This window comes from Myotis nattereri, assembly GCF_964212035.1.
Source record: "Myotis nattereri genome assembly, chromosome: 3".
In the NCBI taxonomy this organism is placed as follows: Eukaryota; Metazoa; Chordata; class Mammalia; order Chiroptera; family Vespertilionidae; genus Myotis; species Myotis nattereri.
The window spans coordinates 6435038-6578219 of NC_138077.1; the positions used below are offsets into that span (position 1 = coordinate 6435038).

Here is a 143182-nt window from a genome sequence, read left to right on the forward strand (position 1 = left end):
CACAGCCTGGCCCACAGTGATGACAGTTAAGATGCTTCGTGTTTACTGAATGAATGAACGAATGGACCAGGGACAACTGGTCCCTGGGAGTTCACAGCCAATGGGGGTTGAGGGCCTGCGGTAAGGAGCATCTCCCAAGAGTGCAGTGGCAGCCTCCAAAAGGATAAAGGAAAAATACACGAGTTACTTGTTTAAGGCAAGCCTCTTGCTGTTTTCAAATTTTGAATATAAATCTTTCCAGGAGCGCATGTACCACCAACCATGATTTTACATCAGTTTGGGGATGAGCCCATCCGGTGTCCACATAAGCCCTTTCCCATTAGCTCTTCTGTCCCTTGGAGGAAAGGGAGACTGTCCAATATTTAATACCAAGTCAAAACCAGGAATCGATGTTAAATGCTAACATGAAATTAGCATACATCACGCAAAAACTATCATCTTAGAAATAGCTGCTTGCGCTTCACTCCAGCCAGAAATACAACCCAGCACCTGACCAGCATCCGGTCACTAGAGCAAGCCCTAAATTAGTATGTGTGCCCATAAGATGCCCTTGATAAAATCTTCAGCGAGACGTTTAAAAGTCAAGCACACAGGAGCATTAAAATGGCCATCCACACCCAAGCACAGGACGGGCTTTAGGAAGTCAGTGTCGTCTCTAGCACTAAGTTGGTCTGTGTGGCTGAATCAATAGATACCCATGCCCTGCTCTCTCCCGCCCGTATTTTCAGTCATGCCAGGAAAGACCAGCTTCCAGCATACCAGAAGGCCCCCCCGCACCCCAGTGTTTCCAAGTGGCAGTTTGAATCGCATGCATAATATTCTGTAATTGCCAAACATCTGGCCTGACACCCGTCTCTTGGGGATGGGAAGAAACACAACCACCTCAGCCCTGTCCCAGTCCCCAGCGTCAGCAAGCTGGTATTTATCACTTCCCGCTGAAACGCCCGCGGTGAGCACAGATGTGGTTATATAATTACAGTCAAATGGCAACCACAGTGTGAGTCTTGAATTACTTGTCCTCGGCTGGGTAGAGCTATTGATAATCACACCGAGACTAGGGAAGGGAGCAAGTGTGGACGAAGCCAGACTCATTTCTAGCTCAGGGACTGAGACCGAAATGAAGCATCGTGAGGGGGCAGGTGCCAATTATGGGCAGAACAGCCCCCACCACCCGCAGCCCAGAGGTGAGAGCTCAGAGCAATGACCCCATAAAGGGGCAAGACTTGTCCTTGGCTGTTTGGCTCAGTGGATAGAGGGTTGGCCTGCAGACTGAAGGGTCCTGGATTTGATTCTGGTCAAGGGCACATGCCTGGATTGCCAGCTCGATCCCCACTAGGGGGCGTGCAGGAGGCAGTGGATCAATTATTCTCTCTCATCGTTGATGTTTCTATCTCTCTTCCCCTCTCCCTTCCTCTCTGAAATCAATGGAAATATATTTTAAAGGAAGAAAGGAAGGAAGGAAGGAAGGAAGGAAGGAAGGAAGGAAGGAAGGAAGGAAGGGAGGAAAAAGGAAGGAAGGAAGGAAGGAAAGAAGGAAGGAAGGAAGGAAGGAAGGAAGGGAGGGAGGGAGGGAGGGAGGGAGGAAGGAAGGAAAGAAGGAAGGAAGGAAAGAAGGAAGGAAGGAAGGAAAGAAGGAAGGAAGGAAGGAAGGAAGGAAGGAAGGAAAGAAGGAAGGAAGGAAAGAAGGAAGGAAGGAAAGAAGGAAGGAAGGAAGGGAGGGAGGGAGGGAGGGAGGGAGGAAAGAAGAAGGAAGGAAGGAAAGAAGGAAAGAAGGAAGGAAGGAAAGAAGGAAGGAAGGAAAGAAGGAAGGAAGGAAGGGAGGGAGGGAGGGAGGGAGGGAGGGAGGGAGGAAAGAAGGAAGGAAGGAAGGAAGGAAGGGAGGGAGGGAGGGAGGGAGGGAGGGAGGGAGGAAAGAAGGAAGGAAGGAAGGAAGGAAGGGAGGGAGGGAGGGAGGGAGGGAGGGAGGAAGGAAGGAAGGAAAGAAGGAAGGAAGGAAGGGAGGAAAGAAGGAAGGGAGGGAGGAAGGAAGGGAGAGAGGGAGGGAGGGAGGGAGGAAGGAAAGAAGGAAGGAAGGGAGGAAGGAAGGGAGGGAGGGAGGGAGGGAGGGAGGAAAGAAGGAAGGAAGGAAGGAAAGAAGGAAGGGAGGGAGGGAGGGAGGGAGGAAGGAAAGAAGGAAGGAAGGAAGGAAGGAAGGAAGGGAGGGAGGGAGGAAGGAAGGAAGGAAGGAAGGAAGGAAGGAAGGAAGGGAGGAAAGAAGGAAGGGAGGGAGGAAGGAAGGGAGAGAGGGAGGGAGGGAGGGAGGAAGAAAAGAAGGAAGGAAGGGAGGAAGGAAGGAAGGAAGGAAGGAAGGAAGGAAGGAAGGAAGGGAGGAAGGGAGGGAGGGAGGGAGGAAGGAAGGAAGGAAGACAGTGGCAAGCCTTCCGCATGGCTGGTAGCAATAAACCACCAGCCATTCTTGGCAGAAAGAGGGGAGGCTGAAAAGAGTCCTAAGGCCCGTTTCCCCCTGTTCACTGGCTGAGCTGAGTATTTAGCACCTTAGAGAGGAGTGGACACCAAAGGAGGGGCTGTGGAGGGAGTCCAGGCTTAGTGATGTGAATAAAATGGTTCTTTTCATATTGACAGAGCTGGGTTTTACTTCCAAGAAGGGAAAATTGAGAAGTAACACTGGCAAGTAGTTTATTCCTGAAGAGAATTAATGTACGGACTCGGGGATTAGGCAAGGACTCACCTAATTGTTCAGTAGCCAATCCGGTACAGCGGTGGCAAGGCCCCCAAGATGCTCCTGTGGGCTGGGTCACGCTGCAGGGTGATTCAGGCCATGAGCTTTAGGGTCAGAAAGACCTAGGTTTGAATCCCATCTCAGTGTAAACTTAACCAAGTCGCTTGAAATAAATATAGTCTATCAGACAATTGTCTCCATTCCTACTATATTGTCCATGACTCTAGGACTTCTGCATTAAAGGTTCCAGGCCTTCGGAGTCCAAGGAGCTGAGCTAAGATTTGAGAGACAGATGTTAGCAGATGCAGGGCCATCTGACTCTCATATCCAGAGAATGAGCTCATCAGGATCCCCTCCCCTTCGTCATGTGTCATGAGAATGAGACAGCCCGGGCCCCATCCCCCAGTTTACATTCTGGGCCCTTTTCCTGCCTCTCTTCAGCTCTTACTCTTTTGAAGAGTTCTCCTTTTGTTCCATATCTAACTTGTTAAAAATTGTAAAGTTGGTTAAGCATCACCGCATGCACTGAAAGGTTGCTGGTTCGACCCTTTCCCTTCCTCTCTCTCTAAATCAATAAAAACATATTTTAAATATGTTTAAAGAATTGATAGCTAATTATCACCAACACATTAATATCGAGCACCCTCACTGTCCTTAAGACATTTCTACTTAGTCTGTTGAACAAACATTTTTAAGGCACTCTATTAGTTGCCTGGGGACTGCTGTAACAAATTACCACAAACGGAGATTTAAACCAACACATGTTCATTCTCCAACAGTTCTGGAAGTCAGAAGTCTAAAGCCAAGGGGTTGGCAGGGCCGCATTCCTTCTGGAACCTGCAGGGGGGATCTGTTTCCTTGCTTTGTCCAGGACCTGGTGGCTGCCACATTCCTTGGCTCACGACCTCTTATCCGTCTTCGAGGTTCACCACTCTACCCTCTGGTTCCATCCCCACATCACCTCTTCCTGCTGTGTGGCTCCTGCCGCCATCTCACACCCAAATAATCCCCCCAACTCAACATCCCTAATTTCATCTCATCAGCCACGTCCCTTGTGCCGTATCAGGCAGCCTAGTCGCAGGTTCCAAGCACTGAGATGTGGGCATCCTTGGGTGGGCCATGATTCACCTGCTGCAGGCATCAGCCAGGAGGCTTGTCTCTGTAAGGGCTGCGGGTGCACAGATTTAAAACCCCCATCTCTGCCTCCTGAACTCTCGAAGGGGGTAAGTGGGACCAGGCTAGCCCTCCCACCATGAGTCACTATCAAACTGGACACAGTGAGTGAGACACCTGCTTGCCGATGCTGGACATCAGACATGCAGGGCTGAGGTGTCTGAGAGAGGAGGAATGAGGGGAGCCCTGCAGTTCCCCCAGTTTTCTGCCTGACAGCCCTTTCCGACTGTGGCAGAGGGGAGGCGAGGCCAAGCAGAGCAAGTGATCTTGCTAAACAGAGAAGACAGCGGTTGGAGTTTTGATGCTGAGACAATGAGAGTGTGTGACACAGAACTTGACAGACTCCGGAAATCTGCATGGGGTCCCCTGGTGTCTGGCTGAGTACTAAGCTGTGTGAATGTAAGAAAACCCCACAAGGCCAGGCAAAGAGTGGCTGTCAGGCTCTGGGACTTGCAGGGGGCCGGAGACCTAGGCGTTCCAACCTGCCCGAATGGGTTCGAGAATCTTGCGCCGAAGCCTCTCTGGCCTTTCCGCCGCGCTCCGTCCCAGCGGCATCAGCCGCGTTGTGATAACCAGCCCCTCACAGAAACGACGGTGACAGAAGACCACCTCGCTGTTGGTCCTCCTGGACAACAGCTTAGAATTGTAAGGGGGACCTCCAGGACCGGGCCTTCTGCCCCTCCCACGGCAGTGTGGTCACAAGGAGAAGCCAGACGCCAAAGCCCATGATGCTGGGCTCACATCCCCTCCCTGCCCCGCACCCATCAGAAGATGGGCAGAAATACATCTTTCGGAGCTGCACTTTCCACAACCGTTTCTGTGACTATGATAAAAGCAGGTGACGCAGAAGGTGGTTGTGAGGCCTGGGATGGAATACGCACAGAAAGTGGGGACAGACCGAGCTTCGGGGCACACAGGGGGCCTGTCCTGCACCCCAGCCTCCCAGCAGGCTCAGCCCCCTCCTGCCTCACTGTCTCTTCCATCAGCGCCAGCACCTTCGGAGCCACCGGAGTCTCTCCCCACCCTCCAGTCGGGGTTCCTCGCTGCTGCACTGACACCAGACCCAACAATCTCCTGGGCCCCGCAGACGACTCTTCTGTCCTCAGATCACTTCTCAGGGTTCCATGGCACCACCTATCTCTTCTGCCCTCCTTTCCTGCATGTATAGCTCAGCCTCCCCTCTGAGCTCCAGGCTCACATGCCCAACCGTGCACAGGGCGTCTCTTTCGGATGTTGTGCTGGACATCTTTCACATGTCACCGTGCGTCCTCTCAGCCGCCTTCTCCTGGTCATGGCTGCCAGCCAGCTGCCCACGGGAGGAGCTGAGGCGCCAGCCGGGCCCTGCACACCCTCACCTCCTGCCCAGGGCTTCTCTGCGGCTGGAAGGTGGGGAATCCGAGGGAGCCCGCTGGCTGGGCCCAGTGGGAGCAATAGGGGACATCAGGGGATTGGGGGACATGCCCTGGGGTGACCCCTGAGAGTGGGGGGTGGGGGGTAATCACCCCTCCCCACTCCCCAGTGGGACTGAGCCCAGAGGCCCTCAGTGGGAACTTGAGACCACGCCCATAGAGTGGCTTTCCTCAACCCCCGCCCCCCCGCCCCCCCCCCCGCTCTCCTCCCCTCCCCCCTCCCCCGGGCCTCACATCTCCCCAGGCCCTTGGACCACTTCTCCAAATCAATTATGTGTGTCTATGTCAGCCATGGTCAAACTACGGCCCGCGGGCCGGATCCGGTCCACTTGAAATGAATAAAACTCAAAAACAAAAAGACCGTACCCTTTTATGTAATGATGTTTACTTTGAATTTATATTAGTTCACACAAACACTCCATCCATGCTTTTGTTCCGCCCTCCGGTCCAGTTTAAGAACCCATTCTGGCCCTCGAGTCAAAACGTTTGCCCACCCCTGGTCTATGTGCTTGTCGCACTCTCTCTTTAGTAAAAACTCACTTCTCCAGTTATGGGCAGTGAAGAGTGTAGGGAAGGATATGGGTGTTGGGGTGAGAAATTCCTCAACAAATACCAGTGTCTTCCCAGCCCCTCCATCTCCAAACTTCCAATGGGGGGGGGGGGGGCGGGGGGAGGAGGAAGGGAAGAAATTCAAAATTGTCTCTGCTTCTGAAACTTCACCACTGAAAAGGGGCAACAAAGCTTTTTCTTCTTTGCATTTTGAAGTCGGTTCAGGAAGAAGTCTGGGATCATTTCTGTCCATCTGGCGCCGGCCTCCACGCAGCCAGGCTCCCGCGGGCCGAGGAGGTGATGGGAACGCACAGGAGACCTCAGCCGGCCCACACGCTGAGCACTTTCCAAGCAGCCCTCTTGCCAACTGGGCTTTGGCTTCGCCCGTGCCAGCGACTCTTGCTCACGGCCTGGAAGAGGCGTTTTGGCAGGAAAGGGAATGGCGGGTGAGTCTGCTGTGATGTTGCCATCCTGGCCGGTGGGGGGGCGGGGACCAGGCAGAAAACAAGCACGGGAGTCAGGTAGAGTTCACCTTGCAGGGCGCTCCTCCCCCAGACGCCCACCTCTTGTGGCCCATTGGGCCTGCCTCTCCGCCCCACGCTGCCCACCGCCAGCTGCCGGCTTTATAGTCTCATTTCACAAACATGTGTTGGGCCTGGCACTGTTCTAAGTGCCTCGTGTATGTGAACGGTGTACCACCTGTAGGTTGATATTATTATTAGATCCATTCTACAGATGACAAGACTGAGGCTCAAGTTCAGAAACTTGCCCAAGGCCACACAGCGGGCAGCCAGGCTTCCTGCTGCGGCCTCTGCTCCAGATCCGTCCGTGTGCTCCACCGCATGGAGCTCTTTCCACCTTGAGGTGGACTAGCCCGCATCTGGCCCCTCAGGGCCCACGGTGGTCAAGGACTGGTCAGATCGCCCTCTGCTAATGGGAAGGAGTCAGGAGACAATCTCCAGAAGGGTCTGTACCCAGAGCCTTCCAGAACCGACTCTCTTCCATTTGTCCTTGAAACTCGGAAGCAGGGCTCCCAGGGGGAGATTTTTCTGGCTCCTTTACACCAACACACCTGTGGCTCCCCCACTCGTCCTTCCAGAGAATCCAAGGCAGCCATCTCTCCTTGCTGGTTCTCAGGGCTGCTGGGCTGGTGATGGGGGTGAGGAGGGTTTCTCAGAGCATCTCAGGCCCGAGGTCGGCAGCTGGTCGCGGACAGAGCGTCAGGAAGGCACAGTCTCCCGTGTCCTTGGGTTTCTTGCTGTTGGTCACCAGTAACATTTGCTTCTGAGCCTGAGAAGTAACATTTGCTTCTGAGCCCGAGAAGCAAATATCCTCTGTCTCTCTCTGTCTCTCTCTGTCTCTCTCTGTCTCTCTCTCTCTCTCTCTCTCTCTCTCTCTCTCTCTCTGCTCAGTGGCTGGAGCACAAGGGCACCATGGGCTCCTGCAGGGTGAGGGCAGGGCTCCCCCAGAGGCAGGCCTGCCTCCCTGGCACCCTCACCTGTCCTGACCCGCCCTGGAGCCGCAGCCCCGCCTCCCTGCCATCACCTTCATGGGATGCACTGCAAGGACAGCCACTCGCGGCCCTAGTGTGAGCACTCTCGGGATCTCGAAGGTGTGATTGGCCGGAGGGCTTTGCCTGGTTTTTGACAAGTCAGCTCCCATGGCCTGACTTAGAAGCAAGCCAGGCCTGTGTGAATAGCACAGTCTGGCAGGTTAGATAAAGCTCTCAGAGATGGAGGCAAGTGCTCCCTGGCAGTCAGGGAAGCTGAGAGGTGTGGTGACTGCCTGGGGCCACCAGGGCAGTGGTGCACCCCGCCATCGTCCATCAGATCACAGTCCTAACTGTGCTCCCTCCACATCTGACAAATGTGACTTCAGAGCACAAGGCCAAAGGTCTTTCTGGGGTCAGCTAAACGGGCCACGGGCCATGCTGGTCCAAAGGGCTTTCCGCCGGCAGTGGATGCGAAAGTCAGGCCTGGAGCCTCCAGCCTCCGGGTCTCCTGGCCTCACCCCCCCGCACTGCTCATGAGCTCCAGGTGGACGGCTGGAGAAGAAGCCAAGCAGACGTTTCATTAAACATCCAGATTCCCTCCTTCCCTTCAGCCACCGGCACGATCTGGCATCTGACCCACCCGGTTTGCAGGAGCAAAGCTTTTCTGAATTGTCCCTTTGTTCACAATGAAACAGTGGACGTGTCGACATTTTTCAATGACTCACAGAATAAACGGTGAATTTTTCAGGTGTTCTTGGTCTTGGGCTAATGTGGGGGGGAGAGGGCTGAGGTTTCGTGGAGGAGCCCACGTGCCAGGCCCCGGGCCCGTGTTTACCATTTGCCCCGATTCACAGAGGAGGTCCAAAGAGGGTGAGAAACTGAACCCAAAGTCCCTCCGGCAGGAAGTGGTGGCACCAGGATGTTTGCCTTGCAAGGCTGTGCCCTTTGGGAAAACTAAATCGGGCAACCATGGTGTGAGTCAGCACACCCCTTCTCCAGGGGGCCGATGAGGGGGGATTCTTCCCGCACAGATGAGACTGTGGGATCGATCATTTGCGGAAAATAAACAGGGAGGACAATCGAGGGGCTTTCAACCTCGTGAGCGCAGTTTGGAGATGGAAGACGCGAAGGCAGCTGGGACCCAGCGGATGGGTGTTGTGGAGCAGGAGGACTCCTGCTGGGCGGGGCACCGGGGTGCGGCCAGCCCCCTCCCACCCCACCCCTGTGGAGGTGACCTGAAAGTTTCAGCCTCAGTGAGAGGAGTACAGACAAGACGGTATGTCCAGTCGCCAAACTGGTTGGTCTGGTTTTCCCTAAAATTTCCAGGTGAGCTCAGTGGCCTGGGAATGAAGCAGGCTTCCTCGCTCAGCAGGGACCAGGCCAAGGAGATGAGCCCCCGTCAGAGCTGGTCCTCGCGGGGCCCTCGCTGAAGTCTCCTCCGCCTCTTCCCCGTTTCCCCTCGTTCCTTCCTGAGCACAGAGTCTCGGATCTACAGCGTCACTCCTGCCTTCACCTCACTTCCTATCTGAGCTACTCCTTCCAGGCTCCTGAGCCCAGGGCCCTGGCCCCAGGCCCCCACGTGGTTTCCAGGCTCACGGGGGCTCCGTGTCTGCTGAGCCTACCATGGCCAAGTCCACCCCGGGGCCCTGTGGTAGTGGGAGAGGGGCTCTGAGGCACTGGGGTGGACAAGACATCACGTGCGGTCACTGTCCAGTAAAAAGGGCCATATGATTGAGATCAGTTCGATACCAGTGCTTCAAATAGGATATGGGTGACTATGATTTTCTTAAATCACCAACTCACGTGGCTGCTCTCATTCATGCTTCCTGAAAGGTGTCCAGAAAGGCCCCTTTTGCCCAGGCCCGGAGCCCAGTCCAGCCAGACCACTTCTGCCACGTTAGGGGCAGCAGCTCCACCCCCAGCTCCACCCCAGGGACAGTGGAGCCACCTGAGACTGCGCCTATGTATTAGCTTCCGTGGCACAAAATGGCGAAAAGAGTGTGAAATGCTAGTGAGAGGCGTGTGCTGTAGCGAATGGGGTCATAGGCCTTCGGAGGCGGGCAGTGGACAGAGCCTTCCAGAATGGTCGCGTGTGGAGACCAGAGAGGGACCATGTGCAGGGTGCTTGCTTTTTGTCTTGTATCTACATCAGAAACCATAATTGTAGGAAAGCATTGAGATCCATACTAGACAAAGTCAGAAAATCTAAAATGGAATTCCAGCTCTGCTATCTGTGAGTGTTTGAGACTCCAAACACATCACTTGGTATTCAGAAGCCACAGTTTCTCAACAAGTAAACTAGAGATAATAATTCTTGCTGCCCCTCTCTTGCAGCATTGCTGAGATGATCCAATTATATTGTGAATTAAATACGTTTTTTAAAAAATAGAAAGCACTTTAAAAATGCAAGGTATTTATTCTTGCCCTGCAGTGAGGGAAGATGAGAGTAATTAGTGTTTTTATATTCACATTCTCCTCCTAGACTTTGTGACAGTGAAGACGTGGTGTAGATTATATAAACCCCTAAAAGCTTTATTGTATATTGATCAACAACAACAAAAAATCTTTTTTAAAACGTGTAAAAATGTTTATTAAAACCTAATAAATGCATCTTTAGAAAAGTAATCCAGGGGCTTCCCATTTTCACGTGGCTGTTGGGAGGAGCAAGAACCTCATGGAACTGTGACCTCCCTGGAACTCTGAAAAGCCATTCGCGTCAGCTATTGCTGTGGTCATTGGTGGTGCAAGCCCAGAGGCAGCAACGAGCCTGTCTTGAGTGCCACAGACAGAGGGAGGTAACACACCGGAAGCTGCGGAGAGAGGTGTGGGTGGGACAGGGGGCTGGATGATAAGCATGAGGGGGAAGAAGGTGGAAAAGAAAGAAGGGGGACAGAGTGCCTAGAGGTTCCTTCGGTGGGAGAGGGAGCCTCCTGGCCCCTAATGGATACCCTCATCCTTTCTCAAATGACTAGACTCTGGTCACACCTGAGCAGGGGACCTCCCTTGGGCAGAGGACAGAAACATCGGGAGCCCTGGGTCCAGAGAAGGTCGGGAACAGAACTGGTCCTGAGACACCTGCCCTGCCTCAGGTGCACTGTCCAGGCGGTAGGTCAACGTCCTGAAACCAGGGCCTTGTCCACCTTCCTTCCGGATCTTTGAGACCACAGCTGCCCAAACTCGTCATCCTTCTCATGGTGGTTTTTGACATGGATGATCCAACTCGGCTGGCTGGAGTGTCACCTTGACATCCTAGAGCGCCCACCAGGAGAGCATGGTGAAGCGGGTGACACCTGAGGGGGCTGCTGGGACAGTGGACACGTACCCCAGGAGCTGATGGCTTTTGGACGTATTCCTGGGGATGAGGGCAGCACGGGCTCCCAAGGGGACTGTCTACGGAAAGCTCCCTCCTTCTCACCAGTGGTCGTGCTGAGCAGGGAGGCTAAAGCTTCTCACAGCAAAAGACCAATGGATCATGAATCTAATTAGAACGATGAAACTGGTACTTCCCCGTGGCTGGGAGCGATGAGGCCTCCGGGAGCTGGATGTGGACAGACCAGCTGAGGGTCCTCATTCCCATGGACCTGCTAGGAATGGTGCCCAGAGGCTGTCAGGCCCCAGTGGGCTCCACCCTGAGCAGGGTCTGGAAGCCGGGCTCCTGCAGGCTCAGGTGGCGCAGGTGGCTCTGTGCACACCTGTCAGGGAGGAACTGGGTGAGTCACTGTTTGGGAAGGAAAGAAAACAAGCAGCTTAGTCAGACAAGTGGAATATGGTTTCTACTCAACTTTCTTCTCCGGGTTTCACACGCCTGGGCCACTTGCTTCTGGGAATTTACCCACGTGCCTGGAAATACCCCCTCTCTGCGGTTCCTTGAAAACAAAGACTGGAAACATAAGAAAATCCTTTCATTAACACTCCCCTCTCCCCCAAATATTCTAGCCTAACCAGGAAAAGAGGTTGCTTCAAGGGGAGGAAGAAGCCATAGCATAGTTTTCAATCACCCTCTGCATGATGATTCTGCCAGTGGAAGGAGGGGCCCTGGGGCAGGTGAGCATTTGCCACAAATGAGATTTCCCAAGATGCACCTGCTCAAAAACCGGCCCAGTGTTACGTGAGTGATTGCTAGCCCTGTCCACATCTCCGAAAGTGGACTGCAGACAAGAGAGTCTGAATACCCAGGGGGCACTATATAAAGGATATGATTATCTAACCACCAAGCTGTACCCCTGAAACCAATCATATATAGTAAAGAGGTAATACGCAAATTGACCGTCATGTCCTCGCACAAGATGGCCACCTCCATGTGGTCACAAGATGGCCACCACAAGATGGCCAGCAGGGGAGAGCAATTAGGGGTGACCATGCCAGCAGGGGAGGGAAGTTGGGGGTGACCAGGCCTGCAGGGGAGGGCAGTTGGGGGCAATCGGGCCAGCAGGGTAGCAGTTAGGCATCGATCAGGCTGGTAGGGGAGTGGTTAGGGGGTGATCAGGCTGGCAGGCAGAAGCGGTTAGGGGCAATCAGGTAGGCAGGCAGGCGAGCTGTTGGGAGCCAGCAGTCCCAAATTGTGAAAGGCATGTCCGATTGCCGGTTTAGGCCTGATCCCGGCAGTCAGACATCCCCCAAAGGGTCCCAGATTGGAGAGAGTACAGGCTGGGCTGAGGGACACCCGTCCCCCAGTGCACGAATTTCATGCACCAGGCCTCTAGTCCAAAATAAAATTGAAAGAAAACAAAAGGTCTTGCTGATTCCTTGAGCCCTGGAGACCTGCTACAGAGAAGGTGCCATTGCTGGGTGACCACAGTCAGACTGGTGGCTCTTCGGAACCTGCATCAATTAAGTGATTGGGACAGGAGAGAATATTGGCAGGTAAAGTGTGGTCCAAAGTTCATAAACTCCTCTGATGAGTAGATTCATCTTGGGTGAACAAACACGATTCATTTTCTCTGCACACAAGGCATCTTGTGCGCATTCAGGGTAGGGCTACTATTGTAGAAAGGGGTGTTGGGAGAGACATATCAGTGAGGGTAGAGACTGAACCCCCTCTGCAGGGTAAATGGCACAACTTGTAGGTTACTATCCCCGCCCCCTGAGAATAGCAACCCTTCCACCTCCCATGTTCCAAACCATGAGTCCAAGTGCCCAGAGAGGGTCCTAGCCCATTTCTGCTGACGTTTTGGGGAGAATTGCTTTATATTCATTCCAGAGACGCAGGCCTCAGGTCCAGTACTGGGCAGGGCCAGGTGGGACCTGCACCAACTCACTGAGAGCAGATACCAAGTGGCTGATGACTTACAATCATCCTCAGATCATCTGTTCCTCTGTGTGTATGTGTATGTGTCTGTGGGGTGTGTTTTGTGTCTATAGTGGGATGTGTGTGTGGTGTGTGTGTGCTGTGGTGTGTGTGATGCACGTGTGTGGTGTGTGTGGTGTATATGGTGTTGGTGGTGTGTGTATGGCACAGTATTTGTGTGTTATGCACGTCATGTGTGTGCTGCTGTATGTGTGGTGTGTGTGTTATACACCTGTGTGTGGTGTATGTCTGTGGCATGTGTCCGTGGTGTGCATATGTGTGTTATTTATGCATGTGTGGTATGGTGTGTGTTATGCACGTGTGTGTAGTGTGGGTGGTGTGTGTCTGTGGTGTGTGTGTGCATGTGCATGTGACATGGAGGAGGCAGGGGAGGCTGCGGACTGGGCTGGTTGGGCACTGGGACTGGGTAGTGCTTCTCGAACAGCAGGCAGGACAGAGCCTGTCTGAGCTGCTGTCAGAAAGGCCCCAGCTCCTTCCAGCAACCAGACCCAGAGGCCCAGGCTGTGAGGCCAGGGCAGGACCTGGGGAGGAGCAGCAGTAACTGGTCTGCTCACATTAACTCAAAGAATACGACTTTTGTCAAAGGCATTTTAGCACAAAAGTGCCTAAGTAGGGAATCAGCATAGACTATGGGAAATAAATGGACTTAGAAGAATCCTGCCTCAGAAAAGTGTCCAGCAGCGCTGTGTCCTGGCTTTATAGGAGCGTGTCAAGGGGGACTTCCATACCTCCTACGTCTTACTGGCAAAATGATGAAAACTTGTATCATTGATCTTTGCCAAGAATTGCAATTCTTCGTGCCCACTCACCTGAGAACGGCTTAAAACCCTATACCACTATTGCTCATGAAAGTTTGACTTACTAGCATTTTCTTCTGCAGAAAAAAACAAGATTTCTGTGTCCTCAGCTTGTCCCTCCAGCCTCCCCTCCACAGACTTCTTCTCCTCACGGCCCGGTGTGTCCACACCTGTGGGGCCCAAACCCAACGGGGAAGCAGTGCAGCCTCCCCCGCCCCAGACAACGTCGCTGGGCTCTAGAGTGGCCAGAGGGCCGAGTAGACCTCAGAGCATGCGCAGTGGCAGGAACCACAGCAGCCAAGAGAACATTTAAGGGCTTTCCGGCCTGTAGGACATGCTGGGCTCTAGGGAAGAAGAGGGGCCCTGGGAGCAATCTTGGGGCCCCTGCGATTCCTTCCTTCCTTCACAAATATGCACAGAGCACCTAGCATGAAGCTCTGTTGAGGCATCTGGGATGTCAGTAGAGAAAACAGGTGCAGCTGCTGCCCACCTGGGGTTGTGTGGCTGTGGGAGGGAGCCGTGCAGGGAGACAGAAGAGTGACCAGCATGCGTGAGTCATTTGTCTGATTCATTTGTATGATTTGTTATGAAGCGATAAGCACTGTGGAGGGAAAGAAAGAGAATGAAGAAGGGAAGGAAGGAGGAAAGGAGGGAGAGAGGGAGGCAGGGAAGGAGGGAGGGAGAGAGTTTGGTTAGAAGATGAAACCGTAGGGGGGTGGGGGGGTCAGGGAGCGCCTGGGCAGGGTGGGGAGCAAGGGGGCTGGTGTGATTGCCAATAGACAGGAGTAACCTCTGAGCAAAGCTCCCAGGAAGTGAGGAGACCCGCTAGGAGGCCAGGGCAGGTGGGAGATGGCAGGTCGGACCAGGTGGTGGCAGAGGAATAAGAAATGGGTGGTCAGTTTCTGGTAAATTGGAAGGTAGAGCCGTCTGATTCCTGATGCTTGGATGTGGGGTGTGAGGGCAATGAGCGTCCAGGTTCTCTTGAATTTGTGGAAGGATGAGTGGAGGAGACTGGCAGGGAGAGGGTGAGGGGAGCAGGGACTGAAGCAGAAATTCCAGTGGGTCCTGTTGAACTCGGGATGTCTATTAGACACCCCACTGGACTGTCCGGGAGGCAGAGGCTAGAGTGGTAGGGCTGGGAGTTGAGGGGCTGAGCTGCAACTCTAAACTGACACGATATTTCAAGCCACGGTTCTGGGTGAGGCCCCACAGGGCACAGGAGGGGCCAGGACTGCACCTGGCACCTCCAACTTAAGGGGTTGAGGAGGGGAGAACCAGAACGACAGAGGACAGAGGAAATCCAGGAGAGGGGGTGGGGAAATTGGGGTGGGGTTGGGGGGTGGAGGGAATGAAGGGGAATGGGCAGCCCTGGAGCAAATGCTGACGAGGACGCAGGTCAGATGGACATGCGAACTCACCAACTCCGTCCTGGGGCTCAGAGCCACCGACTCTTCATACCCTTGGTTGTCCTTCCTGGGCTGTGAGGCTCATCCCCAGGGTTCACACTTGGTTTCCATCAAGGGACCCCATCAAGTTCAATGCCCAACGTGGTGACAACAGGGAGTCAAGGATATGAGCTTATTTATTTAGCCTCGAGCTTCCAGTACAAAGCGGCCAGCCCAAGGTTATCACAGAGAGTTAGAAAAATAAAAGCACTGCGGCCATCACGTTCCCACACAGCGCAAAAGGCAAGGTCACCACCAGTCGCCACCTGCACAGACATCGCCAGCCTTCCAGCCGCTAAGGCGAGGGTGCTTCCACTCCTCGGGGGCGCGGCATTGCTGTTCTGAACCCTCACAGACTATGGATCCACTGGAGCACTTTCTTTCAAAACCAAATAAAAGAAAACAATCTAAGGGTATTGATCAAGGAAAAGCCTAAATAAACCCGTTGCCCTCCAAATCACCCTGACGTTGCCCCCCAAATCACCCTGGGTCCAGCCCCTCCTCCCCCTACTGCGGGCAAGCTCCTCAACTTCGCTGGGTGTCTGGTGCCCTCGTGTAAACGGGGATGACCATGCCCACTGCCCGCCGTGCTCAAGGATTAAGTGAGATACAGTGTGTGAGAGCCTGGCATATGGCGGCTGATAAACAGTAACCCTGATAAGAGTTATCATTATAACTGTCAGGCTTTAAACATACTTCCCCAGAAGATAAATTTCTACCAGAGATCCTCTAACCCCCCACAAAGCCCCAAGTCCACTCCTGACATTGCTGGGTCTGCCCTGCCCCCAACCCAAACCCCCACTGTCCCCAGGGACCCCTAAGGGAGGACCACCCAGAGGAAAGCAGCTGGTACCGGGCCTGTGGGAGGGGCCCCTCAGCTGGCAGGAAGGCCCTTTGCGGGTGCGTGGCTGGCTGAGGGGCCACGGCGTGAGGTGCTGGCGTGAGTCACACCCCACGCCTGCAGTCGGAACTAACCGTTGCCATCCGCTGTGCACACAGTCCGGCACCCGTGACCTTCCTTGTCAGGTTCTTTCCTGTTGGCTCTGGACTTGGCCCCCACCCACCTGAAGGGGAGACGCCCAAACCCAACAGAAAGAGCAAGCAAACTCCAGCCTCCAAACCCAACCCAACCCAACCGTGGTCAGCCAGGCTGCACCTGCACAGCTCGCCCCAGCACAGGGCACCCCGCCGGCCTCCCCCCACACCCCTCCGTCCTCAGGGAAGTCTCTCACTCCACAGGACCCCGGGGGACACGGGTTTGTCACCAGGCAGGGAAGGTCAATATTTCAAACCCAACATGGAACATCGAAAGGGTTTCTGGTAAGTTTCTATAATGGCCTAACTGAAGTCCTCGGCTTTTAAAATTAAAAAAAAATATATAGGTTGAGCCTATATTTTCCTATCACCATCGATAATAATAATTATTAATTAATTAAAGTAATAGCTAGTAACTATTAAGCACTTAAAATGTGCCAGCTCTCTGTGAGGTGATTGGCCTATGTTATGTGTTAATTTCACAATATCCAACGAAAGGCACTTTATCTCCCATTTTACAGATGAGGAGGCTGAGGCCCTGTGAAGAGGCAGAACAGTAGGTGAATCCGGGGTCAGGATTCAGACTTTGTGATGGGATGGGGTGTCTCCCCTCCCTCTCCAAATTCCCCTCCCCCCAACCCCCCCTCCCCCCAACCCCCCCTCCCCCCGCCCCAACTCCATCATGCTGACGCTGACCCTTTCCCCTCATTCCCACCCTCCCGCCTGAACTTGGTGAAATAACCTGGAAATTTGGTTCTCCATGGGTCTGTGGTCTTGTGTTTTGACATCACGCCTCCTGTTTCAAGAATCCTTTCTTAGCTCGGCTGGGGTGGCTCAGCAGCTGAGCATTGACCCAGGAACCATGGGATCACAGGTTCCATTACCTCCTGGTCAGGGCACATGCCTGAGTTGCAGGCATGATCCCCAGTGGGGGTTATGTAGGAGACAGCCAATCAATGATCCTTCCTCATCGATGTTTCTATCTTTCTATCCCTCTCTCCAAAAATCAATCAAATGTTTTTAAAAATACTTTTTTAAAAAAACAATCTTTTCTTAAAATTGTATGAAGTCTCCCAGTCATATTACCAACAGCTGTTCAGGTTCAATTCTGAGTTTTATTCGTATCATTGGTCTCTGTCTTATGAAGGGCACCTTCCTCTCCTTGAATTCCTCCTGATTCCCTTTTCCAATCGGCTGGAGTATTTCATGCATCAGGTCTTCATGAGAAATGGCACGTTTCTGTACGCCACGCTTTCCTCTCTCTGTCCCACAGGAAAGGCGAGGTTTTAACGTGGCCCCACTGTTCTGCTGACTCTGTGTCTTCTTCTAGGGACACCCCCAGACGGACACACATTTAATTTTTTTTCCTCTTTATCCTTGGAATCCCTAAGTGCCTTTTAAAATCATTCCACCCAGCATTGGGGAAGCCTTTTTTAAAAATATGTTTTTATTTATTTCAGAGAGGCAGGGAGATGGAGAGAGAGAGAAACATCAATGGCAAGAGAGAGCCATTGATTGCCTGCCTTCTGCACACCCCACACTGGGGATCGAGCCCACAACCTGGGCATGTGCCCTGACTGAGAATCGAACCAGTGACCTCCTGGTTCATGGGTTGACGCTCAACCACTGAGCCATGCCAGCTGGGTGGGGAGCATTTTTGACTTTAGCTCAAGGAAAACATCCTGTGTCTTTGATCATTGCTTCACCGCCACCGTGTCCGTTCTCCCTTCCTGGAACCTGTGACATGAAAACAAAAAGGACCTCTTGATTTTCCTTCTTCATAAATAGTCCCTGTGGTCCCCACCTGTTTGCCTTTTCGCTCCGGGGTGGCCACACTTCCTTGAACTGCTTTGGGCTTAATTCATTGCGCCAGAGCTCAGCTCTATCCCACCATCTACGGCCTCTACTGTTTTTCTTTTATTCTCCAAAATAATGTTTTATCTTCAAGACATCTTTTTTGAATCCCAATTGCTCATATTTTAACAGCAAAAGCTCTCATTTCCTTCCTTTAATAGCTCCTGAAATTTTCCTCAGGGAACGCATACTGGAACGATATGTTAGGTCCTCCATGTCTTGTGGCCCCGTGTCTGGGGACCTCTCATTGTCTGCACGGATGTGTAGGTCAAAGCTAAAACTGATGGATTTGGTAGCTAGTGTGGCTCTCTCTGCAAGCAGCCTAGGGGAGTCTTTGGGAGAGAGTAGAGAATGGAATTGGGGGTGGGGGTCAGCGGACATGCTTGCTCTGGGGATGGGGCAGAGGATGGGGGGCAGGAGGGCTGGCTAAGAAGCAGCTCCCAGGGGCTGGCTGTACGTTTGAGCCAGGTGGGCGGCGATGGGCCCTTTAGTCTGCAGGCAAAGGCTGAGGGGTGACTGTGGAGAATTCCTGGGTTTTTGATGAGTTTCCCATATCTGTTCCAGGCTTGTCCACCCACACTCCCAGCCTCTCTGCTGGCGGGATTTGGGGATGTCCCTGAAGGCCAAGGGAAAGGCCAGAGAAGCTCATACACAGCAGAGGCCAGGCATGCATGGGCCCTCCATTGCTGCCTGGGACCCTCCCCCGCCTTCTTTATTATGGCACCCGAAGGGCACTGCAGCGCTGCCCTCACCCCCGGGGTCCCTGCTGAGGGCCTTGCCAGACGGAGAATGTCCCTCGCTTCATAGCAGGCAGCCCCTGGGTACAATCGGAGGTCAAGGGCCACGCTGGCTGCTTTATACACAGCAAGGACCCTGCCTGATTATCTGTCTCTTGAGGTCCCTTGCTTTCCCCTACCCTGACCCCCAACGGGAGACCCACCAGGGCGACTCAGCTGCACCCTGAGCTCGGGCGGGCTCTGTGCCCTGAGCTTGATGGGAGGTGGTTTCGGTGGCCCAGGCTGCTTCTCTCTCCAGGGAGATGAAGCTGACCTGATGGAACTGGGCCCCACAGGAGTTCTGAATCCCCACTGAGCCCAGGGATGCCCTGGGAGGGGTTGTGACGATGCAGCTTCCACCTGTCCCCAGTGCAGCCTGGCTTGCATTTTCTCCGGCTTTTGTTTCCTTATTGTTCTCCTTCATTCCTTCCCTCCTTCACTCTTTTGCTTCCTCCTCCTCCAACAAACAGGTAAATCCACACAAAGGACGGTTCTGTCCCCAAATGGCGCCCCTCAAAGCAGGTACTTCTGCAGGCACACCTCGAATCTAGCCTCCGCCAGACTCGCAGCAGGGAAGGGACGCGCTGGAGACTTTCAGACGGTGACCAGAACGCATCCCGCACTTGGCAGAAGACGCCTGTGCAGCCAGCGACCCACTTCTGGTCTCGCCACTGCCCGCACTGCCATTAATATTAATTAATCATGACAATGGGAACGAGAACTGTGAACTCCAGAAGAATACGAGATACGGGAACAGGCGTCCACTTGCTCCCTGGGCTCCTCGCCGGTGTCTCCCAGCCTCCTCGCCCGTGTCTTCCCCAGGAACGCAACGAGGAAGACAGAAGAGTGAGGTCACGGCGGGAAAAGAGGACGGTGGAACTGTTACCAGTGAGATGATGGGACCTCAGGTCTTGTCTTCTTGAAGGAAAGGTTTCAATCAGTAGACAACGTGCAGCAAAGCAAGCAAGAATTCCTTGGCCAAAGCAAAACCACACTCAGGACAGCGAAACAGGGAAGGGCGTAGAAGCAGCCGCAGGAGAGCCTGGGCTGGGCTGCTTTGGCTCACTGGGAGGTCAGAGAAAAGGGGGCCTCAGACAGGCTCAGGGGGTTAGCCTGGGACGCACTGCTGCTGTCCATTGCTCCCCTGGTTGCAAGCCTCATGGGGCCCCTTAGAGGGAAGAAAGGGGGAGGGAATGGCACAGGCGTGCTCCCCTAAGGAAGAGTGCTCACTGGGGCCTGTCATGAGTGTATTGCTCGCTCTCTTGCAGGCGGGAATCTCAGGGCAGGTCTCAGGGGAGGGTTTCAATAGAATGCTCTTTCAGGGTCCTGGTCTCACTGATTGGCCAGTGTCAGGGCAGGGGGTCCTTAGTCAATGCAGCCGGTTCTGAGGCAGCCATGGTGTCACTTGTCTGGTTTTACTGCTTTTCTGGGCCTGGAGCTGACATACAAGTGAGGCCTAGATGCTGTCTTTAGGGAGGAAAGGTCAGGGGAGGAAAGGCCACCCTGGGGGCCAGGTCCTTGTTTCCCCCCTTGTAAGCACCCAGGGCTTTCTGCCCGCAGCCCATCATCGTACTTGCTCTGCTCACGTCTGTCTAACTGCCTATAGCCGAACCAGGCCCTGGAATGGGGTAAAGAGGGAGGACGACATGCAGATCAGCACCCCCAAATGCCAGATATACATCCCCAGTGGCCAGGTCTGTTACCTGAGCAATATGGATACGGAGATGCTGTCCTGGCCCATTGAGCATGGGGAATTCACATAAGCACGAACATTCCAAAGGCATGGAGGCAACATTGCGTATGTATGACATTTTGGGCAAAGGAGACATGTTGGGAGGGAGCAGGGTCTTAGGTTTCAGAAGTGAAACGGGGGATTTACAGGTAGTTGAGGAAGAGCAGAGCACACGTGGCAGGAAAATTCCTGTCGGGCAACCCAGATACAATGGGACACAGGTGTGGGGTGGGCCGCAGGCTCTGCTTGTAGTCTTCCTGTCAAGTCCAGTGCTGAGGTGATTATGCTAAGGTTCCCATCCTGAAGCAGGTATTTCTACCTGAACCTCTTGGGCAGGAAAGGGGGAGGGTCAAGATTCTTTCTGAGTCTTGTTTCTTTCATAAATACAAATATAAATATAAATATAAATATAAATATAAATATAAATATATATAATCTTGTTTCATCTTTCACTTCTCTTATTTTTAAAACTGATTTGTTATTGATTTTTTAGAGAGAGAGAAACATCAATGAGAGAGAAAAACATCAGTGTTTCGAATCCACAACCTGGGTATGTGCAATGGGGAATGGAGCCCACTGCCTTTTGGTGTATGGGACGACACTCCAACCACTGAGCCACACCAGCCAGGGCTGAGTCTTTTGTTTCTTAATAACTGGCTTAACTATCCATATCCCCCAAAGCACAGGTTTTCTGGAGGGCGTGGGGGCTATGGCAAACCTTTGGTCCCATCATCTGCAAACTTAAGGCTCAGTCTCATTTTGCATTTTTCTCTTCACTGTTAACACGGTGTCTGAGACACAGGAATAGTAACACACAAGGCATAAATGTAGAAACCAAAGAAAGATAGTACAAAACAGTGGCTTTTCCAAGGGGGGTTTTAGTTTAAACTATTTTGTTTAAAATACCTTCTTATTGATTTCAGAGAGATGAAGAGAGAGAAAGAGATAGAAACATCAATGAGAAAGAAACATCCATTGGCTATATGCCCCTATGCCTCTACTGGGGATAGAGCCCACAACCCCAGCATGTGTCCTGACCTGGCATTGAATTGATGACCTCCTGGTACATGAGACTATGCTCAACCAACTTGTTCAAACTATCTCTATATATATAAAAGCCAAGCAACTGGAATGACTGAAATGACCAGAACAACCAGTTGCTATGATGCGCACTGCAGCCAGCCAACTGGTCCGATCTGGGGCAGGGCCGGCTGGCCAACCTCCGGCAGTCCCTCCCCCAGGCCAGAAGGCCCCAATTGCCCCATTAGGCTGGGCCCTGGGCGGGGACGGGGAACTGGGGGTGGGTGTCGACGGGCATGGCCCCTTTCCCAGGGGGGCCAAGGGCCAGCTCCCTCCTCGGGGCCTGTGACCAACATCCTGCAGCCCCTCCCCCAGCCAGCAAGCCCTGGTGGCGGTGCAGTGGTGAGGGAAGGAGGAGGGGAGGCAGAGAACCTCACGGTGGCGGGGCACTGAGGGTGGCATCCGAGTCCGGGATCCGTTCCTTCCTCTCCCAGCCTGGCGACCATCACCTCCTCTCCCGACCCCCCCGGGGCCTTCGGACCCCAATTGGCCTGGTCCCAATTGGTCTGGCCCCAATCGGCCCTGATTGCCAGCCAGGCCTAAGGACCCCACCTGTGCACGAATTTCATGCACCAGGCCTCTAGTTTTTATGATAATACTAAAATGTTACTTCCATCTTCCATGCTCATTCTCTCCTGCATGTTGGGTAGAATTTTCCAGAAGTTTCTTAACAGACTGAATGCAGGACATAGGAGAATCTAGCTGCCTTCTATTAACACCAGATAGAGGTTTTCAAAAACTGTAAAAAAACATCATTCTTCTCACTGGGTTTTAAAGTATAGTTTTAATTAAAATGTTACTTATGTTGCTGTGTGATGGGTTTATTATTAAATGAGTTGTTACATACTGTTTAAATCTCTTCGTTTTTTAAAAAAATATATTTTATTGATTTTTCACAGAGAGGAAGGGAGAGGGATAGAGAGCTAGAAACATCGATGAGAGAAGAACACCTATCAGCTGCCTCCTGCATACCTCCTACCGGGGATGTGCCCGCAACCAAGGTACATGCCCTGGCCGGACTCAAACCTGGGACCCTTCAGTCCTCAGGCGAAATCGGTTAGGGCTAAATCTCTTCGTTTTATTTCCTAATTTGGTAACTTTTGATAGATGCCATCCCCATAAACAACAGCTATTTGGGGTCCTCAGTTCTTGAGGGCATAAAGGGGCCCTGAGAACCCGTTTGAGGAGGGCTGGTGCAACAGGGAGCCAAAGCTCATGGTCACAGTAGCCAGAGCCAGTGAACACCAACAAACCCTGAGGACAGTCTCTCCAGCCAAGCACCACCGATTTCCGGAAGAAACCCCTGGTTAGTTCCATGGGCTGGAGGGGGGACCCTTTCTCACCTTTAGGGATGTGTTTAGTGACCACACTGGCTTTTTGCAAGGAGGGAGGCCCATCTCACTCCAGGCTCTGGTTTCCCTGAGTGGACCAAGGAAGTGGTGGCTGCCAGTGGAGGCGGGCACAAAGGCTGGAGCAGGGGAAGAAAAAGGGGGAGGAAGAAAGGGAGGGAGGAGGAGAGAGGAGGGGAAACCTGTAGGTGCAGTGAGGGAGAATAGGCCAGCTGAAGATGTGTGTGTGTGTGTGTGTGTGTGTGTGTGTGTGTGTGGTGCGGGGGGGGGGGGGGGAGGGGGGGAATGCTATCAGGAGTGAGGGGTTCACTTCTCCTCCCTCTCCCTGCATGGCTTCCCAATACTATAGGAGGTGGCTTCCTTCTTGGAGAAGCGCTTCCAGAATGATAGGAAGGAAAACCCATGTTACCCCACAAGAGGATGGCCACATGTGACCGCCATTAAAACACCTGGAAAGAAAATCATTGTTCCCCAAATCCCGCCAGCACCGACGTTCTCAGTCCGGATCCAGAACCGGAAGAGTCCACCACGGGGCCAGGCATGGGGGCTGTCACTCCTGCCGCACCATTTTCTGAGGAGACAGCTCTGCCATCCATTAAGGCTGCAGACGCCAGATCTCTCAATGCACCAGCTTATCTGCAAACCTTGAACTGGCCCTCTTCAGATTAAAAGCTCACGCATACACTAGATGGAGCCAGGAGTTTCATGAAGGACAGACCTTAATTAGACTTGATTTTTAAAAATTTCCCTTGTGGTTTTTAATTATTAGAGAGAGCAAATGTCTCTGATGTTGAACTTACCCATCACGTGGCCTCTGTGTCAATGTCCTTAAGGCATCCCACGTGCTTTTCATAAGGTTACCTTCCCCTGAGAGCTGTCTGCATGGCCTTTCAAACCCCCAAGACTGGACACTGAGGAGTATATCACTCTTAAATTACAGCTCCTCCACAACCTTGATTTTGAAATGCGAATATATGAATGTATTAGCTCGGAATAAGCATGCAGATTTATGGAGAATAGCCATTTCACTTTTATCAGGGGACCCAACTGGGCCTCTCTTCGTGTGCCTGGGGATTTGTTAAAGTTGGGATGTAGTTTGGGGGAAATGTGATGTAGCGTTAAAGTCATCTAAAAATCAATACAGCTGAAGCTCTCTGACATAACGGTCCCTCGAAGAGCTACAGCTGATTCTAACATTGAGAAGCCAGGAATATAAGTCAAATCTAGAGTAGAAGTCGCTGGAAATTGCAGTGAGGAGGGAAGCTGGGCACCAGCAGTCCCAGTGTTGAGAGGATGGACTTGTTTGTTTCCTTTAAACACCTGACATAATTCAGCTGTTGGAGGTAGAAAGATTTTTCTACTCCTTGTTTCGGCAGAAATCGATGGACTTAGCTTGTGGAATTGTCCTCCCTGCGTTTAGTAGCTAAAATAAAATAATCCTCATTGCTTGAATTGCTAAACACATCTCTGCGGTCCGAGGGTCTACAAGACAAGCAAGTGTTAATTAGATAATCCGGCGCCTAGAGCGGCTGGGGGTGGGGTGCAGAGGGACTCCGCAGGCCTGGTTTTGGGTGGTGGGATGGTGTCAGCAACTTGCCAGGTGGACTCAGGGCGTCCTGCAGGCGGTGAGCAGGCGGCACCCAGCAGCATCAAATCTGCATCGCTGCGGAGCATGGGGCGGAGAAGTCCAGGGTCAAAGCCAGTTTCGGAGACCCCCTCCCCCAGCAGGAGACGGTGGGCGTCTGGCTGCAGCGAGAGCAGCCAAGCCTCCCCAACCCCCCCCCCCCATCCCGGGGCCCCAGGATTTCCTTGGAGAAGTCTCCCAAGCTCTCGAGTCCTCGCCTGCCTCCCCCCAGACCTTGATCCGACCACTTCAAAATCGCGGGGGCCGCAGTGGGGCGGAGGGAGGGAATGAGCAGGAATGGGGGCCTGGGGTTGGGGTGGGCGCACGGGAGAAGCCCCGGGAAGCGGCCAGCCTTCGGTGGGCTGGAGGGCGGCCCTAATGCACTTGGCGAGGGGGGGCGGGGGCGCAGACTCGCTGACTCCGCAATGCTCAAGCCTCCTTTACGACTCCCTGCTCTCCTCTCGGATCCGAGTCACCCCTGCAGCCCCGCCTCTGCGGGTCCCGAGGACACCGGCGGGGCGCCCTCCGCGCGCGGCCGGGGGTTCAACTCAGGCCCTCGCTTCCCCTTTAAGGGTTTCCGAAACTTTCCCCCCTGGTATCAGATGAGCCTCGTCACATCCGTTGGCCGCGGCCGCCGGGGCGCGTTCCGAGGAAGTTCAGGACACGAGTTTCCCCGGGGAGGAGGCGCGGCCCGAGGCCGGCGCGTGTGGGCAGGGCCGGCCCGGGGAGCCCAGCGGACCCCGCGCCGCGCTGCGACCTTGGCCGCGCCGGAGGGGCCCGGCCCTTGCGGGGCAGCCACCGCCCGCCAGAGGGGGCAGCGGCGACCAACTTGCTCAACTTGGCGGCGCGGGCGGTGGCGGCTCGGCGCCTCCCTCTCCTCCCCAGCCTCCTCCCCCGGCCCTCCTCCCATCCGCCGCCGCCGCCGGCCCGGGGCGCGCCCAGCCCTTCCCCGCAGCCCCGCGCCGCGCCGAGTCGGGTCGCACGCAGAGTCGCCGGCGGGACAGGACGGGCCGGGTCGGGCGCGTCCCCCGGGCCCCGCCGCCGGCATGGGCGCGCTGGCCCGGGCGCTGCTGTGGCCGCTGCTGGCCCAGTGGCTGCTGCGCGCCGCCCCGGCGCTGGCCGCGGCGCCTTTCACGCTGCCCCTCCGCGTGGCCGCAGCCACTGGCCGCGGGGTTGCGCCTACCCCCGGGCCCGGGCCCCCCGCCGTGCCCCGCGCCGACGGCCTGGCTTTTGCCCTGGAGCCGGCCGGGGGCGCGGCCAACTTCTTGGCCATGGTGGACAACCTGCAGGGGGACTCTGGCCGCGGCTACTACCTGGAGGTGCTGATCGGGACCCCCCCGCAGAAGGTAGGTCGGTGGGCGCTCGCCCGTCCACCCGGACCGGCGCCCCGCCAACCCTGCAGTCCTCCGGCTGTAGCCGCGGGGCCTAGGGGGCTCGTGACCCCAAGGCAGGCTGGGGTGGGGGTGGGGGGCGCAGAGGGCTCCTCTGGGCCAGAGCGGGTCGCGCGCCCTCGGGAGCGGTGGCAGCCCCGCCGGGGCGCAGCCCAGGGGTGTGTGCACGTGTTTCAGAACTTGTTCATCCCCCGCTCGGCTTGGCTGGGCAGCGAGGGGAGACCTGTAACTTCCATCGCAGGGACATTCCTTCTGGCGGCGACGCCCCCTTCCTGCCCGGAGCCCGTGCCGCGGGCCTTGGGCGCGAGGCTGTGATTCGGGGGGAAGCGCTTTGTGTGACTATTGACACCCCACCCTTCCCGCGGGGCGCATTGCGAAGGAGGCAGGTGGCCGGCTCCGGCGGCGCCGTGAGCTTGGAGAGGGGTTCGTGCGTGCGCTCGGCGGGAGGCTGCGGGTCCGCGGGGCGAGCTGGCTGCGGGGCGAGCCGCGTTCCCTCCGCCGCATTCCTCTCCCGGAGGCGGCTCCTTCAGCCACCCGGCCCCTCTGCTCGGAACCAAGTGTCCGCACACGCGGGTGAAAAGTGTTAACGCAGTCAGGCTGCTAGGGAAGCAGAGCGGCTGAGCCAGGCTTTCGGGGACCCAGTCGTCCCCCGGTAACAAAGTATTATCAAACAGCTTTCTTTCTCCTTCTCAGAAGGATTTTCATTTATCAGCACTTTCTGTAGCAAGAAATAAATGTCCCCAGCCAGGCTCGGTCATCTCAAGAAAAACAACATCCCAGGAATCGATTTGACCCTCCTCTTCCTTCCTCATCAAAGTGTGATTTGAAGTCAGATCTTTCTTATCAGTAGAATACATTGTCTGGAGATACTTTATATTTACTTCTAACATTGTCATTTGGGTTCTAATTCAGCTGTGATTCCTCCATAAATAGAACAGACTCATGACTTCGGTGTAATTCTAATTAAATTATTCAAGACTTTCTTAAGAGAAACGGCGTGCCATGCTAATGCTTTTTTAAAAAAGAAACTACTGAATAACTTCCATACTTGTGTAATTCGTCTTTTAAAAAACCTTCAAAAAAAATGGATTCTGCTCAAAACTTTGATTCCAGTTCCCTTCATTTGCGCGTTGTCTCTGCCATCTCCCAGGGTGGCTGGAGGCTGGAGGGAGGGCAGTTCAGGGAGTGGGAGGGAGTCAGCTGAGAAGGCTTAAGGGACCACAAGATGCTGGTGAGATCCACGTGAAAACATGTGCTGGGTGGTGAGAGCATTGTACGTTTCCGTCTCACAAGATCTCACACGATATTGAGGATGGACCTCTTTGTGGCCTAAGGATAACCTTGGGGAACAGGCCCTAAATGCCTCTCCATTTGGAAAAGGCGTGGCTTGGTGAAGAATTCATGTTTATTTTCGAGTAGGTGGGAATTCTCTCTATTGAGGTCACGCAGATTTCGGGGGCTGTGATAAATGGGTCCTGATGCCCATCTCCCTCCAGAGAAGAGGGGAAGGGAAAAAGCCTAAGGAAGAACTAAAAAATATTTCTCACCTGGCTGGGCTGGCGTGGCTCAGTGGTTGAGCATCGAATTGGTCACAGTGCGTTTCCCGGTCAGGGCACATGCCCAGGTTGTGGATTCGATCCCCAATGTGGGTTATGCAAGAGGCAGCCGATCAGTGTTTCTCTCTCATCATTGATGTTTCTATCTCTCTCTCCCTCTCCCTTCCTCTATGAAATAAAAAAAAATATATATTAAAAAATAAAATAAAAATATTTCTCTTGGGCTCCTCAAAACAAAAAATATTCCATAAAAAATAGCTTGTCTTTATTAATCAATAATCATTGCTTTAAAACGAGGAAGCTTCAGTTACAGGAATGTATTGAGTACCTGATGCTCATCATATCTTTACCTAGTCCAAGGAAGAAGTTTACTCAAGGTTATTTCTCAGAGAAATGTTAGCATGTTTCCAGGGAAGGCTGTTTTTAACAATCTACCTATAACTTTTACATTTGACAGGAAATGAAATATTCTGTGCCTCTTTCCTGGCCCGATTTAGTAATAAGCTGCTTTATAGCAGATCTATGTGTGTGATCTTTGCAAATGCCTCCTGTGAACTCTTCGGTGGTGGTGACAAGTGCATTAGGATTGGTTTTTCCCAGTCTCGCCTGCGGTGTCTGACCCCCAGCAGGTGTTCGCAGCAGGTTCCCCGCACAGCCAGCCTGCACCGTGGGGTGACTTCTGAACCCAGAGTGAGCCTTCCTGCTCCCTTCGTGGCCAAGACTCATGATTTATATTCTCTGTGGATTCTCTGAAGCCTCAAACTTGCTTAGGTTGAGAGAAAAATGGAATTGTAAATTCAAGTGGTAAACAGCCAACAGTTTTGGGAGAATTAAGTAATAGTCATAGACGCTGTGAAGGGCTCCCCTCCGGCCAGCACAGTGCCATGGGGTGTGTGTGTGTGTGTGTGTGTGTGTGTGTGTGCGCGCGCGCGCGTGCTGATCCAGGGGAGCCTCACAACCACCTCATGGTTCTCATCCCGAACTTGGAGAGGCCGAATGACTTGCCCAGGGCAGCAGGACAAGGAAGCAGAAGTTGAACCAGGAGCTGGAGTCCAGAACCCAAGTTCTGAACCACCAGGCAGAACCTGCTCCCTTGTCTTCCTGCCTCATGGCTTCTTTGCATTTTGACTTCAAAGATCCCTGGACCCTACACCCCAAGGTGTTAGGGATTTAATGTGCAACCAAACCTGGTCTCTCCCGCTCCCCCATCTCTTCCTCTTCCTTCTGGGCATAATGAATAGTTGGATGCAGGTTTGCATGGGAGAGAAAGTGAGAGAGAAGATTCAACAGGAACCAGAGCTCCCCCGCCCCCTTAGGCAAACCAGCTGTTGGACATGGGCTGGTTCCCTGAATGCTTTAATCAAGAACTGGGGCTCCTTGTTCTGCCTGACACTCTTCAAGGCGTGACAGGGATCTGCCCAGAAGCCCGGGGAGAGCAGGACCCCGTTGGCATGGAGATGAGAGCTGGGTGTTTGTGACCATTATGTGACTTCTGACGGTAGAGAACCCCGAGTCTGCTTGAACCAGGCAGTGTGGTCTTATTAATAATAATAATGGTGTCCTAAAGTGATTATAATTGCAGCAATTTCCATGATAAAAAAAGGACTTTCATGCTAACACAGTAAATCTAACGGAAGATGCTAAAGGTCTGCATCTCTATACCTGGTAATGGCTTTGAAGAGGCTTCAGGGGTTTCTGTTGAAAGATTTCTGTCATCTCCGCTAATATGGGTAAAACAGGCAGCAAAATGATTTTCATAGTTAAACATCTGAATGTAAAAGAAGAGGCCCACATTATTCTGGGCACTCACATTGTAATCATGGTGCATTGGCTTGATTATTACTTAGTATGCAATTTTTGGGAAGGATTTGAACTGAAAACACGAACCATGCCTATGCAACTTAGGAGTAAGCCATCCAGTGTCCCCAGATTGCATTAAGCTCCCTGCCAGCCAGGCTGAAAAACAGGAAGGCGGTGGCCAGCAAGAAGAGACGTGATAGAACAAACCGAGAAGGTAAACAATTAAGGGAAAAGGAAAATTAGTGGGGTTAAAAGAACAAGAAAGTCAGAGCTAGCGTCTCCGCGGCTTCCGTGCGTGAAGGTGGCAGCTTCTGAGCTGGAGACAGAATTCCACATGGGCGGCCCTGCTAGGAAGGACAGCAAAGGCCCACCCAGGACATCGGCGCAATCACCTGGGAGGCGCGGTCTGAGAAGCCGTTCACCACGCTGGCATTGACCGCCAACCTTTAATTCAGGCGTATAGCGTGCTGGGCACCACGCTAGGTGGTCTGCACAGGTCGCCTCATCTCATCCTCGCAACAGCCTTTGAAGTGTGTATAGTTATTTGACTTCATTGTCAGCCAAGTGCTTTGTCCAAGGCCACCCTGGCGAGTGGCCGAGCTGGGAGAGCAATCGGGTCTGCCCGGTCCACAGTCCGAGCCCCGCACCACTGCTCTTGCTGTGCACGTGGACTTTTTAAATAACCACCTGGCCCAGCTGGCATGGCTCAGTGGTTGACCATCGACCTATGAACCAGGAGGTCACGGTTTGAGTCCCGGACAGGGCACATGCCTGGATTGTGGGCTGGATCCCCAGTGTGGGGCGTGCAGGAGGCAGCCAGTCAATGATTCTCTCTCATCGTTGATGTTTCTGTCTCTCTCCCTCTCCCTTCCTCTCTGAAGTCAATACAAATATTTTTAAAAATAAACAACCAACCACCCTCATTCGCTGTGAGTGGTGTGGGTGTAGTGGGAAGCGTCCTGGACTTATTGTGGGGCCTGGACGCAGGTGGCATTGCACACAAGGTCACGGGCAGGTGATCAAGCCCCTCTCCGCCATGTTCTCCTTTTCTCATTAGTTAATGATCTTTGCGTTTTTCTTTTCCTGAGGCTGCTGCAATAAATGACCACAAACTAGGTGGCTTAATAGAAATGTGTTTTCTCACAGTTCTGGAGGCCAGAAGTTCAAAATCAGAGTGTGGGCAGGGCCCTGCTCCCTCCAGGGGCTCCAGGGGAGGGTCCTTCCTGCCTCTCCCAGCCCCTGTGGCTGCTGCAGGGCTTGGCTTTCCTTGGCTCTTCACCGCATTACTCCAATCTCCACCTCCATCCTCACGTGACAGTCTCCCTGCCGTGTGTGTGTGTGTGTGTGTGTGTGTGTGTGTGTGTGTGTGTGTGTCACTGTGCTGGGGCCCACCCCGATCTGTTCTGCCCTCGTCTTAGCTTGATGACATCTGTAAAGACAGGTACCGGGGTTTAGAACTCCAACCTGTCTTTTTGAGGAGACACAGTTCAACGCACAAGTTTGTTCTGAGTTTATTGTTCCATGGATTTTTTTCTTTGTTTCTAACCCATCTTTTAATTGCCAATAACTCTGACTTGGAATTCACATATCGTTTTTATTGAAGGTAGTTGCATTGCCATCATAGGGAGCCTGTGACAGTCGGGGACATATGGAGCCTGTGACAAGATCCTGCCCTGGGGGACAGTCGGGTGGCAGAATGAGGGCGGATTTTAGATTTTTGTTGTTTTTTTAAAAAATATATTTTTATTAATTTCAGAGAGGAAGGAAGAGGGAGAGAGAAACATCAATGAGGAGAGAGAATCATTGACCGGCTGCCTCCTGCACACCCCACACTGAGGACTGAGCCCGAAACCAGGAATCAAACTGTGACCTCTTGGTTCATAGGTCGACGCTCAACCACTGAGCCACGCTGGAAAGGCAGGCTGTAGATTCTTTCCTGTATTTCTGTGTCCGTTTCCTCACTAGGGAGTAATTGCTTACCATGTTAAAGAATCTCCTCTCTTAACGCACTGCTTCTGGAGTTGCTGGCGTTACGGTGTCACGGGAAAAGCCCACTCTCCCAGGCCCTGGCATTTACACACCGATGACAAACAGGTTCTCATGTTCCCAGCAGCACAGATGAAGAAAGGCTTGACAGCTCGGATTCCGTGTTCAGAAGACCGGGTGGCGTCTGTCACCCGGTTCCAATCAGATGCATTTGATGTGAAATACACACCTTTCTCCTCAAGTTCATCCTCCCGCCATCGCCGGCGCTGTCTTGACTTCTGTCCGGTTTCCTTCGCTGCAGGAAGCTGAGCTTCACCTCCTTCCTCTCGGCTTCCTGTTTCCCCCGGAACGATCGCCCGTCCTTCTAACTAACAGCCAGAAGGGAAGCAGGGCCAGCTGTCGTGGTGATGCCCAGTTGCTCAGGACCTCAGGAGGGGACCTCGGGGGGGCGTTTCCTCCCCCGTGGCGCCTGGCAGCGTGCCCTGGGATTGACTTTCCATCTCAGAACTGGGTGGAGCAGGCCCAGCCCTTGGGCCCTGGATTCAGCGTCCCCCTGGGCTGAGGGTGGGGCTGGTGGCTGCTGACTGCCCCAGCCCCATGCAGAGGGCAGCAGGAGTAGGCACCCAGTCCTGAGTGATAGTGAGCAAGGCACCGTCCCTTCCACCTAAGGGCTCCTTTTACTGCTAACAGTGGGCCTCTGCTCCAAAGCCATCTGCCGCAGCTTCCTCCCCACACACTCTTCTGCTTGTCCAGCTGGACTTGACGTTGGCACCGGGGCTCATTGTATGCTAGTGACAGCAGATGCCACCTGGGAGCCCCAACACACCCGTGAGGCTGGTCCTCTGTGGCTCCTGTGCCTTCGAGCATCCATATTTATGGGGGGCGAGGGGAGGGGCGTGAGGGTGTGAGGCCTGCATTGCGGGCTGCTTTCCCCGGCTGTGGAGAATTTGTGTGTGATGCACAGTCGGCCTGCCTGTCACTCGGCTCCCCTTCGCCCTCTCCTGGCCCAGATGGGCTATTTGAGGCTTTGCCTATTGCTACTCAATAAAAAAGGGTCGCGTTTTGCTCTTGGAATTCTCCAAGCGGGGGAAATACTCTCAGTGCTGAAATGGCCACATTAAGGGCACAACACTGGCTGGTTCGGTTTTGAGTTAGTGCTTGCTCCGCAGCTCAGGTCCCGGGTGGATGTTTGCAGGTGTTTATTGTACAGCACGTCATATGCCTGTGGCTGGAGGTACTCGGCCTCGGGCGGCCACTGTAGGAGGAGGAGGGGGGCTGTTTGGAGAGTGAGGCCCGGTGCCCAGGGCCAGCTCCATCATTCCAGGGAGCCGTGCAGGGTGGCGGGAAGCCCGCTTCCATTTCATACTGAACAGAGTGGGAGATTTATGCCTGGCCTCCTAAGGACAGCCTACTGCTCCCACCGCACATCTCCAGCCCCTCCCAAACTAGCCGATAAATGGCCTTATTAGCAGCAGACAGGGAAGCAATTCCACTTGCCACCTGTGCAAACCCCTGCCAGATGCCAGCCTATGGGCAGCCCCCGCAGAAGGTGGTGCCCTGGGGAGAAGAGGTGGAAGGCCGTGAATGGACACCTTTCCCTGAGAGCAGAGAGGGCGGGGTGATCTGGCCGGGCCCTTTGGCAAGGTGGGGACCGGTTGCTGGAACAGAAGCTGCTTGCTGAGAAGGTGGGCGAGGGTGCCAGCAGCCTCGGAGGGGCACCCAGGGCCCTTCCCACCACACCAGCTGCTCCTGGGGCGAGTCGTAGGTTTTTCCCGATCAGACAAGCTACTGCGTGGTTGGTGCGGTCATCTTGATTGGGTGTTCCTGGTACCGATCCCAGGTCTGCTGCTTGCCAGGTGCTGGGTGTGGAGCCTCCGTTTCCTCTCCTGTAAACCAGGCGAGTGGACCAGGGGAGCTGAGAAGCTGCAGGCTCGAACCCGCCACCGCCACAGTGCATGTTATTTGTGGGCGCTTTCCGTGGCGCTGATTCGCATCCGCTGTAATGCAGCTAAGCTAAGCCCCGGGTTCTGTTCAGGTGCAGAACCTGTTCAGTGCCGGGGAGAGGGGAGGTGGATGGTGCTGGTTAGAAACTCAGATTCCTGCGACCCCATCCAGACTTCCTGGGGAGACCTGCTGCCCCGGGGCCTGAGAGTCTGCGTTTGATGGTGTGCTCCCCTAGAGGGGAAGGTGTCTGTCGGAAGCATGCTGGGAGGGGCAGCCGACACTTGTTGAGCCCCGCCCCCATCTTTACAGTCTGGTCTTGTCCCGGCATCATGTGCTTCTTGCCAGATACAGCCAGGCGCATCGGCAGTGTTAAAAATCATCTCTAACTGGAGTGATTGGGTATTAAAGAGAAGGAAGAATTTTTTAATATATATTTTTATTGATTTTAGAGAGGAAGGGAGAGAGAGAAACATCAATGATGAGAATCATTGATGGGCTGCCTCCTGCACGCCCCCTACTGGGGATGGAGCCCGAAACCCAGGCATGAGCCCTTGACTGGAATCAAACCTGGGACCTTTCAGTCTGCAGGCCAATGCTCTATCCACTGAGCCAAACCAGCCAGGGTGAGAAGGAAGAGTTTTGAACCAGACTCAAGGAATCAGCGTGCTTTCATTCCTTCAGCGTATTTATGAAGCACCGACTGGCTGCCAGGTCCCAGTCTAAGCCCTGGGAGGCAACAGTCAAGTAGACAAAGGTACTCCTTGCTCCTGTGGGACCCGTGTGCTTGTGGGGAAGGCAGACTGTGAGAAGGCAAACAGAATTCAGACAAAGGCTATGAAGACAATACAAGCGGGTAATGCTGTGGACTTAACAAACCAACAAGACTGCTTTAGAGAGGGTCCCTGGAGGAGACCTTTCTGAGGAGGCATAGTTTGGGCTGTGAGAGCAGAAGAGAGGCTAACATTCGAGGAATAAAAAAACAAATGCCTTCTACCACCGAGTGCTTTTGAGAGCGTCATTGCAACCAAGGAAACGCAAACAGTTTTAAGGCTCTCCTTAGAACAGCGGTTCTCAACCTGTGGGTCGCGACCCCTTTGGCAGTCGAACGACCCTTTCGTAGGGGTCGCCTAAGACCATCCTGCATATCAGATCTTTACATTACGATTCATAACAGTAGCAGCATGACAGTGATGAAGTAGCAACGAAAATAATTTTATGGTTGGGTCACCACATGAGGAACTGTATTGAAAGGGCCAGAAGGTTGAGAACCACTGCCTTAGAACCTTCCCTAAGCGACCGAGGGTCCAGCTCCCGCAGCCTCTGTGCCAGTCTGGTTGGGCCTCTCGTGACCACGTGCACTTTGAACCCTTTTCTAGAAGGGGAAGATGTGATCTGTAGGCATCGAGCAAGACAACATGGCTGGGGTGGGAGGAGATTGTTGGAGTTTAAAAACAACCACAGAACCTCCTCGGATGGCTGAGCGCTCTGAACCTAGGACTTCTGAATGGCTAGTGCCCGCTGCCTACTAATCAGGAGTCACCTGATCCCACAAGTTCAATGGAGCCATAACTGAGTTTACCGAAGCGTGGCTCCCGTATGTTTTGTGTGCATAAGGATTGATTACCGAACAGCTTGTGGGTGTTTTATATAACATCAATTCTTAAGTGCGTACAAATTTCAAAAAATATATAAACTATTTTTCATCGTCCTTCGATCAGTAAAGGCAAGTACATTTAGGATGTTAAGCATGAGGGACACGGACAATCAGCTTCTCGTTGCCCACCTTCCTGCTCACTGTGCCCAAACAGGAGAGGCTGCGTGCCAGGCGCTGGGCTGTTCACAGAAGGTGGGGTCCCTGTGTGCCCACGGACGGGCCTCGCCTCTCCTCCACGTCCAGCTGACACCTCCCTGGGGGGTGCTCCTCTCTGCCTCTCTGAACACATACCTCAGCGTGCTGGGTTTTGGAGCCATGAGGCTGGCCAGAGAAAATCCCAGTATTTGTGTTCAGGCCTCAGGGAAGACAGGGACCTGCGACACCTTACCTCGGCCTCCCGCTCCCGCCCAGCTTCACCAGAGCTCCTCTAGGTGCCCGGTGCTTAGCAGGGCCTGTGCTGCAGGGGGCGCTCCTTCCCACTTCCTGTGATTCCGGGAGGCTGCACCACTTCAGACCCCACCTGTGAGTGACCGGAGATATAGAGCCCAGCCCTCCTGGCTTCACTGGCCAGACAGCGTTTCCACCATCTCTCAGAGTCCTGACGCCATTTTCACATTATCTTCTACATCAGTGCTGTTGATAAGCCCAGTGAAATTGGGATTTTTGATTCTTTGTATGCTAACTGTATATGAGATACTGAGATATAGGAGATACTGTATATGAGCTGTTATTAAGCCTGGTATTCCAAAATTTCATGAGAATATCTTAGGATGGCCTTCTATGTTTTAATTTTTTATTTTAAGAGTATTATTATTACTAGAAGCCCGATGCACGAAATTCGTGCAAGAGTAGGCCTTCCTTCCCCCAGCTGCCGGCATCAGCTTCCCTTTGGCACCTGGGACCCGGGCTTCCCTCTCAACCCTAGCTTCGTCCGGAAGGTCATCCGGAAGGATGTCTGGAAGGACGTCCGGTCTAATTAGCATATTATGCTTTTATTATTATAGATTTTATTGTGGCACTTGCTGAGTCTTTTCAGTTTAGAAGCTCATGACATTGAGTTCTGAGAAATTTTCTAGTAAAATGTCTGTTCTCTCTGTTCAGTCCTCCAATTGTCCATGTGTTGGGCCTTCTACTTTGGTTTCTCCTATTCTGCCTTTCTTTGTCTTCTGCCATCTTAACTTTTCTTTTTAACAGCACTTTGTTCCCCTCAGGATGTTTTTTGTTGTTGCTCCCTATTATTTCAGAGTTGTGTATCTTCTATTGCTCTGAGGAAATTATGATTTTTTTTTTTTTGGCAGTTTTCTCTCTGCTTCCTACCTTTTCTTTTTTGTCTCTGAGTTCCTTTCCTTGGGGCATTTGTCGTGGTCTCTGTCTCGCACTAGAGGCTTTCCTCAAATACCTGGCAAGTATTGACTGTCTGTACTTAAAAGAGAAGCATTTAAAGGGCTGATTGGAAGTTCGGGGCTGTACCCTGTAGGCAGAGTATACAGTTTATTTTCATTATTTATATTCAAGTCTAACTTTTGAAACATGGCAATGATGACGGTGCTGGTACCTGACCTGTGGCAGGTATTTTCAGTTGGGTGATGAAACCCAAGCACCTTCCCAACACTCAGCCTTCTCTCTGGACCGAAGCTTTCACTGTGGCCTCCTTGGTGACAAGGACACAGCTCTGGACATGGACCTCAATGGAGGGCCCCGGGGGGATTTCAAGGAAAGCTTATGTTTTCCTGATAAAAGTGGCAGATAAGGCTGAAATGATCATTTTTCCTGTGTTAACGTAAAAACCATTGAAACCTGTAGAGAATTTTTGTGAGTTTATTTGAGCCAAACTGTCGACATATGCCGGGAAGCAGAACCTCAACGAATTGAGATAATGCTCCGGAGAATGGCGGGGTTACATTTGTATGTATACATTTGCAATCAAAGAAGGGACGTAGGTGGGTTACATGAAATTCATTGGTGATAGATTAAGGAGGAGGGATAAAGCAAAGCAGGGAAACCCCTGGGATTGGATAAAAAGTAAAATGATGGACACATACTTAGGTGGGTGCAGGATCAATTAACATGATGATGAAGGAATCTGTGGTATCTATCCTGGCGCCCAGCACATTTGGTTGTGCCCCAGGGGCTCCAGAAAAAGGGAAGTTACAAGTTACCCAGACATTTCAAGGGTGTGTTATCATCGATGCAAAAAGACAGATAGGCTCAGTGAAGGTAAAGGTTGACCTCGTCAGTGAAGATACCGGCCTTGGACGTAACTGCCCGCCATAACTGCTTTTAGTTACAGTTTAATTTCAGACCATCCTTTGTGGTGACTTTAGGTCTCTGAGTTTGTAAGACTGCCATGCAGGCCTCCCTGAGCTGTCAGGTCAGCATCTGGCCCCTTTCGTCCACACCTGCCTCCTGCCTTTGATAAAAATGCAAGGCTTTCCAATGGGGACAGCCAACTTCTGACCTTGAATGAGAGGTCAGGGGAAACCAGGGTGGTCTGCCCTGATTTTACTTGAGATGTTGACCCAGTCCCAACAATCCCTAGAGACTTCTTGATTTGGGAAAAAAACAAACCTCTAGTTGTTTGATCCACCCTAAATCTATAGTTTCCTGTTTACTTCCTTCTGAAAACATTCCAAATGATGAATCATCATAACCTGAGAAAGGGGGGGGGGGGAAGCTTAATAATTTAAAAAATTAGTTTAAGGCAATTTGCCATCTTTTTCCTCTCCTGGAAATCTCCGGAGAAGAGGACACGTCTAAAAGTCTTCTGTTACTGTCTTTGCTGCTGTTATGGACAAGGCCCTTATTTCCCGTGGGCAAGGTGTGGACCCTGTCACAGGGATCTAAACTTTGGTCACCACAAAAGGAGCCCCAGATGAGAGGACCACCGGAGGGGATTTTGTATGGGCTAGACTGGGCGTCGGCAAACTAAGCCCGTGGGTCAGATCTGCCTGTTTTTGTAAATGGAGTTCATTGGAACGTGGGCATACCGACCTCTCTCCGCGTGGTCTGTGCTGCTTCCCCACCACAATGTCAGAACTGAGTAGCTGAGACGGACACCACATTGCGGTAGCCTCCCCCCTCCACTGCCTGACTCTCTACAGAAAACAATTGCTGTCCTCAGGGTTAGACTGTCAGGTGCTCCAGAGAGACAAAGGAGGGAGCGCAAGTGGCCACTGGCCAGCAGCAGTCTTGCCCACATCAGGAAGCTGCAGGTGGGGGCATCCCTGGTGGGTATGGGGAGGGGGAGATGGTGGCTCTGAGGAGCCCACTGCATACCCTACTAAAGGAAGGTTGAGCACATAGACATCAGCCATACCCAGAACCATCTGTGAAGTTAAGGACGATCCTCCCCCCGCTCCTCTTTCTGTCCTGAAGGAATCAGGCGTCGTCATGAGCAAGGTGGGTACATAGAAATGAGTCCCCACCACGCCTACCCTTCCCTTCAGGAGTCTCTGAGTCTAAGACAAGCCCATGATACTGGATGCCAGATAGCAGCGTTGATGTTGCCTAGGGCTGGACTTGTCATACCTAAAAATAAATGTAGTACCACAAAGCTATTGAAAAAAATACAAGCTTTGCCTGCGATTTCATCCAAGGATGAAGAAGAACAATTTACAGAGCTTGTTTGAAGTTAGTTGTAGGACAAGGGAAAGTCCTATTAAAATGCTATCTCATCACACAAACCCTGCTGAGGGAAGTTTGGAAACGTCTAGCCACCTTCCATACACACTTATCCTTCGACTCAGAAATCTACTTCTAGGAGTTTCCACAAAAGTTAGGTTGGGAAAAACTTTGAAAAGCAATTCACAAATCGATTCACTATGATGGTATTTCCACTGTAATAGCAAGTGATTGTAACAGGGTTCATCAAAAAAGGACTGATTAGCCCTAGCTGGTTGGCTCAGTGGATAGACCATTGGCCTGTAGATTGAAGGGTCCCAGGTTTGATTCCAGTCGAAGGCATATGACTGGGTTGTGGGCTTGATCCCCAGTAGGAGGCATGCAGGAGGCAGCCGATCAATGATTCTCTCTCATCATTGATGTTTCTATTTCTCGCTCCCTCTCCTTTTCTCTCTGAAATCAATAAAAAGATGTATATATATTATAAGCTTGGTGCACAGATTCGTGCACAGGTGGGGTCCCTCAGTCTGGCCGGCAATCGGGGCCGATTGGGGCCTGCTGGCTGGAGGAGAGAGACTGCAGGAGGTTGGCCAGCTGGGGGGAGGGACCACAGGAGGTTGGCTGGCCAGACCATGGGAGGTTGGCTGTGGGAGTGCACTAACTACCAGGGGGCAGCTCCTGCATTGAGCGTCTGCCCCCTGGTGGCCAGTGCAAGTCATAGCAACTAGTCGACTGGTTGTTCAGTTAATTGGTTGTAATGGTCACTTAGACTTTTATATATATATATAAAAGAATACTTTGGAAAAAAAAAGGAAAGGGACTGACTGGTGGGATGTAGGACATAGACCATGGAGCGTGACCGAGCTGGAATGAGTGAGGACCATCTTAGAGAGTCTCAGGGGAGGAGAGCAGGTGGAGAAGAGAGTGGGTTAATGTGTCTGCTCACCTAGGAGAGCGGACAGGCTTGCCAGGCGTCTCGCTTGGGAGACTGTCCAGGACGAAGGTCTCCAGAGTGGGGGTGACTATGCGGTTCAGCGAGCATGGCCTCTGTCCCTCGCACGTTCCTTTGCCCCCAGCCTGTTGGACCATCTGCAGACTTCAGCACTTTCTTGGTGTGGTGTGCTTTTTAAGGACAAGGTGCGTGTGTTTATTGCCTAGAAAGCCTCAGCCCAGAAGGGCTGACTTTACGGGACCACAATGGGCTGGCAGAGGTATGCGACTGAGTAGACACTGAAAAAAGTATAAACACAATGAAAATGGGTCCCTTTGGGGTGATCTTTTAACACCAAGTTAGAAACTGCTTTTCAAAGGAAAACCCAGCGGTGGAGAGAGTCTTATAAAGATACTAGAGGCCCGGTGCATGAATTCATGCACAGGCGGGGTCCCTCGGGGTGGCCTGTGGGGATCAGGCCCCAGCTCGTGCCCCAGGCTTGCAGCCCCAGCTTGTGCTCCCAGCCTTGTAGCCCTGCAGCCCTGCCTGGCACCCCACCTTGGCCTCACACCACCCGCTCACCTGCTCCGCCATCCCGCCACGGTCTTGCTCTCCTCAGGGCCCATTGGGGCTGGCAGCGCCTCCACTGCCGCCCGCTGCCAGCACCACGTCGCTGATGCCTGCCATGTTCCACGCCGCCCCCTGGAGTTCAGCATACGTCATAGCGAGCAGTCCAACTCCCCGTCGAGGAGACAGTTTGCATATTAGGCTTTTATTAAATAGGATGTTTAAATGTTTCCATCATTATTGGATTGTCTACTACCAGAGATGATAGAAGTTTGCTGTCTGCAAAAACACTTTGAACATTCAGTTCAGACACTAAATTTATGACCTGTGTAAAAATCTTCCAAACAATTTTAGTTCTTTAAGAAAAAACAAACAGAGAGAAGTAGTATCTGTGGTTAGTTCACTAGGGCTAGGGTCGATGAGGGTTTACCGTTCACTGTCCCCATTTTACAGATGAGGAAACTGAGGCACAGATGGTTACATTGTGAGGCGACACAACTCCTGAGGGCAGAGCAGGATTTGAAAACGGGTGGGTGTTCCTCCACTGTGTGCTCTGAACCACCGCACTAAGCCACCTGCTAGCACATACGTTACAGATGTGCACACACATAGGGTTGAGTACTGAGAAGTATTTTTCTTGATGGTATAGTTTACCCTAAAAATTTCAGAATCACTAGTCTGTGAGAATCTAGGAGCCTTTATAAGGACGGGTGGGCGTGGTTTGGTTCAAGAGAAACAGCTCATTGCTGAGCAGAGCCAGTGTCCTGGTACCCAGCCCGTTCTTGGGTAAACACAGGTACTCAGCAAATAGCTGAACATGCTGAGCTGCAGAAGGTCAGGGAAGCAGAGATCCAAGTCACGGTCCAGTCAGCCTTCACCGCCATCTCCGAAGTGTCCGCAGGCCCGTGGGGTGGGATTGAAGCCGTGTGACCTGCAGGGGCTCAGGGCCTCATCCCTGGGTGTGGTGGCCCACCCTCTCTGTGGGCTGAATTATGTCTCCCCCTCCCCCCTCCAATCATGAGTTGAGCTCCTAACCGCCGGCACCTTAATGTGACTGCATCTGGAGAGAGGGCCTTTAGAGTGTAATTACCTTAAAACGAGGCTGTCAGGGTGGGCCCTCATCCTATGTGACTGGTGCCCCTTAAGAACAGATGGCAGAGGGGAAGAGAGAGAGAGAGAGAGAGAGAGAGAGAGAGAGAGAGAGACCAGGTGTGCGCATGCACAGAGGGATGGCCACGTGGAGAGGCAGCAGAGGGCCCCAGGAGAAAAGGACCCACGGGCATCTCTACTTCAGCCCTCAGACTGTGCGAAAGGAATTTCTGTTCTTGACGCTGCCCAGGTCTGTGGTATTTTGTCATGTTGCCCTGAGCAAGATAATACACCCTGCTGGCGTCCCAGCCCCTGACCGGGCAGGTCCTACAGCACATGCCCTTCCAACTCTGCCTCCGCCCCCACTTGGTTCCAGGGAGAGGGGGCCTAGGTCCCCCACCCCTCCGGTCCATGATCCCTTCCGGACCGTTTTATGTTGGCAGGAAGGAGGGGGCGGGGCCCCCTGGGACAGAGCTGAGCCTATGCTATGACATCCCCCGGGCTTATTTTCTGGATCATAAAAACTATTTGTCTTATTAAGTCTTTTGTTCTTCAATAAATGCGTGTTAATATAACAGAAGCGACTGAGCACCCGCTGCGCACCTGCTCTTACCACACTGAAGGCAGACGGAGGAGAAGCGCGTGTACTGGAGTTAAGCTGGTTTTCCACAAGTCAAGGCACATCCACCTGGGGCGAAATCGTGACATTCTGGTGACCCAGAAAATGATGGCTTCTTTTACGGCTGCTTCTCTGGGGGCCCAGACCATCTAGCTGCCTGCCCTTCTGAGCTCTTGAAACAGAGAGGATTGAGATGTTTAGTGTGAAACCTGGCCCTTAAGCGCATGAGGCTTTTGGCTGTGACTCCTTGCCATCTGGGCACTTCACTGATCTCCATCCCGCTGGCCCCTCCAGGAGAGGATACTCAGACTGAGCAGCGTGCGCACGTCTCCACTTTGTCCGGAACCAGACGTGTGGCCGTGTGCACGATGGGGGCGTGGTAACGCCCTGTAGTGTGGCTGGGAGACTCTTCCTATGAATCAGACTTCAGGAAATTGAGGGCTGAGTTTTTTTCCAAAGTCTGCACTCACACTCACTTCTGAGGGAAATTTGTGTTGGCCCTGGGGGAGACATTTGAGTTAATGTGGGAAGTTTCCAAGAGCCATCAATACTTCCCAAACTAGCAAGCCCAGCATCGTTTAGAATCATTGTCAGCGGCCTCGCCAGCGTGGCTCAGTGGTTGAGCATCAACCTATGACACAGGATGTCATGGTTCGATTCCTGGTCAGGGCACACACCCGGGTTGCGGGGTTGTTCTCCAGTAGGGGGTGTGCAGGAGGCAGCTGATCAATGATTCTCTCTCATCATTGATGTTTCTATCTCTCTCTCCCTCTCCCTTCCTCTCTGAAATCTATCTATCTATCTATCTATCTATCTATCTATCTATCTATCTATCTATATATTTATTTATTTAAGAATTACTGTCAGTGGCTAAACTTGATTGTTTTAAGACTTCAGTTAGGTCTACCAGTTAGGCAGTGGTTCTCAACCTTCTGGCCCTTTCAATACAGTTCCTCATGTTGTGACGCATCCATAAAATTTTCGTTGCTACTTCATAACTGTAATGTTGCTACTGTTATGAATCGTAATGTAAATATCTGATATGCAGGATGGTCTTAGGCGACCCCTGTGAAAGGGTCGTTCGACCGCCAAAGGGGTCGCGACCCACAGGTTGAGAACCGCTGAGTTAGAGGCTCTGATTGGTTGGGGCGGGTGTATTGGAGGGCTACAAAATCATTCTGCAAACCCCATCTTTGCCCCATGTTGGCTTTTATATTGCTTTCAGTGTTTTAGGGACTCATGGAATCATATAATACAATTTTTACTAAGAATTACTTTCACAGGTCTTTGTGCTCAATGGGCAGTTGTGGCTGCAACCCATGTTTGCTGTGTGTGTGATACCTGGTTAATGTCTAGGTGACATGTATGAGCAGTGATAATAAGGTGCATGATGGGAAGGGGTAGGAAGACTTTGCCAAGATTAAGATGTCGCGGGTTTTTTTTGTGTTTTTTGTTTTTTGCCTAGTCTTAGTGTCTCTCATCACTAGAATGTTCTGAAAGATTTCCCTGTGACTGTTCTATATCTGAGTTAGGAAAACACTGTATTTCACTGGCATGGATGCAAAAGAAAGGTGCACCTGTGATTTCTCCTCTGGGTTAGCATTCTTTCCAATAGCTGGACACCATAAGAGCAGTGGTTCTCAGCCTTCCTAACGCCGCGACCCTTTAATACAGTTCCTCATGTTGTGGTGACCCCCAATTTCATTGTGACAAATTGAACATGATTAAAGCATAGTGACTAATCACAAAAACAATATGTAATTATAGATGTGTTTTCCGACGGTCTTAGGCGACCCCTGTGAAAGGGTCGTTCGACCCCCAAAGGGGTCGCGACCCACAGGTTGAGAACCGCTGCCATAAGCATGTGGAGATTTAAGGTCTTTTCTGAAAGGAACGTACTTGGAAGGGCTTTAAAAAGTCTCAGCAGAGAAAGATGTCTGTCATTGCTCTATGCCTTTTAAAATATTTGCTTTTTTCTCATGGGCTTAACAAGAAAGAAATACCAAAGCCTTTTGCAAACCACATAGAAATAGCCTGTTTCTTAAGTGGCTGCCCTGGAACTCGCACAGGGCGGCAACACGGAAGACTGGCCTTTCCGGGTTCCAAGTCCAAGCGTGTGGGCTGGCCAGACCAGCAGGCACAGAGCAGGAGATGGAGTCACGCTGTAGATTTTCAGAAGGTGCCCGCGGGGAGGCGGGCCACAGCCCCCACATGGAGCTGCACGTGAGGAACCCCGGGTTACCCTCGCTTCCGTCCGCATGCTCAGGTGCAGGCATCAGTGGAGCGGGGAGGTGTTTGTGCCTTTGACACTTGGGACTGAAGTAATAGTTTCTGCTTTCAAAGCCCGTCGTGTTGGTCAGTATCATATGTGTATTTTCATAGAAAGAACTCTGAGAGGCTAACCTAGCAGGTCCCCTTGGTGGGTGAGTTTTAAATACAGCACAGCCATTACACCGCCGTCTGTATGCACAGCTCAGAGTGACGGAGTGTGTGATTGGCAGTCCATCTCCCTATTGGGAAACTTGCTTTTCTGGTTCTCATTTTACAGTGTTAAAATTGGCGATAGTGCCTTGGTAAATATCATAAACACACAGTAGTTTGTTTTTTTCTTAAGTGTGTTGAGTGGCGGGGGAAAGCGCTGGGAAATTAAACCTTTAAATCATGGATAAACCTCAAATGAACTACCTCTAGTTACCTGCACGTTAAGCCTCACCAGTCCTTCAGTCAATTCAACAGACTGAAAACCTTATGCGGGAGGAGCTGGTCTTTTATCTGATCATTAGGTGGTGGATTCTGTAAGGGACACCTTATCTTCTTCATCCCCGTGGCCCAAGGATGTGGTAGCTGCTCACTAAATATTTATGGGGGGAGGGAACGGGAATCCTCCCAGAAGACTTGAAACAGGATTTCGAAGAGACATTTGTCCACCTGTGTTCAAGCAGCTTTATTCACCACATCCAAAATGAGTGAGCAAGTGTCCATGGATGGATGGATGGGTTTTTAAATGTGGCCTCTACATATAATGGATTATGACTCAACCTTCAAAAGGGAGGGCATTCTGACACCTGCCCCTGCAGGGACCAACCTTGAGGACATTAAGCTCAGCCAAGTAAGCCAGTCACTCATTAGGGACATAGAGAAGTCAAGTTCATCGAGTCAGAAAGCAGACTGGTGGGAGCCAGGCCCGGGGGGGGGGGGGGGCGGGGGGACGGGACTCGTGTAACGAGACAGGTTCAGTTATACAAGAGGAAAGCGTTCCATGGATGGATGGTGGCAGTGGTTGCACAACAATGTGAATACTAGACGTAGCGCCACTTAACTGTACACTCAGAACTGGTTCCGATGGTAAATGGTATGTTTCGTGTCCTTTACCACAACGAAAAGAAATCTTAATTCCTGGAATGATAGTGAGGAGTAAGCAAATAGTGGGGAGTGGACCACTGTTTTAGTTGTCCCTTTGGGTTCTCCAACTTAATTCGTTCGAGAAGCAATTTGTTTGAAACCAACCACATCGTTTTTCCCATTAGAAATCATGTAAATTGAATTAATCCATTCCAGACCTCCAAGAGAGGGGAAAAAAAGCAAAACAAACCTCCCCCCCAAAAAAAAATCCATGAAAATATTCACAGCACAATTTCCTGAGATGTTAACCACGCGAGGTTTAGCAGTAGCTGAGCCACACCTGTGCATTCTCTCCTTTGTTTGTCACCCGAGCGACACTGACTGGTCATACAGTTATGGGCATGACGGGTTACTGGGCTGAGAAGCAAACTGTTGGAGCTGGGAGACATTCGAGAACTGAGGTTGACTGGAATAGCAACTTGAAAACTGTGCCTGCTGCTGCTGCAGTGTGTACGCGTTATCTTTTTCTTTTTTCAACATTTACTAAAAGCTAACAATATCTGAACGTTGGGAAATAAGATGAAGTTAATCCCGTGTTTTTAAATGAAAGTTCAGACCTAAAGTCCTTTGCTATTGCCATGACCAACTCAAGCTAAAGGGGCTGCAGAAATAGCCTGCGGTTAAGACACTGCACCTTGGATGGGAATCTGTTTCAGCTCCTGTGGGAAATGAGCAGAAAGAGCTGATTTTTAGCTAAAGTGACATTTTCTAAAATTCCCTGAAAAGGTGGGAAGGGTTTGGGGGGTGTTTTTAGTTGTCTTTTTGGGGAAGAAAAGACTAGCTTGCCCTCTGTTAATAGAGGTTTCCCTGTTTGTCCCCTTCCCCCTGTAATCACCAGAAAACGGGGACGAACCTGTGTTTGTCCCTTTGGCTGGCGCTTTCGGAGGCGCGGGTTACCGTGAAAAAGGATCCTTATGTTCACTGGCGTCAGTGAGGCCCAGCCTTGTGATTTTCACTCGTGACTATTTAAATATCCGCCTTCATTCCTCCATCAACAGGGTGGCATCCTGCCAGCAGGTGCATTGTATAACCTCGGAGGCTGAGGGAGACGCCCGCGGCCCAGGCAGGGGTGCTCAGGGGCCCGACATGCTCCATGGAGAGGGTGCCCCATGCTCATCTCTGCCTCCCAGCCCCGTCCCGAGTTCGCCTACAGGGAGGGAGGGATCTACCGCAGACGAGCAGACAGGAACAGCCAGGCCCCTGTCCCAGAGCATCTTCTTGCCAACAAACAAGCGCTTCCCGGCTTCTCGCTCTGACTTCCAGAGGCTTGGCCCATGTGAGGCTGCTCACGGCAGCTCCCCCTTAGCCCCTGCTTGGCTTCTCCATCCGAGAGGCAGAGAACCAGGCACCAGATGTTGGGATCCCTGAGGGTAAATCCCCCACCTGCAGCCACCGCGGCAGACCAGACGCCTCCTTCAGGTGTGGCCCTGGCTGCTCCGAGAGCTCTGAGTGGTGCATCGGTGCCCCATGCTGGCCATGGCTCTGCCGGTCTCTGGCCTGGGGGCCGCCCTGGATGCGTGTTCACACCCCTGGGACTTGTGTGTGGATGTCTTTTCTGAGTCTCAACAGCCTGAATGGACAGCTGGAGCCCTAGAATATTAAGTGAGGAAGCCAGGGGTCAGCTCTCACATGTCAGGATGAGACCCGGAGCTGGACACCTGGACAGCTTCATGGAGGCGGTGGGTTTAGGGGCGGTTTTCTCTTCCTTCTCCGGAATGCTGCGATGATGTCACTACGCTACTGTTAAAACATGTGCTCAGAGCCCAGGGCACTCTGGGATGGGAAGATGCGGACTCACCAGAATCCCGGGAGGGAATAGGGCCCTGAGAAACACGGGCTGGAGAGCGCAAACTAACTGGACAGGATGCCTCAGTGCCGTCCGGGCTCTGTCCATTCATTCATTCACCCATTCATCCATCCATTCATCCATCCATTCATCCATTCATTCATTCATCCGTCCATCATTCATTCAGCAGCTTTCCCTGAGCACTCACTGTGTGCCCAGCTCTGTGCTCAGGGCCCACAACACAGAGCCACGGGGTGACTCATAGCGCAGCAAGGGAGAGGGGAGCGTGCGCAGCCGCAGGGAGATTCCAGAGGTAGAGGGACAGGACATGCAGATCCATGGAGGCGGAGGCAGGGGAAAGGGGGTGGAGGCGCTTAGGCAGCCAGGCGAGAGGGTGGCCGCTGACCAGGGCGGGGAGAAAAGGCAGGCAAGGTGGACAGAATGGGTGACTCTGGGACTAGAGCTTCTTGAGTGGGACTAGAGCTTCTGCCTGTTCCGGTTGAGGGCGGGCACTGCCCACCACGGGTCATTTCCGCTGTTTTGGCACACGGTCACATCCATCTCTGCCTCACCTGCTGCAGGACCAGCCGCTGTGCCCCAGGAAGGACCGCTGGGCACACCCGCCAGGTGTGCGGCTGGTGCGCCCACTTCCCATCTGCGCCTGGACCCCAGTGAGGTCTGGTGGGTGGTGTGGTACAGGTCGGGTCGGCACAGTGATGGGAGAAGTCAGCCCTGTAACGAGGAAAGACAGAGGCACCCCGCCCTCTCCGAGGAATGAAAGCTCCCCAGTGGCCAGGCCTTGTCCTGGGTGCATCACTCTTACGCCAGGTGCTCCCCTCAGAGCAGCTCCCGTCCTGACCCCACTTTACAGGTGAGGACACTGAGGCTCAGAGAGGGTGTGCCACGCCCCTGAGGTTCCACAGCCAGCAGAGGCGGAGCCCGGGCTCAGACCCAGGTGTGGCGGGCCCTGCGCTGGTCTTTTTCAAGCTGTTCCGCTTCGGAGACACTGCACGGTACATCCTGGGCCACCGGTGGGAGATAGAGCAGCACCCTGGGTAGGAATGGACCGTCTTCGCCAGCCATGGGTCCGTGATCACATCTCGCCACCTTACCCTTTCTTCGCTTCCTACCAGCGAGGGGTGCTTTGGAAAGTTCCAGAACTCGGGGAGCACCCCTCCCTCCAGTCACCGCCCCACCACCCCGGGAACAGGTTTCGGCAACAGAGGCAGTGGCAGCTCCTGTGTCCAGAAGGATTCTGATCTGGGCGTGACTTTTAGGCCCTTCCAGCGGGGACCCAGCACCAACCCTCCCACACCCCAGAGCCGGCTCTCAACCTCACCCTCCGCAGCCCGTCTTCACCTGCCACGCGCTCAGCATTCCTTGGAAAGCTGGGACCGCGCCTGAAGCAGGCAGCTGGGCCTGGCCCTCCCCTCCCCACCGTGCCCTTGGCATCTGTGGTCTTCCAAGGAACCAAGGCATCCGCATGACTCTTGACACGTGTTTTTCTAGTCGGGCCCATTGCGCAAGAGCAGAAGCACAGGCATGTGTGTGTGCGCCACGTGCCGAGCCCGGATAAACAGCACCATCCAGCTCTTCCTCGCGAAGTTCTTCAACGTCTGGCTGTGTTAAGCGGAGCCCTTTTGGAAATGGTTCCCCCCTTCTTTAGAGCAACAACCTTAATTTCAATTCAGATTGTGAAGAAATGGCGCGTGGCAATTATTTTTGCTGTCTTTAACAAGATGTGTGGAAGTGAATGAGATGCATTTCTACAGCCGAAGCGTGGAAAGGACCTGATTAACGAGACCGGCGCCGACAATCCCGTGGAAAAACTGTGGGCAAATAGCCCGCGTGGCTGGGCCGGAAAGGCCGCTGCGTGGGGGCTCTGGCAGCAGACGCTGGCAGATGGGCTGCTCATGTAATTAGGAGCCGTTGTGTTAAATGAGCCATTATTTAAATTATCTGCTAATTTTCCTATTAACCTGCTGAAAAAGAGACAGTGATATCTGAGAAGTCTCGGGCTGCTTATCACTCACTGGATCCATAACCAGTTCTTCCCTTGAATGCAGCATGTTACCTTATTGCGGCAATTAGCGCGTGGCTTTCGGCGTGGTGATTGCCCCAGCATCCCTGGGAGGGGAGGAGGGGCCGTGGGAGGCATGCAGCCCACGTGCAGGTGTCAGCCGGTGGCAGGCGTGAGGTGTGGTGGCTGGTTCCTCGCCCCAGGAGGACCTTAGCCTCCCGACCACTCTGGTTTTGCTTTGTTCAGGGTCTGAGTTACAGGATATTTGGTGTTTGGGGTGCATAAGGCGAGGTGTGCATGGCTCGTCCTTTCCTCTCCTCTCTCTGCCCTTGAGACAGGCATGGAGGAAAGAGCTGAGGCAGAAAGGAGGAGCCGTGGGCATCTGGGCCCGTCCTGCTGGGGGACTTCTAGGGAGCTCCATGGGCACCCTCAAAGCTGTCCACCAGAGGAGCGAGGAGATGGAGGTCCCGGTCCATCAGCTGCTGTGTGTTTGGGGGTGAGAGCTGTTCCCGGAATGTTCATTCCGTGACCCTCACTTCGGCTGGTGCTGGACACCGGAGGGGCTTCCTCCTGCAGCCAGAGCAAGCTGCCAGGGCACGCGGTGGGCACCTTCAGCACCTCCCCTGTCTTCTCGTTGGCTATCCTTTGAAAATTAAGAGCTTTCTGTATAGAGTAGCGGGGACAGTAGTTAAGGTAGTCCATCCTAGCCAGTTCTAGAAAATCTAAGTAAAATGTTGGCACACATGGAGTGGGAATTCAGCCTGGTGAGCTCTCTCCGGCTTCTTCCAGCTTCTTGGCAGGTGTGGCCTCTTTGTCTGCCTCTCCCCCACCCCCACCCCCACTGGGAGCTCCCACCTTTTCCTCCTCATCTGAGGGACGGGGATTAGTGGGTCCCTCTTGCCTTTGCTCTGGGGATCATCAGAAAGAGACAAAGAGAAAGGACTTTGTCCTCAAGCAATGCAGGAACTCACAGAGAAAATAGGCAAATTGGAGGAAGTCAAAGGCAATAAATGTTGTCACAAAAGGTGACAAAATGCATCAAAACAAAATCTATATATAAAAGGCTAATATGCAAAGTGTCCCTTCGGGAGTTTGACTGGGAGACCGGGAGTTCGCTTGCTTGCTGTGATGTGCGTGGACCACCAGGGGGTGGTGTGGAACATGGCGGGTGACTAGCAGCGGTGGTGGGGCACTGAGGGAGCAAGGGAAGGGGGAGACATGGAGGTGGGGGGAACTTTGTGGTTGTGGCGCCCCAGTGGCTGCACTCCAGTGGCTGCACCCGTGGCGAGGGAAGGAGGAGGTGGGGAGGCGGGGAACCTGATCTGCCCTGATCGCTGGCCAGGCCTAAGGGCCCTACCTGTGCACGAATTTTGTGCACCGGGCCTCTAGTGAGGAAAATGAAGCCCTACCAAATACTTCATTTTAAAGACTAGTGAGCTTTGTCCAGGCGGAGCAAGGCGTGGTGATAACATCCTGACTGTCCCCAACGATGTTCCTAAAGGACTCTTCCTCAGGGTCACTGGATTCCAGTCACTCCGGAGCCAGTCCTTGGCCAGAGTTCCTTGGGATGTCGTGGAGCTTGCCTCGATGGCTGCCAGTGGCCGATCTCAGTCTTCCCCCCTCCGGCTGAAGCTGGGCTTATCAGCAACACTAGCATTTATCGCTCTCTGGCTGAGAACCTGCAGTTAGCTCACGTGACTGTGTTTACTCCTTACGAGCATCCCGTGGGAAGGTTGACCACCCCCGTCCTCAACAAGGGAGCGGACACAGGCAGGAGAAGAACCTGCCCGGGCGCCTGCTCTGAGTGGCCTTGACCCATGCGGGCCCTGTGGCCTGTCACTGCTCCGCTGAGTGAAGAGTCACGTGGGCGTGAAGGCAGCACTCACGACATGGGAGGAAAAACCGATCACGTTCTAAACGTGTTCAGTTCCCACCACCTGTAACGTGGATGTAATGGTGGCTCTTGATTCATGGTCTAGAGCAGGGGTGGGCAAACTTTTTGACTCGAGGGCCACAATGGGTTCTTAAACTGGACCGGAGGGCCGGAACAAAAGCATGGATGGAGTGTTTGTGTGAACTAATATAAATTCAAAGTAAGCATCATTACATAAAAGGGTACGGTCTTTTTTTTTTTAGTTTTATTCATTTCAAACGGGCCAGATCAAGCCCGCAGGCCGTAGTTTGCCCACGGCTGCTCTAGACTCTTACTGTGCAGGTTTCGGTAGGACTGAGGATACTGTCAAAGGAGGTCTTTGTCGGGGTGGGTAATAGAATTGCCACAGATCTTACCTCTTGTCTTGGGAATAGAGTGTTTAAGACCTTTTGCCTCTCAATATTCTGTGTCTCATTGGTAGGTGTGCCATGCCGATTTGTGCCGTAAATGTACGAGCACATTCCTTTTCCCCAGAATATGTATTTCTGCTACGTAGTCTCCACTCAGCGAAAGGCTGTCTTATCCCCTAGTTTCCTTCCTTCATTCAGCTCTTTATTGAGCACCTACTAAGCCCTGGGCATTGTCCGAGGTGCTGGAGAGGAAATGATGAGCCATTCAGGGCTCCACTCTCGCGGAGAGGGGCGTCATCTGGAGAAGACAGCAGGGCTGCAGTGTGAAAACGACACAGCAGGGTCTGGGGACCGAGAATTCTTAGGAACAACGTGGAAGGTGTTTCCAAGAGCGCAGTTCGATGAGGACGACATCTGCCACAGCGGCTGGGAAGGGGGTTGTTGGGGGGCTGGGGAGGTGGGGTTTTCAGAGCTTCCCGGAGGGACTGGTCCGTAGTGGCCGGTGGTGCTGGAAGGCTGGAGGCGGGGGAGATGGGGTGAGTGCGCAGAGGTCAGTGTGACCTTGGCTGGCACTGGACAGTGAGGCAGAAGCCCCGTCCCAGCAGGCTGTGGAGAGAGAACGGAGACAGGAGAGGCCCACGGATGCTTGGCCAGGAAGAGGGGGAGAGGCAGGAGCTGGAGGCAGTGTGTTTGGGGTGTTGCTGTTTGTTTTTTAAGAAGTGGACCCACAATTTGCCATCAGCTCCTGCCCTTAGTTCTGAGCATTTCTGGGTCCTGCCGCTGGGGTCACAGGCAGGTTTTAGGGAAAGGCCGGGGGCACCTCATTCCTCCCGGCCGGGTTCCCAACTGCAGCGGCCAGGACATGTCTCCCACCTCTGCTGCTTCCCCTTTTCAAGTTTCACCTCCAAGCCCTTTCCCCGGTCACTCAACACACTTACAATAAATACTGCATTTCTGCCTTCCTCCTTGTGGGACATGAATAATATCTTCCTCGGGCGCTTCTCAGGCATGGCTGTGCTTCGAAAGCACAAAACATTCCACGAATCTGAGGCTGCGTGTCTTTCAGTGTCCCTTACGGGGGTGACTGGGGTGTTCTGGGGTGAGATCGTCGTGTGTGAGGCAGGAAATGTGTTTGGGAATTCCCGGGATAAGGGAAGCAGCAGGCGATGTTGCTGGCCTGTGGAGTGGGGTGTGGTGTCCAGACGAAACCTGCACCCCGAGCCTCCGCGTTCCGACCCTTTACAGTGGATCGCGCACAATTATAGGGCAAGTGGCATTCTTTTTAATTTTTTTTCCTTTTCAGTTGACATTACTTGCCCTGGCCCTGGGGAGAAATCAACCTGAGAAATGTCCGTTCCCAGCATCATTGGGCAGGAGAAGGGATTGGCTGGTTTACTGCTCAGAAACATTACTAGAAGCAACCCTACCCCTACCCCCCACCTCCCCGCGTGTTTACGGCTCCCTGGATGTCCATCCCTCGCCTGATGGGGTGGCTGCCTCAATTATCGGGGTGATCTGTCTCCTTGAATCGCACTGTAGGAATGGCCGAGGCGGTGACCAACGTTGCCGAGCCGTGGCTCTGAATTTTCTTGAAAGCCGGCTTCTGCTGAGCTGGCCGGGAAGGCTGGACAGAAGGCCCGGGCACCTGGAGTCGTCTGTGAAGGAACACAGCCTGTATTTGGGGAGCTTTCTCCGATTTTGTGGCCCTGCCTCTGTGAAGTGGGCACAGTGTATGGCGTGGCAGGATCGTGAGGACCGGGGTGTGTCAAGGACGTGGTTCTGATATGATGCAGAGGCTGTGGGTGGAATTCCACACCCAGGAAAGAAGGGCAGTGCCTGCCAAGACAGTCCCCGGCAGTCACTGGGGCCATTGTGCCAAGAACAATAGCCTTGTGTCCACTGTGGCCACGCCCGTGCGCAGGCGCGGGGGACGGGGATTTGGAATGCCAGCCTGGGAACCAGAGTCCTGCCAGGCTGTCGGCTGTGTGGTTGCCAGTGAGACTCAGGGGACCGTTGTAGAAATGGCTCGCTTTCCTCACCGACCACCAGCTCGGAGAGGAGGGATGTTGGTTCCGGAATCTATATGTTGTTATCTGGAACTGTTCATGACTGAGAAAGAGAAATCCTCACTGCACTCCCTTCTCTGAAAGGCCTGAAATTCCCCGATTGGCCTCATGAAGGGGTTCTGGGGTTTTATTCCCCTCCTCCTCCACGTCTCTGCTGCTTCCACCCGGGCAACTTGAAGAGCTCACCTGGCCTCCAGGAAACATTTAAACCCCAGAGATAGTGATGCAGACTCAGGGCCTTGGGAGCTACATATATAGGGTGTCCCCCCAAAATGGGTACACACACATTGAATCATTATAAAGGCAGCGTTTATTAAAATACATTTCATTCTCAGAATTGAGCTGTCAGCTGTTAAAGTGAGTATACATTTTGGGGGACACTCTGCATTCGCTCATGTTGCCTGGACCGGGCGTCCGCTGTTGGGACAGTGGCCCTGGTGCTGGGCAAGTTTCATTCTGATGGCCGATCAGGGGCCTTGCTGTTTCTCACGGATCACGTGTGCTATTGTGACGCGTAAGAGGAAACATATACTTGGTCTTCATCTCAGTTCCTGGCAGAGCTCCTGAAACCCTCGCAAGTTCCTAAGTGACTAGAGCAGTGATGGCGAACCTATGACACGCGTGTCAGAGGTGGCACACGAACTCATTTTTTTGGTTGATTTTTCTTTGTTAAATGGCATTTAAATATATAAAATAAATATCAAAAATATAAGTCTTTGTTTTACTATGGTTGCAAATATCAAAACATTTCTATATGTGACACGGCACCAGAGTTAAGTTAGGGTTTTTCAAAATGCTGACACGCCATGCTCAAAAGGTTCGCCATCACTGGCCTAGAGTGATAAAGGTGCCTTTTGTTATTCCTCACAAGCCCCTTCCAGCCACACCCAGGTACCTTCCGGAGCTGGCCTTTGGAGAGCCCCTGAGGATGGGGAGCTACCTGGGATAGAGGACTGGAACTTTCAGCCTCACCCCTCCTGGGGTGGGGGGTGGGTGGTGCGCGGGTTAGAAGCTGAATCAGTCACCAATGGCCAAAGATTTCGTCAATTATGCCCAGTGTGAGGCCTCCATAAAAACTCTAAATCGCCGAAACCGGTTTGGCTCAGTGGATAGAGCGTCAGCCTGTGGACTGAAAGGTCCCAGGTTCGATTCCGGTCAAGGGCACATACCTTGGTTGTGGGCACATCCCCAGTTGGAGATGTGCAGGAGGCAGCTGATCGATGTTTCTCTCTCATCGATGTTTCTGACTCTATCTCTCTCCCTTCCTCTCTGGAAAAAACAAAAAAACAAACTCTAAATGACATAGGAAGTGATCGGAATTGCAGAACAGGAGGGGTTGACTGGGAAGGGGTGTAAAGGGACCTTTTGGAAAGAGTAGAAATGTCTATCTTGGTTTGAGTGGACACCATGTCTAAACGCATCAGTGGAAAATCTAAGGAGTCGGAGGGAGACCGCGTGGCAGACAGCCACGTCCCTTGGGACAGGCACAGCCCCTGACGGGGGAAAGGAGAACCGCGGGATTCCTGGCGCCGCCGGGGGAACTGAGAGCTGGGTTCTGTGATCACAGAGGACTGAGCCTAAAGGGGGCAGCCTGAAGAGCTGACCAGACCATGCAGTCCCGGTAAGAGAAGAAGCTTACAGAAACCAAGCCTTCCCCGTTAACGCGGCCGGCGTTTGTTTGTTTGTTTTCACTGAATCCTGTTCATGGGACATTTCGGATACAGACACTCACCTGTGCTGAAGAGAGGGAGAGTGTGCGGAGGAGTGGAATCTGGGGAGAGACTGAGGAGAGAAGGGGGACCGGGAGAGGTGGCAGCAAATTGAGTGCTGAGACACCCCTGAGCCCCGGTCTGGGGCAGCCATTCTCTCTGGAGAGTGAGACTCCTCCCCCCAGCCCCCAGGCAAGGAGCACAGCCACACCCAGATTCCACCCTGTAGGAGATCAAGGATTAAAATAACCTGATCAGTCCCTGGGAGTTAACAGGGTCTGGCCTCTAGAGGGATTTTCAATCCCAGCAACAAAACAGCGCCGGTAACTAACTATTACGCAGCCAGCTCTGGGCAGTGAACTTCCACTGGACAGAGAGGCCCTATAGCCTCAGAGGCCAACCCCAGAACACTGCCACCCAGAGGCTGACCCACAAACTGACTCTTTGCTAAACACAAAATAAGGCAGTCTGGGAAACAAATGCAGCCTGCTTTATAATAAGGACTGTGGTTTACAACACAGAGGAACAGTGTATCGCAGGGAAACCCACACTCTCCTGAATACCTGGCAGGTCTAAGGCGAGCCACACTGAAGAATAGAAGAACCGAAGGACCTTCACTACTGCAATTTTTTTTTCTTTCTTCACCTTTTAACTAAGAAACCAATTTTTTTTAAAAAAATATATTTTATTGATTTTTTACAGAGAGGAAGGGAGAGAGTTAGAGAGTTAGAAACATCGATGAGAGAGAAACATCGATCAGCTGCCTCCTGCACATCTCCCACTGGGGATATGCCCGCAACCCAGGTACATGCCCTTGACCGGAATCGAACCTGGGACCTTTCAGTCCGCAGGCTGACGCTCTATCCACTGAGCCAAACCGGTTTCGGCAAGAAACCAATTTTTTTTTCTTCTTTTTTTTTCTTTTCTTTTTTTTTCTTCTTTTTCCATCACCTGATTTTACCCTTTTAATTACTACCTTCTTATTTTTAACCAGTATTATTACTGCTACCATTTTACCATTTTTTAAAGTGCCATTTTATTTTCTCTTTATTTTATTTTGGGATTAGTGTTCTCCATTCTATTTTCATCGTTATATTATTGGTTGTTTCTAGTTTGCATTCATCTCCAGGGAGCTGTTGCTGGAATTTGTTGGGATTAATGGCTGTTCTATAGGAGTATTCTCCTCATATAAAAAGTCTCTTCCCCTCTTCCACTTCATTCTCTCTTTCCGCTCTTTTTTTTTCTTTTTTCTCTTTCTTTTTTTTCTTTTCTTTTCTTTTCTCGCTTTTATTTCCCCCCCTCCTTTTTCCCAATTTCACTTTTGTACTCCTTTTTTTGGTCCCTACTTTTCTTTTCTTTTTTCTCTTTTATCTTTTTCCTTTCCTTCCTCCTTATCCCCTAATTCTCTTAATTCCGGTGGTCACCTTTATTTGGGGTTATTAATATCGTGAATATATTTGTGTATACTGCCTGGTACGTGGTGCCTTGTTGTGTTGTATTTTGTGCCTTTAAATCAACGCAGCAGATCCAAGCAACAGCAACCTCCTGAGCACCACACCCTCTGCTGAGGAACAGCAGCTGTACGTGAAACCTCGCCCCACCAGCCAGAAGAGCCACCACAGCTGTGAACAGCACCCACCAGAGGAGCTGCTGCCAACTGAAGAGCAGCTGCTACCGCAACCCCCCGAAGAGCAACCACAGATCAAGGAGTCACTGCCACCAAGGGAGCAACCACTGAACGACTCGACGTCTAGATATGTCAGTGAGATCAAACATGGGTAGACAAAGAAACCCCCAAAGGAAAGAGAAGGAGGACTCTCCAGAAAAGCAGCTAAGTAATACAGAGGCATGCAACATGACAGAAAAAGAATTCAGAATAAGGGTCCTAGAGTGCATAAACCGGATGGAAGAAAAAATCGACAACCTCAGCAAGAAGCAAGAAGAAACAGATGAAAAAATCGATAACATATGGAAGAAGCTAGAAGAAACAGATGAAAAAATCAACAACTTAAGTAAGACCCAAGAAGAAATGAAGAGTGATATACCTGCAATGAAAAACTCCATTGAAAGTATCAACAGTAGACTAGGAGAAGCGGAGGACCGAATTAGTGAATTAGAAGACAAGGAAGCAAAACACACCCAAAATGTACTGCAATTGGAGAAAAAAATTAAAAGACAGGAGGAGAGCCTAAGGGAGCTTTGGGACAACATGAAAAGAAACAACATGCGAATAATAGGGGTACCAGAACAACAGAACGATGAACAAGGATTAGAAAACCTATTAGAAGAAATAATATCAGAAAACTTCCCTGAGGTAGGGAAGAAAAAAGTCACACAAGCCCAGAGAGTCCCAAACAAGGTGAACCCGAAAAGACCCACACCAAAACACATCATAATTACCATGGCAAATGTTCAGGACAAAGAGAGAATCTTACAGGCTGCAAGAGAGAGACGGAAAGTTACATACAAGGGATCTCCCATTAGATTGTCAAATGATTTCTCAACAGAAACACATCAGGCCAGAAAAGAATGGACAGAAATTTACAAAGTGATGCAAAGCAAAGGACTGAATCCAAGAATACTCTATCCAGCAAGGCTATCATTCAAACTTGAAGGGGAAATAAGAAGCTTCACAGACAAAAAAAGGCTAAGGGAGTTTATCACCACCATGCCAGCAATGCAAGGAATGCTAAAGGGACTGGTATAAAAATAATGAAAAGCTCAGAAAGAAAACAGCCACACAAAAAAAGAAATGGCTACAAACAAGTACCTTTCAATAATAACTTTAAACGTAAACGGACTAAATGCTCCAAACAAAAGACATCGAGTGGCTGAATGGATAAAAAAACATGACCCATACATCTGCTGTCTACAAGAAACCCACCTCATTAGAAGGGACTCACACAGACTGAAAGTGAAAGGATGGAAAAATATCTTTCAGGCAAATGGAAAGGAAAAGAAAGCTGGGGTAGCAATACTTATATCGGACAAAATAGACCTCAAAGTGAAGGCCATAACAAGAGATAAGGAAGGCCACTTCATAATACTAAAGGGATCAATACAACAAGAAGATATAACCCTGGTAAACATATATGCACCCAATGCAGGAGCACCCAAATTCATAAAAAAACTCCTGGAAGATATCAAAGGAGAGATCAACAACAATACAATAGTAGGGGACTTTAATACACCACTGACAGCACTGGATAAGTCCTCTAGAAAAACAATCAGCAAAGATACAGCAATCCTAAATGACTCACTAGATCAGATGGACTTAATAGACATCTTCAGAATACTTCACCCCAGTGCCACGGAATATACATTCTACTCAAGTGCTCATGACACATATTCAAAAATAGACCACATATTGGGTCACAAGCAAAGTATCCCCAAATTCAAGAAGATTGAAATCATAAAAAGCGTCTTCGCAGACCACGATGGCATAATATTAGAAATAAACTACAATAAAAACAACCCAAAATACTTAAACACCTGGAAGCTGAATAGCATGCTATTAAATATTGATTGGGTTACCAATGAAATCAAAGAAGAAATTCGAAACATCCTGGAAACTAATGACAATGAAAACACAACAATCCAAAACCTATGGGACACAATGAAAGCAGTCCTAAGAGGGAAGTTTATAGCTCTACAGGCCTATCTCAAAAAACAAGAAAAAATGGTAGTAAATCAGCTAACTCTACAACTCAAAGAATTAGAAAGAGAGCAACAAGAAAACCCCAGAGTGAGCAGAAGGAAGGAGATAATAAAGATTAGAGCAGAAATAAATGACATAGAGACCAAAAAAACAATACAGAAAATCAATGAAACCAAGAGCTGGTTCTTTGAAAGGATAAACAAGATTGACAAACCTCTAGCCAGACTCACCAAGAAGCAAAGAGAGAGGACCCAAATAAACAAAATCAGGAATGATAGAGGTGAAATAACAACAGACCCCACAGAAATACAAATGATTCTTAAAAAATACTATGGACAGCTCTACTCCAACAAACTAGACAACCTGGAGGAAATGGACAAATTCCTAGAAAAATACAACATTCCAAAACTCAATCAGGAAGAATCTAAAAATCTCAACAGGCCAATAACTATGGAAGAAATTGAAACAGTCATCAAAAAGCTTCCAGCAAACAAAAGCCCAGGACCAGACGGCTTCACAGGGGAGTTTTACCAAACATTCAAGGAAGAACTAAAACCTATCCTCCTCAGACTACTACAAAAAATTCAAGAGGAAGGAACACTTCCAAGCTCATTCTATGAAGCCAGCATCACCCTAATACCAAAACCAGGGAAAGACAACACAATGAAAGAGAATTACAGGCCAATATCCCTCATGAACATAGATGCCAAAATCCTCAACAAAATCTTAGCAAATTGGATCCAGCAGTACATCAGAAAAATCATACACCATGACCAAGTAGGATTTATCCCAGGGATGCAAGGATGGTACAATATCCGCAAATCAATAAACGTGATACATCACATAAACAAATTGAAAGAAAAAAAACCACATGGTCATATCAATTGATGCAGAGAAAGCATTTGACAAAATTCAACACCCATTTTTGATAAAAACTCTCAGCAAGGTGGGAGTAGAAGGATCATACCTCAACATAATAAAAGCCATATATGACAGGCCCACAGCCAACATCATACTCAATGGACAAAAACTAACACCATTTCCCCTAAGAACAGGAACAAGACAGGGATGCCCCCTCTCACCACTCCTGTTCAACATAGTACTGGAAGTGTTAGCCATTGCAATTCGGCAAGAAGAAGAAATAAAAGGCATCCAAATTGGAAAAGAGGAAGTAAAACTGTCCTTATTTGCAGATGACATGATATTATACATACAAAACCCTAGAGACTCCATCAAAAAGCTACTAGACTTAATACATGAATTTGGCAATGTAGCAGGATACAAAATTAACCCCAAGAAATCTGAGGCATTTCTATACACCAATAGTGAACTTTCAGAAAGAGAGATTATAAAAACAATCCCGTTTACCATCGCACCAAAAAAATTAAGCTACCTAGGAATAAACTTAACTAAAGAGGTAAAAGACCTCTACTCAGAAAACTACAGGACGTTGAAAAAAGATATAGAGGAAGACATAAACAGATGGAAGAACATACCGTGTTCATGGATTGGTAGAATCAACATCATTAAAATGTCCATACTACCCAAAGCAATCTATAAATTCAACGCACTTCCCATTAAAATACCAATGGCATACTTCAGAGATCTAGAACGAACTCTCCAAAAATTCATCTGGAATAAAAAAAGACCCCGAATAGCTGCAGCAATCCTGAAAAAGAACAAAGTAGGTGGGATCTCAATACCAGATATCAAGTTGTATTACAAAGCCACTGTTCTCAAAACTGCCTGGTACTGGCACAAGAATAGGCATATAGATCAATGGAATAGAATAGAGAGCCCAGAAATCGGCCCGAACCAATATGCTCAATTAATATTTGACAAAGGAGGCAAGAACATACAATGGAGCCAAGATAGTCTCTTCAATAAATGGTGTTGGGAAAATTGGACAGATATATGCAAGAAAATGAAACTAGACCACCAACTTACACCATACACAAAAATAAACTCAAAATGGATAAAGGACTTAAATGTACGACAGGAAACCATAAAAATTCTAGAAGAATCCAAAGGCAACAAAATCTCAGACATATGCCGAAGCAATTTCTTCACTGATACAGCTCCTAGGGCACTTGAAACTAAAGAGAAAATGAACAAATGGGACTACATCAAAATAAAAAGCTTCTGCACAGCAAAAGAAACCATCAACAAAACAACGAGAAAACCCACTGTGTGGGAAAACATATTTGCCAATGTCATATCTGATAAGGGCCTAATCTCCAAAATTTATAGGGAACTCATACAACTTAACAAAAGGAAGATAAACAATCCAATCAAAAAATGGGCAAAGGACCTAAATAGACACCTTTCAAAAGAGGACATTCAGAAAGCCAAGAGACATATGAAAACATGCTCAAAGTCACTAATCATCCGAGAGATGCAAATCAAAACAACAATGAGGTACCATCTCACACCTGTCAGAATGGCTATCATCAACAAATCAGCAAACGACAAGTGCTGGAGAGGATGTGGAGAAAAAGGAACACTTGTGCACTGCTGGTGGGAATGCAGACTGGTGCAGCCACTATGGAAGACAGTATGGAGTTTCCTCAAAAAACTTCAAATGGAACTCCCATTTGACCCTGTGATCCCACTTCTAGGAATATATCCCAAGAAACCAGAAACACCAATCAGAAAGGATATATGCACCCCTATGTTCATAGCAGCACAATTCACCATAGCTAAGATCTGGAAACAGCCTAAGTGCCCCTCTGTAGATGAATGGATTAGAAAACTGTGGTACATCTACACGATGGAATACTATGCTGCTATAAAAAAGAAGGAACTCTTACCATTTGCAAATTCATGGATGGAACTGGAGAGCATTATGCTAAGTGAAATAAGCCAGTCAATGAAGGAAAAATACCACATGATCTCACTCATTCATGGATAATAGAGAGCACTATAAACTTTTGAACAATAATAGATACAGAGGCAGAGCTGCCTCAAACAGATTGTCAAACTGCAGCGGGAAGGCCGGGGAGGGTTGGGGGCAGGAGGTAGGGGGGTAAGAGATCAACTAAAGGACTTGTATGCATGCATATAAGCATAACCAATGGACATAAGACACTGGGGGATAGGGGAGGCTAGGGGACTGTCTAGGGCCGGGGGATAAAATGGACACATATGTAATACCCTTTGTAATACTTTAAGCAATAAAAAAAAAAAAGAAAAAAAGAAGAAAATCTAAGATCGTGCATTTGTATTACAGTGGGGCCTTGACTTACGAGTGTCTCGACTAACGAGTTTTTTGAGATACCAGCTGTCTCTTGGCCGATTTTTTGCATTGAGTTGATAGAGTAATTTGAGTTAATGAGCTCCTTAACGAGCTCGGTCTCGGAACGAATTAAACTCGTAAGTCAAGGCCCCACTGTATATGGAAATTATACCTCATTAAAACAAAAAATGAGACCTGTGACCAGAGTTCCCAGGTGCTATGCAGCGGGAATGAGGGAGGCCCCGTTGGATCAGGAATTCCAAGTGAGATGGGAAAGGCGGGAGTTGGTGAGCCCAGTCAGGTGACAGACCTGGGCGACAGCCGGGGTGAGAAGGGCCTGCCTTGTTCGTGCCAATGGCTTAGGAAGGAAATCCCCACTATTTCGTGGAATTTGTTCTCTGTAAGGCTTGCTGTGGGTCGGAGGCAAAACCGTTTCCCCTCCTTGCTGCAAGTTTCTTCATGGGCTGTGTTCACGTCAGTGTTCTAACAGCTTTGTAAAAATTTCCCAATCGGTACATGTGTTTCCAAGCAGTAAATGATTAGTAGTTAATTTTTAGAAGACTCATTCAAGAGTATGGTCCTATTCAAGTAACCCGATGGTCTCTCTCTTTTCCCTTTAAAAATAAAAGCTGCAGATTCTTGTTGACACCGGGAGCAGCAACTTCGCCGTGGCCGGCGCCCCGCATCCTTACATAGACTCCTACTTTGACACCCAGAGGTGAGTGATGGGTCTGGCCAGGCTTGAGGGCACCACACCAGTACTTCAAAGTACCCTGGAGTAGAACAGCCCAAAGTCTGTTTCCTCTTAAGGAAGATGTATGTGTGTATATAGTTGTGTGTATGTGTATACGTTTGTGTGTGTGTGTGTGTGTAGTGTATGTGTGAATGTATCTGTGTTCATTCCAGGGGAATCATAGGAAATTCTAATCGTCTCTGTACATGCTCACGAGATTCGCTCTAGAAAAGCGCCAGTCGGCACTCGGTGGAGGCCGGGAGGAGGTTCTCGCTGCCTTCCCCAGTTTCTCAGAGGCTTCTGCTCTGAGCGCAGCGCCTGCGCTGTGATGCCTGTTTGCTTGGCCCTCTGATCTCCCTCGGTTGTAACAAGGCTCGGTTGGGTTTCTCGGCCTCCGATTCAAGTCCCCCAGACATTGGGTATTCAGGCTTCATGCTTCCTGAAGCATTTCCCCAGTAATTGGGGATTGGGCTTGGGGCCCTTTGACAAGGTCTCTTTGATTTATGAGATGAGACGTCAGGCTACCGTGAGTCATTTGTGTGGCGCGTTCCCATCAGACGCCTGCTGCCCAGGGCGGCGAGTGTCGCGCGAACTAATCTGCAGCAAAAGGGAGACGGTGTGCTTTTCAAAATGTGCTTCTTTTTCAGCCAATAAAACAGCCTCCAGCCAGTTGGCTTGATGAGAGATTCAATATACTCATCCTTCCTGACCTACTAATCTATTCAGGAAATTAAGTATAATTCTATTAGCATTTCCCCGCCTCCCACACTCCACCTGGGGTGGAACCCACAGATCAGTGAGGCATGGGAGCAATTTCTTTCCTCGACAGGGGCCTGTCAGTGGAGTTAGAATATGCGAGAAGTACCTGGTGACCTGAAGGAGGCTGAGCTGGACAACCTGAGACCAAATGGCTCCTCTGTCCATGTGACAATGACAGACATTTTTGCCTGATTTTTTCCTCCCAAGTATGTTTTTATTGATTTTAGAGAGAGGAGAAGGGAGGGGGGGGGGCATCAATGATGAGAGAGAATCCTCAATCAGCTGCCTCCTGCATGCTCCCTACTGGGGATAGAGCCCACAACCTATGCATGTGCCCTGACTGGGAATTGAACTGGTGGCCTCTGGATTCATGGGTGGACTCTCAACCCCTGAGCCACACCGGCCAGGCTTGCCTGACTTTTTAGATAAGGTATTGAGCCTGCCCGTTGTTTGAGTGGCCAGTGGGCACTGGCCCTATTGGAGCCCCCTCGCATGTGCCATGTTGAGAATCCTGATGAACCACCAGGTCAGGCAGGCTAACTGAGAGCCCTCGGGCCGTCTGCGACCCACTGTTCCGGTCACTTCCAGGACCTTGGAAGAGTCAGGGGGGGATCTGGCCCCCGCCAACCACCCTGAAGGTAACTCTGAAATGTGCAGAGACGCCCCAGGAAGGAGTTGGCGGAGTCCTGCGGGACCCTCCGGGGTGGTATGACTCAGGAGAGCCCTCCTCCTTCTCTTTCATGTTTTCTGAAGCCACCCAGGTTTCTTTTGCAATAACGACATGTGCTGGGCTCTCTTCTCCTCCGTCCCATTGATTTCACTTTTCAATCCCAAGTTCCCTGAACACCCTTATCAGAGTGAATTTGGTTCAAAGCGATTTTATTGTGGTGCGTGGACTTTTTCCTGGCTCCCCGCGTCCTTGATGGATTGCTGTTTCTGGGCACGCAGAGGGATGCTATCAAGAAGAAGCCGATCTGGGCTCCCTCTCGATTTGGTTAATTAATGTGCAGAGCAGTTGAGAGCCAAGGCTTTTCAACGCCAAGAGGTAGGACGTTAGAACGTGAAGAGGGAGGAACGCCCTTGTTTTTTAATTTAGTGCTGGAAACTGTGCGCTGATGACCCGCAGAGCTGCTTACGGTTCATCTCTGGGCCCTGGGTTGGGTTTGCGGATCCCAGGGGATATGGTTTAGGAGTGCTTTCTCCCTTTGTCTGGAGCCGTTGTGGCTCGTTAATTAATGTTAAGTAAATGTTCCGTGTTTGGCCACACCACAATCCCTTCTGAAGGGCTCCATAGCCACCCATGGCTGCCGTATGGGACGGCATCCAGAGACTGTTTCTCAAGCAAGGTCTCCTGGGCAGTGCTGGTCTGAAACACAACTGTACCTTTTTAAAATATATATGTATTTTTATTGATTTCAGAGAGGAAGGGAGAGGGAGAGAGAGAAACATCAGTGATGAAGGAGAATCCTTGATTGGCTGCCCCCTGCACACCCTCCACTGGGGGTCGAGCCTGCAACCCGGGCATGTGCCCTTGACCAGAATAGAACCTGGGACCCTTCAATCCGCAGGTCAGTGCTCTATCCACTGAGCCACACCAGCCAGGGCCAACTGTGCCGTCTATAAACCTGCAAGGCTCCTCCACTTTCCTGGCCGCCTTAACCAAGCCTTCCCCACACACTTCCCCCCTCCAGTGGGGGTGGCTAGACCTCAGAATGAGACAGTTTTGGATATTCAGTAAGAGTAGCGCTTTCTATGGGGAAAAACCCTACATTCTCTAATAATTCATACATTGAGTAAAGGTAACAAGTGATTAGATCATTATAACAGCAGCTATTTTTGTTGTATACCTGCTGTGTTCCAGGGTTTTGTTCCAAGCGCTTTACATATTCACTCTTTAATCCTCAAAATTAACCCCACGAGGGATGGTGCTGTATTCTCCCCATTTTGAGTTGAGGAAACTGAGGCATAGAGAGGTTAAATGGCGTGACCCCGGGTCACACAGCTGGTAAGTGGCTGCCCTGGTATTTGAACCCGAGCCGTGTAGCTGCAACTGCCTCTCATCTCTCTGCGAATGACAACAAAACATCCAGATTGTCCCCCGCCAAGAGGGGACTGGCAGCCTGGCTGGAAAACTGCAGAAGACATATTCAGTAGATGTTCAGGCTCTCAGCGCGAACCTGAGCAGATTCTATTGTTCTCTGTAGCCTGGACGCAGTGAAAGGAAAACCATTTCTCAAAAGAAAGTGATGGTACTTTTCCACTGTTCGGGGAGATAGCTGATCTCCAAGATCAGGAGCTGGCAAACTAGGGCCCACAGGCTACATGGGACCGCCTGTCTGCTTTGTAAATAAAGTTTTATTGGAACACAGCCGGCCAGGCACATTTGCTTATGTATTGTCAGAGGCTGCTTGCTCATTATCCTCACAGAGCTGAGTAGCTGAAACGGAGTCATGTGACCCACAAATACTTAACCATGTATTTTCTGGCCCTTTACAGAAAGGGGGTGCCAACCCTGTGCTAGATCACATCCTCCGAGCATTTCAAAATAATTAGCATCTTCTGTTAGCAGTTGTGTGTTTTTAACTTGAGGGATGACCCCAAATTGTCAGAAGGGACTGAATAATTCACTGTTTTTGTTACTATTCAGCGTAAGCGAATGCAGCCCCGGCTGTCTGCCAAGCACGCCTGAGTTTCTGTTGGCACTAACGCTTGGCATTTCACCAGTCCTCAGGCGCCCACCTTTCCCTGACCGGACTCTGCACATCCCCTAAGTCATTTCTGGAGAGGCCCAGGGCTCCCCACTCTCAAGTGTCCTCTGTAACTGCCCTTGTCAGGACTGTGCACGTCATGCAGCTCTCACTTTAAGGATGTGAGCTAACATAGTAAATATTAAAGTTATGCGTTCTTCATAGTCCACATTCCATTTCAAAGTTAGAATGAATTAAGTCTTTCCAAAATCTGTCTGCCTTGACATTCTTAAAATAACTTTTCCCACTAATTATAAAAGTTATATATATATATATCCCCTGATGATAAAAGTTATAAATAATTTTCCCCCAATTATAAAAGTTACATATATGAAAGTTAGAGGCTTGGCCAGTGTGGCTCAGTGAGTTGGAACTTTATGCCATATACTGAAAGGTTGCAGGTTTGATGCCTAGTCAGGGCACATATCTAGGTTGCTGGTTTGATCCCTGGTGGAGGCACATATGGGAGGCAGCTTATCAATGTTTCTCTCTCTCCCCCTTTCCCTCTCCTTCTCCCTCCCTCCCTTCCACTCTCTCTAAAATCAGTAAGCATACCCTTGGGTGAAGATATTTTTAAAAGTTATATATTCCCCTAATTATAAAAGTTATGTGTTCTCTCACCCGGCTGGGGTGGTCATTGGTTGAGTGTCAACCCATGAACCAGGAGGTCACCCGAGACTGATTCCCAGTCAAGGGCACATGCCCAGGTTTCGGGCTCGATCCCCAGTAGGGGGCGTGCAGGAGGCAGCTGATTAATGATTCTTTCTCATCGTTGATGTTTCTATCTCTTTTTCCCTCTCCCTTCTTCTCTCTGAAATCAATAAAAAAACATATTTTAAAAAGTTACTTATGTTCTCCTAAATATAAAAGTTACGTGTATGAAGGGCCTAACCACAAGAGCAAGCATTTCCCCCACAAAACCCCACCACGCTTCTTGAAGAAGATTCTGCCACATATATACATTTCTTTAATTTTTTTTTGTCATTGGAAATTTCTCAGTAAATACTGTTTTTTAGTGCTGTGTAATATTCCATCATATGGATGTATGATAATTTACTAAACAGCCCCTCTGTGTGGGCATGTGGGTGGTTTCCAGTTGTTACTGTTCTCGGTAAAACATAATGACTGTCTTTGTGCATAAACCTCTGTCTGCTTCCTGGGTGTCTCCTTAGGGTCAGAGTCTCAGGAGTGCAATTTACTGAATCAAAGGCCATTGTTTTAAAACCTCTCTGATGTACCAAATAAAAGGAGGTCTTGTCATCTCTGACTAACTTTGCTTCCCGACTCCAAAGAGGACTGCACTAATTCATGGAATTCTAACACAAAGGCGTGTTAACATTAATGTTTAGAGACTTAATATTAGGACAGAGGGGGAGTGAAAACTGGAGGCCACCAAGAACATTCTAGATCAAGCATGTCAAACTCACGAACCCCAGGCCGCATGTGGCCCACAACGAATATTTTTGTGGCCCAGTCAATATAACGGTATGTAAGAAACGTTTTAATACAAATTTTGTGACCTAATTTTTACAATATCCTGTTATACGTAATTATTAATAATGAACTGTAACATTCGCTAGTGACTGATCACTATCATCGTGTTGCATTCACTTCCCTCACATGCCTGACGCGCAGGCGCACCATTTCTCTCCACTAATACCAGCAGCGAATATTTTAGCAGCCGATGGCCACGGCATTAGTCTTGGACTGACTTGTTTGGTGTGCGCAACAGGAAATATTTCACTTTCGGAGAACAAGAAAAATAGGTTTATTTGCATTACGCTTATTAATTTGTGCAGTTATTCAGTGTCTGGTAAGTTAATGTTCAAGAAAAAATATTAATTTTTATTAAAATGTTCTATTTTTTTATGTTAACGATGGCTCATTTATTTCAGTCCTTTGTATTCACTGTGTCTCTATCGAAATAAACCCACGTTGCTATGAAAATTGAAGCTTTTGTTTTTTTGCGGCCCCCATAAACTTAAACCATGTTTACTTGGCCCGTGTGAGCCTTGGGTTTGACATGCTTGCTGTAGCTCGATCCCCTGGGTAGCTCTCACCACGGGAGTGTTATGTGTTCACCTGCCTGTTGTCTGTCTGGGTCATTTGTCCTGTCCATGGTCTTATCTCGTTCTGTCACTGTGTTTGAGGAACTCCTGCGCTTAGGGCTGCATGCATATGGGGTGGGAGATGGTGTCGCAATGATTTGCATTAAGCATGCCATTGCTTCACCCCCCACATTCTGCTGTGAGTCTAATCAACTTGGGGGCGTTGGGGGGAGCCCTGCAGGAACCTGGGACATCAGGGGGTAGTGTGGGGCCTGAGGGGGAGGGAGGCCTGTGGCGTTGGCGGGAATGGCTTCGTCTTTACTCACTTCACTGGTTGTGTGAATCTGAGCCCTCGGCCGCTGCTGGCACAAGCTGGTGGCGCTGCTCATCCCTCCCTGTGTCACCAAGCCCGGTGCAGGGCCCCCACCCAGCCAGATGGCCAGGCAGGGGCCCACACTCAGTTGTGCCTTCACAGGCTGACCCGGTAACGTGAAGCAGCTGGCCTGTGGGCCTTTACGGGGGTGCGAGAGGGGTATGCCTAGGGGCCACATGTTAACCCAGTATTTCCTGCTACAGCTGTCGCCCACACAGTAGTAGCGATCCGTGTGGGGGAGATGTGGCTGTGTCCAGTGCGCACTGGTGGGAACTGCTTGTTTAGGACAGCTGTCAGCCACCACGGCCGGCCAGCGGGACACGGACTCCAGGCCGAACACCACCCTGCCTTCTCTTCTCCCTCCAGGTCCAGCACTTACCGTCCCAAGGGCTTTGATGTCACCGTGAAGTACACGCAAGGCAGCTGGACGGGCTCCGTGGGGGAGGACTTGGTCACCATCACAAAGGGCTTCAACACTTCCTTCCTCGTCAACATCGCCACCATCTTCGAGTCGGAGAATTTCTTCCTGCCTGGCATTCAGTGGAATGGGATCCTGGGGCTCGCTTACGCGGCCCTGGCCAAGGTGAGCGTTGTCAGGGGCCGCAGGAACCGAATGATGGGAGGAGGTTCTGCAAACCCCTCCTCAGAGGGGCCGGTGAACGGGTCCAGGCCGTCGGAGATGGTCAGACAGGATCACAGGCTGACACACCACTGGTCTCACGGTTCATGAAATTTCTAGGCATTTTTAAAATTAAAGGGACATGGCACAATTTTTGAATCTTCCTGCAAGATAACCTGGTACCATTACTTATTGATCGTCTTTTGTTTTTATCTATTTTGCTCGTATAGTTTGAAAATACTGAGAACCTGAATGGCTTTGTGGTTTTGTTTAGGAGTTTTTATTAGCGTAGGGTTCAGAGAAAACACATTTATTACATTCAGACGCTCCTGTGAAGATGGAACCTACAGGGGACACGGGGACCTCGGCAGGGGGTGGCCCGGCAGGCTGAGAGGGACACCTGCGGCCGGAGCAGGGACACCTGGGGAGCGAGCCTGCCTTGGGACCACCGGCCACTGGAAGTAGTCACAGGCCGAGGAAAGGGGGGCCCTTGCTCTCGGCAGCATCAGCACCTTCGCAAGCAGGAGGGCAGGGCTTCCCGCTCTCCAGGGTTTGCCATGGAGGAAGCGCCGCTGGCGGGCGGGAGAGGGAGGCGGGCTGGCCGAGGCCGAGGCCGGGGACTTTCCACAGGGAAGGGCTGCAGGGGCAGGCGGCTTAGCTGAGCACCTCTGGGCAGGTCTGCAGACACCTGAGCAAAGCAGAAGGAGGGCACCCCTCCTGCCTGTGCCCGGGCACCACACCTCCTCGCTCAGGGTCAGGCTTTGAGCAGAGCTAAGTGGGAAACCACAGGAGGCCGGGCAGGAGCACAGAGCCCCCGGGTCCCTGAGGGTCCCAGAGGGAAGGCCTGCTCTCTCGCCTCATAAGGACATTTGTTCCAGCTCAAGTTTCTAGCAAATGGTGCAGGGGCGGGGGAGGGTTGGGGAGTAGGGGGGACAGTGAGCGGGTGGGGGTGGGGGGTCCCCAGTCCTGTGGTTTCTCAAGGAGAAAAACTAGCCTGAGGCACACGGCTGAGAACATCAAAGATATCAGTTCTCGAGAGCTCCCCGAGGGGCTGACTGTGTCAGGTCAAGTTACCCCACTTTCGAGGTGTGTATACTGAGGATCAGAGGTTCCGCCTCGCCCAGGTCAGTCAGAGCCCCAGCTGCCGTGTCTCCCTGTCTGTGGGGCCCAGACCGGTTCCGGAACCCCCTCTTTTCTCAGTACTGTAGGCCGAGCTTAGTATGAGATTTGCGTGACTTTCATTTCTTAATATATTTTCACCAACCATGTGACCCCGGGCAAATCATTTCATCTTCATGTGACTTTGAAAGTGAAAGATGTGGGTCTGACTGCTTTCATGCTGATTATTTGGAAGACGGTAGAGGCGCGCTAAATGATCCGGAATGAGGAGCATGTGAAACTTCCCTTGGGGATAAACTACGTGGGGGTTTCCGGACTTTCCACGGGACCTTTTATCTTTTCATCTGTGAAATTCCAAGACGAGCAACAATTGGCCCCACACTCGTGGAGCTGGGGAGACAGAGAGAGGATGTGTAGGGAGCGGGGACAGGCAGGGTGGTTGGGTGGTGGCCCCAAGCGTTTCTAAAGTGGGTTAACAAACGGTGAGTGGTGGCCATGGTGTGTGGCGGTCCCTGGTTGACCCCAGATGCTTCCCACCGAGGAACCACCCACGGGGGCCCCCTCCTGCAGATGTCAGGTCCAAGCACACCCCTGAATCAGGTTCTCTTGGTCATGGGAACGGTGTGCTTTGAAACCTCTACGGGGGCGCTGGGCACAGTCCTGCTGAAGGTGACCTGACAGAATTGTAACAGATCCCTGACTGTGCCAGGCTCTGCGCCCAGCCTTTATGAGATAACACCCAGCTAAGCTGAGAACCGCTCTAGGAGCCCATTATCATCCCATTTTACAGGTAGGGAAACAAAGGGGCAAGTCCCAGGGTTAAGATGGATGACAGAAGAACACCCCCTGGGTCAGCACCGGCCCAACCTGTGTCCAGAGACGCCTTCGTCTCACTGACCCAAACACAAAGTCCTACAACAAAGACATAGAGACATCGTCCTAGACTCACCAGATTCCACCGGAGCTGAGTGGGAGACAGTGCAAATGAGCTCAACAAATGGGAAGATGTATGTTTGCTAGGGGGGCTCTCTCCTTCCTCCCTCCAGAATTATAGATCGTAAGTTTTATTTTCTTGTCGATAATAAATGACCGCGCCTTCGGTGAACCACACGTAGTTGGAATGTGCCTATAGCATCCGTGCTACTACAGTTAAATTTCCACCAAAAACTAACTCTCCTATCTCCCAGCTGTCAAAGCCCAAATCTAAATGCAAGCCTATGACCTTCCTTTGTGACCACCCGCACCCGTGGCCCACCCCCACCTCAGAGCTGTCTGTAGACCATCCCCCTCTCTCTTCTGAATCCTGGAGCAGTGGGGGCGCCCTCGGCATGGATGGCTCCGTGTAAGGAAGGTGTCGAGTGAAATTCGGCGGTGGGGAATCAGTGATCCAGCTTTTCAACTTGAGGAGCAGAGCAATGCTCCTTTTCTGCTAAATCCCCGCTCACCGGAGTTCAGCAGACAGCTGGCTGAACCACACCCTGTCCCTGGTCTGGGATCTGAGACAAACTGTCCCCTGGGTCCGGCATCTCTAACTTGCATGATGGACAGACAACTGTGGCTGAAAGAGGTGCAGACAACCTCCGGCCCAGGAGACCCTGCTCTCTCCTTCCTCCGAAATGTCTGCAGTTAGAGTCCACCCGTTACCGTGGAAACCCACTTCCCCAGCTTCTCACGCCGCCTCGCCGGGCAGTCGTGATGATAAATGGGACAGCCTCCCCGTAGCTTCCGGGAGCACTCTCACTCCTACAACCGACAGGAAAAATGCCACGTGGTAGGAAGTCCTGTTGGAGGGTTGTGAGTTATTGTTGAAGGTACTTAATCCTGAGCTTGTTTATTGTTTAGCCGCGAGAAACGTGAAATATAAATTCGCAGTGGTGTCGACCCTGGGTCACTCCTCGTCTGGCCTGTGAGTCTGAAGCCTTGTTCCTGTCCTCCCTCCGCAGCCATCGAGTTCTCTGGAGACGTTCTTCGATTCCCTCGTGACGCAAGCCGGGATCCCCAACGTCTTCTCCATGCAGATGTGTGGGGCGGGGCTGCCCGTGGATGGATCTGGTACCAACGGAGGTAGTCTTGTGGGTATCTTTCCGTCTGAAAGAGGCGAAAGAAACTCACAAACCACTGGGGCTCTTTTTTATTTTATTTTATTAAAGACCCTGATAGAAATACTAGACATGTAGACAAACATAGGTCTTAGAAGGGTTTGATAATCCTTATTATAGAACCTTTTCTTAAAAATGAATAAAATTAGCTATTATTTTTACCTTTCCTAATCGTCCTGCCATCCAAAAGATGATTCTCATGGCTTCCCCAAATTCCATTAAAGCTTTTTTAAAGTTTTCCTTTGAAAGGTAACTGGTTTTGATGGGTGAGGGAGGGGCAGGTGAGAAATAGTAGGGGGTGTGCAGGTGGGCCTCAATCTGGGGAGGGGACACAAAGGCAGTGCCTGTGATTTCATACATTTGGGGAGACAAGAACACCTGTATGTCCCCCCCCCAATACACACACACACACACACACACACACAGAGCTAAAGTGTCAGTTAGTGAAACAGAATCATTCAAGGCCATCAGCCCCGAGTGTCCCTTGATGGAACCTGCACCCTGATGTCTCAAGCAGGAGGTGACAGGTGAATGCACAGGAGGGCGCCTTCCTCAGGGTGGGTGCTGCCTACGCCTCTGCTCTCCAGCTGTGAGAAGCAGGCTCGGCCACTTGCATTTGCTATCAGTGCAGTTGCTCTTTCCTTTTAAAATACATTTATATTGGTTTCAGAGAGGAAGGGAGAGGCAGAGCGAGAGATAGAAGCATCAACGATGAGTGAGAATCATTGATTGGCTGCCTCCTGCACGTCCCCTCCCGGGGATGGATCCCGCAACCCGGGTACATGCCCTTGACCAGAATCGAACCTGGGACCCTTCAGTCCGCAGTCCGATGCTCTATCCACTGAGCCAAACCGGCTAGGGCAGTGCAGCTGCTTTTGATACCTGGTTACCCCCTCTTCAGGGGAGAGGGGGGCCTAGGATTTGTGGAGCAAGGTTATGAAGTTCTGCAAAATGAAGTTTTGATTAAGGAAGCTCCCTTGTGTTCTGCTTCTGAGCACTGTGTGTGTGTGTGGGGGTGGGGGGGGGCATCCTCTGTTCCGAGGGCTAAGCCACAGTCAGGCTGGGTGGTTAACCACGTCACTGCATTTCTTTGGGGCACAGTCTGCGTCCGGTGAAGCTGGAGTTATGTGTGCTTCCTATCGGGGAGGGAAACCCCAGCGCATCTTGATTAGACTGGGGCAGAGTGTTGTCTGACCTGTGGCTGCCACGCCCTTAACGGTCCCTGTTCACTTTTCAAGCATCTGCTAGTACATTTATTTTGTGACATCAGATTCGAGTGAAAGTGCGATTCCAATGAGGGATTACAAGGGCTCGCTGCTTGTGTCACGTGCTGTATGCCTGGGTATTTTCTCTCTCATTCCTGTTACTATTTTCCTTCCTAGGTCCTAGGAGGAATTGAACCAAGTTTGTACAAAGGAGACATCTGGTATACCCCGATTAAGGAGGAGTGGTATTACCAGATCGAAATTCTGAAGTTGGAAATCGGAGGCCAGAGCCTTAATCTGGACTGCAGAGAGGTACCTACCCTGTGAGCTCTTTGTGCCTACCTGTCTGTGTGTGCCCGAGGCACCTAAATATGGCAGCTGGGACCTGCATATGAAAAATCAGAAGGTACATTACACCACAAGATAAATCAAAGACTCAGGACATTAAAAGTTACAGGGCCTTTAGTTATATGACAAGTTTAAATCGACCCCTCTCTAAAATAAATAAAAATGGTTTTTCACCATCACTTGGCTTAACAGGAAAAAAATTAGCACAACATGGTGAGTGAGGAGAAGTACCTGGAGCTACACCTTCGCCATTCCTACGGGCCTGGTGGTCCCTGACTCTGCTGAAGAGGCTGCATTATACAGGTTTCGTCAGTGTCAGGGACAGAGGGGGACAAAAATAAGCCGAATGAAAGCAAAAATGAATCATCCGCTTCATCTTTCCTTCAGAGTTAACCACCCCCCGCCCCCCTATATAATTCTCACTCAGCGGAAAGTTATGCCTAAGGATGTGAATGGCTTGCTATGCTGGAAGGAGGCCGGTGTGCAGGGCTGCAAGAGCAGAGCCGTTACGAACCTGCTCACACCGCTCACGGCACGGTGGCGTATCTGTGGCACATGATGGCCTCATGATTATGATGACTTGAGGGAGCCTTCTTCCGCTACCATATTCTCAGAATGGCTTATGAAAACCATCAGCATTTCATTATATCCCTTTCTCGTGCCTCCAACCTCAGTATCCCACCCTTTCATACGCCCCATCACAGTCCCCCACCAAGGCCCATGCACACAGACGCCTCTGAGAAACCCGCGGGGACGGGATAGACGGTGGCCGTTCCACCCAGACTGCGCGTCCACCGCCCTGTGTTTAGGGACAGAGGGCACTTACTCGCCCTGAAGGAATCCAGTGGTAGAATCCCAGGGCCTGAAATAAAATACAAACTGTGCGGGTGTGTGATGCTCTGACTGAATGCGGCTCTGGTTCTCTCTCCATGAGCAGCATAAGGGAGGGTTGGCTTGTGTGAGTTGTGCGAATGGCATTTCATGAGCCAGCGCACCCTCTGAGGACAAGGGGGTCTTCCCTGGTTGCGCGGGAGGCTCCCGGGCAAGGGCATTTGGGCACCTCTGCATGAGGGACAGGCTCTGCACTGGGAGGGCTGTGGATTTTGGTCGCGTCACTTCCCTTTTCTGGCCTCAGCTTCTTCATCTGTGAAGTGAGAACGTTGGGCTACAAGTTAGTCCTGAGAACATAAAATTCATGGTAACCACCAAGGAGGGGCCGTGGCTGCCCGCACTTGTAGGTAACGGATGCCGAGTGACGGGGGGCTGGTGCCGTGTCACTCACGCACCTTCTCTCCCCGCCTTCCCCTTCCAGTATAACGCGGACAAGGCCATCGTGGACAGCGGCACCACGCTGCTGCGCCTGCCCCACAAGGTGTTCGATGCGGTGGTCGAAGGCGTGGCCCGCGCGTCTCTGGTGAGTCTCAGGGCGCGGGTGAACCTCGGAGAACACCAGGTCATGACTACGTGCTGGGCAGTGTTACCCTCTATTCCAGTGATGGCGAACCTTTTGGGCTCGGCGTGTCAGCCTTTTGAAAAACCCTAACTTAACTCTGGTGCCGTGTCACAGATAGAAATTTTTTTGATATTTGCAACCATAGTAAAACAAAGACTTATATTTTTTGATATTTATTTTATATATTTAAATGCCACTTAACAAAGAAAAATCAACCAAAAAAATGAGTTCGCGTGTCACCTCTGACACGCGTGTCATAGGTTCGCCATCACTGCTCTAATGGTCTCCCTCTGAGGGTTTAAGGGTTGTGTGTGTTTTTTAACTATTACTTATTAACTTCACAATCTTATTATTTGATGTTAACTGGCAAATAATTATTTCATTTTAACCTGGGAGAACTGGGATCTGAAGGTGCAGTGCCTTTTTTTGTATTTCAAATGGTGGTGCAATTGGTGCAATACAGTTTTTTAATCTAAGAAAAAAATTGACAATATGCTACGTTAAAATAAATAGTAAACCAGGAATATGCTTGTAGCCTTTAAAACTAAAGAAATAAACCAAAAATCATACTCCTTTCAGGCCTCATTAAAGCCACGTTGGGATTTTAATTCTGTTGTAAAAGAGTGTGATTTATAGGTGGCAAGGACTAGTTGGCCAATATTATAATTACTGTATGGTCACGTTCAGTAACATAACTGAAATCGTGGTCAAAGACAAGTACCTTTTGGGGACCTGGCTGATGGTATTCCCAGGGTGACCCCAATTTTCCAGGTTGGGGCATCGGAGTGGACCAGCTGGCATGGATTGGGAAGGACACAGCTTTGGGGTGAGATGGAATTGAATTTAGTCTGGTTTCTGGCTGGATGAGCAGGATGCCTGGGGGAGGGTCTCGGGCCCTCTGAGAGCCCCACGTTGTCAGCGGGGTTGTGCTGAGGTCTGGGGTCCAGTGCCTGGCACCCAGGTGCTCGGGAAAGAGGAGCTGCTAGCCAGTGTCCACACTGCGTGCTGCTACGGTGTGAATGCAGGATACACATTCTCCCAGCTGCTTGGGTGTCTTTATCATAAACATCTGTCCATGCAGGGCCACCCTGGCAAAGTCACCAGAAATGAGTGTTTCCCACAGAGTTGTTATCCTGTTAGTAACTTGCCTGGTTATCTCACCGCTCCTCGGGGATGATTGATAGGAAAAGGCATAGCAGTTGCTTTATTACAGGTAATGGCAGGAACCTGGGAAGGGAGAGAGGGCTTGTCCTGAATAGAAACTTCAAAAGCCTGAAACTGCCATGGGGCCCTGGCTGGTGTGGCTCAGTGGTAGAGCATTGACCTGTGCACTGAAGGGTATTCCCAGTCAAGGGCACATACCTGGGTTGCAAGTTCATTCCCCAGCCCCAGTTGGGGCGCATGTGGGAGGGAGGCAACCAATCGATGTCTCTTTCTGACATTGATGTTTCTCTCTCTCTCCCCTCCCTCCCTTCCACTCTCCCTAATAATCAATGGGAAAAATTTCCTCAGGTAAGGATTAATGATAGATAGGTAGATAGATAGATAGGATTAATGGTAGATAGGTAGGTAGGTAGATAGATAGACAGACAGACAGACAGACATAAAACTGCCCTGGCAAGAGCAGCAGGCAAACAAAAAGAATGCAGAGGGGAAATAAAAAAGCAAGAATGCGGAGGCCCTTTTGGAACTGAGAGGTTTTCAAGGCGGCAGCCCAGAGCCGTCGAAGAGCCGCTGAATCAGACAGACGGCGGTGAAGTTGTAGAGCCTGACATTCAGAATGCTGGCAGCAGATCAGACCAGGCTCGATGCTCCAATTACGGAGCCATCTGCCCATTTCCCCCAACAGTGAAAATGTCCGCAGCAGCGTCCGCACGAGCTGGTCAGGTGTAATGCTCTGAGCTGTGAGCTGTGAGCGCTTCCCTGGGCCAAGGAGGTGCCCGGAGCCTGGGCGTGTGCCTGACGCCAGCCGAACCTCTGTGGGCCGGGCCGTGAGAGCGCGGGGCTGTGGCTGGCAGGTGTTGGCACCCCGAGGTCATCGGATCATGCGTTGGGCAGTGCCTGGCTTTGTAGGAAAACCACGAGGTGGAGGAAGGCAGTTACGACGTTGTTTGCCTTGTCGCCCCGGATCCTGTGAACCGGATCCTGTGAACCGGAGCCTGCGTCAGGAGGAGCAGCCTGGGAAGGCGGTTTGCCTGGGGCAGGGTGTGCGCTGCTCTGCGGCCTTTGTGTGCGCACCAAAGGCGCGTTTGTTCTCTCTGGGCCGGGCCCCGGGAGCCACTCCAGCCTGGTCTTCTTTCGGGTCAGGGAAAGGCTGGCCTCGGAGAGTGAACACAGGACCAACGTTGGGCTCTGGCTCCTGCGTGGACTGTCGCCTTGGATTTTAGAAACGCATGGTGGGTGGGCGTGTATTCTGAAATGAGCCCGGTGGGGGTTGGTGTGTGGCCGAGCCTGGGCTCCGCGCCTGCCCAGCTCCTGGCACCGTGCGTCTCAGGCCGCCTGCCTCTGCACCTCTAAAACGCACAAGCAGAGGACCCTGCTTCCAGATGACCTCTGACATTAGAGCTCTGTGACCTGAGGCCTGAACCCCCCACGTGGCTTAGCCCCCGAGGCTTTCCAGACTCTGGAGGCAGGTGGCCCCGGAGCTAGTTCTGAGCTGTGCCCCTCAGGCCAGTTACTTGGCCTCTCTGAGCCGCATTCGCCATCTGTGGCCGGACCTGCTCTTAATGCTGACGTTAGAGCTGTGGGCCGTGGGGCAGCCGAGCCACCCTTTCCAGCAAAATGACTGCCCGCCTCATCGTCTGGCAAGAGGTTCGTCCCTAGGACGCCCATTTCCAATCGACTTCCCTTTTCTCAAAGGAGAAACTGCATTAAAGCCCGCATTAGAGGTCTTGCAGGTCACTCCTGGGCGGTCCAGGGGGCAGCCGTGATGGATGGAGAGACACAGGATATTTTCTCGCTCTGTTCCCGGCGGGAGGGAGGGCTGGCGCCTGTGTGTGCTGTTGTGTAGCACGGGACACACCCGGTTCATGCTGTCCCACCACGGTGTCCTCTGTACCTGCCCCACGTGTTCTCCACGGCAGCGTGCTTACGGCCTCGGCTGCCATCACACCCTCCTCCCGGCACCTCTTCCCAGCCCTGGGCCCTCCTTTTCGGGGTCTCTCTCCCTGCCCATTTCTCTGGGTGGGTCCTAGGCCCCGCTCCTCCCTATACTGTCCTCAGTGGTCTGTCCACGGCCACATCACCGCGTCCCACCCTCCTGTCCCGGACTCTGGAACTCAGCGGCTTGCCCTGGCTCGGCCCCCAGAGTCTGGACTCCGTCGACAAGTGACCTGCATGTCCCACTCAAATGACACCGGTGTGCCACGGAGCCCAGGCCTCTGAGAAACGATTTCTGATAAATGCACAGTGGTGCCCTGGTTCTGTCCTTGCCTGTCTCATGCACCCTCCTGCCCTCTGCACCAGCCTCCGTGGCTGTCGTCCGCGTCCCCACCACCACCACCATACCTCACCAACGCCCTTTCGCCCCTCAACTCAGCCCAGGTGTTCCTACCTCAGGGACAAACACCCACCTTCCTCCCCGTCAGTACTCTCCTGGCTCTGTCCCCACCGCATACGCCCCCAGCTAACGCCCGAGCAGGGCTCTGTGCCGGAAGGGGCACGCGTGGTAGCCGAAGAGCCTCCCACACAGTCCTCCCTCGGGGAGCCGGCAGGCCCAGGGCAGGCCTGCTCTGGTGCCTTCGCTGGTCCTGATGAGATGGCGTGGCTGGAACTTGTAATTCACTTAAAGATTCAGCAACTAGTAGACATGCTTGGGCGACTGTCCCTCCAGGCCCCTGACGAGAGGCACAGGTGGACGTTCTGTGTTCCCGCCCATTCATGTTTCCCACAATCTTTCCTGAATCTCTCTGATGGGCTAGGTGTTAGGACCGGAAGTGGATGCAGACAGCAGGCCTCTGTCCTTAGAGGGCTCAGATCCTAGTGCAGGAAACAGAAGTGAACCAAACACAGTAAATGTCAAACTAACTGCTACGGGGGATACCCAGTGGAGGACCAGCATTATGTGGGGGAGTCGAGGAGGGCTTCCTGGAGGAGGCATCATCTGAGCTGAGATCTGGAAAGGAGAAGGATGTTCCAGAAGAGGGGAGAGCTCAGAGGGGGCTCTGCACCTGGGGGAAGCTCGCTGGGCACGGGGAATTCCAAGGAGAGGTGATGCCTGAAAGGTCCTGAGGGCCACATTTAGGATCTGGCCTCTCTTTTAAACGGTCATTGCCAACTACTGTGTTACCTTGGGCAAGCCCCTTCGCCTCTCTGTGCTTTGGTGTCCTCATCTGTGAAGCAGAGGGGGTAATGTTACCGCACTGCTGGCGGCGTTTGAGGATTGATGGAATTATGACTGTAAAGCTCTTATAAAGGTGCCTGATGCTGGCGAGTGCTCCACAAGCCTCAGTGTTTTAATAATTGTTATTTGTCAGCACCGTTACCCCCCAGAGGACTGATGGCTCCGCTGCGCTGTCCAAATTAAGCCCTGTTTATCCCCGTGGGCATCTGGCGAGGTGACAAGAAAAGCCGGGAGCTGTTTCCTGTTGACGCGCCAGACTAGTCATTAGTTCTCACGTTACCGTGTTTTGTCTAGATTCCAGAATTCTCGGATGGTTTCTGGACTGGGTCCCAGCTGGCATGCTGGGCGAATTCCGAAACACCTTGGTCTTACTTCCCGAAAATCTCCATCTACCTGAGAGAGGAGAACTCCAGCAGATCCTTCCGCATCACTATCCTGCCTCAGGTATGAGCTTGGATTTGGGCTTTTCTCTCTTCAACGTGTAACATGCAAAAGTAAAGCCCTTCATGCATAATATCTAATCATCGATACCTAACACAGGCATGGATATACAGTGGTGCCGAGTGACAAACAGCCATGAATAGCAGCAGCTTTCTCAGTGAGCGTTAATTCCTGCTCAGGAGCCTGGGTGGGTCTGCTGATCTCCTGGGCTTGCTCACCTGTGTCTGGTCAGCTGGTGTTGGCTGGGTCTAGGTTGGCTTTAGTCTAGGATGGTCTTGGTCTAGGTTGGCCTTAGTCTAGGATGGTCTTGGTCTAGGTTGGCCTTGGTATAGGATGGTCTTGATCTATGTTAGCCTTAGTCTAGGACAGTGATGGCGAACCTATGACACGCGTGTCAGAGGTGACACGCAAACTCATTTTTTTGGTTGATTTTTCTTTGTTAAATGGCATTTAAATATATAAAATAAATATCAAAAATATAAGTCTTTGTTTTACTATGGTTGCAAATATCAAAAAATTTCTATATGTGACACAGCACCAGAGTTAAGTTAGGGTTTTTCAAAATGCTGACACGCCGAGCCCAAAAGGTTCGCCATCACTGGCCTAGGATGGTCTTGGTCTCGGTTGGCCTTGGTCTAGGATGGTCTTGGTCTAGGTTGGTGCTGGTCCAGGTTGGTCTTGGTGTAGGATGGTCTTGATCCCAGGTGGAGAAGTAGACACCACCTCCCAATGGGAGGAGCTGCAAAGTTACATCACAAGGGGTGGCTACAAGGAAAGGTCAAGAATTGAGGACATTTTTGCCACATCTACAACAATATCAGTAGATGGGTTTTTCCTACTTATTTATAAATAAAGAATAAAACTGGATTCTCAGAGATTAAGACGTCATTTCCCCCATATGCAATAAAGCATTGATTCCTTCTTCATCCCAGGCATCTAATTAAATAGACCAACTTCTGTCTCCCTTAGTCATGTTCTTGCCTCTTCCCACAGCTCTCACTATGTCACTCACACCCCCTTCCATCACCTCAGGAGCCTCCAGCGTGCCCTCCAGGCATCCATGTCACCACTGTTTCCCTTTACAAATCTTCCAGGTCACTATTCCTGAACCGCAGCTTTCAGTGCCACTGTTTACATGCTGATGGTCTCTTTCCCTGGTGTGGCCTTCCAGGACCTCCTGGCCGGGGCGTCCTTGCTTTCCTGCCTATTTCCTGCTGTACCCTTGACCCTCCACTGATTGGTGACTGTGCCTGCTCCGACTCCTAACCTTCGCTTTCACCACTCCCCACCCCTCGCCACTCCCCACCCCTCGCCTGAAATGCCCTCTGCTCCCCACTCCATCTGTGTATCTGAATTCTTCCCATCCTCGAAGACCCGACTCAAACAACTCATCTTTTGTCGAACCTCTGCTGAGCAGAATAACCCATTTGTGAGCTTGCCCTTCAAACCCATAATGCGAGTTTTCCAGGCTACTCATCGGGCACGGGGCCAGGTCTTTAGGGTGTATATTATGCCGTTGCCTTTTTTTCCTTTGACTTCTGTTTTCTGAAAAAACACACACACTTCTGTTTCTTTCTCAATTATTTCCTTGAAGATGAGAACCATGAGTTTTGAAGACCACCCTCCCTTCCCCAACACTGCCATGCAGTGGAGGGTAGGGCCCTGTAACTGTTCAATGGCTAAGCCCTTGTGTCTTTGCCGTATAATCTGGTGAATTTGAGATAAAGGAGTGTGGCTGGGAGGTAGGAAAGGAGGAATAATTTCAGAAGAAAGAAGTAAGTGATAATACCACCATGGCTCCATTTTCAACTTTACATAGTGGGAGGGGGTGGCATTCCAGAAATGGGCACTTGTTGGGGAAAAGACTGAAATACAGCCCGGCAGAGGGCACTGCCCTGCACGTACTCGCCCTGTCTGCGTCTGCCTCTTTAACTAGGAAGGAGAAATAGTAGTACTTTCAGTGGCATTTTCCATTTTCAGAAGACGGCCATGTCCTTGGATGAACGGCACTGCCAAGAGTGATGTGTTTGGACTGTGTTCTCAGCATCTTTAAAATAATGTACTCTTTCTGATTATATTTTGGCCTGCTGACCGCCAAATGTGGACATTATTTCATCAGTGTGGTTTGTAACTAAAGTTAAAGCCTAGCTTGAGGACACAGGTGGACGTGTTCTGGCAAATAAATGGCATGTGGGTGTTGGCAGAGGCAGGGACTCACAAGAAGCAGGAGGAGAAAGCAGGCAATCAGGGAAAAACCCGTTATGTCCAGGACAGGTAATAGCCGGCACGGGGTGAGTGAGGGGACCTAGGGAGGCAGGTTGGGGAGGTGGCATCCATGTGAGTATCTCTGAGTAAGAATCCAGTCTTATTCTCACTTCTGAGACTGTAGATTTTGGGGGGGTTGACTTTGACATGTTCACATTTCCGATTTTTAAAAACCGACATTCCCCATTGTTCTTCTGAGTTTTTATTCAACATCACCATGTTTGCTTTCCGGTGCCTGCTGGGAAGGATGTGGATGGGCGGTTGGAACCATCCCCTGCTGAGAACCACACACACTCCATATGCTGGCCACACCCCTCAAGGTCGCACTGGGGTCATCTAACACCTCAGCTCTGCCTGCCCAACCCCTTTCCTAACATTCAGGGCAGTCACAGCGCTTCTTGTCGCCACAGTATTAGACTGGGGTCCCTACCCGGGACCTTTCAGGCACCAGCAGTCAGAGCTAGGCGAGCCGTCAGTGCAGGAGCGTCCGATTTGTCACCAACACCATTTTCCAAACACACACGAGCTGAATTCTATTTGGCCCGTTCAAAAATCAATTTCCAGCTCTCAGACAAATTCTGATTTTTTTTTTCACATAACCCTGTAAGTGTAAATAGTTTCACTGGTTCGCCCGTTTGTACTCAGTTTAAGGCAGACAGTTTCTTCTGAGATCCAGAAGTACCGCAGCTTTCCCAACATGTGACAGATCTGCAGTCTGGAATTTTTATTGGGAGTCGACTGGGACCCACAGCAAGGCCAGAGGAAAAGATACACATTCTGTTCGCATCAGTATCATCAGTTGCATCATACTTGCGTTATGGAATTAGTTAATTCAAAAGTAGGGGTGTGTGTGTGTGTGTGTGTGTGTGTGTGTGTGTGTGTGTGTTTCTGTGACAGCTAAGCCACCCCCCCACACACACCTTTTCTTAATTTAACACTGATCAAAGCTGAGCCCCACTCATTCATTGACACGCATTTATTGAGATCTTCCTATATGCCCGGCATATACTGGGTGCCTAGGCGGCGGGCACACAGGGAGGAATAGAATGATGCCTGGCTTGGAAGAAGGGTTTGCAGACAGACAAATCAATCAGTGCAGGGTTCTACCTGCCGGAACAGCTGCCCGGTCACAGCAGCTGCTTGATGCCCAGCAGTCGGTGCCTCCAGGCACTGCCACCACGTGTCCTCGCTCCCCTCTCCGCCTTGCAGCTCCTCTCCCTCCCATCTGCCCTGCGGGTGAAGTACAGTGACGTTCACCGTCCTCAGGGTCAGTTTGGTCACTTATGTTTTCACCAGCACAACTTCTGGCTTCCTTTTCTGTTCAGATTTTAAATACTGTTCTTGTGCCCACCAATCCAGAAGACCCACGCTCGCCCAGTCTGCCTCCTCCTCCACCTCCATCAATCATCATACGGAAGCCCCGCCCACTGGTCTCCTTTCAATCTTTGCTCATCCCTCCAAAATCCCTCCCTCTCACATCCCACAAGGCCTGAGACTGCCTACCTATGAGTAGTGCCTTGGTCCTCCAAGTTTTTCTTAGTGTTTTCATCCTTTAGGGCTAAGTCCTCCTCACTTATTTTGTGCTTTATTGCTTTCCTCCCTCCCCCAAATATTTGTCATGTCCTACCAAGCCATTCTCTCTTCTTAACTGCCTACATTTTAATACTTTTCCATTAAAAAACAGAGGAATTGTTACTAATATGATATTGATTGGTTCACTGATTGTTTTAAGATTTAACTCATGTCCCCAATAACTCTTGCCTCCTGGGGGCCTCAAGACATGGGCCTCACACCTGTCAGAACTTCTTGTCCGTGGATGCAGTGTCTCCTCTCTGATTGATGGTTTCCCCTCTCGCACTGAGGGAGTCATCCTACCTGTGCCTGCTGACTCTTTCTTAGAAGACACCATCGCTTTGGAAAGGTGGCATCCTGGAGCCAGTTAGGAACCTTTGTAGTACTAGATCAGGACAGAAGGGGCCAACGATGACCTGGACCAGGGTGGTGGTGATGGAGATGGGAGAAGTGGTCAGATTCAGGTTCTGTCTCAAAGGAAGGCTGCAGGCTCTGTGTGCGGTTTCGATGGGAGGTCAGAGATACTGACCTGAGCTCTGGGACCTGAGTGAAGGCTGCGTCGTGGATTTACTGAGACAGAGAGCCTTGAGCTGAGCAGATCAGGGCAATAGCCAAAGTTCAGTGTCATTTTCTTAGTGGTACATTGAGATGCCAACTGAGCGATGAGTGGGTGGGCAGGTGGACAGACGGATGTGGCAGTGGCAGCAGAGATCTGAGTTGGACATAAAGATTTGGGAGTCTCGGCATAAGCATGGGATGGACTGAGGGCCATGGGGCTGCATGAGCCACCCGGGAGGAGAGAGAGAGAGGAAGCCAGAGCTCCGCAGTTCTCAGATACTGACAGGCGAGGAAGGTGAAGCAAATCCAGTACAGGTGCTTGCGAGGGAGTAGCCAGTGAGTTAGGAGGAGGAAGAGAGGACTCTCTCTTAGAGATGAAGAGAGTTTTGGCGAGGAGAGAACTAGCAGGTCAACATTATCAATAGAAGGGACCTGTTGGAACACTTCTGACTCAACATTTACTTACCTGGCTCCCCTTTAGGCTGGGACAGGAACCATGTGTTATTCGTCCTTATAGTGCTGGTACCAAGGGCAGTGTCTAGGCCAGGGGTGGGCAAACTTTTTGACTCGAGGGCCACAATGGGTTCTTAAACTGGACCGGAGGGCCAGAACAAAAGCATGGATGGAGTGTTTGTGTGAACTAATATAAATTCAAAGTAAACATCATTACATAAAAGGGTACAGTCTTTTTTTTTTTTTTAGTTTGCCCACGGCTGGTCTAGGCTCAAAAAATAACTGGTTGGCAAATGGTTGAATGGATTGAAGGACAGATGGGTAGATGAATAGGTGGATGGATGGATAGATGGATGGATGGGCAAACAGACGGATGGATGGCTAGATGGATGGATGACTTGGTGAATGGATGACTAAATAGATAGGTGGATGGAAGTCTGCTTATGGTTGTCCCTGTATACAGTTACACGTGGTGTACATGTTCCTGTCACTCTCACTAATGTTTATCACCACCATGCTTACGATTTCAGCTCCTAGATCTGTAGCGCCCCATAGCATCTTGGAGAGTTCTGAGCCCCCTGTGACCATGACAGTTGTGTGATGTTGACTGATTTGTGCTTTTTCTTGCTTGTTTCCTCTTTCCTCTTGAACAACAGCTTTACATTCAGCCCATGATGAGGGCTGGCCTGAATTATGAGTGCTACCGATTCGGCATTTCACCTTCCACGAACGCGCTGGTGATTGGTGCTACCGTGATGGAGGGCTTCTACGTGATCTTCGACAGAGCTCGGAAGAGGGTGGGCTTCGCCGCAAGCACCTGTGCAGGTGAGCGATGCTGGCGTCGGGCAGGGAGCCCTGCCTCCAGAGCTTTTGTCAGTTCACTCACTTGGGAGCACTTCTCGACAAGTCAGTTGTGTTGAATTCACCCACTCACGCCTGTAATCGTGATCAAAGTCTTGTTGGTAAAATGTACTGGGGTTTGCTGAGAGGAGAAAGCCAGTTCACCCACGTAAGACTCTCAGTGCCGTTGTGGAAAAGGCTAGTAAGTGTTGGCCTTCCTGTTCCCTCTCACATTAAACTTGCATGGGCACCTCATCCCAGGAATAAAAATACTCCAAGGGGCCTCGGGGTGGACCGTCAGTGTTTGACAGTGAAAGGACTGAAACAGAAAATTCACAGATAAACTATGTATATTGTCTCCTCAAAGACATCCTATAAAATAAGAAATCAATGCTTGTCACAGCTATTTCTCAAAAACCTAAAATAATGAGACCAGGGAGCCCGTTTTTCTGACAGCAGTCCTCTGTGAGACGGCAGGACGGTGACAGAGCAGCCCTGTTCTGCGAAGCCTGGCTTGAGGCTTAGCCAGATCTACGGAGAAGCCACAGAGCACAGTCAAGTTGATAGGATGGCGACACGCCTTAAACTGGAAAATGTCTTCAGAGTGACAGTAGGCTTGAGATGGAGTGTCCCCACCGCACACGGGTACTCCCGACTGACAGTCGGGCTGGTAAGCAAAAGGCAAGTCACAGCTGGAGAGCGGGAGACGGTGGAGGAAGCGCGTGCCCAGGAAGTGTGTGTCAGGCCACCGTGTCTCCAGTCGGGGGTCAGAGGACTGAAAAGGTCTGGGGCATCGGTCAGGGTCAGGAACAGAATGAATGAGGTGCTCAGCGATAGAACAAGTAAGCAAATGTGAGGTAGGAAGAAGAACGAATGACAGGAGGTGGAACAGAGGAAAAGTGGGGTGATAGTGAAATACACGATCACCATGTAGTGGAGGAAAGGGAACAGGAGTTTGATGAAAGAAAGCCTTAAACTTGAGACATAGTTGTAGGACAGGCAGGAACGCTGACCAACCAGACCTTCACTCTGATCGACAATTAACCAGAGTTTGCCTGGCTGGTGTGGCTCAGTGGTTGAATATCGACCTATGAACCAGGAAGTCACAGTTCAATTCCCAATCAGGGCACATGCCCGGGTTGTGAGCTCGATCCCCAGTAGGGGGTGTGCAGGAGGCAGGTGATTAATGATTCTCTCTCATCATTGATGTTTCTAAAATTTTTCATAAAAAATATTTTTAAAACTGCTGGGAGCCGGTCCATGCTTGCTGTTTCAAGGGACCTGGCATATATGGCATACTGTTCTTAATATGTTTGCTCACCTTCTTGGCAGTATGTGTTTTAACCAAGGTCTCTGAGAAAGGTTGTTTCCCCAGGTAGGGATTTTCCCCTGAAGTTAGGGAGGGAATAAAACCTCTTAACTAAGTGCCAGGTGGGTAATTAATCACTTTAACTACGAACAATCATGCTTAAGCTACATAATCTTTACTCCCTGGAATGGAGATAAGAAACGCCCTAACCTTTGAAATAGAGATTGATAGGATTGGAATCAACTGGTATAAATACAGATGTAAGAAGACAGAACGAAGAGAGACAGAACCTAGGCACAGAACCTACACAGAACGTTCTCTAGAGACAGAAGAACTTCACTGGAGAGAACATGGCAAAAGATCCTGGACAGAAACTGGCCTCAGAACCTAGAGACAGAACCTAGCGAGAGAACATGGCAAAAGATCCTGGACTGAACCTGACTATAGAAATTGGCAAGAGAACCTGACTAGAACCTGGTGACTGAACCTGGCTTGAGAACCTGGACAGAACCTGGCTGGAGAACCTAGCGAGGGAACATGGCTACAGAACCTGGCTGGAGAACCTGGAGAACCTGGCTGGAGAACCTAGCAAGAGACCATGGACACAGAACCTGGCTGGAGATCCTAGGCAGAACCTCTCTGGAGATCGAGACCAGAACTTGGCTGGAGATCCTGGCTAGGCTGCTGATCAACTGAACGCAGTCTCTGTGTCATTCCTTCTTCGCCGACTCCGTCCACACCTTTGGGGACCCCTGGACCTGCTGGGGTTGGACCCCAGCATAAAACAACAAAAATTAAAAATAAAATTAACTAGCGTTTGGGGGAGAGTCATGGAGAGGAGGGTGAGCGGGAACTCCAGTCACAGCTGATTTGTTCAGGAGGGAGAGATTCCAGCTATTATTTCTCGCTGCCGAAGTCGTGGTCTCAAAATGGGAGTCCTGGAAAATACAGTTGGCAAGTGATGCATCATATTCTTGTCCCAACGCACTGCCATCCCCAAAAGTAAAGGAATGTGGAGAACAGGAGAGAAATGTGAGAAGGGAAAATTACCTCTGGAATTCTTAGGCCAGTTCCCATTCAACATAAATAAAATCCCCCATCCACGAAGGCATGGGCGGTGCTGTGATGTACCTTCTTAAATGTCAGCGCAGAGTTCTTCGACTTGTACTTGTGACCAGACTCGGGGGCTGGAGACTTGTCATTTCTGAATCTTGGTCATGAGCAAAGGAGACCCTTTCAGACGGGCGCTAACTCTTCCAGCCCGTTTGCTGTCCACTAAGGGGGTCCTCTCTCCCTGCGTTCCCTGGGGCCGCACAACCTGAAACACCGTGTCTCCCAACTGTGGGCGTTTTACTTCTTTAAAACCAGGGAATCTAAGAACCAAAGCAGTTTCCCCACAATTCCTGTTCCCTGGTTAAACGCCACTGAGGTAGATCGAGGCTGCTATGGCAACAGCCGCTACATCGTCCACTTTAGTGGCTGCTGTGGAGACGGCCATCCTGACGTCCCGTCTGCTGCTGCGGGAAGTGCTCTGGGCACAGCTAACACGAAGCCTGTCTAGGCAGAGACGTTTTCCTGCGAGCCATCCTGAATTCCTGGTCAGGTGTTTGTATTGAAGTTTGGTTCTGCTGTTTGTTGAAAATATATCCAAGGTGTGGGCACTTAGCCCTTCGATTTTAGCTGCGGTGGGAATGCACACTGAGTCTCCTCTTTGGTGCAAATCGCTTAGCCATTAAAGTAATGGCTCCCCCCAGGGCTGCAGTTAGGAGCCAGGCATGGTCTGTGGCACCGTAATAAACGGAATGAAGTGCTGCCTTTTGTTCTATTTCAAGTGTTTATTTATAACATTTTTTCAATCTTACTTTTTATTTATTTACTTTAATATGTTTTTATTGATTTGAGAGCGAAAGGAAGGGAGAAAGAGAAACATCGATGAGAGAAACATTCATCTGTTGTCTCCCATACATGCCCCAAGTGGGGACTGAGCCCACAACCTGGGCATGTGCCCTGACCAGGAATCGGACCGGTGACCTTTCAGTGCACAGGACGGCAACCAACTGAGCTATACCGGCCAGGGCTAAAACATGTTTTTTGTGTGTGTGTTTTTTTAACATATTTTATTGATTTTTTACAGAGAGGAAAGGAGAGGTATAGAGAGTTAGAAACATCGATGAGAGAGAAACATCGATCAGCTGCCTCCTGCATACTCCCCACTGGGTATGTGCCTGCAACCAAGGTACATGCCCTTGACTGGAATCAAACCTGGGACCCCTGAGTCCACAGGCCGATGCTCTATCCACTGAGCCAAACCGATTAGGGCTAAAACATGTTTTAAGTAACAAAGAAAATGCTTGAAATCACAGAAAATCGTGTACTTACTGAACACCCAGATATAACAAATGCTATCATTTTGTCATCCTCAAAAATTTGTTATAGAAATAATAATAAAAAAAATAAGTATAGCTAAAGCCCCACCTCACTGCACTCCCCAGAGTCACCCTTTATCCTGAAGCTGGTGTATATTCTCATAATTTCACTGCATCGCTACAGTACCCTGGACTGTTATCTATTGCTATGCAACAACTTGCCCCCCAGTGTAGCCGCACTTAACGAGCCTGTATGGAGGGAGGGTGGGGAATGAAGGGGTGAGGGACTGAGCGGGGCAGTTCTGGGCCAGGGTCTCCCCTAAGGCTGCAGCACCTGAAGGCTGGAGGGTCCCCTTCCAAGATCTGTCATGTGGTTGCCAGGGCCCCTCCATTCCTTGCCATGCGGACCTTGCTACAGGCCTATCTGAATCTCCCCTCGATGGGTTCCTGGTCACCCCAGGACAAGTGATCCCAGAGAGAGTGTGTGCAACAGAGCACCCAAGACAGAAGCCGCAGTCATTCTGTAAACTCATCTTGGAAGTGACATGGTGTCCCTCCCGCCCTATTCCTTTGGTAGATGGGGGAGGGGAGCGCACAAGAGTCAATACCAGGAAGCGGAGCCATTGAAGGTCATCCTAGAAGCTGGCCATCATATACCTATAAGTAGTGTTTACAACACAACACAAGTTGGTCGTTGAGTTTCTTGGTATTTCTTAATTTACACGATGGCTGCTGTATGGTGGATGTCCTTTGTCAACTTGCGTTACTGTTCGCCATTACTTTTCCTAGGTTCCCCATGTTCCTATGAGTCCTAGGTCGTTCATTCTGACCGCTGTGTATTATTCCATTGCCTGAGTATACCCAGATCTCTTACCCAGTGCCGCCTTCATTCACATCCGGTGGTTTCTCACGTTTGCGAGTGTAAACAATACTTTGGTGACCCTCCGGTGCACGCAGATGAGATCTGGAAGTGGAATTGCTAAGTGATTTGGTGTGCCAGGCGTCAGCATTACTGGCGACTGTCAAATTGGTCTTCGAAGTAGCTGGACCACCAGACTTATACCAGAATCTCCATCCCGTCAAAGTATTATCGTAGTTGTTTTGCTTTTTGCCAATCTGTGTGAAATAGTGTCATATTTTACTGATTACATCTGAGATGACGTACCTTTTGATCTGTTTATGGGATGTTTGAGCTTTTTCTCAGACGGTGAATTTTTCTATTCACAGCTTTTGCATGGATTTCTACTTTTTTATTGACATATGAATTCTTTCTATAGTTGAGATTAATTTTTCTGGCCTGTGTGCATGGTGAATCTCTTCTGATCTCTCTGGCCTTTTTTTTTTTTTTTTTTTTTTTTGCTTGTTTTTGGTGTCTTTTATTTACATTTTTTCTTAAATTTAGTGAAATAAAATTTACTAATCTTTCTTATGGTTTTACTCTGCTCTTATTTAAGAAATTCTTCCTTAATCTAAGAAAATAGAGTTGTTATTTTTAAAGATACTATATACTTTCTAAATTTTTTCTTCTAACATGTGAAATAGGAATCTAATTCTTATAAGGATATTCAATTTTCTCAGCATCATTTACTGAATATACAGTTTCCCCTCTGATTCCTCTCAATATTTTATTATGAAAAATTTTAATATATGTATTGGCCATTCTTTCTTCAGCCGTGTTCACTCTGTTTAACCTATTCAGTGAGTTTTTAATTGCATCAACTATAGTTTTCATTCTAGAAATACTATTTTGCACTTTTTCAACCCTACTAGCTCAGTTTTTGTAGTGTTCTATAATTTGTTGTGGCTTCTATTTCCTTTATCTCCGTTACCATTTTTAATTTAATTTGAAAAGTTGGGTAGGTAATATTCAAAAGCTACAATGAATCATGCAGTGCCCCACTCAGGGACAATCATAGAGTGCAGAAAGGCCTCCCTCGTGATTATATTTTCAGCCTTCTGATCTCCTAGTATGTGGATGTTCCCTAATCTCTTTGACCAATCATTATTTGTAGACATTTAGGTTGTTTCCAATCTTTTGTTGTTGGAAACAGTGGATACCATTTATATATGTCTGCTCACACACGGGAGTGTACCTCTCGGTGAGAGGATTAGAGTAGAGTTGCTGGGTGAAAGGGGATTCATCTGTAACCGTGATGAATGTTGTCCCGTGGCTGCGGTAGAGAGATGCTTCTTATATCTGGCTAAGCCAGTTCTCTCGGCCTGTTTCTCCAGGCAGCCTCGCCGACGTGGTATCATCACATGCTGGGGAATTGTGCCCATCTGATAGGTGTAGAACATGATCTCCGTGTGACTGTAATTTGTTTTACTTTATGTGGGTGAGGTTGAGTTTATTTTTGTATTTCTAAGGGCGTTTGTTTTTCCTTTTCTTATCCACTCATACCTTTTTCCCATTTTTTTTTTTTCCTGTTAGGTTTTTAGTGTATTTTTGTTGGTGGTGGTTTTTTGTATTTATCTGTAGGAGCTCTCTCTGTAGTTAAGAAATTAATCATTTGTCTGGAGAAAAAAAAACTTTAATTCATATCTCAATGGTAAGTTATTTTTGAACGTATAATGAATTTTAATAGAAAATATTTGCTTTTATGTATTTAAATATATCAGTCGTTTGCTTTAAGGCTCTTAGGTTTCATGTCATGTGTTAAATGGTCTTTCTCACTAAAATTTTTTTGTGATTTATTCAAGGACTTTCATGTTTGATTTACTTTGGCATAGAATGTACTAAGTATGTGAACTATTTTATCCCAAGATGACTACCCCATTGTGCCTATAACATTGAATAATCCATCTTTTCTTTTTTTTCCTTTTTTCATCTTTTCTTTATTAATTTGAAATCCCACTATGATTTCACATTAAATTCCAGTAAATATTTAGGATACATATTTATTTAAGTATTTTTCAATTCGGTTCCATTGATGTGTCTTACAGTATTAGTTTCTTTTTATTATTTTCTTTTCAAAACTTCCTTCCTAGTCTTTCTTAATTTTCTTTCCTTCGTGAACTTTTGAATCAGCTTGTTTAGTTAAAATTTTTTTTATTGGTATGTTAGTGAGTTTTCAATCACTTTAAACACAGCTACTGCATAATCTCAAGCAGCCGGTTGTATTTTTCTGTCATCGATGGGTGGTTAATCTCCTCCTTTTTGTGTCTGCTGACTTGGTGGATTTTTTCTCACTTGGTCTGCAATTTTTTGCTGTGAGTTTATTTAGTGGGTGTCCCCACCCCGCCCTCACCGTAGTGCACCTTGGGTTGTAAAGTGTCGCTAAAAAGCAATTTTGGCCCTGGCTGGTGTGGCTCAGTGGGTTGGGCATCACTCCGTGCGCCAGGAGATTATCAGTTCGGTTCTCAGTCAGGGCACACGCCCGGGTTGCAACTCCGTCCCCTTTGGGGAGCATGCAAAAGGCAGTCGATTGGTGGTGTTTCTCTCTCGTCAATATTTCGCTCTTTCTCTCTCTCTCTCTAAAATCAATAAAACACATTTTTTATGAAAAAAAAAAACACTTTTGCATTTGCTTCTGCTGAGTGTCCTCAGATCGTGAAAACTTCAAGATTTCTGCACCAAGCCCTGGAATCTTGAGGTTGTGTTTGGAGGCTCCATTTGTCATGGAGATTCTTTCTTGTCCTCCCCCCGCCCCCCCACCCAACCACCCCCCTACACACACTCCTCATAACTGTCCTCGGATAGTTAGCCTTCTATGTTGGTAGTTTTCCAGCTCCTTCCACCAGTGGACCAGGATATCACTGGCATCTCGGCTCTAGGGTTCATCTCCGTGATGCTGGGGTCAAGTCTTCTGCCCCCCACCTACACACAACCCCCTGGGCTTTGTAATCCCCCCGCAACCCCCCCCCACACACTCACCCCTGGGCTTTTTAATCCCCCCCAAACCCCCCACACACACACACACCCCTAGGCTTTGTAATCCCCCCCCACACACACTCCTGGGTTTTGTAATCCCCCCCCCCACACACACACCTGGGCTTTGCAATCCCACCCCCTGACACACACACACCTGGGCCTTGTAATCCCCCCCACACACACACACCCCTGGGCTTTGTAATCCCCCCCCCACACACACACACACCTGGGCTTTGTAGTCCCCACCCCCTTCACACACATACCTGGGCTTTGTAATCCCCTCCCCCCCCCACACACACACACCTGGGCCTTATAATCCCCACCCCCCCACACACCCCTGGGCTTTGTAATCCCCTCCCCACACACACACACACCTGGGCCTTGTAATCCCCAACCCCACACACACCCCTGGGCTTTGTAATCCCTAGGGCCTATTTCTGAGCTCAGCTACATATTTAAACAATGGGAATTAGATTTTATCCTCATTTCTGTGTGTTATCCTTGGAGGAAGTGCCACCTTTGTGCCAACCAGCACACGATGGAGCCAACACCCTTTGGGAGCTGCCGTTCTCTCGCAGTGTCTTGGTTCTCTACTCGTTTGTGTCTGACAGACAACACTGAGCTCCTAGGACGGGCCTCCCGGTGAGGTTGGGGCAGGGGGGGACGGAGCCCAGTGAGTGAGAGCTCACCGCCTGGGGAGCTTGATAAATGCCCGTGGCCACGTCCTCACCTCCTGTCTCAGCCAGGGTCCATCAGGACGGCGGTGGGTGGGAGGGTGGTGGGCATTTGGGGAAAAGATCCCCAGATGCTTCGTTGCTGCCCTGCCTCTTCTCAACTGCCCCCTGGCCACACCCCTGCAGAGAGGCACTCTTCCAGCCTCCTATCAGAGCCAGGTAGACGAGGTGGCAGTCACGGTGCGGCACGCAGCTGGCCAGCCGGGATCCCCAGCAGAGAGTCTCACACGCCTGGCACAGATCCTGGAGACGGGCTTTCAACGGCCCGTGTCTCCTGGGCCCAGTGTCCTCCAGCCAGGAAAACACTAGCGTTCACACTGACAACTCTCTCCCTGTGTCCACAGCTTCTGAAATGCCACCCAGCTCTTTTTATAGCTGGAGACGTTGGGCACCAGCGCCGTGTGGATTTCAGCTTGTACAACTGGAGGCACCGTGGATTTGGCAGTCGTCACTGTGAATTTTCTTTGCTGCAGGTTGAAAGTGGATCATCTGGTACATGTTCGTGTGTAAAAATAGGAACATCCACTGTTAAGAACAGAGTTGCAGAGCTGTGCTCTGCCTTGTACTTAGAATTCAATCAAAAGATGTCAAGGCCCGCTGGTGTGGCTCAGTGGTTGTGCATCGACCTATGAACCAGGAGGTCACAGTTTGATTCCCAGTCAGGGCACATGCCCAGGGTGTGGGCTCAGCCCCCAGTAGGGGGGGTGCAGGAGGCAGCCGATCAATGATTCTCTCATCATTGATATGTTTATCTCTCTATCTCTCCCTTCCTCTCTGAAATCAATAAAAAAATATATTAAAAAAAAAAAAGATGTCAAAGCCACAGGGCCCCAAGGGCAGAGACTGGGCAGCCCTGCTTCCCCCCTTCACAGGAGGGACCATGGCGCCCCAGCAACAGTGGCTTTCACGTGCTTGCGGAGCAAATGGTCCTGCAGGTCCAGAGCCCGCCTCAGAAACCATCTCAGGATCGAGTCTTTGGAAACTGTTCACTTGCTTTTGCATGCTATGGTGAAAAAGATCTGGCCATTCTAGTTTTTGTTTATTTATTTATTGTTTTCTTTTATTTCATTTTTTCCATCACCAGTTATGCAGTCACCACCCTGCTCTCCGTTAGTGTAGACACCCTCGACATATATTTTCATTCTTCCTGGGTAAATCCATGAGGGGAATGGCTAGGTCCTATGACAGGTATGTTTCACTTCCTAAGAAACTGCCAAACTTCCAGAGTTACCTTCCACTTCCTCCACATTCCACCAACGTTTGAGATGGTCGGTCTTTTGTTGTTGTTGTTAATCCTCACCCAGGGATATTTTTTCCATTGAGTTTTACAGAGAATGGCAAGGAGGGGGCAGGCGGGGGGGGGGGGGGAGGGGAGAGAGAGAGAGAGAGAAACTTCCATGTGAGAGAGACACATCGACTGGTTGCCTCCTGCACGTGCCCCAACTGGGGCCAGGGATGGACCCTGCAACCCTGGTACCTGTTCTTGACTAGGAATCGTACCTGAGACCCTCTGGTGTGTAGGCCAACCTCTAACCACTAAGCCATGCTGAACAGGGCTCAGTCTTTTCTATAAAATTAATTTTAAAAAATTGTAAATCCTCACCCAAGGAGGACAATGCTCCAACCAACTGAGCCACACCGGCCAGCGCTGGTCAGGGCTGGTCAGCCTTTTCCATTTTAATAGCTCCTGGGTGGTATCTCATTGTGGTTTTAATATTCATTTCCTTAATAACCTCGAGCTTCGTTTCACGTGTGTATATGCCGTTCACACATTTTGACTGAAGTGTCTTTTCAGATTTTCTTGCCCATTTTTATATTGAATTCTTTACCTTCTCATTATTGAGTTTTCAGAGTCCTGTATGTTCAGAATTCGAATCCTTTATAAGAAATGTAACTTGCAAGTATTTTTCTCCCATTCTTTTCTGTCTCTGAATATCATCTTTCAAAGAGAAGGTCTTAATTTGGATAAAGTAAAACTTATTCTTCTTTTCCTTTATGGTTGGTACTTTTTGGTGCTGTAACTAAGACACTTTTTGCCTAATTCAAGGACTTCTCCTCCTGTGTTTCCTTATAGAATTCTTACAGTTTCAGAGCTGGGTTATTTAGTTTCCAGGTGATTATGGATTTTCCAGGTATCTTTCTGTTATTGACTTCTAATTTAATTCCAACTGTGGTCAGAGGACATAGTATAAACCCAGCCTTTTTAAGTTTATTGAAACTTGTTTGATAGATTGTAATAGGGCCCATCTTGTTAAATATTTCATCTGCTCTTGAAAACAATGTCTATTCAGCTGTGTGGGCGGCGTATTCTATCAGTTGTCAATTAGGTCAAGCTGGTTGGTAGTGCTGGTAAGGTAGGCTGTGTCCGTACTTATTTCTGTCCACTTGCTCTATCTATTATTGAGAAAGGGATGTTGAAATCTCTTGACTATTTTTGAGGATTTGTTCATTTCTCCTTGCAGTTTCATCATTCTTTTTCCATGTATTTTGAAACTCTTATTAGGTACATAAACATTTAGTGTTGTTATGTTTTATTTATGATTGAACATTTTATCATTATGAAGTTACTATCCTCATCCCCGGCAATACTCTTGGCTCTGAGCCTACTCTGTTTAGTATTAATATAGCCACTCTGGGTTTCTTTGGATTAGCATTAGCGTGAGACATCTTTTTCCATCCTTTATCTTTTAATATATCTGAGTATTTACATTTAAAATGGGTTACTGGTAGGCAGCATATAGTCATGGAACTAAATATTGCTTTTTATCTCATTTGACAACCTCTGCTTTCTCGTTGGGGTGTTTAGACCACAGATTGGCAGACAACAGCGTGCCAGCCAAATCTGGCGTGCAGCCTGTTTTTGAACCAAGAATAGTTTCTACATTTTTAAAGGGCTTTATGTAAAAAGGATCATGATAGAAATCGTATGTGGCCCAAAAAGCTTACCATGTTTTCTATGTGGTCCTTACAGAGAAAGGGTGCCAGCCCCCCGTGTAGGCTGTGTTTAATGTGTTGATCGGTATAGTTGTGTTTTATAGTCTACCATGTTGTTACTTGTTTTCTCTGTCTCGTCTGTTCTTTTTCCACCTGTTTTCCTCTTATCCTGCCTTCTTTTGCATTATTTCTATTTCTTTTTTATCTCCTCGGCTAGTTAATTAGCTATCACTCTTTGTTGTGTTACTTTAGTGGTCGCCTTAGGGTTTATAGTGTACACCTTATCACAGTCTGCCACTTCATACACTAGAAGAACCCACAACCGTATACCTCCGCTTCTCCCCACTGCCCCCCCTGTGGTCACTGTCCTACAGTTCACTTATGTTAAACCACCCAGTACATTGTCATTGTTCTTGCTTTAAATCAGTTATCTTCTTACCTATTTACAGTTCAGCATGCAGGTGTTCGAATGGCCTCCGAGTTACCATTTCTTTGTGTAGATCTAGGTTTCCACCTGGTATCGTTGATCTCCTGCTTGAAGATCTTCCTTTAGTGTATTTTATAAGGCAGGTTGGCTATACTGTGTTTTTCCTTTTTTTCAGCTTTCTTGAGGTATAAGTGAAAAATAAAAGATATATATATTTGAGGTGCACAACTCAGTGTTTTAGTATACACATGCATTGTGAAATGATCACCACAATCAGACTAACGAACACATTCATCCCCTCACACAGCTACCATTTTCTTTCTTTTTTGGGGGGTGGTGTTGGTAAGAATATTGAAGATCTACCCTCTTAGCAAATTTCAAGTATACAATATAATATTGTTAACTACAATCACCGTGTTGTATATTACATCGCTAGGACTTGTTCATCTCCCATACCTGAAACTATATACCCTTTGGCCCACATCTCCCCATTTCCCCCTCCCTCCAGCCCCTGGCAACCACCAGTCTACTCTTGGCTGCTTAGTTCGACTATTTTAGATTCCACATATAAGTGAGATCTCCCAGCATTTGCCTCTCTGTGTCTGGCTTATTTCACTTAGCATAGTATCATCTAGGTCCATTCATGTTGTCACAAATGACAAGGTTTCCTTTTTTTTTTTTTTTTTTTTAGATTGGATAATATTCCAGTGTATATGTGTGTGTGCATCTTCTTGTGATGAATTCTTTCAGCTTATGTGTGTCTGAAAATGTCTTTTATCTTTATTTTTTGAGAGATATTTTTGCCTGGTATAAAATTTAGGTTGGCAATGTTTCCCCCACCACCATCACCCACCCCATGTCTTATAGCTTGCATTATTTCTGACATGAAATCTTCTTTAATCCTTTTTGTCTCTTTGTACAAAATATTTCTTTTTTCTCTCTCTGCTATTAAGATTTTCTCTTTACCACTGGTTTTCAGGGATTCACTGGTGTAGTCTACTTCATGTTTCTTGTGTTGGGGTTCTTTGAACCTCTTGGATCTGTGGTTTATAGTTTCATCAAATTTAGAAAAATTATATTAGATCTTCGAGTATTTTTTCTCCTCACCCCCTTCTTTCATTTGGGTAGTCTAATTGCATGGATATTCAGCCCCTCTCAGTAGTCCCACATGCTACTGAGCTTCTCTAAATGTTTTGCTCCTCTATATTTCATTTTGGATAGCTCCTGTTATGTTTTCAAGTTCACCAGTCTTGTTTTCTGCAGTGTATAATCTGCTGTTAATACTGCGCAGTGTGTTTTTATCTCGCACATTGCAGTTTTTATCTCTAGAAGTTTGATTTAGGTCTTTTCTAAAAATAGCTAGTGTCAGCATTGAGTTGAATCCTTGGGCACCCTGTGACGGTGCAAGAATTGCTTACTGGTGTTGGAACCACTCCCTCCGCACATTGAAATTGGGCTCAGGAACCCAAAAGAGTGCTCAATACTTTTGTATCTTGACAAATGTTCCTGAGATTTGTTCTTGATCAGTTACGTTACTTAAAAAGCGTTGATCCTGCCCTGTCTTGCCTTTGAGCATCATGCGATGATATGAGAGCGGTGTTTAATCTATGGTTAATTTTTCCTGTGACAGACGAAAGACTCTTAGTGCTCTCAGGGATACCCTGTGAGTTGGGTTTGCTCTTTCTCTTGTGCTCTGGGAAAGAGAGCGAACAGGAAACAGTTGGCAATAGGCACTCTTCTCAGCCCTGTGTCTTCTAATCCGCTCCAGTGGTTCTTGCCCTGGACGTCACTCTTTTTTTTGGTCAGCACCCAGATGAAGGCCCCTGAAAAGTGTGGCATTTCCTTCGGCACAGCTGCCCTCTGTCCTTGACTCTCCCTGCAAACTCTACCAGCTTCGTCTACCTGTCTCCCCAGCGCAGGGAGCTCTGCTGGCTTCTGCCCATGTCTCTGTTTCCTGCGCCACAACCCAAAAACTTTCCCGAGTCAGTAAGCTGAGCGACTGTCCTCGCTTCATCTGTCTCCCGCCTCTCAGGACTTAACTGTCACTCCTCGCCCAACTTCCAAGATCTCCAGTATTTTCTTTCCATACACTTTGTCCAGTTTCTGAGTTATTTCAGGTGGGAGGGTAAATCTGGTCCCTCCTACTCGGTTTTGTCCGGAAACAAGTGATTTCAGGTCATTGTACGTTCTTTATGCCTTCCTGGATTAGGGTCTTTGCACTATGCATGTTCCACTCCCATAATTGCAGGTTTTAAAGCATCTCTATTTATAAAGCAAATAAATGTTTTAAAAGACAGATGACCTACTGTGAAAAGACATTTGCAGCTGCCTCCCCGGTGAGAGCCTCGTCTAAGTGTCGGCCAGCAGAAGCCACGGGATCGGTTTTACCCGGCGTTCTCTTTGTTCACCACTCATCATGAACCCGATGGTGCACTCATTTACCACTCTCGATTCTGGGTCCTCCGTACGCTGTACATGTGATTGACATAGTACCAGTGTGGGGTGGAGAAGGAGCACCTGGGCCAGACCCCGGTGGCCATGGACTCCAAGAAGAGTGTGGGTCAGGCTGAAGCAAGGACACTGCCCATTGTAGAGGTTTTGTGGTTGTTGAATATACTCTTTTAAGTACTTCTGTCTTCAAGTATAGTTGACACAATATTATATGAGCTTTAGGTATACAACACAGTGATTTGACGTCTACATACCTCAGCACATTACGTCTAGCGATCCTCTGTCACCATGCAAACATCACAGTATTCACTCACTATATCCCCCTTCACCTTTTTCACCCATCCCTCTGCCCTCATCCCCTCTGGCAAGCACCACTTTAATCTCTGTTTTTTTGGTCTGTTTGGAGGCTTTTTGGTTTGATTTTTGTTTTGTTTCATTTTGTGGGGTTTTTTAGATTCCACATATGATTGAAACCATACAGTATTTGTCTTTCTCTGTCTGACTTATGTTACTTAGCATAATACCCTTTGGGTCCACCCATGTTGTCATGAATGGCAAGATTACGTTTTTTGTTTGTTTGTTTGTTCCTTATGGCTGAGTAGTATTTCATTGTACGTATGTACCACGTTTTTGTCAATTCATTTATGAATGACACCCAGGTGTCTTCCATGTCTTGGCTGTCATAAATAATGCGTATGAACACAGGTGTGCATATGTCTTTTCTAATTAGTGTTTGTCTTTGGAGAACTACTCAAAAGTGGAATTGCTGGGTTGTATGGTGCAGCCATTATGAAAAAGCAGTGTAGCGATTCCTCTAAAAACTAAAAGTAAAACTATCACATTGTAGAATGAGGGTCCTCCAGAGCATGGACCCCGGTGACCCCACCGGGGAGGTCCCCAGGACGCAGGCGGGTTCAGCTGAGCTTTCGGCTGTGGGTACTGCTGCTCTCTTCCTTTCTCACAACCAACCACCCCAGCTGGGCCTGCCAGGCACGGACCGATGCTCTCGCCTGCCCTCTGTGGCGTGCCTCGTGCTTCCCTGGTGCCCTTCTACCAGGCGGTTTCCATACCTGAACCTTGAAACCTGCTGTCATTCCAGTCCCGGGGGATGGACCCCTGAAGGCACGCTGCCACCGAGACTCCCCCAGGGCTCGCCCAGGTGCCTGAGCCATTGCGCCTGGTGCCACATGGCTGTGGCTTGATAAAGCGCGGGGTTATCTCTTTTGTCGTATGTTAGTGATGGACTGCTCATCTCACAGTTGTGCGTTTCCCCCTTCTGTCTCCTCAGAAATTGCAGGTACCCCGGTGTCTGAAATTTCTGGGCCTTTCTCAACAGACGACATAGCCAGCAACTGTGTCCCCACCCTGCCTTTGAACGAGCCCATCTTGTGGATCGTCTCCTATACTCTCATGAGTGTGTGTGGAATCATCCTTCTTACCTTAATCATCCTGCTACTCCTCCCGGTCCGGTGTCGGCACGGCCCCCAGGACCCCGAAGTTGTCAACGATGAGTCCTCCCTGGTCCGGCATCGCTGGAAATGAAGAGCAAAGCCTGAACTCCAGCAACCTTGAACTCAGCTCCTAAGAGAATTAAGTCCTAAGTGCAGCAGGCAGGGGGCGCCCGGCCAGGGTGCTCCCCGTGTCCATTACTCTTAAATCTCTCTTCTGCTCCCAGATGCCTTCCAGATTCACTGTATTTTGATTCTTGATTTCTTAGCGTCCTTCTTCCGAGAAAAATGATAATAAAACCACCTCAATCTAAACCAAAACAGAGTGCATTGGGCTTCAGACCATGTGACTGGCATACCACACCGTCTTGTTGTGCCTCGAAACCAAAAGCAAGCCGTGGCTGGCGCGCCATGCTCCGCTCCCATCTCTGGAAAAGGGAGGGCATATAGTCCATCTCTCCTCTCGACTCCCGGGAAGCTTGGCATCCGTTGCACTTAAGGGTGTTCTGCACCAGGCTTCCACCAGGGTCCGAGGGGTCCAAGAAGGCTCACAACACGATGGCAGGAGAAGCAGCCTGGGGCCTGATGATAGAACCGGCCGCCCTTCTGAGTCGGAGACAGCAGCAGGCTCCTTTTCTGGGCCTCTCTGGGCCCTGAGTGGAGATCGGCACCCAGTGGTCCTCACCAGCCCCTCTGAAGATGCCAGGCCTTCGCCCATCAGTGCTTCCATAGTGTTGCTGGCGTGAAGGTTAAAGACAGACGCTACCTCCACCGTGACTCCGCCCAGGGTCCTACCCCAGGTGGGGGTGCAGGAGGCTGGTTCCAGCCATCGCCCTGTCCTGAAAGAACCTTCCTTCCAGCAGGCCGGCGTCTGGCTCTGAACCGCACGTGCGTGGGGAGCTTCCGCCACCACGCCGGGCTCTAGCTCATATGCTCATCTTACAGTCAGTAAACAGCATTTCAGTGAGAGAAACACAGTCCATGTTACGGGCTTAGTGGCTCCTTTTCCCAAACCTTCTACCAGGGTAGGCTGATGGTTACCCTTTTGAGAAGTAGGAAATGGCTAAATGCCTGCACTTCTGACCGGCTCTCGGGAAGGAAGACGCAAGACATGCCAAGGACTTGAGGGACCTTCTGGTTATTCCTGTGCTGGGAAACCACGTGTTGCCGTTTGCCGAACCCCTTGGACTCCAGCACACCCGCCTGCATCTGCTTAAACCAACCGGCTGAGCGGGTGACCCACATGCTCGCCCCTTGGACGCATTCTGTCTTTGGTGCCCCGCTGGGTGTGCAGGGGTATCTTTATTTGGGGAAATCCCCTCTTGCTATCATTTGAGGCCTTTGCCAAAGAAAAGCAAAAAACCTGTAACTCGAAATAATCAGCCTTACATGATCTGATGTAACTGGGAGAAGGGTTCAAGGCCAGCGTCCCTTCTCTCTTGTCTGTGTGCCAAGTTCAATGTTCACTCTGCATTGCTACTGCGGTGAGTTGGATGTATAATAAAATCCCACTGGAAGGGCTAACTGTGGAGGATCTCCTCTGGCTGGAGTGTTTTTTGTGTTCGGAATAGGCTGCCTGTGGGTTATCAGCCACCAGCTCTGCTCACTGGGTCCCAGGGTCACCTCCCTATTTAGAAATATATGCCAGTGCCGAAGAGATGGGAGGTCGCTTACTGCCTGTCACGGTGGCCTTGCAGACCAGCTCTCACAGGTACTTGTGCGGAGAAACGTGACTTTTCTGTGTTATTCTCGCTCCAGTTCAAGCACGGCAGGAATGAGCCTCTTAGGAGGGGATGGTGGGAGAAAACTCATCTGATCGTTATCAGATGCTCATCATCACGTCTGGTCTCAGCTAGTTAATACAGGTAAGATACATTTCAGAGTTAGAACTCTCTGGAAGCCTAATCCTCTTCTTGCCTTATTGGCCTTCTCCCGGGCAGCTGTTTTGTGGGCCACTTTGCCTAGAAGGGAAGGCTGCGCCCCTCCATGGCACCTTCCCCTTGCTTCGAAAAGCCTGAACCCCTGAAGTAAGGAGAGAGTTGCCGATGTGACCCGGTTAGTTTTGCTTCCTGTGTCTTCGGGCAGGTATCCTCCGTGCCATTTCCCTCGTTAGGTGTCTGAGCTCAGAATATTTCTATTGCAGCCCATTAGCAGACACCCTTCCCAGCGTACGTGATAAGAGCAAATTAGATTTCAAGCTGGGGTGTGTGAATGAAGTGTGCTGTAATTCTCTGTATTTCGTCTCACGTTTCTCTACCTTTTCATCTCTGGTGTCATTGGATGTGACATTTTAATGGGAATACTTAAATTACAAAAGCCTAATTTAGCACCGAGAATGAAATAGACAATTGGATGCGGGACATTTTCTTGGCATAGCTTGCTGCCGAAAATTGGACCCTGAGTCAAAACCCGGTGAGTGGCTCCCACCTCCTCCCGTTACGTAAATTGAGACTTGGCTCGGGACACCTTCAAGGAGCTTGTTTTGAGCAGGAAAGGAAGTAGCAGCCGTTTGAGGGTGTCATTCTTAGCTGGTGGCACACTGAGAAATGCTGGGAGATGGTTCTTGCCTGAAAACTGCAGCTTAGCTTGAGGCTGTTGTCAAACCCTTGCCAGCTCTCTGATGGGCAATGGCTGCTTCTACGGGAACAATGCTCTGTAATCCCGATGAAGTATTTGGAAGCCTGAAACGAAATCCTGTCTTCAGCAGCTGAAACTGTTTATGAAATAGAACAGGCCCATTCTTTCCTCGGGAATTGGAAAGCACGACAAGTGATAGCTCGGGGTCACCTGGCACGTCCCGTGCACTCTTTTGTATTCCCTTCTGAACCTGAAACAAGTGCGCAGCGTGAAAGATCCCTGCGTGTGACAGCACGGGTTTTCTGAACGCAGTCCGCCCCCTAACATCGGGAAGGATTTTACCTGATGCATCTTGAAATGCGGAGGTTTCGGCTGGAGATCAATGTGGGGTTAACTAACTGTGGTTCCAAATTATGAAAGTAGCTCCCAGCGATGCATCACTCACTCCATGGAGCTCTGGGTCCTGGATTTTACAAAGCAGTGGTGATTGCATTATCTCATCTAAGGTGAGGAAGGAGTGTTGCATTATTTAATAGGTTCCCTGGGAGGGTGGGAATTTGTTAATTTCCCCTGTCCGGGCCCCCACGTGGCGGAGCTGCCAAGCCCGGTTCTCTTCTCAGCTCTGGCCTCGTGCCACGTGATGTCACTGGGAATAAATCACCTCCCCGAGGCCCGCTTCATCAACAACAATAATCTAGTTTCACAGACTTGATCCTCATTAAGGGAAACCAGATAATTGCCTGGGATCGCAGTGTCTGCTTGTGCAAACTTATCACAATTGATGACAGAACCGCCACAAAGAGAATTTTTATTTTTTTAGGGAAAAAAAACCTAACCACCATAAAATATAAAATTACAGTTTTGCCAAGAAAGATACTAGATGTTTAGTGCCAAGAAAACTGCACGCGGCAGAACTTACTGTGCGCGTTTCTGTTGGGTCGTGAGAATGTCACATTCAAACTCATGGCTGTTTACCAATTACACAGCAAAGGGGAAAAGACATGCTGAGAGTGGGGAAGGGAAATTTAAAAATAATCAACAGTATGGAACAAAATAAGCAGAACTGGCTCTTTTAAAAAAGTAGCTTCAATTCCAGGAACCCACGGATGTCTTTTACCCTTAAAGTTGCTGAATCGATTGGAGGTGCAAATTGTTTTATACAGCCACCAACCCCAAACATCAGGAATAGTCCAGCTGGGGTCACGTGCCCCGTGTCGGCATGGGCAGTGAGAAAGTGGACCCTTGCACTGCGCATGGCCCCGGCCAGTTGATGCGCATCCCCAGGTGACTCTAGGGAGCACAGACATGCTTCTGGCCTTGGGCAAGGCCCTGGGTCAGCGTGATTGCCATCATGGGCGGGTAGAGACAGCCTGCCATGGTCGTCGGCCACATCCGTGGAGTGTGGAAGTGAGAGCAGAGCCAGGCCTGCTAGTGACATCAGAATGTCTGCCAAACCTCTAGTTCCGTCAGCTACTGGAACTAAATACAGAGTGGGGCAAAAGTAGGTTTACAGTTGTTCGTATGGGAAAATAATACAACCCTATCTAATAAAAGAGAAACATGGTAATTAGCATACGACCACTACCCTTCCCATTGGCTAATTAGCGAGATATGCAAATTAACTGCCAGCCAAGATGGTGGCCGGCAGCCAGGCAGCTGGAAGCTAACATGAGGCTTGCTTGCTCCAGTGATGGAGGAAACCAGCGTTCCCCGCCTGCCTTGCCGGCCTCTGAGCTTGCAGTTTGAAACATTGTAACAAATATAGAAGCTAAACAAAACCCCAGAAACCCGCTTTCAGCAGCCGGGATCTCAGAGCTGGAGTTGATACAGTGTTTCAAGATTATAGAACACAAACAAACCAGATACCTGCTTTCAGCAGCAGAGGCCTCAGAGCTGGAGTCAGCTAAAGCTGGCCCAGAATAAAAAAAAGAAAAAAAGGAGCAGTGGGAGCTTCAGTCACCCGCCAGCCTGAAAACAGCCCTCAGCCCCTCACCCAGACTGGCCAGGCACCCCAGTGGGGACCCCCACCCTGAAGAGTGCGTGACCAGCTGCAAACAGCCATCATCCCCTCACCCAGCTGGCCAGGCACCCCAGTGGGGACCCCCACCCTGATCCAGGACACCCTTTAGGGCAAACCAGCCAGCCCCACTCATGCACCAGGCCTCTGTCCTATATAGTAAAAGGGTAATATGCCTCCCAGCACCGGGATCAGCATGACAGGGGAAGGCGCCCCAACGCCCTGCTCTGTGCCTGATAGGGGGGAGCTCCCCAACCCCCTGATCGCCCTGCGGCTCTGTGTGTGACAGGGTGTGGCGCCCCAACCCCCTGATCGGCCCTGCTCTGTGTGTGACAGGGTGCGGTGCCCCAACCCTCCCCCCCCCCCCCACGGGCCCTGCTCTGTGTGTGATGGGGTAGAGCCATAACCTCCCCATCGGCCCTGCCTTGAGTGTGACAGTGGCGGTGCCCCAACCCCCTGATTGGCCCTGCTCTGTGGGCGATAGAGGGCGGCGCCCCAACCCCCTGATGGGCCCTGCTCTGTGCGTGACAGGGGATGGCGCCGCAACCTCCCCGTCGACCCTGTCTTGAGTGTGACAGGGGACGGTGCCCCAACCCCCCAATTGGCCCTACCCTGAGCGTGACAGGGGGTGGCACCGCAACCTCCTGATCTGCCCTGCTCTGTGCATGAAAGGGGGCGGCGCCCCAACTCCCCAATCGGCCCTGCTCTGAGCCCAACCAGGGGCTGCACCTAGGGATTGGGCCTGCCCTCTGCCACCCAGGAGCAGGCCTAAGCCAGCAGGTCGTTATCTCCCGAGGCGTCCCAGACTGCGAGAGGGCACAGGCCAGGCTGAGGGACACCCCTCTCCCCCAAGTGCACAAATTTTTGTGCACCAGGCCTCTAGTACTATATAATAAAAGGCTAATATGCAAATTGACCAAACAGCAGAACAACCGGTCGCTGTGATGTGCACTGACCACCAGAGGGCAGATGCTCAACACAGGAGCTGCCCCCTCGTGGTCAGTGTGCTCCCACAGCAGGAGTGCCACTCAGCCAGAAGCCCTGAGCTGGGCTCATGGCTGGCAAGCACAGCGGCGATGTCGGGAGCCTCTCCTGCCTCCGTGGCAGCGCTCAGGTTGTCCAACTGACAGACATCCCCTGAGGGTTCCTGGACTGTGAGAGGGCACAGGCTGGGCTGAGGGATTCCCCCCACCCCCAGCACATGATTTTTGTGCACCGGGCCTCTAGTTGGTAAATAATAATACAAGACTAAACTGCTTTGCAGACTCACAACTATAAACCTACTTTTGCCCAGCCCTGTATGGGTGAGGACACCAGCTGCAACCAATCAATACAGTGTTTTCTTCTCTACCCCCAAACTTTCTCTTGTTTCTTATAATCAGATATTATTATATGCAGATGGCCAGTGTTTCTAAACTACATTGTACTGTGTGATTTCACAGCACGCTTGCTCTGAATGAGTGTGGGTCAGCTCGGGCTGGGCCAAGAGGCACGGAAAGGTTCCTGATAAACTCAGACCCAGCCCAGGAGAGAGTGACTCCGGACACCTGGTCTCTGATGTCCCAGGGCGGTCTGGCCCCTCGATACCTGCTGGATGGAGTTTGCGGTGCCTACGAAGCAGTAATGACGAGTGGGCGGTTCTCTTTGCAGGTGGAAAATTATTTGTATAAGACCAACTGGGCGAAGTCTGAATTTGTAGGTTCCACATGGGTACCCCACCCAGGTCAATCTGAGGAGGGTACTTGGCCACTATAGACGTGTGATTGTGTAGTTACAAATGACAGGTTTGTGAAATAGATTCCGAGTCCGTTGAGCCCAGCTGTCATCTTAGTGGTACCACGGAAAGGGGCCTTGCACCCTCCAGCACCTTGAAACCTAGCCTCCTTACCATTCGTGTTTTCCCACAGAATGTTCTTCATTTCGGTTGGAATGTTTGTATTTTGACTCGTGATGGAGGCACGGATCAGGGTATTTGAGAAGGCAGGGGCCTCCCCAGGCACAGGGTGTGTTTCTCTGTCGGCTGGATGTGCGCCTGGTGGCTAAGATCGCTAAGAGAACCAAGGTTTCAGCTCCCTTCACTGTATCTGCCAGAGTGAAATTTTTAGTTTTGAAGTTAACGCCTCTGAGTGAAAGTTAAGAAAACATTAAATGTTTCTCTTTTTGTGATAAAGAAAAAGGGATCCAAGTCAGTGAAGGATCTCTATAATGAAAATCACCCAAAATAAACTCCCTCAACTCCCATTTCTTATATAATTTTGTGTTCTTTGTTGCTAGTGTTATCAACTTGGCATTTTTCCCCTCACTCTCCTCATTGCAGACGCATGTTCTCCTCAGTGGGGATCGGGAATTCTCAGTGTAGCCATTAGTACCTGTGAGAAGAGAGAGAAGAAATCAGATTTGTCATGTAATGAAAGCTGGATTCTTATCATCTAAAATGGCGTATGTCCTACTATTTCTGCTAATTGCACAGATAAATATACTGAAAGTAGAAAGTCCCTGTGCTCTGCCACTTACAGCAGACACTCGTGTTTTCCTTAGGAAGGCTGCAAACCTGTGTTCTAACGCAGCCGCCAGGGGTTGCACTTTGCAGAATGTATTGTGCATCTCTCAGACTAACAGCCTTTCATACACAATTCTTAAGTGTAACTTGTATTTTTTTTAAATGCTTAAGAGTATTTTGTATCTCCCTTTTGGAGTTTCCCCTCTACCTTTAGTACACGGCACTGATTTAAAGTCGCGGTAGGATCAAGAGCTGGGGAAGGAGGTGTTCGCTCCATCTCGGTGGACGCTCTGGAGACACTGTCCAAACTGTGCTCTTCAAAGCATGTTTTCTAAAGTGATCGTGTTTTTGTACTTGTATGTCCCACCAGTTTAAGGGTAAACCATTGAAAAGGAGATACAAGACTTTGGTTTGTTTGAATAAATAATACTTCCAACATATTGGGCTTGGAATTTTTTTTTTTTAATACCTAGTTCAAGTCGTGGCTCTGAAGGGACAGTGGGTGATGCGTCATGGTCCCTGCACCCCCACGACTGGATGTAGGTTCCTGGAAAGGAGCAGAGATGAAATTGAATGGAGGGAGGATCCAGGCTTGATTGTTAAGGTGTAGAGCAGCGGTTCTCAACCTGTGGGTCGCAACCCCTTTGGGGGTCGAACAACCCTTTCACAGGGGTCGCCTAAGACCATCGGAAAACACATATATAATTACGTATTGTTTTTGTGATTAATCACTATGCTTTCATTATGTTCAATTTGTAACCATGAAAATACATCCTGCATATCAGATATTTACATGACGATTCATAACAGTAGCAACATTACAGTTATGAAGTAGCAATGAAAATAATTTTATGGTTGGGGGTCACCACAACATGAGGAACTGAATTAAAGGGTCACGGCATTCGGAAGGTTGAGAACCACTGGTGTAGCGTATACTGAACATGGGAGGAAAATAAAGTAGCCGGAGTGTGAGAACCATCCTGGGAGTGGAGAGAAAGCGCCTGTGGAAAAGACACCGAGTAAGCACGTTTAGTGTCGTAAGATGGGACGGGGCAGTCAGCCCGGTGCTGAGACTGAATGTGGCCGCTTGGGGGCACCTGTGCTCCCCGCCTCCCCTATCTCCCCCCCCCGCTCCCCCCCCCCCCACATAACCCTCTGCAGGGACATGGTGTTCTCCAAATTCTAGACAAGAAACCGCTCCTAGTCGCATGCCCAGCAAAACAGCCAAGACAAGTGTGTGCTGTGAGAGTGCACCCGGCTCCCGCCCCCTCCCAAAGCACACCTGGTCTGCACCCACTCTCACCCAGGTGCTGGCCCCCCCCTTCCGGGGCGGAAGGGTCCCCCTGAGTGGGTCTGGAGGGGTCTGCACCGAGTGGGGCGAGTCAGAAATACTTGATTAATGGAGATGGACACCGTCCATAAGCTGTGTTCTAACCAAATCTTGAGAAATAGGTTTCTTTCAATGATTGGACATTTCATTTGACAATACCCAGACAAGAAGGAAAAAAAAAACATTTCAAACCATTAGGAGGTGAAGCAATAGTTACTGGAGAAACAGAATAGGAAATCTGCTTTCTAATAATGAAGGAGATCATTTGATGTGAGTTTTCACTTTCTTTTCTTTTTTGCCGGATTGTTGTATTTTGCCATCTTTTAAGTTGCCTGTGGCATTGCAGGTGTGATTTTGTGTGTTTATCACTAGGTGGTGCTGTTGTGAAACTTTGTGGCGGGAAGTTTGTGCTATTGTTTTTTTCCCCATTCTGTGTGGCTTTTAAAGGCAGCTTTTACCAAGTGTGTGCATGTCATTAAACTACACCCCAGCAGCTCGTTAAAGCTGTCCAGACCTCCATTCTTTTAAATGCAAATCTGCAAAACATGCTGACTCGATGTCTAGTAAGTCTTGGAGGTAATCCACAGGACACATTTCCAGCCCTGGCCTGTCACCCGGCTGTCCCACAGGGAAGGAAACTGTCACGGAGGTGCCATGAAGTCTCCAGGCTCTCCCCGTGGGTGGCAAAATCCAGATCCATAAACCAGCTTATCTGATCCCTGTCTTTTTTTTATGCCACTGTCTTTTTAAAAAAATATATATTTTATGGATTTTTTTTTACAGAGAGGAAGGGAGAGGGATAGAGAGTTAGAAACATCGATGAGAGAGAAACATCGATCAGCTGCCTCCTGCACACTCCCCACTGGACATGTGCCCGCAACCAAGGTACATGCCCTTGGCCGGAATTGAACCCGGGACCCCTGAGTCCGCAGGCCGATGCTCTATCCACGTAGCCAAACCTGTTAGGGCACCACTGCCTTTTTAAGGTTTCACATTGGAAATTGAAAGTAAAATTACTTTTTAAAATTGAGAATGGTGCATGCTGCAGTCAAAATGCTACAGGGGGAAATAATGGAGAAAATATGTGTAACAAATATAGAAGGATGGGAGCTAACATTTATTAAGCAGCAAATTTTAGCTATGCGTATTAGGTATATGATGACATTTCTCCTCAGAACAGCCCTATCAGGTACACATTGCTACTAAAACTATTTCTTTACCCTGGGTGTTCAGCATTATATTTTTGCCATTTCCCCAATTGCCTCTGGATTGGATAGAGTTTTCTTCCAGGAGTCTCCTCAGAAAGGACTTCTAACAGTTTCTGAGTCCTTGTTTGTTAAAACTACGTGAAGCCACGCCCTAGCCAGTTTGGCTCAGTGGATAATGCCGGAAGCCAATTCCAGCACGACAGCAGGGCTGCATCTGGGAATGGCTGATGGCATTTCCCCAAACCTGAAAAGGGATGATTGCTTGCTGCCAGACAGCTCAGGGCATCTTAATCTACATGTTATTGCCTCCTACTGGCCAAACACCTGAACAGCCGCAGGCTTATTCCCCTATCCTGACAATGGACTCTGTAGGAAACCCTGAGGCTTTGAAGTGTGTATCTCTGCCTCGCCTCAGGACAAATTAAAAAGCCTGGGGTCCTGAGACGAGGAGATCTTAGTTTCCTTTAAACTAGGCTCCTCTGACCCCCAAATGCCTTTCAAAATTATATTTCGTCTCTGGACTCCTGTTTCATCTACGCACAGCCTTCTCCAGATTCCTGAACCCTTCTTGATGCTGGGACAGGAACCCTGGCAGATAAAGTGTTGGCAGCCTGCAGACCAAAGGGTCCTGGGTTCGATTCCAGTCAAGGGCACGTACCCTGGTTGCAGGTTCCTCCCTGGCCCCGGCCCTGGTAGAGGGACATGCAGGAGGCAACCAATTGATGTGGTTCTCTCACATCGATGTGTCTCTCTGTCTTTCTCTCTCTCTTTCACTCTCTCTAAAAATCAATGGGAAAATATCCTTGAGTGAGGATTAACAAAAGAAAAAAAACCCACCTGCATCCTTTATATATAAAGGAAGCTTTGGCTGGATAGAAAAGCCTTGTTCTGGGTTTCCTTTCTTCCGTGTTCGTCCTGGAAGTTGTATGGCATCCCTACCTTCTGATTGAAACATTGCTTTTGGAGAAACTGAGATCAGCTCTACGTGGCTCCTCTTGTTTTAAGTGACTTGATTTTTTTTTCTAGCTGCCCAGAATATACTTTTCTTATCTTTAAAGCCTAGGAGAGAGGGCTCATGCTAACCATTTGGGATCAAGTGTCCGGCGCAGGAAAGTTCAATATGTCTTCTCTTCTATTGCTAGAGCCCCTCCCCCTTCTTCTGTGGACTTGAATTTTACATATGTTAGATCTGCTTTGCTTGTCTTCTATGTCTGTCATTTTATAGTATTTCAAGCATATTTCTTTATTTTCATACATTTTTCCACTTGCCTCATTTCTATCTACTGTATTCCATTCTATGTTTTCACAAGTATCTATGCTCTCTAGGGCTTCTCATGACTTTGTCTTTTTTTTTCTTTTTTTTCTGTCTCTGGAGTTTGGTTAGCTTGAATTTCATCTCCTGTTACTTTGGTATCTTTCCCCAATTTTTGTGTTTCCTCATCATGGGCCTCTGTTGAAAACATGGATCCAATGTGCTCTGGTTTTTTATTTTTAATTTATCTTTATTGTTGAAAGTATTGCAGATGTCCCCCTTGTTCCCCCATTGACACCTCTCTCCATTCGCAGCCCCTCCCCAGGCCTTCACCCCACTATTGTCTGTGTCCATGGGCTATGCATGTATGCATGTAAGTTCTCTGGTTGATCTCGTCCCTCCCCCTTCCCTCTGTTACATGCTTCAATGTCTCTAAGTCCATTTTGTCTATCAGTTCATTTTGTTCATTAGGTTCCACATATAAGTGAGATCATGTGGTACTTGATCTGCCTTAAAGGGTAAGAGATCCTTCTTTTTTACAGGCACATAATATTCCATTGTGTAAATATAATGTTACAGAAAAACCGGAGAAGAACCAAGCAAATCTTAGAGAGATGGAGTTACATTTATTACGCGTGGGCCCAGAGGAAAATGTCTCTCAAATTCTGGGTGAAATCACACACAAAATTTCCCATATTTATACTATTTTACTTCTTTGTCTCCCAAATATGGGGTTTTCCCGGTTCCCTTTGCAAGTTCTTAAAGGGCCCTATGTGCTGGTGCTTTGAGACCTCAGCCAAAGGCTTGGCCTAACGCCAGCACTGATAACTTCATCTGGGGAAGGTTTAATGGCCTCTCTGAAACGGGAGTAGTCTTATTTTCCTTATTATTTAAGCCAGCAAGCATCTACAGGAGCCAGAAATAGCAGCGTTAAAATTTCAAACAGCAGTTTTTATATAAGATGGATGCTTACATACCACAACTTTTTAATCCATTTTCTACTGATGGGCACTTGGGCTGTTTCAGACCTTAGCTGTTGTAAGTTGCGCTACATGAACAAAAGGGTGCATGTGTCCTTTCTGACTGGTGTTTCTGGCTTCTTAGGAAATCTGCCTAGAAGTGGGATCACTGGGTCCAATGGCAGTTCCATCTAATGTGTGTGTTTTAAATTTGTGATTAAATGCATGTTTTTCTCTTGCTCTCTGAAGACCTTTCTCTGATGCCTTCATTCAACGGTAAGTTTTGCTGCTCTTTCCCACATTTTTTAAAGAGCATTTACTCATCAGTTCTGCTTGAGATCCTTTTCCCAATCTCTCGCGCTCACTGTGGAATTGTGGGCCAGCTGTCTGCAGGCGGTTCCGATGGAGCAAGGAAGTGGGCTCCCCCTGACCTCCCAGGTTCGCAGCAGTCATATTTCCCGTTCTCCGCTGCCGAGCGAGAGGACTGTGTTCTGGACATGGGGAGCATGTGTGTGCATCGTTTCACAGCCCTCTCTCCTGCGCTCCTGCGAGGTGCCGGGGCCTGCTCACCTTCCTTCCCTGCCCCTTGCTGGAGAGAGGGAGCCAGGCTGACTGCAGGAGGAGCCCCTGCTCAGGAAACAGAATGATTTCTGGAGTCTCCTGAGATTGGCTGGGGGACCCAAGGCTCCTTGCGGGCCTTTGCCTCTGCCCGCTTCTCCCCGCCACTTCTGGCAGTTTCTGCATCGTCGGGGCAGCCTGCACTGCATCTCTCCCTCCTGCTTTCACTAAAAGTGCAGGCTTCGCGGCTTGTGATTCATTTGTTTTGTTTCGTTTTCCTTGTTTCTCTTCTGTGATTTCCAAGAGAAGAAGGAGGAAGTTGCTGAGCTCCGTGTTCATACTGGAAGTCTGGCCTTCGATTTTTATCGTATGTATTTCAACATCAGTTTAAGGGTTTGTTGTTTTGGGGTTTTTTTACTACAGAAATGTCTCAGTTAGGTTATTTGAATATTTTTAAACTTTTATTGGAACATAAAGGTTTATTAAACGTATTCGTTGCCATGCTGTTCAGTGTGGAAGAAAAGTGATCTAACTGTTCCACAGGAATTAAGCACCCACGGGGTAGAGTCCTCAGCAGCCATGGAAAATATCCTGTCTAATAATAGACAAACATGGTAATTGACCGTACCTTCGCTACGCCTCCCATTGGCTAATCAGCATGATATGCAAATTAACCACCAACAGAGATGGAGGTTAATTTGCATATGTAGGCGCAAAGCGGCGGAGCAAAGACTGAAGGCGGCTCCGGCCGGAGCGAAGGCCTGGGTCCCGGGTGCCGGAGGAAAACCGGTGCTGGCAGCCAGGGGAAGGGAAGGCCTATTGCATGAATCTTTTTGTGCAATGGGCCTCTAGTGTTTTAATAATTTAAGATCAGGGAATGATTAAACTATATTATATCAAGAGGAAAATAACAAACTCTCTATGCAGTGAGATCAACAATTTTAAATGCACACCCACATATACACACCTACACACATACACATACCCGTACTCACCTATACACCTACCCACATATACACACGCCCACACACATGCCTACATATACACACACATGCCTCCATACATACACACATGCTTCTATACATACACACGGCCCACACACACACATACATACACCCACAAATACATACATGCACACATACACATGCACTCTCACACATGCACGCACACACACAAACACACATACACATGCCCACACACACACATACACACACCCACAAATACATACATGCACACATACACATGCACTCTCACACATGCACACACACACACACACATACACAAGCCCACACAAACATACGCAGGCCCACATGTACAGAAAGAGAGACTGAAGCCGGGGAGCAATGCACCAAGAAGCCGAAGCCGCTCTCTCCAACAGAATTACAGGTGATTTTAAATATTCTTTTAAAAATGCTGTATTTCCTAAATATAGGGTGGGGCAAAATTAAGTTTACAGTTGTCAGTACACAAAACACAGGGTTTATTCTTGTATTATCATTTATTAATTATTGCATTATTTTCCCTACCAACTGCAAACCTACCTGGGCCCCACCCCGTAGATTATATTTTTACAATCAGAAAATCCTGTATAAAGTGAATTTTAAAACGCCGCCCATGATTTTCTTTCTGTTCCTCAGACCTCCTCCTGTTAGGTTCTCATTCTCTGTCATGATGGGTGGCACCGCACCCACCCGCAGCCGGGCAGGAACCCTGACTCACTCTCCACTCCCCTCCACTCCTCACACTGACCTGCTCCTTAATCCTTTCGGTTCTACTTCCTGAAGGGCTCAGAGCCCCCCCTCACTAGGGTAGTTCTAAAGGTGTGTCCTCTGGACTCTCAGTTGGTTTTCTTGCCCTTTGCCGCTCCCACCTGGAACCCCCCTTCTCTGTGAGTGGTGCCCCCCCCCCCCAGACCGTACCCTTCCCTTGGCTCACTGCAGAGAAAATCCCAATGCAGGCCCTGAGGGCCGGCCAGTGTGACCCCAACCCACCTCTCCGGGGACATGCCTGCCACCCAGTCTCTCAGGAGCCTGCATTCCAGCCGTCCCTGGAGGCAGGACCTGCCAGCAGATTATGCAATAACTGGCGCACAACAACCTCCAGACGGCCAGACTCATGCCGGTGGTGCCGGCTGCTTCGGGCTGGCTGAGACCGCCCTGCTCCCTGGATGTGGCCCGAGTGTGTGAGGCGTGGAGGCAGCAGATTCCTCCAGCACCAGTTCCCACCAGCCAGTTCTGAGCCCTGCTGCAGGGAGGACGGCTTGTCCGAGCTCCGAGGTGCGGGGGAGCCAAGCCCCATCCCCAGCAACCACCCCGGCGGCCAGTTAGTGTTTTGATCCCTGGAACAGTGATAAGGTGAGGAAACGCTCAGATGTTTTCTCCGCACTTTCACTGCTTCCTTGGACCTTTCTGGCCACTCCCTTACATGGCCGGAGCAGACGGCATCCCTGGGTCATAGGGAACAGAGGGTCTGCGAGCTCAGTGAGCTTGGGTGCTTGTCCTGCGATGATGTCCAAGTTCACACTCTGCACAGCAGGGGGCGAGATGGGTCACCTGGCCGGTAGGAATATGGTTTGTGAAGTGCTTGCTCATTTTAGAGGCACCTGCTTGCTGGTAAGATTTCCTTTTCCTGTGCATCATGCATTTTATGGGCTGGGTGTCATTTCCTTGCCCCCTTTTCACTTGGAGTTTCAAGTTTGCTCTGCCTTAAGAGCATTAATGTTTGTTTTGTTTTAATATTTCTATTGATTTTTTTTAGAGAGAGGGAGAAAGAGAGAGAGAGAGAGAGAGAGAGAGAGAGAGAGAGAGAGACATCGATGTGAGAGTGAAACATGCATCTGCTGCCTCCTGCACGTCCCCTACTGGGGATTGAGCCCGGAAACCCCAGCACATGCCTGACCGGGACTCTAACCAGCAACCTTGTGGCGCCTGGGGCAACACCCAACCCATGGAGCCACGCTGGCCAGGGCGAGAGCATTCGTGTTTTAATTGGTGAGCTGACCTCTGCATCTGTGAGGAGGAAACATTCAAGTACAAATCCCCACGCATGACCCAGAAGGCCAGACACTGAAAGGAGAGCCTGTTCTCTGCTGCGAGTCTCTGAATCAATATCCTGTTTATTGATTGTATTTCAATTGCTTGAAACGTAATGGTCTCTGCAGGCACGGGAAAGAGAAAATGCTGACCGGGTGTCCGGAACCCTACACTCCGGTCTTGCTGACTTCACGCAGGAGAAAGGGAGCTGGACCGAGCAATGGTTTGCGCTCTCTCTCTCTCTCTCTCTCTCTCTCTCTCTCTCTCTCTCTCTTCCCTCGGTTTGGCTTCTTCTGCTTTAACACACAAATTAATCACCGCCGGATCTTGTTCAAATGTGCATTCTGATTCTGTAGGTCTGGGGCAGGGCCTTTCCGACAAGCCCCCAGTGATGCTGCTGGCCCATGGCCCCCAGTAAGTGGCAAGGTCTAGGTTACACCCTCTCTCCCACCCCACCTTCACTAAACGCCCTACCTGGTTACTACCTCTCAGCCTTCAGGCCCCAGCCCAGCCTCCCCTCCCCATGGCAGCCCTCCAGGTCCTTCTGAGATGGATGAGACCTAAGCATCCCCCCTGATGATGATTAGCTCAGCCCGAGTCCCAGCCTGAGGGTAGGAAGCAGGCAGTGGTGTGGTCACCACAGCTCCAGCAGAATCCCGCACCGTGCCTGGCTCGGGGAGGATGGTCCTGCAGTCACCCTCCGGCATCCACAGGGCCTCAGTCCCAGGACCTGCCTCAGACACCGAAGTCCAGGGACGTCCCGTATATAAAGTGGACTAGTGTCTGCTAGAAGCACATCCTCCCTGTGCTGTAACTCTCCTCTGGGTAACTTACAAACCTACCGCAATGCGAATGCTGCGCTAAAAGCTGGTCCACTGTAGTGTTTAGGGATCAGCTTCTGGGAACGGTTGTGGGATTTTTTGACGGACAGTTAGTTGAATTGGCAGATGTGGTGCCCCTCATACAGAGGGCAGGCGGTAACTCTTTCCTGGATCAGCAAATGGATGGCTGCTTGTCTCTATTTGCCTAAGCTTTTTACAGTCTCATTAAGACGTTTTCACACTCCAGGCAGTAAAATGCTAGACGTGTGTGTTGAGATCCGCTTTTTCTGTGCTGTGCATCTGGTAAGAGCACATTGGTTTCATTCATGGAGAGCTGCTGTACCCTCCCCAGGAATCACCTGGCCTCCCTGCCCCTGACAGGCTCCTCTCCCACCCACCGTCCATGTGCCGAGCGCGAGCAGCGCCTTGAACGTACCTAACCCTCCAGGAGGAAGAAGGCCATGGGCCTGGGTTGTGCATAGAGTGGCCTGGTGGTTTCTTCATGATTCCTGATGGTCAGCCTCGCGTCCATGATCAATAAGGCCTCTGTTTCTCGCGCCCTTTAAAATGAACTCAACATGCCTGGCCAGTGTGGCTCAGTAGTTGAGCTTTGACCTATGAACCAGGAGGTCACAGTTTGATTCCCAGTCAGGGCACCTGCCCGGGTTGCAGGCTCGATCCCCAGCGTGAGGTGTACAGGAGGCAGCCAATCAATGAATCTCATCATTGATGTTTCTATCTCTCTCTCCCTCTCCCTTCCTCTCTGAAATCAATAAAATAAAATATTTGTAAAGGGACCTGGAGGGCTCTGCCTCTCAAGAGCACACCCTTCAAATAAAACACCCTGGAGCTTATGTGTTTGCTCATTCATTTATCCAGTCACTGGACAAACATTTAGAGAGTGCTGTGAGCCAGGTCCTGCCCAGGCCCTGCGATTCCGCTGTGAACTAGTCAGAGACCCTGTCTTCATGGAGCCTAGTCTATCGAGACAGGGCTATACTCCAGACACTAGTGAACAAGAAGATGTCTAAATTAATGCCAGGCGCGGCTCAGTGCTAGGGAGGAGGGCAGCAGGCAGGGATAAGGAGAGGGTGATGAGAGGGGAGTGCTAGTTTTGATAAATATCACAGGGCTCCCTCCCATCACTGTGGCCCATTTCTATAATAGCCCCCCCCGCCCCCCACACACACACAGGCTGCCCTGTGGCCTCCCCTCCCCTTCAGAGTTGACCTTGACATCTGGTCCAGCCAGCCCTCACCTGCACAGATGTCCCGGCGAGGTCAGAGGCAACCCCAGGCCTGGTTCTCCCAGGAGACAGTGGGGTGCCGATGGCAGGTCTGCTCTCCGTTCCCTGCCACCCCTGCAGAGGGTGTGCCCACACACGCTGCCCTGGTGGCTCGGCCAGGCCACTTCCGTCCCGCCCAGGCCTCCCACTCGCCCTTGCCCCGTCGGGGACAGGCCTTGCTCAGGCACCAGGAAGCTGTGGCTCGGCATGACTGTCATTTCAAGGTGTCCACGAGGCAGGGGGAACAGCTGGTCTCTGGGACAGCAACGGCTCCCTCGCCCAGTTTCCTGGTTAGGACGGTCATTCAGGTCCCCTCATTCGGGTGTCCCCACCTCAGGTACCTCTCACCTGCCCTCCCTGCCACTTGCCCTCATGAGCTGTCCTGCAAGGGACCAGCCCGCCACGGATGACTTCCAGGTGCTTCCTGCCTCGACACCTGGTGGCTCTGATCTCATGTTGTCTTGGAGCTGGTGGTAAAGGGCAATTTAATCACCTAACTTGGTTGATAAGTGTTTCCAGGGAAAGTGCCGGGCAGTGCTCTCAAACTGGCACGTGAATGACAGGCACCCTGTGAGCAGGAGCACCCACTCGGGGTGGGGGCGGTGTCTGCAGTTCTAACAGGTTCCTGGGTACTGCAGGTCCTGTGACTACCCGTTGAGGACCAAATGCCGCCATGGCCTCTCTCCTCCCATCCTCATCATCAGATCCAGCGGTTCTCAGCTGGGAGCAGCTGTGCCTCCCAGAGACAGTTTTTGGTGTCACAATTTTGTTCGCTTTATAAAGGAACACAATAAGCCAGGGGAGTTGTCGTTGGCCGTGTAGGGGACAGAGAACAGGAACAATGCTAAGCATCCTACCACGTGCCCAGGTTAAAAACCCTACATCCTAACTCGGTAGCATCCAATTCTGCCTGTACGTTAGAGTTACCTGGAGTTCCTCTTAAAAGATCAGTTTCACGGTCCCTCCTAGACCATGGCATTGGAATGTTGGGGTGAGGCCTTGATTCTGTACTTTCAGACACAAACTGGGATTCGAATGTGCACTCCCGCTGAGAGCCAGCGGCCCCCACCAGCATCGTCTGAAAAGGTGAAAACCATGGGCGGAGGAAGAGGGTTCGTATTTAAGGACCTGTTACGTTGCCCATAATTGCACAGCACACATTGTTGCTCACACTGGCCAACAGGGGTGTGTGGAGTAGCCGGAAGAGACACCACTTACTTTCTGTGGTTCTGCTCTGTCAGGACCTGGGGATCTGAGGGCCCCTCTGTGTGTGTGGTGTTGTGTGTGTGTGTGTGTGTATATGGTGTTTTGTGTGTGTATGTGGCGGGGGGTGGGAGGGGGGGGGGTCCTGCCTCCGCCCTGGTGCAAAGAATTGCTAGCTGGGGTTCTCTCCTTCTCCCCTTCCAGGAGCCCCATTCCACATGACTTTGGTCATTATTGGCTTCCAACACCTCAGCGACTGCAGGGGAGCTTTTATTTCATCTTTATGGAAACTGTGGAGGGTAATAACAACCATCACCATCGTGTGATGTTACAGGTGAGAAAATTAAGGGCCAGAAGGATGAGTGGACTAGCTGGGAAAATGGCAGAGCTGGGATTAGAACCAAGAATTTGTAAATTCAAATAATGCCGTCCCTTTCTTCTGCTGCTTTCCATCGATTTTATTTGTTTCTTCATTCGTTCATTCAACATGCATTGACAATTTGCTATGTGCCAAGTGTTATTTTAGTTGCTGGATAAACAAGTCTTCGAGAGTTCTTGCCTACCAGTAATGCCCAGGCTCATGGGTGGGACAGAACGGGTACAGGTCCTTATAATACAGTGTTGCAAATGCCCCTAGAAGAGCTCAAAGAAGAGGGCTGGTGCTGAACTCATCCTGAGTCCTACCAGCTGGGGGACTCACTATACTTCCCAGGTCCTCAGCTGCCTCGGCTGTAAAATGGGCGTAAATTCTCTTCTCCCTGGATTGTGATTATACAGTGAAGCCATGGAAGTAACAGGTCCGAAGTAAATGTTTGTTCATTCATTCACCTGCTTCGTTAAGATACTGGATAAACAGACGGACTTGAGTCAGTGAAAACTTCTTGTTTCTCTCTTTAGAAAGAAGGCAGACATTTTTATTAAGTAGATTTTTCCATTTTTCTTGTCATCTCTCAAAAGATGTGTGTTTAACTGTTTTCCACTCCACTCAGCACTGTTTGGCTTTATAACGGAACAAAATAAGTCAGGTTTGTTGGCATGGGCGTTGTCAGGCAGTGCGACCAAGGAGCTTTGGTGTGTCTTCCTCATCAGGTATCCTGACTTCTGTTCTGCATGATGAGATCAAGAACAAGCTATGAACATGAGTTTAGCGGTTTTATTTCTCTCAGGAAACCACTTTTCCACTTGTTCCAGCCAAAGCCTGTGCTGATCAAGCACCCCTTAGCTGTCAGCCTTGATGACCAGGATCAGTGGCGGTATGGCATTGTTGACCTAGAAAAATTGTTATTTTACCAGCAAAGAATTGTAATTCCGAATATTAGGTCTAATGGCAAAACCATAGGCAAGTCTGGAGAACCAAAAAGAGGATCATTCTTTTTATAGAGGGAAATGGGAGTTGGGAGGGCCTGTTACAGAGTCCATTGGAGGAAATTGGGAGTTTCAGCTTTTCATTGGCTGAGTTGTGACAATCTCTCATTGGCTGGGCTGTTGCCAGGCAAGGAGAAAATCTTCCTTCCTCCTGCTAGGGTAGTCAAATAGAAAACATCTTCTTATTGGAGATGCAAGGTTTGTCTTTTCCTCTTTGGGGTAACTGAGGATGAGTGGTAGAGCATGAGAGCTCCCCCTACAAGCGCTCCAACTTTAATTGAGGTTTCCTTTATTAATTTTCAGAGCATCAACCCCCTTTTCCTGACCCTGGTTGCCTGAACCTGAATTACAATTACCGATAGGAGCCAAGAGCATTGTTTTATGTAGCAAGTGTTCCCAAAATAACAGTTTATTATTACTCTCAGTTGAATACAGTTGGAGGCCTTTGAAGATCAGGCCTCCAAAGAGATAAGATTTATACATAACACAAGTCACTCAACCTGGGATTCTCGGCTTCCTCATCTGCAGGTTGAGTGTGGAGAGCAGACTCCCCATAAGAAGCCTCCTTCTAACTCTCGGAAGGTCGTGACCCTCGGTTTCGATCAGCACTGCCCTTATAGACCGAGTGCTTGAGCGCCGCACCCCAGAGTTATGGGTTGCAGCCCTACCCTTTCTGGAAGCCCCTGCCTTCCAGAAACCCACAGGCCCAGGTGCCCCCGACATGCCAAGCCGTCATGAGCCCCACTTACAACAAACACACGGAGATCCTGGGGGTGGGGGCATGGATCAGAAGTAACTGGGGCAGCATTTTCTCAGAAACATTTTAATCTGGAAACTAACTCGAAGGCACTTGAACTGAGGCTCCTCAAACATTCCCTGTATTTATTTTCGATGAGACATGATCATGAAAGGGCTGAGGATGGCAGAGGGGAGCTAAGCCCCGACTTGAAGGACGCGGAAGCTGCTGGAGAGGGGAGGTGGGGGGCGGAGCCAGTGGTCAGCCGGGGCACCAATGGGGCCTCCTGGGGGACAGCCCACACTACAGCCAGCCCCAACGTGGGCCCTTTTACATGTACTTCCCGGCCTCGGGAGCTTCCCTGGGGGGCTCTCATGGAGTGTCGTTGGGTTGTGCAGTTTCAGCAGCCAGAACCCCAGGAAAGCGGCGGCGGCGGGAGGGGGGGCGGGGGGGGGGCACAATGGGGGGCACTCTGAGGGCTCTGGGCAGGCGCCCTGGGAGGGTGCCTCCGTGGGGTCTCCCCAGCAGGAAAGGCGGCGAGGCACCCAAAGGGACCTGCGGGGTATGGGGAGTGACAGGAGGGTGGTGGTGGACCCCCCACTGGACACATGGGGGGCCGCAAAGACCCCACCGCCACAGTGGGGTCTGCGATGTCGGAGAGGCCTGTAAGGCGGCGCCACCGGGCCCACCAGAGGCCACGGGCGCGCGGATCCCACGTGCCGCCCGGAACCGCAGGAGGCGGTAGAGACCCAGCCACGCGCGGCCTGGGCGGGGATGGCGCGGGCGCGGGGGCGCAGACGGCTCCTGGCGCGCAGAGACCGGCGGAGGCTGGGTGAGACCGCTGTGCGCGGGGCGGGTCAAGGTCAGGGTCTGGGGCGGGTCGGAGTCTATGTGCGGCAGGGCCGGGTGCGTTGGGACGCAGGGCCGCCCCGCAGGCGGAGGCCCCGGGGTTGGAAGGGACTGGCCACCTCCCTGAAGGGTCTCTGGACTCCCGGGGTCCCCAGACCACACGGTGAGAACTGCGGTCTGGGGTGTAAATTAAATGGTCACTGAATGCCAAGTCCTGGGGGAAGTTATGAAAGAAATAAAAAATCAAGCCGGATAATCTTGACATTAAAATGAGAACATAAGTATGTTCATTCAGTTCAGTGTGTGAAACGAAGGAAGGACAAATGGAGACATGAGTGCACCGAAGCTACAGAACAGCAAACACACACACACACACACACACACACACACACTCACACACTCACACTCACTCACACACACACACTCACACACACACACTCACACTCACACACACACACACACACTCACACACACACACTCTCACACACACACGCGCGCGCACTCACACACACACTTGCACGCACACACACACACTCGCACACACACACTCGCACACACACTCGCTCAAACACACACTCACACACACGCACGCACGCACGCACGCACACTCGCGCACGCACACTCGCACACACACACTCACACACACACACACTCGCGAGCACACGCGCACACACTCGCGCACACACTCACACACACACTCACACACACACTCGCACACTCACACACACACTTGCGCACACACACACACACTCGCGCGCACACACACACACTCACACACACACACACACAGGCACGCTCTAGGTCTCAGAGTGTGTGCGTGGGGTCTACCTTTGATGGACCCAGGCAGCTATGACCCCAAATCGCACCCCTGCCACGGCTCTGGAGACCACCCTCCCAGCGCTGCCAGGTTGCTGGGGAGTTTGGGATGACCAGAGGCCTGTGGGGGCCCAGGGGAGAGGGTGGCCGAGAGGAGGGGAGGCTTGGTGGGGGGACCTTGAAAGGAAGGGCAGGCTAGAGCTATTGGGGAAGCTCCTCCAGGTTGAGATGGGACACAGGTAGTCCCCCCAGTGCCGCTGAAGGATGCTGAGACAGCTGGCAGAATGCACCCCGTCAGGGCTCCCAGCAGGCCTCTGGCAGGAATGGCACCGGGCGGGGCAGCTTTCCTGTGCCGCATTGGCTAGGCTGAGCTCTAGATGTGCTCCCAGGGCCCAGAGACTTTCAAAGCTTCACACACCTGCTCCGCTCTATCATTTTAATGGATTTATTGTTGTTGTTTTTTGATAACAGACTTTAATGAAGTATAATTTATATGCAGTAAAGTACACAATTCCTAAAGGAATATTGCTCGGTACCGTTTTGCATAGGATTCTTGTGTCCTCGCTGCCCAGGTAAAGACAAGGAGCTTTTCACCTCACCAGTGAGTTTTCCCATGCTCCTTCCCACTGAATAGCTTTCCACCCCTACGCTCAGAGTAAACTACTGTTCTGTCCTCTGTTGCCATAGATCAGTTTTGTTGGTTCTTGAACTTCACCTACATGGAGACTAAACAACATGCTACTAAACAATCAATGGATCAAAGAAGGAATCAAACAAGAGATCAAAAGTCCCTTGAGACAAATGAAAATGAAAATACAGCCTTCCAAAATCTATGGGATGCAGCAAAAGCAGTTCTAAGAGGGAAGTTCATAGTTTTACATGCCTACCTTCAGAAACAAGAAAATAATTTCAAATAAACTGCCTAACTTTACACCTAAAGGAACTAGAAATAGAGCAAACCAAATAGAGCAAACCAAACCTAAAATAAGTGGAGGGAAAGAAATAACAAAGGTCAGAGTGGAAATCAATGAAACAGAGAATTAAAAAGCAGTAGAAAAGATCAATGAAACTAGGAGCTAGTTCTTTGGAAGAATAAATAATATTGACAAATCTCTAGCCAGACTCATCACAATAAAAAGAGAGCACAAATAAATAAAGTCAGAAAGAGGAGAGATTTCAACACAGTAACACAAATGATCATTAAAGAATACTATGGATAATTATATGCCAACAAATTGGACAACCTGGAAGAAGTGGATAAATTCCTAGAGACATACAACCTTCTAGGACTGAACCAGGAAGAAACAGAAAATCTTATCAGACTGATTACTAGCAAATGAAATTAAGGCAGTAATAAAAAAATCTACCAACGGCCCTAGCTGGTTTGGCTCAGTGGATAGAGCAATGGCCTGCAGACTGAAAGGTCGCAGGTTTGATTCCAGTTAAAGGGCCTGTACCTCAGTTACAAACTCAATTCCCGGTCCTGGTCAGGGCAGCCAAATTGATGTTTCTCTCTCTCTTCCATTCTCACTAAAAACCAATGGAGAAATATTCTTGGGTGAGGAGTAACAACAGCAAAATCTACTAACAAACAAAGCCCTGGACCAGATGGCTTCACAGGTGACTTTTACCAAAAATTCAAAGAAGAATTAATACCCACCCTTCTCAAACTATTCCAAAAAATTGAAGAAAAGGAATGCTTTCTTCAAACACCTGCCTGACCCCCACCCTGGCACCCCCTGGCCTCTGTATGAACAAGAGGACCTGCAGACCTGACACTGACCATGGGGCCTGGGGCGTTGTCCTTTCCCCATATTTTCTAATCACCCCCTCCTCACTCGCCTCCCCCCCCTCCACACACTCACACTGTAAAGAAGAAAGCAGGAGGTGGTGTACCCGCTGGGTTCTGGCAAAGCAGTGGGCAGAGACTGATCTGGGAGAAGCAAAGAGCCCCACCGAGGCCCAGGGCCACTGGGAGCTCCGTTTTGAAGTTTGAAAGGCTCACACCATCTTACCTTTGCAGCTATTTCCCCTGTGAGACGTTAAATTGGGGGCTGGGTCCATGAACCATTAGGGGAACAGAGTCCCCCTCCAGAGCAAACCTTGCTCATTCTCTCTGGCCCCCAGGTGCTGGGCAGAGAGCAGGGTCCACAGTGGCTGCTGCATGGGAGCTGGTTGGGCTCTACCCAGTGCACCTGCCAGGCAGCCGGGCACTTCCCTGGTCCGTACCTGCCTGGCCTGGTGTCTGCCTTTTGCCCGCCCTCCCCCGCCACCTGGCCCAGGGCGTGCTGCCTGGTCCTCCGCCCTGGCCCTGGCGTGTGGGAAGTCCCCAGTCACCTGGCAGCTGCCGCCTGAGGACAGGAGGGCAGGGAGCAGCACCTGGAAGATGAACCTGAAGGCTGCCGGTGAGTGCCACCTCCACCGCCAGAGGAGGAAAAGGGGCCACTGTCCCGGGAAGAAGTGCCCCCCCCTCAGTCCCAGGGACCACCCGCTGAGCCAGAGGGTGGGGCCTGTCCTCTCTCTGACCTGGGACCGGAATGTGGGAGCGACTGCTGCAGAGGGAATAGGCTGGGGTGCAGAGCAGGCAGCCCTGGGCTCCCCCCTGCCTGTCCCCACTGGCCCCCTGGGATTTCTGGCTGGGGACCAGTGAGGGTGATGTTTGGACTGGAAAGTAGGTTTGGGAGAGCGCAGACAGAGTGGGACTCAAGGAGCTGGGGTGGGGGTCCTTCCAGGGGAGAGCCGGTGCCTGAGGGGTGCCGCCCCACCCCCTGGGCCAGCAGGGGCTGCCAGCTGCAGGTCAGAGGCACTCAGGGACTTCCCCTTGGACTCTCCTGCTGAGCCAGGAGTCTTCAGCCACACGTCCAATGAGGGGGCAGTGAGGTGAGTGAGAAGTGGGGTCTGGTTCGCAGGGGACGCCCCACTGTCCCGGATTCTAACCGTCCGGCAGCAGCTTTTAGAGGCTGGTTTTATTTTTTCCATTTATCAAGCTACTTGAGATGGTGGGATGTTTGGGGAAAAAAATAGGAAAGAAGAAAGGAAAAGGCAATTATTTCCTCGGCCATGTTCTCTCTGAAAGCCTGTCTTTCTGCCGTGGCCTCTGCCCTCTGAGAGCCAGCCTGGGGTCAGTGGGAGCAGCCCGCCCCTCGCACACGGCCTTCCTCCTGCTGGTGCCGTTTTCCTTCTGTCGCCAAGGAGTCTGGGTCCTGCCTGGAGCAAGGCAGCGTATCTGTGCAGGAATGGAAAGTTCTCGGCCGCTGTGAGGGCACGCCCCGTCTCGCCGGCCATTCGGTGTGTGTCAGACCCGCACTTCCATCCAGTGTGGTCACGTCCAGAAAGTTCTAAACACCACCTTTCTGCTCTGTTCCCAAAGTGCCGGAAAGCCAAATGTTAGGGTTTTTTTAATAGACGGTGTAAAACAGTCCTGTTTCCTACAAAGCCATGTATTTAAGAACTGTTGTAGGTAACGTGTGGGATCGTAGGCTAAACAGGCGGAGATATGTATCTTTTCGGGGGGGAAGAAAACGCCTCCCTCGGGCACTGAATTTCAGTAGCGTGATCTTGGGAGAATTTTTCATTCTTTCTCTGTTACATACTTAGAACATCATTTTGCTGCTTAGTTAGTAGAAAATGCTGAATATGGTCCCATGCCCCCCCCCGCCCCCCCCCTCATCCCCCCCCCCCCCCGCCTCCTGATTCACTCCTGAGCTGTGAGGTCCTTGCAGGGCAAGCTTTGCTGCAGCTCCCGGGGTGTGTTTGTCTGGGGGGAGGGAGATGGGGGGAGAAAAGTCACCTGCAGAAACTCAGAGCCGTGTCGCCGCTGAGTTTGTGAGCTAATGTTTGGCAAAGTTCCTGGAAGCGGTGTTTCGGTGGATCCATCCAGCGCCAGTTCTGGCCCGGGAGACAGCTCACGGGCAGGACGGGCAGGGTCAGTGGATGGCATCCGCGCCAGCCCCCTCCACCTGTGACACACACCCTCCCGCCTCCTCAGGATTAGGGTCAGCGTGTCAGCCTTTGCAGGTGGGTTGCCTGGCACATCTGCTGTGGCATCCCGGTGTGGCATTCCCCAGCCTTAGGACAGTGGCGACAGCAGAGCCTGGAGCCACAAAGCAGCCAAGTCCCAAGTATGGTCCATCCACCCCTCAGCCCTCCTGGCCCCTCAAGGACAAGAGGTAGAGGTGGGGCCCCCTCCAGGGTGAGGGCATGTGGTTTGTGTCCTCGGTTGAAGGAATCCCACATTGGCAGTGGTTTCAGAGGTGCTCTCCCTGGGCCCTGGGACTGGAGGGGTGCGGTGGCCTGAGGTCCCCCCGCCTGGAGTCGGTTTGAGGATCACCTTCTTCCCCAGGGCCAGCCTGAGACCCCTGGGAGCCTGCAGGCGGATGAGGGTGGGACACGCACACAGGCACAGGCACACACACGTATGCACACGCAGGCATGCACACAGGCACACATACTAATCGTGGGTCTCCAGGAGGAAGTTCCCCGACTTCCTGCCTGCGCTCCGGACTGGCCTTTGCTCCGAGGTGGAAGCACGTGAGAGGCCGTGTCTGATAGCCGGTGATGACTTTATTACCTTCAGGAAAAGGTTGGATCCTAGTTACGGAATCACCCAAGGTTCCTGGACTTTGTGTACTTCCTCCCCCTGCCCCGCCTCTGAAGCTGCAGGACCACTCTCACCAGGGCAGGCCCACTGGGACCAGGACCCCCCTTTGCTGAGTCCCTGGACTTCCACCTTTCCCAAGACTGATCCTTACCTGTGCCGGTCCAGGGGCTACTGCTGCCCAGTGTCCCGCCTGCTCTGCGATCACCTGCAGGGACTGAGCTCCTGGTGCAGCTGTTGGCCCATGAACAGGCTGGGCCAGGGGCACGCTGGGCCTCGGGCAGGCTGGGCCACGGGCAGGCTGGGCTAGGGGCAGGCTGGGCCAGGGGCAGGCTGGGCCAGGGGCAGGCTGGGCCAGGGGCAGGCTGGGCCAGGGGCAGGCTAGGCCAGGGGCAGGCTGGGCCAGGGGCAGGCTGGGCCACGGGCAGGCTGGGCCACGGGCAGGCTGGGCTAGGGAAGGCTGGATCAGGGGCGGGCTGGGCCACAGGCAGGCTGGGCTAGGGACAGGCTGGATCAGGGGCAGGCTGGGCCAAGGGCAGGCTGGGCCATGGGCAGGCTTGGCCAAGGGCAGGCTGGGCCTCAGGCAGGCTGGCCCACGGGCAGGCTGGGCCATGGTTCTCCAGGTGCCTCTGTCCCTCACCTCCTGGCTCCTACGCCTGCCTCTGTTTGGCGTCCCGGATGCTCCTGTGACTGTTAGACCGGTGCCTGGATTACGGATGGCTCAGCACCAGCCAGTGCCCCATCCTCGCTGCAGGACCTGCCCTCCCACATGGGGTGGCTCTGGTCTATGTCTTGGCTCCCCCAGCCACCACAGGAAGCCAGGCTGTCCCAGCCCTGAGGCCATCCTGGCTCCCCTTTCCCAGCCCGCAGACACCCACAGCCTTCCTAGGAGCCCTGGGAAGTGCGCAGGGAGGGGAGCTCACCACCTTGCAGGCGGCCAGCCCCGGATTTTAGTTCCACTGGTGAGGACTGCGGGCTTCTCCTTCATGCTTCGTTTCGCTCCTTGTCACTTCCGTCTACTGTCCTTGTTCAGCAGTGACAGGGCCGTGTCTTCCTTCCGTGCGGCTGCTCTTCACACATCTGAGAGTAGCGTCAAGTTCCTTTCAGCTTCTCCAAGCCAAACTGCAAGTCTTTGCTCGAAGACCTCATGCGACCGGCAGGTCCTCTGACTGGCCTCTGGCTGGCCAATGGCCTTCTTCAAATATGACACTTGGATGAAGGGGTCCAGCTGTGACTTACGCAGCGGCTGTTGTTTCCACTGAACCTCACCGTGAGGCTGACTCTGGGACTCTAGCGGTCACCCACCAACAGCACTTTCCGGAACATTCTGCGGCCCATGCACCGTCCTGGGTGTGAGGGCACAGTCCTGGAGGGAGGGGGCCCTTGGTGTGCCACACCAACAAGGTGTGTGAATGGCTGCCATGAGGGCACCCATGCAGGCCACAGGGCTGTACCAGAGTGGGGCTCCTGGCAGGTTGGGAGAGCCTGGAAGAGGAGGAGGGGGGTGGGTCGATGGGTTGGGATCCGTGCAGGAGCGCGTCCTGAAGCAGAGGACAGGCTCCGACAAAGCCGTACAGCAGGAGAGGGCACACACAGCCGCAGCGGGTCACCGCGCCTGCCACAGCGCCAGCAGGATTCCAGGAAAGCGACCTCCAGACCCAGGGCTCTCCTCTGCTTTCTGCGGCTGCTTTTTCCAGCTGTGAGACGCCCCCCAAGTCCAAGAAACGGCAGTGGCCACACGGTCCAGGGAGTTTGCATGAGGAAGCCCTCCCTGCATAACATTCTAACAATCTTGGGGGCTGCGTGGTTTGGAAAATAGAAAAAAGCATTGATGCTGAAATACGCACTCGGAAAAAGACCGAACCGTCGAGGGGAAATGGAAGCGTCCAGCTCCATGGGCGCCGCTGCCTGAGCTAGTGAGCCTACGAGCGCATACAGACTCCATCAGACACAGCAGCGGGGGGACCACCGCCGCGCCCAGGGAAGGGGAGACCTGCAGGTGCAGGCAACGGCGGAGCTGAGGTCAGGGCTGAGCTCGGACAGTGACAGACGCAGGTTTGCGTGTCGTCACCGCCTGGAGAGGAGGAAGCCTGCGGGGGTGTGCTGGCGGGTTGGAGGCCTGCTTCTGTCAATGCCTGTGAACTTGGGAAAGGGGGGCTGGGAGAACTGCCCACCTGTCCCTGCTCAGGGTGCTGGGTGGGGAGACACCAAGCCCTTGACAGCATCCAGGTGTCCCACAATTCAGTGCAGCTCTGACACTGACCCCCAGCAGTTAGTGCAGACCCTGCGGGTCAGGAGGGCAGCCCCTACCGGCCGCCCTCTCTTCAGCCGCCAGCCACAAGCCTGGAGGCCGCCCGCATGTGCCGCTGACCAGCTATGACCTGGGGAGTTCCCACAACTCCTCTAGGCTCCATCGTTCGCTAGAACAACTGGCGGAGCTGGCCGGTGCAGTGCAGGTGGGACAGTGCATGTGGAACGGAGGGCCAGCCCCAGAGAGCTGACACCTGCCCCCACCCGTCCACTGAGCCAGGCAAGACGGGCCCCACGTCAGGTGTGGTGGCTCCCAAGGCCGCTTGAGGAATCGATGATGTTAGCCTCTGGGGACGTTCTGAGACCCAATCCAGCAGTGAGCATAACAGCACGGCCTGGAAAACACTCATATCTTGTTCGTGTGTCTGCGTCTGTCTACCTCAAATGCCTGCCCCCAGCAAAGCCTACGAAGTCGTCACGCGTGTTGGTTCATTAAAGCAGCCCTGGGCCCTCGTCTGCCCCCACCGCCCAGGAGCACCCTGCTGACTCCCATGGTTGGGGGGGGGGTGCGGCTAGGAGAGCGGGGGGGGCAGGGCTGCCTGGTGGCCGCTGAACTGAGCATCCACACCCGCATGTCTGTCCGCAGGCGCCCTGAGAGCCGTGCTCTTCATCTTCGCCTCCGTGTGCGCCTGGTACTCCGGGTACCTGCTGGCACAGCTCATCCCGGACGTGCCCCTGTCCAGTGCCATCTACAGCATCCGGAGCATCGGGGAGAGGCCCGTCCTCAAAGGTCCGTGTCCGGGTCACAGCCCGCTAGTAGCTGCGGCCGGGCTCCGGGGTGGCAGTGGGTTCTGGCCGTTTTACGTTGGTGACGATGATGGGGGGGAGGAGATAACATCTCCCGTTTCCTTCCTTTCCAACCCCCACTCACCCCATGTTAGGGAAACCAACAGAGAAACTTCACGTGCAGGCTGTGTTAAATACAAATGTGTTTGTTTGGAATACAACTCAAATTGGGAATGAGGCGAAATGACCAAATAGCCATGAAAAATGACATTTGGTAATGTGTGGGCACGAAGAATCATCTGCACTCCCTTCCAAGATCTTGTGAACAGATATGCTGGTGTATTTTCAATGGGGGGGAAAATTATTAAAAATCAATTTGCACAAATATAGAGAACTGAGTAATGATAAACTATTTTTATAAAAGCCATTCCTTCACAGATTGAATTACCTTTTATGGAACACCAAACAAACAAAAAAACCACTTTCTAGGAATCGACTGTGACAGGGTTGTTTGTATTTGATAAGGTTTTCACAGTGAACTTGCCCGGAATCAGTAGACTAATTGTGTGCAGCCTGAGGTGGGGCCCAGCTCCATGGGAGCCATAGCTTGAGCAGAGCACTGGAGCCGCCCTCAGAGGGCTCGCTCTCTCATTTTCCCTATTTCCCCACAAAATCAGGAGTCTCTCCTGAACACAGCTTCCCCTAGGAGCTGCCTCTGACGCCGGGCGTTTCGAAGGGCTCGTTGCCATGGTTTCTGTCTCCCTCCATCGCATGCCAAGGATGTCAGTTGAATAGCCAGCCATAGGCAGTGATTCCCAACTCTTAAACTTGTTCCACCTGCAAAACATCCCCTCCCTTTTGTATATTTGTTATTTTAAGACAAAAGCAGATTAAATTAACTTCGTGACTTTAGGGGACTCTCTGAAGCTCCTATTGGTGGCCACCATTCCTATTGGTGACCCCTTCCCCACTCCTGTTTCTGCCCACGACCTTGGGCCGTGCAGGTGTGAGTCCTAGGGCAGAGCACCGTTGTTCTTGGCCAAACAGCGGGCCCCTCCGATAAATCATCGCACGACCTGTTATGTTCTTGTTCATTACAGCCCCGGCCCCCAAGAGGCAAAAATGCGACCACTGGTCCCCATGCCCCCCGAACACCTACGCTTACAGGTTGCTCAGCGGCGGGGGCAGGGACAAGTACGCCAAAATCTGCTTTGAGGATGAGCTGTAAGTAGCAACGAGAGGAAGGAAACAGAGCCGCCTGATCCCTTCCCTTCTCAGGCTGACCAAGCAGCCAGTCCGCCCCCAGCAGAGAAGGGCAGGTCCTTGACCCTGGGCAAAGGCCGGGAGCATCTGGGCACTGAGAGTGCCAGCTGTGCTCCCCGGGAGGATGTGGACTGAGGCTGTGTCCCAGTGTTGAACTCTCATCTGGCAGCAGGTCAGACAAGCCTTAGCTCATACTCCGTGGCCTTCTCTGAACACGTGTCATGGCCCTTCCAAGTCATGGGAACAGAACGCAGGTTTTCTTCCATTTTGTTATATGATCCTCACGGATTAAGGCAGGTGTGGCTTCCCTTTTCAGCCCACACCTCCTGGTTGCAGGTCTGTGTGACCACCTTGCCCACGAGAGAGCCTAAGTAAACCCTGAGCTTGGAGCTGTCCTAGCCTCAGGTGCACTCGCCCACCGGGGCGGGGCTGCCACAACAAACAGCACAGGCTGGTGCCCAAACAACAGGAATGTGTCTCTCCCCAGTCAGCAGGCTGGAGTCCAAGATGGAGGAGTGGGCAGGGCTGGCTCCTTGTGAGGGTGGAGGGAGTACCTGCTCCAGGCCCCTGCACTGGGCTGGAGGTGGTGGTCTTTTCCCGTGTCTGCATCATGTCCCTCTGTGTATCTGGGTCCAAATTTCCCCTTTTAAAAAGGACTCTGTTCGTACTGGTCCCTGATATGGGGTGATCTCTATTGCACTGCAGGGGGCCAGGCTGCTCTCGAGGCTGGCGCAGCTGGCACCGGGCACCGGGCATCCCTCTCCACCATCAGCCTGGGGTGACCTTTGCCTCCCTCTCTGGAGTTGCAGCCCCCATTCCCAGGATACACATCTCACTTTCTGTTTCCTCCCGTGTTTTGCTGGAGCACATCCTCTATTAACATCCCGAGAAAAGGGTAGAAGGAGAGGTAAAGTTTTTAAAGATTCTTCATGTTTAAAATATAGTCATTCCCCCTCACAATGAAGGGATAGTTTGTCTGAGTATACATTCCTAAATTAGAAATGATCTCTACTTCGAATTTTGAGGTCATTGCCTGGAACCATAGTTAACCTCCGACCGGCAATGTTCGGCAACCGTGGGAATGCGCTTCTCAGGTCCCCAGACCCAGAGGCCCCATAGCTGCATTCTGAAATTTATAGCACGTTTGCTTGAGGCCATGCTTCCATAGGCTGCTCCGGTGATTAAGCACTGCGGTTCAATTCCCAGTCAGCACACATGCCCAGGTTGCCGGCTCGGTCCCCAGTGGGTGGTGTGCAGGAGGCAGGCAATCGGTGATTCTCTCTCATCATTGATGTTTCTACCTCTCTCTCCCTCTCCCTTCCTCTCTCTGAAATCAATAAAAACATTGTATATAATAAAAGCCCAGTGACCCAACGGCGGAACGACCAGAATGACTGGTCGACCAGTTGCTATGATGCACATTGGCCACCAGGGGACAGATGCTCAATGCAGGAGCTGCCCCCTGGTGGTCAGTGCGCTCCCACAGTGGGAGTGCCGCTCAGCTGACCAGGATGAGCGGCACTCCCACAGCAGCCTATCCCCACAGGCCACGCCCCCCACCATGCACCGGGCCTCTAGCATTTAAATAAAACATAATATAAAAAGTATTTATGACACTTGTTGATGATGGCAGGGCAGACTTTATTCAAGGTGGGCCATGGCACCCACTACAGGGGCCTCTGCAGCGGGGTCTTGCAGTGGGAGGGAGAGAATGGACTTAACTCTGAACACAGTAAGTGGGAATCATCGCCAAGGAGCAGGGTGCGGTCAGTGAACAGGAAATTACTAAGAGGAAGGAAGCACCGGGGTGGAGGGAATTCTGGCTAAACTAATCTAGCAGGTTCCTTGCTGAAGGTGGGCTCAGGAGGTCAGAAATCACCAGGGTGGGGAGTGGAGGATGAGGAGCCCAATCAATAAGGAAGGTGATCAGATATCAAAGGCGGGGCGTTCTAGTTAACCCGACTTAGCAGAATTCTTGCTAAAGCTGGACAATGCAGAGATAAACGCGGGAGTCCAAAAGTTGGGCCTCGTTGAAAAAGAGCTCTGGGGAGCCGGTTAGGGTTTGGTGAAGGAGAGAGTCTCCCGGCACCGGGGTCCCAGGCGGGCCCATTCCTGGGAGCCAAGCACCAGGGGGCCCTGGCCTTGCTGAGCTCTCGCGAGGCTGCAGGGCGGCCTGGTCCACCCAAGCTGCTTCCCTCTTGTCTTCACTTCGGCTCGGACTTGCAATGTGGTCTGACCGGCTCTCCCCATCCCCGCCCTCCCCTTCTTCCCTCGGAGGCCTTTCCCCCAGTGAAGCCTCCTGTGCGTTCAGTCCTGCTCTCTCTGCTTCTCAGAGGACTCAGACTAGCCCTGACGAGCGTGGCTGTTTCCCCGCCGTCGGTCCAAACACAACATGTGGGCAAATACTTTGACAGTTGCCATTGTGTGAGACGAAACTCGGGTTTCCGGTCAGATTTTTACTTTGTTATTGCTCTTGCCATGAGTGAATTGAGGATCTCTTTATGCTGAGTCCTTGTGTTTATTTTTTTATGAACTCTCTTTTCATATCTCTTGGCCATTTTTATTGATTTATAAGATCCTTTATATATTGGTGTTGTAAAGATTTTCTGTATATTTTGTCTTTACATTTATTAAAAGGGCATTTTTAAACATGCCTGTACCTTAGTTAATGTATGACCTTTAACAAAACAAAGAAACTATAGCCATAGAGTAAAAGCAAAATTTTAAAAAGCAACAAAAAAACATCTCTCATGGCCCACCCCTTCCCTTCAGATGAATAAAGCCGAACCATGAATGCTCATGAGGTGGTTGAGGACTCGGTGGAAAAAAAAAAAAGTTTGTAAAAAGCCTGTGCTAAACAAATCTGAGATTGTCCTCTCCCTGGCCATTTGTCTAAATTATAAGATTGAGTGCAGCTTCCAGGTTCCCTGAGGGACTTGGGGAAGATGTGTGTGGAGGTGACTGTCAGGGCATGTCAGCGAGGGAGGGAGTGCGATAGGTGACAATGGTATTGGCAGTGACTGTCTGTCAGTGACAATGGTAGTGGCAGCGACTGCCAGGAGAAGATCTTGAGGGGGGTAGAGGGTAGGGGAGGAGGAGGGGGGACGGGGGGGAGGGGGGAGTGGGGGGAGTTTCCCCTGGGCTTGGTAAGAAAGGAGTCCTTTGACTAATGTTTATTTACATTTCAGGCTCATAGGAGAAAAGATTGGAAATGTTGGGAGAGGAATAAATATTGCCATTGTCAATTGTAAGTTATTATATATTTTCTTTAAAACTTTTCTAAAGACTCTGATGGGATCTTTCCCAGATACCTTGGGTTTTCGATGGTTTTTGCACTCAGTCTAGTCTAGGTTTATATTTTGATGCGTTTTTAAAATTATATATTTAACTATTTTTCCAACGCCTCACTTTACAGATTATTTGTAGTTCCAAAGAACACACAATGAAGCCAAATATAGATTTTTAAGACAAAACGAGGAGGACTGGCAGAGGCGGGTGAGACCAGAGGAGCAGACCTGGGCCTCACTTTGGCTCTCAGATTCCTGGTGGCCCAGCAGAAGGCCACACATCTGCCAGTTCCTGCCTCCGTGTGATAGAAGGGACGAGGGCCTCCAGGGAAGCCAAGCTCGGCCTCCCCTTAGGCCTGGGAAAGATGACCGCCACTGGGGACCCTGACAATCGCAGGTTTGGGGTGTCTCTGAAAGCAAGCTGAGCACGTGGTCCAGTGACGGGGGTGCTGCAGGAACCCAAGGTGCCCAGCGTGGTGATCTGGAGGGGAGCCTGCAGCCCACAGCAGAGAGCCCTGGGGCGGGAACTCTGGGGTCTGTGTGGGAAGAGGAAGGTGCCACAGGAAAGCGTAGGATGGAATCTGGCGGGAAGCAGCCGGAAGGCAGCCAGGGCAGCGGAGGAGCGTCTCTCTGACCCCCCACATCGGCAGCACCAGGGCAGGCAGCGCATCTTAGGCTCCCGGGAAAGAGATGGGGCAGGAACAGGCCACGCTGAGAACTCTGGCGCCATGGATGCACCCTGATTCCCGACGCGCTTTCGGTTAAAAGCTGTTCCTTTTCTTTTCAGATGTGACTGGGAAAGTGATAGAAGCGCGGTATTTTGATATGTATGAAGGAGGTAAGAAAACTCTTTTCCTGTTAACATTTAAATGAGTTCTAAACATAAATCAAGATTTTAAAAAACACAAGCAAAATTGCCAAACGTTCTTACTAAGCTGTCTGCTAAGAAAACTGCCAGAAGTTCGTGTTGCGTATTCTAGAACGGTCGTCCCTCCATCAGTCCTCTTGGTCTCTGGGTTCATGTCATTCCGTTTGAAGGCATTCGCTAGAAATGCCTTCCTCTGGTCACACTTGTCCTGAATCTTCTCCTTCCCTTCCCTCCTTGGATAACGGGAAGAGACAGTTTCAAATCAAATCTCTGTAAAATAACGCAATCAGCATCCGGCCTGAATGTCGTCGGGATTTCCGTCCTGGGCCTGGTGCCCGCTGGGCCTGTGTGCTCCTTCCCGGGCCCCGCGACCCCGCTCTCCTTCATCGTCGCTGCGTTCTGGGCACTGGGTCTTGGACTTGTTGCCTGTCAGGATATACCAGCCCTGAGAGTTGTTAACAAGCCTCTGTAAGACGACGGAGAGTCATGAGAAATGCCGGTGCCTCTCGGTGGGAATGGTGCATGTTTACTTGGCAGTAACTTCAGCACAACTTGCCGGGGTTCTCGTTCCAGCATCTAGAAGGGTTCAGCCACCTGGAGAAGGGGCTGTGCGTAACTTAAAGAGTCCAGAGACGAAATATAATTTTGAAAGGCATTTGGGGGTCAGAGGAGCCTCGCTTAAGAAACTAAGATCTCCTTAGTCTCAGGACCCCATGCTTTTTATTAACACAAATTGTCCTGAGGCGAGGTGGAGATATACTTCAAAGGGTCAGGGTTTGGTACAGAGTCCATTGTCAGAATGGGGGAGAATTAGCCTACAGCTGTTCAGGTGTTTGGCCAGTAGGAGGCAATAACATGTAGATTAAGATGCCCTGAGCTGTCTGGCAGCAAGCAATCATCCCTTTTCAGGTTTGGGGAAATGCCCTTGCCACCCCAGATGGTTCAGCCCTGCTGTCATGCTGGAATTGGCTTCCGGCAACAACGATCAGCACCCAGTCCCAGGGGTAGAGTAGGGTCAGAGGTTCGCCTTTCTTTTATCCTGTAAGACAGTAGGAAGCCCCCTTAGCCAAGACTTCCCCAGGCAAGGCTGGGTCTGCATTCCTGTCTCTGTCCTGCACATGGGTGCCTGAGCCACTCCGATCTGGGATGCGCACACGGGGTGGGGGCTGCCTGAGTCATTGCAGAGCACGCTGCCTTTGCCACCAAAGTGGCTGCTGGTGTCGAGTAGATCAGTAGCATCTTCCTGATCCGATCGTGCTCTGACCTCGGACGGTCCCACGAGGAAGCCCAGCAGCTGCGGACCGTATGCCTGGTCCAGAGAGGAGCTCCAGGAATCAGGATCGCAGTGGCTACGGACACTGAGGGCAGAGAGGAGCAGCATATAGGGCAAGAGCCTCAGCTAACCGCGCTCCTAAAACTGGTTTGCATTGACCCGACAGATTACTCCGGACCCATGACCAAGTTCATTCAGGGCGCGCCTGCGAAGTCCCTGCTCTTCATGGTGACCCACGATGATGGCAGCAGCCGGTGAGCGTGCGTGGCTTTGCCCAGCAGTGACTAGAAATCTGACCCACGCAGCCAGTTTGGGTGCCCTGTCCTCCTGTTCACCCCGCCTCCTACCCCCGCCCCCCGCCCCAGGAAATGAGTGACTTTGGAGACCTCTGTGCTGGGACAAACACAGTGGGACACGCAGGAGTCCCCACGGGAGACATTCAGTCGCTCTCCTCTGTCCCCCAGACTGCAGGAGGACGCCAAGAAGACCATAGAAGCGCTTGGAAGCAAAGAAATCAGGAACATGCGGTTCAGGTCCAGCTGGGTATTTCTCACAGCGAAGGGCTTTGAACTTCCTGCAGGAATCGAGAGAGAGAAGGTGAGTGGCTGTCATCACTGTTCTTTAAAAGTATAGTTGGCATACGATATTACATTGGTTTCAGGTGTACAATATAGGGGTGCAGCCTTTATACACCGAACAACGTGCTCACCACACACAGTCTAGTAACCATCTGTCACCATGCCAACGTACACAGGGTGAGTGGTTTTTAAATGTCCCTTCCCACAGGTGGTTAGGGTACCAGGGGCCGTCATTTGAAAGGTGGCCAGTCGGTTACAACTCCCCGTCTCTAGCTACGTCCCTGCGTAGAGTGTGTGCCGCCAGGGCCATGTGCGGGGTGGGCACTGGTCTGAGTGCTCGCCCCTCCACTCAGGGCTCCTCGTTCCTACATCTGGGAAAATCCCACCTTCCACTCGGTAGGTGCTGGGTGTGTCATGGGTGAAACCATCCATGCTGAGAACGGAACCCTTCCCCTTAGATCAGCATTAGATCAGCACTGGGCCTCGGGTTCGATGCCTTGGTTGCAGGCTCCTCCCCTGGTCAGGACTCGGGCAGGAGACAACCGATGGATGTGTTTCTCTCACACTGATGTTTCTCTCTCGTTCCCTCTCTCTTCCACTCTCCCTAAAAGTCAATGGAAAAATATCCTCGGGTGAGGATTAACAAAACAAAAAAGTAGAAAATTCTCAGTGGGCTGTTGAGACTGATTTTGCATCATGCTGGGGCCAACACAGGCCTCTCTCTGCTTTGCCTCCGTGTGGGGAAGGGAACACTGCTTACTGCTAATGCGGCTCGGAGACCACCGCGCCTGTGCGCCCGAAGCATTTAAAATAGTTGGGCACCAGCTCTAGCCGGTTTGGCTCACTGGGTGGAGCGTTCGCCCGTGGACTGAAAGGTCCTGGGTTCGATTCGAGTACCTTGGTTTCAGCCTCCACCCCCAGCCTGGTTGGGGCTTATGTTGGAGCCAACCAATCCATGTGTCTCTGTCACATCAATGTTTCTCTCCCCCCCCCCCCTCCCTTTCACGCTCTAACAAATCAATGGATTAACAAAATAAGATGGAGGGCAGGCACCAAACACCGGATAAAGGCTTTCATCGTAACTTGTTCATGTTTGACTTGAAGGCCTGTCGTTTATCGAAGAAAAGTAAATAGCAAAGGAATGGCTTTCTCATGCGTTAGCTCCACGGCCTGTGAAAGTCGCAGCTGAGGGTTGGGGACCTGTCATGGGATTTATGAGCTGACGCCTCTGGGGACGATGGCACAGCCTCTTTTAGATGGTGCCGCTCTCCGGATCCGGGGCCAAAACACCGGGGCTTCGGAAGTGGGGAGCTGGCTGCCTGCCAAGGGGTGAGCCCTCTGACCCTTCCTGGGCAAAGGGGCTCCTTTCCTCGAGCTAGGAATTCAAAGAGGCAGAGATTTGCGTGTCCACATGTTGCTTCTGACTCCAGGCGAGGACGTTTGGTCCCAGTCCCCTGCTTGCGCTGTCTGCATGGTGACGGGTCTGGGAAGAAGACAAATAGAAGCCAGCTGGTGTGGCTCAGTGGTTGAGCATTGACCTATGAACCAGGAGGTCAGGGTTCAATTCCCGGTCAGGGCACATGCCCTGGTTGCGGGCTCCATCCCCAGTAGGGGGCATGCAGGAGGCAGCCGACTGATGATGCTTCCATCTGTCTTCCCTCTGCCTCGCCCATCCTCTCTGAAATCAATGAAAACATTTTTTAAAGAAACAGAAGCAGATGGGTGGCGGGGCCTCTCCACTCTTGGCAGGACCGCCGAGGTGGAGGAGAAGGGGGCTGGATGGGTGTGATCTCGGTGCAGCCACACAAACAGGTAACTCGTGGCAGACACCCAGGGGAAGCCCTGGCGCTCCTTGGATGCCCTGCAGTCGCCCCCGGACTCGGAATCCCTGGGGATTTTAGCAGGCACCTAAAGCACACCTTTTCTCCTTGTAACTCCCTGTTCCTCCTCCCCCGGGAAGCCAGGAGCATTTACCCGGGGCCCCTGCCCAGACCACCCATTGCTAATGATCGGTTCGGACACCCAGTGTGCTTGAGGCCTCACGGGCTTGTCCTAACGAGTGAGCATGGCCTGGGCTCTGTGTGGCGGCTCTCCCGGGCCCCACTGCCTGGACCTGCCGGGGGCGAGGGGTGCCACGTGCGGCTGGGAGAGGGGCTTGGTGTCCAGGGTCAGATTTGCGGGGGCCACAGGTGACGCTGAGCAAGCTGCTTCGCCTCTCTGGGCTTGAGTTTTCTGATCTGTGTAACGAAATGAAAGCTGGGTGATTCTTCAGCTGTGCTGTGGGCATGTGCTCCATCTGCCCTTGGCCTTCCTCAGGCTGCCTCTGTGGAGTGATACAGGGCCACCTTCTCCTCCACCCCTGGCGTGGTCAGTACCAATCTGGCATCTTACGGATCTCCAGGCTTTATCTAATCCAGGCTTTATCTACCGGCTGTGTGGTCTTAGGCAAGTTACTTCACCTCTCTGTGCCTCAGGATCATCCCCTGTGGGGAAGGGGTAAGGCCAGCCCCTATCATATGCGAGTCAATGAGGATGAAGTGAGAGCGACATGTGGGGCTCAGCAAGGAACTGAGCAGAGAGCCCAGTAACCCAGAGCAACCGGGCCTTTCCGGAGCTTCCGGCTCCTTCCAACTGGCCCGCCCCACCTGCCCTTCCCCACCTAAGCTCCTTACACAACACCAGTGCCCAGGCCAACTGAGCTAGAACCCCAGAGGCGGGGCCTGGCAGGGGATTCTAATGTTCAGGGAGGGTGCACCCATTGCACTGATTTTCCTGAGAAAATGGAGGCCCCATTTCATGGGCACATTCAAATTCCCCCTTCATCGCCGGCTTTTTTATAGAAATTGACAAGTGGATTCTGAAATTCACGTGGAAATTCAAGCGATCCAGGTAGCCAAAACAGTCTTGAGAAAGAAGAACTACGTTGAGGACTCACACTTCCCAATTTCAGAACTCACTACAAAGCCGCAGTAATCAAGCCGGTGTGGTACTGGCATACAGCACACATATGGGCCCTGGAAATAGAATCCGGCGTCCAGAAACAAAACCTCACTTTTTTTTTTTTTATGTGCCTCAGGCATGAAACAGCTCTGACCACCGACACAGGCATCAAGCTAGGATGAACTGAGGACTGTACATCTGCTTTGCCCCTGACTGATATAAGAGCAACACCACCAATCAGGTGTCTCCTTGCCCATTGCCAGGGGGTCAAAACCTCACTTTTATGGTCAATGATTTTCGACAAGGCTGCCAAAATCACTGCATGGGGAATGATGTTGAGACAACTGGTCACCCACGTGCAAAAAAAATGAATTTGGAGTCCTACCTCACACCATTTGTGGAAATTAAGTCAAAATGGGTCAAATGACTAAATATAGGTAGAAGAAAATGAAACCATAAATCTTTGTGACCTGGAATTAGGCAATGGTTTCTTAGCTACAACACCAAAAGCATGAACGAAAAAAGAAAAAATGAATAAATTGCATTTCATCAAAACTTAAAACTTTCATGCATCAACGGACACCACCAAAAAAAAAGTGAAAGGAAGAAAAAACATTACAAATGAAGGACTTATACCCACAATGTATAAAGAACTCTTATGGCTCACAATAAAAAGTCAAATAACCTGATTTTAAAGTGGGCAGAGATCTGAATGAACTTATCTTCAGGGGACAGTAAACACACAAGAAGATGCTCATAATCGGCCACCAGGACAATGCAAATGGAGGCCTCAGTGAGGTACCACCTCACCCTCACGCAGAGGGCTGTAATTTTTTTAAAAAATCATAAGAAGTGTTTACAAGGATGTGGCGAATGTAGAACCTTCAGACACTTTCGAAAAAAATCTAAAAATACTGCTGCTTTGGGAAATATTCTGGCTGTTCCTCAAAAAATTAAGCATGTACTTACCATGTGACCTAACAATCCCACTCCTAGATATACTGCATACCCAAGAGGGCGAAAACATGTTCACACAAACTCTTGTACATGAATGTGCATAGCAGCCTTATTCATAAAAAACAAAAAGTAGGAACAGCCCACATGTCTTATTAATATATAAAAATATATTTTTTAAAATGGGGTATAGCCATACCTGGAATATTATTCAGCCATGTAAAGAAATGAAGTCCTGATACATGCTACAACATGGATGGACCTTGAAAACATCCTAAGCCAAGGAAACCAAACACAAAAGACCACATGCTGCTCATTTCATTTCCTAGTATATGAAATTTCTGGAACAGATGAAACCCGGAGAGACAGAAAGTGGACTAGTGAACGCCTAGGGCTGTGGGGACGGGGAATGACTGTGTATGGGTCCGTGGTTTCTTTTTCAGGTGAGGAAAATACTCTAAAATGGACTGCGATGGTTGCATATCTGTGAATATACTAAAAACCATTGAAGTGAACACTTGGGGTGTATTTTATAGTATGTAAGTTCTATCTCAAAGATGTTAAATAAAAAAGATAGACAACTAGAATTCCAACATTTGGAATGCATATCATTCCTTCTAAGCATTAAGTTAAGACACTCCATTATCTGCGAAAGAACTGAAGATATAAAGGACTAACCACGCATCAATACGGACACACATTGCT

The 143182-nt window shown here is 50.7% G+C and overlaps 2 protein-coding genes across 2 annotated transcripts in view; both read left to right on the forward strand.

Annotated features, from left to right (window-relative positions):
• Nucleotides 1-25388: 25388 nt before the first annotated feature.
• BACE2 (beta-secretase 2) lies at nucleotides 25389-102696 on the forward strand (the record flags this gene model as incomplete). Its single annotated transcript, XM_081088249.1, has 8 exons — nucleotides 25389-25688; nucleotides 62289-62377; nucleotides 68686-68902; nucleotides 72001-72129; nucleotides 73539-73673; nucleotides 75022-75123; nucleotides 79799-79948; nucleotides 101014-102696. The coding sequence occupies 8 exons, from the start codon at nucleotides 25389-25391 to the stop codon at nucleotides 101068-101070; spliced, it is 1179 nt and encodes a 392-aa protein (XP_080944375.1). The 3' UTR covers nucleotides 101071-102696.
• Nucleotides 102697-122790: 20094 nt separating this feature from the next.
• Nucleotides 122791-143182, forward strand: part of FAM3B (FAM3 metabolism regulating signaling molecule B) — a gene marked incomplete at its 5' end in the record, with an annotated part of 21028 nt that continues 636 nt past the window's right edge. Inside the window, 8 exons of the mRNA XM_081088042.1 lie at nucleotides 122791-122848; nucleotides 125964-126086; nucleotides 131175-131318; nucleotides 132415-132538; nucleotides 135766-135824; nucleotides 136652-136702; nucleotides 138172-138259; nucleotides 138470-138602. Of these exons, the coding sequence (XP_080944168.1) occupies nucleotides 122791-122848; nucleotides 125964-126086; nucleotides 131175-131318; nucleotides 132415-132538; nucleotides 135766-135824; nucleotides 136652-136702; nucleotides 138172-138259; nucleotides 138470-138602 (780 nt within the window). The remainder of the gene's footprint in view (nucleotides 122849-125963; nucleotides 126087-131174; nucleotides 131319-132414; nucleotides 132539-135765; nucleotides 135825-136651; nucleotides 136703-138171; nucleotides 138260-138469; nucleotides 138603-143182) is intronic.